General features: G+C 55.3%; 2 protein-coding genes and 1 long non-coding RNA gene across 6 annotated transcripts; 2 read left to right on the top strand and 1 right to left on the bottom strand.

The window, feature by feature from the left end:
* The first annotated feature begins 3,772 nt into the window (after positions 1–3,772).
* Positions 3,773–31,503, top strand: LOC128836067 (uncharacterized). The gene is given in 11 exon segments (XM_054026090.1): positions 3,773–3,883; positions 5,881–6,021; positions 8,228–8,404; positions 14,095–14,250; positions 15,132–15,233; positions 15,502–15,604; positions 16,050–16,109; positions 28,314–28,858; positions 28,860–29,120; positions 29,655–31,192; positions 31,194–31,503. Coding segments are annotated over 11 exon segments (3,471 nt in total). The 3' UTR covers positions 31,471–31,503.
* A 7,726-nt stretch (positions 31,504–39,229) lies between these two features.
* Positions 39,230–40,598, top strand: LOC128837114 (uncharacterized). The gene is made up of 2 exons (XR_008444893.1): positions 39,230–39,538; positions 40,055–40,598. It is a non-coding gene; the product is annotated as an uncharacterized LOC128837114 (long non-coding RNA).
* A 13,676-nt stretch (positions 40,599–54,274) lies between these two features.
* Positions 54,275–134,976, bottom strand: KIF21B (kinesin family member 21B). Of its 4 annotated transcripts, none has more exons than XM_054028353.1 (35): positions 134,747–134,976; positions 94,241–94,463; positions 93,701–93,883; positions 89,427–89,576; positions 87,382–87,516; positions 87,003–87,158; positions 86,466–86,581; positions 85,553–85,748; positions 83,713–83,902; positions 83,485–83,548; positions 82,061–82,276; positions 81,523–81,598; positions 80,718–80,817; positions 80,062–80,253; positions 78,854–79,053; positions 78,615–78,722; positions 77,259–77,327; positions 76,308–76,537; positions 75,876–76,023; positions 75,551–75,745; positions 73,115–73,216; positions 72,589–72,754; positions 72,067–72,127; positions 71,524–71,581; positions 70,621–70,826; positions 69,998–70,072; positions 69,122–69,235; positions 67,241–67,279; positions 65,096–65,232; positions 64,415–64,595; positions 63,170–63,334; positions 62,231–62,348; positions 60,995–61,165; positions 59,282–59,481; positions 54,275–57,912 (listed from the first exon to the last, which is right to left on the bottom strand). In XM_054028353.1, exons 1-35 carry the CDS (start codon positions 134,785–134,787, stop codon positions 57,858–57,860), a joined length of 4,836 nt encoding a protein of 1,611 aa, XP_053884328.1. In that variant the 5' UTR covers positions 134,788–134,976; the 3' UTR covers positions 54,275–57,857. The 4 variants fall into 4 exon arrangements, with proteins under 4 accessions (XP_053884328.1, XP_053884329.1, XP_053884326.1 ...); XM_054028351.1 differs by lacking the exon at positions 54,275–57,912 and adding an exon at positions 58,517–58,616; XM_054028354.1 differs by lacking the exon at positions 67,241–67,279.
* Between the last annotated feature and the right edge of the window lie 6,138 nt (positions 134,977–141,114).

Here is a 141,114-nt window from a genome sequence, read left to right as displayed (position 1 = left end):
AGCCCATATACACGCTGGCTTCTGCCCACTCCTGACTCCAGGTAGGGGAATCTTCTACTGCCCGCCTCTGCTTTTCCATTGCATCGCCAGCCACACCGAGTCTTCCCCGGGCTCCTGGCTGGGCGGCGCATGTCTACCAAGTGCCCCTTTACCCCCCACCTAGAGACTTAAGAAATGCATAGGAGAAACAGAGGCACCCCTACAGTATTCAGAGAAAACATTAAGAACAGTCCCACTTCGTCACAGTGAGGGAGTTGGAAGGGCCCCGGCCATTAGTTGCCAGGAGACAGAGTGTTGGGCCTCTCTGGCCTTTGTCTCTTTCCCGGGCCAGGAGGTCACCTGATCTTTTTTCTCCAACACCTTTATCTATCCCCTTGCAGGGGGGAAGGGAGGAGACAGAGTGTCAGCCATTTATGCACACTGGCCTTTATCCCCCCACCTAGAGACTTAAGAAATGCATAGGGGAAACTGAGGCACTCCTACAGTATTCAGAGGAAACATTAAGAACAGTCCCACTCATCACAGTGAGGGAGTTGGAGAGTCTGTGTGAAGCCCCCTCTCTTGTGAAATCAACCACCCCCAGACGGTGCAAGCCGCTCCAGATCGGGGGAAGAGTCCAGCTGTGAATTTGGATCCAGATCCTGGTTTGGATCTGAATCCACCGGCGCTGCGGAGCGTTCAGCTGTGGGGAGCTTGCTCCCGCCCATGCCAGATCACAAAGTGCCACTTCAGCCAGCCGCCTGCCAGGCTCTGGCAGCGCCCTGTGTGGAGCTACAGCTGGGCCCTCCACAGCCGAGCTGCTGCTCCTCCTCTCTGCTGGCCAGCCAGCCGCAGCTCCTCAGCACCTGCCCGCTCAGCCCCACCTCAGTGCTCCTGCCTCCCCAATCTCCTCCCTGGCGCTGCACCTCGCCCCCTGCACCTGGCATGTCAATACCCAGCGGGGCCGGGAGCCAAGCGTCCCAGGAGCCATCTGTAAGGTGCTGATTCCCTCCTGTGCTGGGCTCCAGCTAATCCACAAGCCAGCAACTGGCCTTGTGTCTCCCAGAGCCGGTATATCAGTCTCACAGCAGCAGCTCAGTCTGCTCAACATCACTCCAGGGCCAGGAACTCGCTCCTGCCTGACACAGGCAACAGGCTGAGCCTGCTCGAGCCCTGTTCCTAGTCCTACTCCAGCCCTGGTCTCGCTCCAGCCTTGCTCCACCCATGCCCTGCCCCGCCCCCTGAGTCCAGCTCCAACCACTAGGCATGACCACCTCCATCACCTTTGCTGACACCATCACTTCCATAGGAAATGGCACTGAGGTTGCCGGGGGAACAGGAATTCTCAGGATGCCAGGAGCCATTGTTCTATTTACCAGGACAGTCCGATGCCAGGACAGTGCCCCTGAGCGCTGGAGAGGACTAGGGCTGCATTAGGACACCGGAAGTGCAGCTGCTGGAGAGTCAGCAGAACCGCCCGGAGGCAGCCACGCTTGCCTCCCAGCCCGGGAAGCCCAGAGACCCAGAGCGTAGACGTCTCTCAGAGCATCTCTGCCAGCAGGAGACATTGGGTGAGGAATAGAGCCGTCCCGCCTTTGGGCAGGAGCCATTCAGGAGACCCAGCATGGGGGGAATCGGGCTGTGTATGTATTATGTCTAGCACCACGGGACCCTGATCCGGGACTGAGCTCTCTGGGCACTGCTGAAATACAAAGGAGAACAGCAGGGCTGGAGGATTTACAGGCTCTGTGTGAGGAGGGCTGATTGGGTTGAGCCAGCAGTGAGTCTCCAGTAACACAGAGCTGCGCTAGTGATGGAAAATCTATTTTGTCTTCCCTACCTAGCACAGTTCACAACTTAGCACTGACCAGCTGCTAGGATCCTGGCGGGCCCTGGTATGGTTGTAGCAGCAGACTCAATGTTCGGGAAAAGCGAGATATGTGCAATAGGCAATGTAGTTCCATCTGGGCACCAGCCAGCTCCTCTGCCCCAGAGAGCTCTCACAGCTCACACTGAACCAGGGACAAAGGGGGCAGGAGGTTGAGAGAGAAGGTGCCAGCCTGGGACCCAGGAGACCCATGGTCATTTCCCAGCTCTGCCACGGATGCTCTGCGTGGCCTCGGGCAAATCCCTTATTCCCTCTGTGCTGCAGTTCCCTGTCTGTTCAGTGGAGGTAGCAGCCAGGCCGTGCCCTGCAGGGGGCGGTTAGAATAAATGCAATCGAGGTTGGGCAGTGCTCTGATGCCACGGGGATGAGGGCCAGGATGGTGCCTAAGACAGACCAAAAGCAAGGGGGAGCTACAGAACTGGTGGTGAGAGGGGTTTGGCCTTTGACAGTCTGCTCTGGGTGCCTGGGCTTTCAGACCCCAGCCAGCCACTGGCATTGCCAGACCTCCCTGATCTATGGTGCTGCTGCTCTCCCTGCTTCTAGGAGTCACTGCCTCCCCATGGGCCGAGACTCCCGCAGCAATCATCTCCTGGGGCTTGCATGGCACTGAGCGGCTAGCAAGGCATGAGACTCAGTTGGGCGGGGGAGGGGTGCTATGAAAGCAGTTTCTGTGTTGTTGCCGCGGTGGGAGGGGAAGCAGAGATGGGGCCATTTTACATCCTACGGCCAAGGTGCCCAGCAGCTTGGGCAGGCGCAAAGAGCCGCCCGCGTGGGCTGGGAGCTGGGGGAGGGGAGCGTTCGGGAACCCCTGTTCTGCGCTGTCACAAGGAGGAGGAACCGGGATGGAACTGATTCTCCCACTCGGGGATCTGGAGACCCCCCCCCGGCTCCAGCTGTATGGACGCGGGGAGGGGCTCTGGCCTGGGGTCTGCAGGAGCTGGGACTAGATGAGCCCAGTGGTCCCTTCCGGCCTAAAGTCTGTGACTGTGGGGAGCGGAAGGTCCCTCCCATGACCCCGGTGGGGAAGGAGAGGCTCTAAAGCCCCGGCCAGGCCAGAACTAGTCCGGGCTGGGGCAGCCCATGGCTGGGCAGTCACACATTGACTGGCTTGTGACTCGCCTGCCCATTGTGACACGCCCCCTGCTGGCTGGCACAGCCTCATCCCCTCACTGCCAGGCTTGGCTCTGGTGGGGTGCTGAGGAAGCCAGAGGATCCTGCACGCACCCCCACTTCGCAGTCAGACGTGACTCTTAGCCAGCCAGTAAAACAGAGGTTTATTAGATGACAGGAACACAGTCTAAAATAGAGCTTGTAGGTACAGCAAACGGGACCCCTCAGCCGGCTCCATTCTGGGGCCCAGCGAGGCAGACAACTCCGTCTGCACTCACTTCCCGTCCCCAGCCAGCTCCCAACCGAAACCCCCCTCCAGCCCCTCCTTTCTGGCCTTTGTCTCTTTCCTGGGCCAGGAGGTCATCTGATCTCTTTGTTCACCTTTAGCTATCCCCTTGCAAGGGGGGAAGGGCCCTGGCCATTTGTTGCTAGGAGACAGATTGTCAGCCATTTATGCACACTGGAGACTTAAGAAATGCATAGGGGAAACTGAGGCACCCACACAGTATTCAGAGGAGACATTAAGAACGGTCCCACTTCGTCACACAGCCCCAGCGCTGCGTGCTCGGAGCTGGCCTCGTGGAAGAGCTCCCTGTAGAGTGATTAAGGGTCTGGGTCTCTAGCAGTTAGGCCGCTGGGCATTTTAAGCCAGCAGGAACTAGTCCATGCCAGCTGCACGTGACTAGTCACCCGGGATCCCCTGTCCTGTGGCACTGGTCTGGTTAGATTTGTAAATGGAGAACCAGTCCTTGCCCACCTCGATGATGTGGTGTTTGTGTTTCCCATGCCAGGGCCATGGTTTCGGTCAGTTTCCAGGAGCGTTACTGGATTTTCCACGAGCTGATGGCCATCCTCAACTGCAGGGATGATAGGCAGTACATCCCGGCCATGGCGTTCTTCATTCAGGTGAGCCTCACCCGGGGGTGAGGGTCATGAGAACAGCCCTAGCCCAGCAGTGACTGTGGCATGGGGCTGACCTATGGCCAGGGGAGACAGGCTTGTAGAAATTTTGGTGGTGACCAGCAGAGTCCGCCCCTCCAAACTCTGCCCCCCACCTGCCTAAGTCTCTGGGAGGGAGTTTGGGCGGGGGGAGGAGGTCTGGGGTACAGGCACTGGGATGGGGTAGGGGATTGGGGTGCAGGAGGGGTGAAAGGTTGGGCCCTGGGAGGGAGTTTGGGTGGGGGAAGGGGCCTGCGGTGCAGGCTTTGGGATGGAGTTTGGGTGCTGGGTGCAGGCTCCAGGCTGGGGCAGAAGGTGGGGATGCAGGAGGGGGTAAGGGGTGCAGGCTCTGGGAGGAGTTTGGGGGCAGGAGGGGGTGTAGAGGGAGGAGGTACAGGCTCTGGGAGGGAGTTTGGGGGCCGGAGTGGGGTGTGGGAAAGGGGTGAGGGGTGCAGGCTCTGGGAGGAGTTTGGGGGCAGGAGGGGGTGTGGAGGGAGGGGGTAAAGGCTCTGGGAGGGAGTTTGGGGGCAGGAGGGGGTGCGGAGAGAGGGGGTGCAGGCTCTGAGAGGGAGTTTGGGGGCCGGAATGGGGTGTGGGAAAGGGGTGGGGGTGCAGGCTCTGGGAGGAGTTGGGAGGGTGCGGCGCTTACCTGGGGCTCCTAGGCAGGGCGGGCCTGGGGGCCTCCGTGTGCTGCTACCCCCAGGCACTGCCCACGCAGCTTCCTACTGGCTGCAGGGGCGCTTGGGGTGGGTGTGACGCAATGGATTGACCTGGGTATGTCGGTTAGTTTTACTGGACTGCATGGGGGATGGGAGAGCAGGGGATGACTTTAGGTGATGGACAGGACCTGAGCCTGTAACCTGAGCCAGGAAGGGGGGGTGGGGCAAGTCGACACCTTTGCCCTGGAAACTGGACAAAGGGAGAGTGGGAGAGAAGGAGGAGGAGAGAGCCTGCGGGAGGGGTTTTGGTTTCAGTTTTGGGCTGGGTAGGAAGAGGCAGGGAACCCCAAGTCTGGGGTCTAAGATCCTTGCCCCCCAGAGGGACCTGGCTGAAGGGGTCCTGGTTATACTTACAAGCCCTGCTTGGGACTGTGTTCCTGTCATCTAATAAACCTTCTGTTTTACTGGCTGGTGAGAGTCACAGTGAATCACAGGAAGTGGGGGGTGCGGGGCCCTGACTCCCCCACACTCCGTGACAGTGGGACACAGACCCACCCCACGCAGGGGCCGCAGGGAGGGGCCGGCAGCCATGTGGAGCAAGCAGGCAGGAAGCCGCTCAGCTCCACTGCACTGCTGGTGGTGAGTGGGGGCCCCGGGCTCTTTTAAATGGCCCGGGAAGGCGGGGCCGAGGGCCATGGTGCCCAGACACCGGGGGCCCATAGAACTCGCCACCCATGCCTATGGCCAGGAGAGGGGTAGGTGGCTCTGGGGGTGGGTGGGTGACCAGGGGCAGGGAAAGCTCCTAAAGCCCTAGGGGTGGAGTCACTGACTCTGGACATTGTTACTGGTCCCAGCTGGTGTTGCGGGGCTGGAGCAAAGCCCAGGGTCGGGTGTCTCTTGTTCCCCAAGGCTCAGCTCCATAGAATGGTCCCTTGTGTGACCTCGGCCCTCGAGCCCCCCCTGACGTCCGTATGCCATGCGCAGGCCGGGCCCATCCATGGCCAATTCACCTGCCCCCCGCAGACCGGGCGGCCCTTTGGAACACAAGGCTGCTGCCCCCTCCCTCCCTGCTCCGCATGCAGCTGAGCCTTAGTGAGGGAGCAGGGTAGGCCTTGATCTCGGCTGGAGCCTTGAGGGCCCGTTGCGCTAGCAGCGTTTCAGTGGGGCACACACGGTGACCAATTGCGGTGCCCGGCGTACAGCGCATGCTGTGCCCGTGGCAGGTGGAACTAAGGGCCCCTTGGCAGAGATGAGTCGTGAGGGTCCAGCCCCGTTCTCTAGCTTGTTTCGCTGTTGGTGTGTTAGCTCCTCCAGTGCCCTGACCTTGGCAATAAGCAGGAAGACGCCATCCTGGACCAGTTGAGTGGGCAGCTGAGAGACCCCAACACTGTGGTGCGCTGGCTGGCGCTCAAAGGCCTCCTGAACCTGTCCCTGTGCCCCGAGAAGGTGAGAGGGGAGGAGGGCTGGGGGATAAACCCAGAACCACAGGGAGCTGCTGCAGGGCTGGGGTCATTGAAACCTTCCATGGGGACATGGCCCTGGCCTCGAGTCAGGAGCCCTGGCTTCTATTCCTGGCTCTGTCACTGACCTGCTGGGTGACCTTGGGCAAGTCTCCAAGCCTGGCTCCTGCGGGGTGTGTCTCTGGGTGTGTGCAGTACCTGGCACTGCCGGGCCCGATTATGTCTGGGGTCTCTGTGATCCAAAGAACCCCAGCACTAGATTAGCAGCAGAGCTGTGGACTCTAGACCCCAGGGAATGCTGGCAACACCAGTGATCTGGGATGCCCAGACAGAACCATTTCACTTCAATTAGGAACCATTTTTTCCTACAAATCCCCTTTTAAAGTCTCATAGGTTTTAACTGTTGATGTCACAGCTCTGTCCCGCAGCACTTGCTCCTCTGAAGAGCTCTACAGGGGCCTTTTGCTGCTAAGATCTCATAACAAGTTTGATACACACAGTATAGTGAAGGCAGAGAAAACCCTTGGGGCTTAAATACACAGATCTGGCAGCCTGGTAAAGAGGAGACAATCTGAAGGCAACTCTCACTAATGATAATTTACTTACCCTGAGAATAGCGGGTCAGTCCGGTTTATGAAACCCGGACTACGATTCTATCAGACATGGAGAGGGCGTGACTGTAATTCTTTGTCATACACCATTCCCATCGTTCCATGCGCCTCAGCCTGGTTTTCACTTGCTTGTGGTTCATTTTTATTTCCGGAACCGGTTAGCCTGTATTTGACACATTTTTTTCCCTGATGCCGGTTGAGATTTTCATAGATTCATAGATTCTAGGACTGGAAGGGACCTCGAGAGGTCATCGAGTCCAGTTCCCTGCGCTCATGGCAGGACCAAATATTGTCTAGACCATCCCTGATAGACAGTTATCTAACCTACTCTTAAATACCTCCAGAGATGGAGATTCCACAACCTCCCTAGGCAATTTATTCCAGTGTTTAACCACCCTGACAGTTAGGAATTTTTTCCTAATGTCCAACCTAAACCTCCCTTGCTGGAGTTTAAGCCCATTGCTTCTTGTTCTATCCTTAGAGACTAAGGTGAACAAGTTTTCTCCCTCCTCCTTATGACACCCTTTTAGATACCTGAAAACTGCTATCATGTCCCCTCTCAGTCTTCTCTTTTTCAAACTAAACAAACACAATTCTTTCAGCCTTCCTTCATAGGTCATGTTCTCAAGCTCTTCTCTGGACCCTCTCCAAAAATGTTTTGTGGGGCTGTCTTTGAAAGGTTCAAAAACCAAATACAGAAATGATTGAATCTGGCTTTTAGTAACATACCAACCCTAGAACTCGTGTGCAAAATTGGCTCCCTCCTCTAGGCTGGGCTGTAAGGACAGGGACTCGGGAGAACCCAGGTTCGGTTCCTGGCTCTGCCAGACTCTCTCGGTGACCATGGGCGAGTCACGTAGCCTCTCTGTGCCTGAGTTCCATGTCTGTACAATGGGGATAGAAATCCTTCCTTTGTGTGCCTAGCCTGTAAGCTCTAGGGCAGGGGACGTCTCTTACTGTGCCTGGAAATCCCCCAGCACAAGCCCTGATTGCAGATAGACCCTCAAGGTGCTATTTGAACCCCTATAACAATAATAGACTTGATTTATTTGGGGTCAACGTGTTGTGCAGAGAACTTTCCACAGATGATACCTGCTAATAAATACCATCCCCTGAGATCTGGGGTACAAGGAAGCAGCTGCTTATGTTGCAGGTAGCCGGCCCTGCTGCCCGTGATCCTAGCTGGCTGTGCAAAGGCTTTGAGGCTCTAACATGTCACCTGGAGGCAGGGGCGCTGGAAGACTTTTTATAGTGGAGGTGCTGCACCCCCCCTTACCCCTGCCCACACCCCCTGACACCCCTAGAGCTGGGCTCAGGAGCAGGGCCATGGCTCCAGGAGCCGGGCGGGGGGTGGATGGAACAAGGGGACCGAGGCTGGGGCCACAGATGGGGGTTGGCGCAGGGCTGGCAGCTGGGACCCTGTGAGCGGGGCCAGGAGCAGAGCCCCGTGTAAAACCTGGGAGTGCTGCAGCACCCCCTTAGTTCCCATGCCTCTGTCTGCAGGGGAGGTGGACGTTGTTTTGGAAATGGCTTGTGGGTCACTGGAGGGTGTTTTGTAAAGCAGCTCCTCATTTCACGCAGGTGGGGAAACTCCAGCGTCTGCTGCCAGAGGTCCTGGAGCAACTACAGGAGGTAGACAGGGACATCATCGCCAAGGCCATCACCGTGCTGAAAAACATCCTTGCCGGCATGGACAGGCAGAGCGCCAGCCGCGCGGCTGTGCAAGTGGCTGAGAAACTCCTGCCTTTCATTGATGATGTAAGGCCTGGTGGCCCATGGGAGACCGTTCAAACTGCGGACCTGTGAATGGGGGCTGGCGGGTGGGCTAGCAGGGCCTGTGTATGGTCCTAGCCAGAAAAAGGATTGTTGTAAATGACGTGAGCCCATTCCCGCCTTCCTCTGCTACCCCACTCTCCATCAGAGCGTATGGCAGAAAGGATGGGAACCCTTGTGTCCTGCAGGCCTGCTGACAAGGATCAGGGCAGCCTGGGGACAAGGCTCCCCTTGTGGAAGGACATGCATTCCTGAGTCTGCATGCAGCGAGGGGGCCTCTGCAGCACAGGGTGCTGCAATGCTCTTGCTGGCTTCCAGGGTGACAAGTGATGGTACCCTGGTGAAAATCCTGCCCCTCCTCTCCCTGGCCAGGAATCCCACAGCTGGCCTGGGAGCTCCATAAGGAAAAGGCTCCGTTTGTAGGTTCTGCAGCTACCACCCTTTCCTCTCTCCTTCGTTCTCATGGCAGCGCAGCGTCAAAGGAGGGCCTAGTTCTCCCCAGGCCTTTCATAACCACAAACTAGCCCCCGCCGGCACGTTCACCAGACTGATGTCCAGTCCCCCACTGGATGGTGAGATCCAGCAAGCGGGCAGGAGAAAGGGGCCCATCCATTACTGCCTTCTAGGGGTAACCCCCCAGTGGGGGCTCCTGGAGCGTCCACCCACCTCCCCAGCTTTCACAACACTAAATACTACCCTCAGCCCTGCCGAACTCTGCTGGGACCCTGCCGCTCTTTATTTAGTAGTGGCACAGGCCCGGCTCAAGCTGTTCTCAGAGTCTCCTGGACCCCAGCTGCAGGATCTCGCCCTGGGGTGAGCCCTTTAAACCAAACCCCTCTCGGGCCCGGGGGGAACAGAACAGGTTCTTTATGGGGGGTGTTAAATCCAAATAGCGTTAATGAACACAACGCCCATCACCAGGGAAAGGCAAATAGGCCTGAACAACTGGAGGGAAGACCAGCAAGGTGCCAATTCAACATCTGCCTATGCCCACTGCAGTGCAGCTCTGATGCCCCCAGACCGCTCCCATAAGTTTTGTGCAGAGCCTGCCCGGCTGCTCTGAGCTGACACCGGGGGCAGGAGCAGCTGGCTAGTAAGATTAACATGGGATGGAGTCTAGCAAACAAGCCAGGCTACCTGTGTAATGGCATGTTACCCTGTATGATACTGTTCGACTACTAGGTGACGCTCTGTAAAATACCTTATTTAAATGAACCTCAGCTGTATCCAGCAGAGCATTAATGGTTCTTATGATGAACCCATCTGCAGTGCTCAACTTGTGCCAGGGCTTGCCAGGGCTTAGCACCTCTGGGCTTGCTGCATCAGTTATGATTGTAAAAAAATTGCTTGAGCCGCAGCACCTCTTTCATTACAAATTAAGCACTGTCCATCTGGTGTGTGTAAACAAGCTCTGTAGGCAGTACATATCTGGTACAGAACATGATATGGTGTCAGGAGTAAACTAAGAACAGAAACCAGAAGAAAACAGCAACACAGGTTGCAGATGGAAGGAACAGCAACAAAGTTTGCAGGACCTCATCAACATGCCCCACTCTGATTCCCCAGAGAACGTCACCTTTCATAACCCTTCACAATGGACAGACTGGAAACAATGTTTTGCACGATTTTGCATTGCAAACAAGCTGCACAAAGGAACTGGGGATATACAGGTATTGACTTTAATTTAGGCTATGGAGAAGCACACAGAGCATATCTTTACCTCCTTTGACTTTACTGAAGACCATCACAAAGACAACTATGCAAGGGTTGTGGTTAGGATTGATGCACACTTTATAACCGAGGGAAATGTGGTTTATTAAAGAGCATGTTTTCAGCAAAGAATTCAAGAACCAGGGGAAAATGTTGAAAGTTTTAGAAGACCTCTGCATCCCCTGGCTGAAAACTGTGATTTGGGGAATGTAAAACATGAAAATTTCAGAAACAGGCTGGTTATTGGGTTAAAAGATAAAAACCTTTCATAGAGACAAGCCAGGTGAGGTCTAAATGATATTCCCTCACCTACCTCTAATATCCTGGGACTGTCACAGCTACAACAACACTGCAAAAAATCTTTCACAGTAGCTACCGCCGAAGAGAGATTTAACTCTACCCACAGTATACAGCTAGCAAAGTCAGAATTAGTCAAACAACAGGCAAAAGCAAATTGAAAAACCTGCAACTAGCTTAAAAGCTACAAACAGACACTTAAGTGTTAAAAGTCTTTCTCATAAAATCCCTGAGGTAAGGAGAGAGAATTCGCAGGCTAAGAGGGACAAATGCCAGTCTATATGCACAAGGTGTGGAAAAGTCATATCCCAAGGGATGATGCATGTCCAGCCAGAGGCGCATGCTGTAATAAATGCCTGAAATATGGACATTTTGCAGCTGTTCGTTACACTGAAGAAGTCAGGGAGTTGACTCATATTGCAGACAATCAAGACCCATTGATTCTGGGATCTATCACTTGTGATGACATGGCGCCCGCCTGGAGAGTGACATTGAATATTCAAAGCAAGACTATTGACTTTAAAATTGACTCGAGAGCTGATGTCACACAGCTCTGACCCTCCCTGAAGGGATTTTGAACTGCATGGGCCAGTTCATCACCGAACCAGTTTACAAAGACAAAAGCTTTGCGTTCAGTTTGTATGAGATCAAAGACCAACAACCTTCTCAGCTGCAGTGTAACAGCCATGATGGGCCTAGTGAGAAAGATGGAAGAACTTGAGGATCTGATGCTATTGGGCTTTTGAAAGGTGATCTAGTCCAAATCAACTTAAGAGGCAATGCTGAACCAGTGAACAACCACCTCTACAAGAGAGAAAACTGGGAAAGACTAGCTGCAGATTTTTGTGAATTCAGAGGACATCATTGCCAGGTCATTGTGGACTACTTTTCCAGCTATATAGAAATAATGTACTTGAAAGACATAACATGTTGCAGTGTTATTGAGAAACTGAAGTGTATGTTTGCTCATTTCTGTATCCAGAACAACTAGTGATGGACAATGTCCCACAATTCACTGCAGCAGAATTTAAGTCAGTCTGAATGAAATATGATTTTGCTCATATCACTGGCAGCCCACATTACTCACAAGGGAATGGAGAGGCTGAGAGAGCTGCGCAGACAGCCGAAAACATCTGACAGCAGGAAGATCCATTCCTTGCTCCTCTGAATTACAGATCAACACCAACAGCAGCTCCTGCATCTAGTCCAGCACAACTCCTCATGGAAAGACAACTCAGAACTACTGTTCCAAGAACCTACTACGAAGTGGCCAGACAGGAAGAGCGCAGCCAAATCAGATAAACAGGCTAAAAGAATCATAGAATGATAGAATATCAGGGTTGGAAGGGACCTCAGGAGGTCATCTAGTCCAACCCCCTGCTCAAAGCAGGACCAATTCCCAACTAAATCATCCCAGCCAGGGCTTTGTCAACCCGGGCCTTAAAAACCTCCAAGGAAGGAGATCCCACCACCTCCCTAGGTAAAGCATTCCAGTGCTTCACCACCCTCCTAGTGAAATAGTGTTTCCTAATATCCAACCTAGACCTCCCCCACTGCAACTTGAGACCATTGCTCCTTGTTCTGTCAACTGCCACCACTGAGAACAGCCGAGCTCCATCCTCTTTGGAACCCCCCTTCAGGTAGTTGAAAGCAGCTATCAAATCCCCCCTCATTCTTCTCTTCTGGAGAATAAACAATCCCAGTTCCCTCAGCCTCTCCTCATAAGTCATGTGCTCCAGACCCCTAACCATTTTTGTTGCCCTCCGCTGGACTCTTTCCAATATTTCCACATCCTTCTTGTAGTGTGGGGCCCAAAACTGGACACAGTACTCCAGATGAGGCCTCACCAATGTCGCATAAAGGGGAATGATCACATCCCTCGATCTGCTGGCAATGCCGCTACTTATACAACCCAAAATGCCATTAGCCTTCTTGGCAACAAGAGCACACTGTTGACTCATATCCAGCTTCTCGTCCACTGTGACCCCTAGGTCCTTTTCTGCAGAACTGCTACCTAGCCATTCGGTCCCTAGTCTGTAGCAGTGCATAGGATTCTTCCATCCTAAGTGCAGGACTCTGCACTTGTCCTTGTTGAACCTCATCAGGTTTCTTTTGGCCCAATCCTCCAATTTGTCTAGGTCCCTCTGTATCTGATCCCTACCCTCCAGCGTATCTACCACGCCTCCCAGTTTAGTGTCATCTGCAAACTTGCTGAGAGTGCAGTCCACACCATCCTCCAGATCATTAATAAAGATATTAAACAAAACTGGCCCCAGGACCGACACTCCGCTTGAAACCAGCTGCCAACTAGACATGGAGCCATTGATCACTATCCCTTGAGCCCGACGATCTAGCCAGCTTTCTATCCACCTTACAGTCCATTCATCCAGCCCATACTTCTTTAACTTGGCGGCAAGAATACTGTGGGAGACCGTATCAAAAGCTTTGCTAAAGTCAAGGAATAACACATCCACTGCTTTCCCCTCATCCACAGAGCCAGTTATCTCCTCATAGAAGGCAATTAGGTTAGTCAGACATGACTTTCCCTTGGTGAATCCATGCTGACTGTTCCTGATCACTTTCCTCTCCTCTAAGTGTCTCATAATTGATTCCTTGAGGACCTGCTCCATGATTTTTCCAGGGACTGAGGTGAGGTTTACTTATGAACACTTTTACAACAGATGTCACGCAGAGAACTGCCTGGTCTAGAACCTGGTGCCCAGAGGTGACATGTAACTGCTGATTGGGAGTCACCGTTTAAAGGTTCAGCCACTCCTAGAACAGCTCAAGTCACCCCGTCCTCAGGCTACCCCCTCAGCCTCACCTCCCAGAAAGCAGTGGCCCCTCCCTACAGCATCCAGCTATTGCTCCTGGTTCTCCCTGTTTGGCACAGCTCGCCCAGCCTCCCTGGTCACTGGACTGGTTCACCTCTGCCAGCAGCCATGCAGGGAGGGGGCCCAGCAGCACCATGTGACCAAGCGGGGCCGGCTCTGAGTTAACAAGAAACCCATGCACAGGAGTGGGGCAACCCTCAGCCCACCCCGAGCCCCTGGAGGCTGGGTGGCTTCCAGTCATGGCTTCCAAGGCCCCCTATCTGGGAACCCTGCACATTTACCACTCCTTGGCCCTGGGTTAAATCCACCCCAGGTCCCTGTGCGTGGCTCGAACAAACACCAGTGTAGGAATTTGCCCCCCACGCCTGGCCCCCTTGGCCTGTCTAGAGAGCCGCTGTGGGTCAACAGCAGTGTGAGCTGGGCCCGCAAAGCGGGAGGACAAACTACACCCCCTCCTTCGCTCTTTGAATCTTTCCTTATCACTCCCTCTCTGCCGCCCCTGTCCTGGCACTGCTCTGCCCTGAGCATTCCCCCTTGGCTGACACAGGTGTGTGCTGATGTCAGTGTGCCCAGAGCTGGCTGTGAGAGCCCAGGGGCAGTCTCACCCCACCTTACTGCTCTCCCTGGCCAAGAAGTTACCAGGCCAGCCCCTCAACTGGTGGAAATCTGCATCTGTATTGCCTTCAATGGCGCTATGCCCATGAGACTCTGGCCCCAGCTGTGGCTGTATGGCTGGGGGTGTTTTACCAATACCCCCTGCAGGGCAGACATCTGCTCGCCCCGCTGGGTGAGAATGACTGTCACAGCGTCTCCTCCCCACGTCGTCTCTTGCAGGTGTCCAGCAGGCTCCGGGTGCTCTCCATCACCCTCTTTAAACACCTGCTGGAGCTTGTAAGGGGGCTCAACAGGAGGCGGATGAAGGCGCATGTGCTCCAGAGCCTGGCCCCGCTGCTCCTCCTCGTGCATGATGAGCGTCCCAACGTGTCCCAGGTGAGGCCACGAGCTGGAGCCTGCAGCGGATACCGTTACAGAGTGACCAGTAATTTGTTTTGAGGGGGCAGCATGTGACACCCCCTCTTTAAAGGGTCTCGCTGACAGAGGGCAGCTGCTCAGTGCTGTGAGTCAGGCGCTCAAAATCACTTGAACGTTGAGTGCAGTAGCGCCATGACCATGGCGCCCCACCCAACTGCTGAGTCTTCCCTGCATCCTCTGAGCCCAACACTCCCCCCCTGCAGCCAGGCTGAGAGATTGGGTGGGGGGAGGGGTCGCCTCACCACTCCTACAGCCACTGGCCTCCGCACATTCCCTGGCTGTGCTGGTGGGAAGAGCACAACCCTGGCCATGGCCCCTACCGGGAGCAGGGCTACCCAGTCTCCAGATGGTGCGCAGGACCCAGTGTGCCCTTGGCCAAGCGGCCCGGACAGCCCGTACTAGACATGAGATGCCCAAGCCGCCCCCCCCCCCCCCCCGCCCGAGGTGTCTGTGCACATGCTAGCGCTCATGGCCACCATCACTTGGGAGCCAAATGCCACCAGCACTAATGAATTCACCCTCCTACCCACCATGAGGTGGGGAACTGAGGCACAGCATGAGGCCTAGCGCCTCAAAAGTATTGATCACCCATAGGCATTAGGCACCTAAATCCCTTTGTAGCCCTGGGCCTAAGCAACTTGCCTGAGTTCCTGCAGGGAGAGCTGGGAATTGAGTCAGGTCTCCAGCCATTGCCTTAGCCACACCGCCGCCCTTCCGCAAGCAACCTGGGGCCGGGAAGCATTCAGCACGCACGGCCTCCCCGCCTCTGGGTAACGAGGCTAGTGGCTTCCAGCTCCCGTAACCGTGGCCGGCTCGCCCTGGCCCCACTTGTTTTGCAGGTGTGTTGGGACACCCTCAGCAGTGCGGCAGAATTCCTGAAGTGGCACCAGCTTGGTGGCTTCATCCAGCGCAAGGATACCTGGCAAAGCTGTGACTGCCTGGTGAGGGAGCCCTCAGGTCATTCACTGCGCAGCTCTTGTGGTAGGAGCGGGGGAATCGGTGGATAGGGCACCCCCCATTGCCCGGCTCTGTGCCCACACTGAGCCCCAGCCCCGGGACCACTCCTGGCCCTGGGTGTAGTCCCTCTGCGTGATCCCCCCGGCACAGGAAAGAGGGGTGAAAACAGGACGTGCGCTCCACACACCTGGAACCCGGCCTGCGGGACGGAAAGGCCTTTAATAACCTTGTGCTCCCTTGTTCTGGTCCTAGCTGACGCGCTACAAGGGGAGAGCCAACAACTTTCTGTGCCAGACCATGGCCTTTCTGGAGAACCCACAGGCTCCACTGAGAGAAGCGGCCATCAGGTTCATAGGTAACCACAGAGCAGGGGTCCCTTTAACAGGGGGGCTGGATCCGGTCCCAGGCTCTCCTCAGTCCCTGCCAGCAGCGATAAGTAACCCTTGGGCTCCTGATTGTCTAATGAAGGATCAAGGGTGTCAGAAGTCCGCAGGAGCAAGCTCACCCCAAACTGCCCTGATCGGCTGATGGGCCCCCTCTAACCCCACTGCTCCCCATGCAGTCCCCATTCCCCCCCCGCATACCCCACCATGGGCTCTTGGTAGTGAACCCTCAAGGTGCTGTGCTCTCCTTTGGCAACCAGCCCTGTAACCATCCCTGGGGACTCACCCTTTGCCCTGGGGACTCGGGAGCACCGTCCTGGCCAGCGGGGGGCGGGTGAAGCGAGGGGTTGCTTGGAGGGTGACATTTGACACCCTCGCTGGGGATGCAGGGATGTGACGAGCTGTTTGTATGTGTAGGGCTCGCTGCCCGGCAGCTGGACCAGAGGAGCCAGGACAAGCTGGATGCCATCTGCAACGGTGGGTGGTACCTGCTTTGAGCACTGAGCGCTAGGGGGATGAACGGCCCAGGGCCGTGGGCTGGGTTCAATCTCCAATGCCAGCAACATGATCTCGGGCGAGAGCCACAAAGGAATGCAAAATGTAGATCCCCAAACCTCTGATCAGCTGCCCCCTCACCCTGTCGTGTCTGCTGGTTGGCATGTGCCAGGCACTTAGCCCTGACCTCAGAGCTGCGGCCTGGCAGATCCCCAAACTGGGCCTCAGCTGGCTGGCCTTCAGAGACGATTGCCCCCCACCCCAAACACAGCCGAGGTGGGGTGCTGCCTCCCCCCTTGCACTCACTAGCCCAGTGTTTGGAGCAGTCACCTCCACGTGGGATGCCTGGGGTGAAGCCACTGCTCCAAATGAGGCAGAGGTGACATCCGGTCACCTACCTCCTTGCTGCGTACCCGGACCCCTGGGCAGTGCAGGGCAGAGCAGCATCTCCACATTTGTTGGCGAAGGGCGAGGGGGGGAGTGATATAGCTCAGGCTTCTCACTCCCAGAGCAGGTTCACAGCTGGGCCTCCCAACCAGAGCTAGAGAATGGCTGAGCTCCCTCCTCGTCATTTCCTGGATGGCAGCAGGGCACCTAAAGTTAGGCATAGCCTAACAATGCCCAAGCCCCCTTTATGACTCTCCCCCTCTCTGGACCTAAGTGCCCATCTGTGCATTGGGGGGAAGGCTGAGGGTAAATACAGGCAGGGATGAGGTGCTCAGATACTGCAGGGATGGGGCAGTCCTAGAAATAGTGAGTGAATGGGGTTCATTGGGACTTCTTGCCTGTGTCTGGAGGCTCCCGCATTTGTGGAGGGCAGCAGGGATGTTTAGTGAAGGTTGCTGGTTGTTCCTGCTAGTCCCCTGCCTCCCGCCTCCCAGCCTGCTGCCTCCTTGTCACAGGCCGAGAGGTACAGCGCTGGCTTGGTCTGCTGGGGCTCTCCAGAGCGCTGTAGCTCTGACCTCCATTTCCTTCCTTTCAATCTTAGACCTCAAAGGCTTGCAGCAGGACAGCAACTCCTCGGTCCAAAGCCTGGCTTCTCAGACCATCTTCATCCTGGAGGCGTTCAAGAACCACCCGCCAGCCCACAGCAGCCTATGGACATGCTTTCATAGGATAAGAACAATGTGCACTAAGGAGAGCCATTGAAGCTGCCCAGCTGCCCTAGCTCTGGGAAAAGCCAGCCTCCCTTCCCTGGGAGCTTTGTGCCAGACCATGGCTTCTTCCCCATTGGCCGCCTGCTCTGCGCAGCCATGTGAGTAGTTAACTGCTCGATAGCTTTCATCACCATGTACTTTTTGATAGGTTTCCATGCACTGTGTAGCATTTACGTCCCGCCCTCCATCCCCATTTCCAGTCGTGTATGTTTTTGGTGCTGTCAGCCATTTTGAAAATTTATTTTGTGTTATTTTTCTGTGTTTGGCCGGGGGAAGGTTGTGTGCCTGTGTTTTCACATATTTAGAGAAAAAGTATGAATGAGTAGAAAGAGAGACTGTAAGGGGTTCACGGCTCCCTCCCCGTCCATCTGGGCGGGAGACCACACCCTTTGCTCTGGGTGCTGCCCCCTGGCAGTACCCACACACGCTAGGTCTCCCCTCCCAGGAGAACCCCCACCCACTAACCCCACCTCACCTCAGGATAAGGCCACTGCCAGTCACCAGCTAGCCCCCACTCTCTGGGGCAGACTGCAGTATAGGCCACTCATCGTCGGCAAGGTTGGGTTCGGACCTGCTGCCTTGGCCTAGCCCTGGGCTGCCCTCTGCAACCCCCAGTACCCCTTGGCCTATTACCAGGCCACAGCCTGGGGCTATCCAGGCTGGAGCTCCCCAGCTCCTCAGCCTTTCCCTAGCCCTGCTCCACTCAGGTACCCTGTCTAGTTCCCTGCAGCCGGGCCCTTCTCTCTCTGCACTCAGAGAGAGACTCTTGTGCTCCTGGCTCCCAGCCTTCTTATACAGGCCAGCTGGGGCCTGATTGTGGCATGGCCCAGCTGTGGCTACTTCCCCAATCAGCCCACTAGCTTTTCCCTTTGCCCCAGCCCTCTTCCAGGGCTGTTTTAAACCCCTCAGGCAGGAGCGGGGTAGCCACCCTGTTACAGTAGGCCTTTATCTAGGCCTGCAGCCTGGGGTTTTGCCCAGAGCCCTCAATCAGGGCGGGGCGGCAATCGAGAAGGGGCTGTGGCCTACAGGCAGGCAGGCAGAGCAACAGAAGGTCCATTTGCCTGGCCACTGATCAGGGTGGGGCAGCAAGCAAGTAGGGGGGCTCTAGCCTACAGTCCGGCAGAGCTGTCGCAGTCTAGGGGAGGTTACCTCTCTGGTGGGAGAGTCAGCACAACCGTCTGGCATCCGGATTCAGGTGGGAGCCAGACCAATGCAGGCCTCCTGACAACCAGGTGGGGAGGCTACCACTCCTGACGGTGGGGTGGTGGGGGTAGAGGAACCCAGGCCCTCCCGCTCCACTGCATCCCAGTCCAGGGCCCTAACTGCAGTGGAGTTGTCCGACACTGGGTCAGCGGCAAAAGTCCAACTGCAACATGCTGGCCGGCTTGTAGTCAATAACACAGCTGAATCTGATTTGGTTTCCCTGGGCTACTTCCTACATTCGATTCCATGTGTACATGGGTTCCAGGGTTGTTGTTTGCTTCGCTGGGGTAGACGGCTAGTGGCAGCCCCACCAGCTCGTCGGAGATCCCGGTGTCTTGCAGCTCTGTCAGCCCCTCTGGGTCTCTGTCAGGATAGCTCTCTCCGTTAGGTCTGGGGTCACGCAGCGGGGAAGAGACGTCCTGCTCCTCCGGCAGCTCTCTCCCGACTGAGCTGGAGGACCAGCCTTTTATAGTTCCGCTTCCTGTCCCGCCCTTCTGCTTCTGGTGGGGTGGCCGTGGAAGTCCTGGTTCTGCCCAACAGGGGGCGTTCATGGCTCCCTCCCTGTCTGTCAGGGCAGGAGGCCACGCCCCCTCGCTACAAAGGCCTAAAGGAAAGGAGTTTTAAAAAAAGAAAGATTGGTTAGGCTTAGAGGAAAAAAGGAAAGAAAGGTTATTTTTAATAGAAGAAAGAGGGGAAACTAAAGAAAGCAACGAGAGAGGAGTTTGTTTTATAGATTAGTAAGAATGTGGTAAAAGGTTATTTTTGTTGGGACTAAAAAATAATAAGAGTAAAAAAGTTGAAATAAATTTTAAAAAGTAAAGGCTAAATAAATAAAAGGGAAATATAAAGGAAGGTTGAGAAGGTTGGGCAAAAGAAATCAAATGGCAGAAAAATTAGCAAGAGATCCTGCGTCAGGGACACAGGGCTGTGTAAAGTACAGAAAACAGCAAGAAAGAGAACGATCCTTTTTTGTTAGTAAGCAGAAAACAGAACTGTGCAAAAGAGAGAAAGATCCTTACCATTTCCCGCCGTTGTTCAGCCATTGTGAACCGAGCAGCACAGCTTCCGCCACAAACTCTGCTCCCCCATTCTTGCATCGCTAGCAAATTTCTACATGTTGTCAGTGCTGGGCACATGTGGAAGCTACAGAAGGCAACCATTTCCCGCCTTTTATCAGCCATCTTGAACCGAACAGCTCTCCTACGTTTTGCGCCATTTTTTCAGGATTACCCGTGCAGGCGCCATAGCATGGCAAGCATGGAGCCCACTCAGATCTCCAGTGCAGTCTTGACCATTGTAAATACCTCACACATTATCCAGCAGTATGTGCAGTATCTGCAAAAATGGGCGAGGAAGCAACGACAGCGCGATTACTATACTGATGAGGACATGGACACCTATGTTCCTAGAAGCACGGCATGTGGCGATTGGGAGATCATGGTGGCGTTGGGCCAGGCTCATGCCATGAAACGCCGATTGTGGGCCCGGGAAACAAGCACAGACTGGTGGGACCGCATAGTGTTGCAGGTCTGGGATGATTCCCAGTGGCTGCGAAACTTTCGTATGCATAGGGCCACTTTCATGGAACTTTGTGACTTGCTGTCCCCTGCCCTGAAGTGGAAAGACACCAAAATGAGAGCAGCACTCACAGTTGAGAAGCGAGAGGCCATAGTACTGTGGAAGCTTGCAATGCCCAACAGCTACAGGTCAGTCAGGAATCAGTGTGGAGTGGGCAAATCTACTGTGGGGGCTACTGTGCTGCAAGTAGCCAACGCAATCATTGACCAGCTGCTATCAAGGGTAGTGACCTTGGAAAATGTGCAGACCATTGTGGATGGCTTTAATGCTCTCGGTTTCTCTAACTGCGGCATGGCGATAGACGGAACGCATATCCCTATCTTGGCCCCGGCACACCAGGGCGGCCAGTACGTAAACCGTAAGGGGTACTTTTCCATGGTGCTGCAAGCACTGGTGGATCGCAAGGGACATTTCACCGATATCAACGTGGGATAGCCGAGAAAAGTGAATGACGCTCGCATCTTCAGGAACTCTGGTCTGTTTGAACAGCTGCAGGAAGGGACTTACTTCCCAGACCAGAAAATTACTGTTGGGGATGTTGAAATGCCTATGGTTATCCTCGGGGACCCAGCCTACCCCTTAATGCCATGGCTCATGAAGCCGTCCACAGGCACCCTGGACAGTAGTAAGGAGCAGTTCAACTATAGGCTGAGCAAGTGCAGGTTGGTGGTAGAATGTGCTTTTGGACGTTTGAAAGCGTGCTGGCACAGTTTACTGACTCGGTTAGATCTCAGCACAACCAATATTCCAGTTGTAATTGCTGCTTGTTGTGTGCTCCACAATATCTGTGAGAGTAAGGGGGAGACATTTATGGCAGGGTGGGAGGTTGAAGCAACTGGTCTGGCGGCCAATTTCGCACAGCCAGACAACAGGGCAATTAGAAGAGCACAGCAGGGCGCGCTGCGCATCTGAGAAGCTTTGAAAGACAGTTTCATGACTGGCCAGGGTAAGGTGTGACAGTTGTGTTTGTTTATCTTGAAGTTACCCGCCCCCTATATATATGAAAGGAAATAAAGTCACAATTGTTTAAAAACCATTGTTTATTATTTGTTGCACAACACATTGAGAGAAATAAGAAGGTAGATGGAGGGGGGGTGGGTTATGGGGGTGGAGGAGGAGGGAAGGACAAGTCCAGAAACCAAATCAAAAGTTCGCATATGCCAGCTTTCTGCTACTTGGGCGATCTTCTGGGGTTGAGTGTGTGGGTCCCCATAGCCTCCCACCTCGTGTTCTTGGGCGTCTGGGTGAGGAGGCTATAGAACTTGGGGAGGAGGGAGGGTGGTTAAACAGGGGCTGCAGTGGCAGTCTGTGGTCTTGCTGCCTTTCCTGCATTAGATCCACCATACAATGCAGCATGTCAGTTTGCTCCCCCATGAGCTTGACCACAGCGTCCTGCCTGCTCTCATCGCATGCGTCCCTCCTCTCTTCGTGTTCCTGTAATGCTTTATGGGACTCCGCAATTGTTTGCCACCACGCATTCAGCTGGGCCCTATCAATGCTGGAGGACTGCATGAGCTCGGAGAACATGTTGTCCTGAGTTCGTTTTTTTCCACCTTCTAATCTGGACCAGCCTCTTGGATGGAGTAGATAGGGGCCACGTTGAAACATCTGCACCTGTTGGAGGAGAAAAAGGGAGGGTAGTATTTTAAAAGATACATTTCAGAGAACAAAGGACACACTGTTTCTCAGTGAAACGGGCAATTCATAGTACACAGCACATCACACATGGCCGGGCAACAGAATTTAGCTTGCAGCCAGCCATGGTAAGCCCTAGGGGCACGCGGGGTTCTGCTTCTTCCGCATTCATTTCAATGCTTTCAAACTGCTGGGCTCCCTTTCCCATAGCAAGCAATGCCTGGTGGGTTTGCAATATAAAAGAAGGGCCTGCAGGCTCTCTGGGATGATCGCTTCACATAACCCCCCGCCCCCCCCCCGGCACCCACGGCATGGCTCCGACGAGGCTCTGAGCAGGGATGAGCCCTTTAAACTAAATGCGAACAGCCCAGCATGGCTGTGTTTCCCCCCCAGTCCCCCACTGCGTGGCTCCAATCAGACTCACTCACCAGAAGTACCTTCTCCAGGGTCATGGTCCGGGAGCCCACCTTGGGAGTTGGGGGATGGGCTATTGGCTCCTGCGTTAAGAATAGTTCTTGGCTAGGGGTGAAAATGGATTCCCCACTTGCCGCCTGTGCACTGTCCTCCTCCTCCTCTTCATCCTCCAATAACTCATCCTCCTCGCTCCGTTCAACTCCCCCCTTGGTGGTATCCACGGACAGTGGTGGGGTAGTGATGTCGTCACCCCCCATAATTGCATGCAGCTCACAGTAGAAGCGGCATGTATGGGGCTGTGACCCAGAGCGCCCATTCGCCTCCCTGGCTTATTGGTATGCTTGCCTGAGCTCCTTGATTTTTGTACGACACTGCTCTGTGTCCCTGGAGTAGCCTCTTTCCGTCATGGCTCTGGAGACTTTAGCGTACGTATTTGCATTCCTTTTTTTGGAACGTAGTTCTACCGTAACAGAGTCATCTCCCCAACATGCGATGAGATGCAGTACCTCCCGTTCGGACCATGCTGGATCTCATCTGCGAATCTGGGACTGCATGATCTCCTGTGATGGTGGACTCTGCATGGTCGCCTGTGATGGTGGACTGTGCTGCTGGTCACCTGTGCTGCTGGTGACCAAACAGGAAATGAAATTCAAAAGTTCCCGGGGCTTTTCCTGCCCACCGGGCTAGTGCATCGGAGTTGAGAGTGTTGTCCAGAGCGGTCACAAGGGAGCATTGTGGGATAGCTCCCAGAGGCCAATAACGTCGAATTGCGTCCACAATACCTTTAACCCGGGATTGCGATCTCGATTGAAGCACTACTCCACTTGCCAAGGTGGAGTACAGAAATCGGATTAAAGAGCCCTTTAAATCGAAGAAAACGGTTTGATCGTGTGGACGGAATGATTTTTTTTCGAATTAACTCAGCTAATTCCGAAATAAATGACTAGTGTAGACCAGACCTGAGAGAGGGAGAGTATAGAAAACAGCAAGAGATCCTTTTGGCTTAGTGAGAGAAGGAAAGTATAGAAAGCTGAAGGGAGGGCAGGGAGGGTGGGGGTGGCGAAGAGAACTTACCCTTGCGGCTGTATGGAGATAGATATATAGATAGATGGGGGTGTATGGAGATAGATATTTAGATAGATGTGGTGTATGGGGATAGATAGATAGATAGATGGGGGTGTATGGGGATAGATAGATAGATGGGGTGTATGGAGATAGATAGATAGGTAGCGGGGGAGTATGTAGATAGATAAATGGGGGGTGTATGTAGATAGATAGATAAATAGATAGATGTGGTGTATGGAGATTGATAGAGAGAGGGGTTGTGTATGGGGATAGATAGATAGAGGGGGAGTATGCAGATAGATAGATACAGAGATAGATAGAGGGGGAGTATGTGGATAGATAGATAGATAGATGGGGTGTATGGGGATAGATGGGGTGTATGGGGATAGATAGAGGGAGAGTATATAGATAGATAGTGGGGGTGTATGGGGATAGATAGATAAATAGATAGATGGGGGAGTGTATGGAGATAGATAAATAGATAGAGGGGGTGTATGGGGATAGATAGATGGGGGTGTATGTAGATAGATGGGGTCTATGGGGATAGATAGAGGGGGAGTATATAGATAGATGTGGTGTATGGGGATAGATAGATAGATGTGGTGTATGGGGATAGATAAATAGATAGGGGGGGTATGGGGATAGATAGACAGATGTGGGGGTGTATGGGGGTAGATAGAGAGAGGGGTTGTGTATGGGGATAGATAGATGTGGTGTATGGAGATAGATAGATGTGGGGGTGTATGGGGGTAGATAGATAGATGTGGTGTATGTGGAGAGAGAAAGAGGGAGAGAGATAACCCCATTGGCTTTAAGCTCTTTTACATTTTATGGGACTTTTCTGTAATCTCAGCTCCTTGAACTTTTTCGTGGTCCAAAGCAAACAACAACCCTGGAACCCATGTACACACAGAATGGTCGTGTAGGAAGGAGCCCAGGGAAGCCAAATCAGATTCAGCTGTGTCATTGACTACAAGCCGGCCAGTGTGTTGCAGTCGGATTTTCCCCACTGACCCAGTGGCAGGCCACTCCACTTCTATTAGGGCCCTGGGATGGGACGTAGGTGAGTGGGAGGGCCTGGGTTCCCCTACCCCCGGCAAACCCAACATCAGGAGTGGTAGCCTCCCCACCTGGTTGTCAGGAGGCCTGCATTGGTCTGGCTCCCACCTGAATCCGGATGCCAGACGGTTGTGCTGACTCTCCCACCAGAGAGGTAACCTCCCTCAGACTGCGACAGCTCTGCCGGACTGTAGGCCAGAGCCCCCCTACTTGCTTGCTGCCCCACCCTGATCAGTGGCCAGGCAAATGGACCTTCTGTTGCTCTGCCTGCCTGCCTGTAGGCCACAGCCCCTTCTCGATTGCCGCCCCGCCCTGATTGAGGGCTCTGGGCAAAACCCCAGGCTGCAGGCCTAGATAAAGGCCTACTGTAGGAAGGTGGCTACCCCGCTCCTGCCTGAGCGGTTTAAAACAGCCCTGGAAGAGGGCTGGGGCAAAAGGAAAAGCTAGTGGGCTGATTGGGGAAGTAGCCACAGCTGGGCCATGCCCCAATCAGGCCCCAGCTGGCCTGTATAAGAAGGCTGGGAGCCAGGAGCTCAAGAGTCTCTCTCTGAGTGCAGAGAGAAAAGGGCCTGGCTGCAGGGAGCTAGACAGGATACCTGAGTGGAGCAGGGCTGGGGAAAGGCTGAGGAGCTGGGGAGCTCCAGCCTGGATAGCCCCAGGCTGTGGCCTGGTAATAGGCCAAGGGGTACTGGGGGTTGCAGAGGGCAGCCCAGGGCTAGGCCAAGGCAGCAGGTCCGAACCCAACCTTGCCGATGATGAGTGGCCTATACTGCAGTCTGCCCCAGAGAGTGGGGGCTAGCTGGTGACTGGCAGTAGCCTTATCGTGAGGTGGGGTTAGTGGGTGGGGGTTCCCCTGGGAGGGGAGACCTAGTGTGTGTGGGTACTGCCAGGGGGCAGCACCCAGAGCAAGGGGCACCGGGGTCCTGGGAGGGACACGGGAGCCTGAGTGCAGAGGACAGGCGGATCACTGGCCTGCAGAGGGCGCTCCAGAGGCTGGAGAGCTAATTCCCTGGACAACCAGCAGGAGGCGCCGCAGGGGTGAGTCCGGATACTCTTACTATGGTGGAGAATGCAGGTATAGCGGTCCACCCGTGACACAAGGGGCCAAGGCAAGGACTGTGGACTATTGCCCAGTGCAGAGACTTGAGAACCAAAGGTGGAGAAAACCATGAAGGACTATTATTGGAGGGCCCGTGTGGCCCGTCTTGCCGAGCAGCAAGCCAGGCTGCTCCAACTGCTGCGGGGGAGGGCACAAGGACCTCATTGGGGACCAGGCACCTTGGGCAGGAGGCCGGTGCCAAGGTCGAAGAACTGTTGGGCCTGTGGGGAACCAGGACACTTGAAGAGGGTGTGCCCTCACAGGGCCCAGGCGAGCCCTGAAGGAAGGGCTGTGCCAGAGACAGACCATGGACCCACTCGAGTGCCCCCTGTGAAGCCAACAGGGGGGCTCCAATTGTGTTGGGCCTGTGGGGAGCCAGGGCACAAGAAGGGGGAGTGCCCTCATGGAACTTGCAGGGCCCAGGCTAGCCCTGAGGTGGGCAGGGGTGAGCACTGGCTGTGCCTCCTCTGCCACAAGGGGTGCGGGGGAAAGCGGCGTAGCCCCCAGAGGGGGAGGCCAGAGGATCGGGCCGGGTCTGAGACTGCCCCGAAGGAGGGGGTGGTGACGACCAGGGCCCCAAAGAGGAGATTGTCGGGGGCAGGGAGGCTCGAGACAAACCTGGGATCCCATGGGGGAGCTGAAAAGGCAACCATGGGAACCCAAACTATGGAGGAAGTGAGCAGCTGCTCCTTGCACTGGACAGCCTGCGAGCAGAGAGGGATTCCCTGCGGGCCCAGCTGAGAGGAATGCTGGGGCGTTAGGGATAGACACCCTACCCCCCCGGTGGAGGGGATCTTGAGGTGGGGGGGGTGTAGCAGGGTGGCTACCCCGCTCCTGCCTGAGGGGTTTAAAACAGCCCTGGCAGAGGGCTGGGGCAAAGGGAAAAGCTAGTGGGCTGATTGGGGAAGTAGCCACAGCTGGGCCATGCCACAATCAGGCCCCAGCTGGCCTGTATAAGAAGGCTGGGAGCCAGGAGCTCAAGAGTCTCTCTCTGAGTGCAGAGAGAAAAGGGCCTGGCTGCAGGGAGCTAGACAGGATACCTGAGTGGAGCAGGGCTGGGAAAAGGCTGAGGAGCTCGGGAGCTCCAGCCTGGATAGCCCCAGGCTGTGGCCTGGTAATAGGCCAAGGGGTACTGGGGGTTGCAGAGGGCAGCCCAGGGCTAGGCCAAGGCAGCAGGTCCGAACCCAACCTTGCCGATGATGAATGGCCTATACTGCAGTCTGCCCCAGAGAGTGGGGGCTAGCTGGTGACTGGCAGTGGCCTTATCCTGAGGTGAGGTGGGGTTAGTGGGGGGGGTTCCCCTGGGAGGGGAGACCTAGCGTGTGTGGGTACTGCCAGGGGGCAGGACCCAGAGCAAGGGGCACCGGGGTCCTGGGAAGGACACGGGAGCCTGAGTGCAGAGGACAGGCGGATCACTGGCCTGCAGAGGGCGCTCTAGAGGCTGGAGAGCTAATTCCCTGGACAACCAGCAGGAGGCGCTGCAGGGGTGAGTCCGGATACTCTTACACGTACAAAAGGTACTCGGGCTGCAGAGGGGCACCCAAGAGATAGGCAGAGGCAGCTGGTCCAACCCCCCTTGCCGATGATGCGTGGTTTATATTCTGCAGTCCGCCCCAGTGAGCGGGGGCTAGACAGTGACTGGCAGTAGCACTGAGGCAAGGTGTGGTTAGAGGGTTGGGGGTTCCCCTGGACACCCAGATAGTGGGTTACTGCCGGGGGCAGGGCCCTGACGTAGAGGGGCACCAGGGTCTGGGAGGTACACCGGGACCAGCGGCAGGCGAGACACCAGCCTGTAGAGGGCACTTAGAGGCCGGAAGAGATCATCCCTCACCGTTGCCCTGCGACACAGACTCTCTATCTTTGCTCGGTCTGACTGCAGGCCTGAACCATTAACACTGAGCTAATTTTCCCCTGAACCAAGGTATCATAGCGAGGGGCGTTGTCTCCCGCCCAGACGGATGGGGAGGGAGCTGCAAACCCCTTACAGCCTCTCTTTCTAGTCTTTCATACTTTTTCTCTAAATATGTCAAAACACAAGCACGCAACCTTCCCCCGGCCAAACACAGAAAAATGGGGACGGCGCCGGCAATGGGGATGGGGTGTGGTAACCTGTCAAAAACTATATGGTGATGAAAGCTATCGAGCGGTTACCTACTCACATGGGGTTGTCAGGGAGGGGTAGTACCTCTGATGGGGGAGCAGTCGTACTCCTAGGAGTAGCTCATTCACTTTGGTCCCTACTTGACAACACCCAGCTCTCACCTGTGGCTCCAAGTAGCTGTCAGCATGCAACAGCGGCCACACCCCGGAGACCGTCTCGACCGGTGGGCTAAACCAGGTGAGGGTAGCCGATGAGTATGAGACTTTCTGTGAGTTAGGGCCTGTCTACCCATTGCATGCGAAGGCTGGATCTGGCTGACTGAGGCAACCTGGTTCAACCTGGTTCAATGGTCAGGAAGGCGATGACAGCAAGCATTGTGGAACGCTTAAGAGCACGACAAGACACGTAGGCGTCCTGGTCATCCACTGCACCCTGCCCTATCTCCAGCCGTCTCGACTTCTGTCTTGCCACTGGATACAGATAGGAACTGGGAAGAGAGAGTGAGAGTTGCGCGACGTCGCGCAACTCTCCCTCACTTTAATCCAATTCATGCGCAAGTCTCGACATGATATGATGTAATATGATACGATATTAAGTCCTGTGGCGATGGGCGAGCGACGAAGCAGCAGGTGTGGATACACTGGGAGCTGTAGCTGCGGACCTGCACATAGGCGGCTCAGGCATAATGGTCGTTCCTCACTGACCGAAGCAGCAGTGGAGCTCGGCATCTTCTTGAGCGACTGAGCAGCCCTATTCAGGATTGCACTGCTCACCTCCGTAGAATGAGGAGGGGGCTAGAAAAGGTGCCCTAAACATTGCCTGCTTCACTTTACCCTGGCCAGCATACCGCGGCTGGCGGGGATCCCACAAAAGCGGTCATACAAAAACAAAACTTAGAGTGACACCGATCACTATTGGCACATGGAATGTGCACACGTTACTGGACAACATCACGGCAGACAGACCGGAGAGAAGAACAGCACTTGTCGCTAGAGAGCTCGCACGCTACAACATTGACATTGCAGCCCTTAGCGAAACTCGCCTTGCTAATGAAGGACAGCTGTCCCAGTCAGGCTGTGGCTATACATTCTTCTGGAGTGGCCGCAGCAGTGATGAGCGTCGCGAATCTGGAGTTGGCTTCGCCATCAAGAATCATCTTGTTTGGAAACTTGCCAGTTCCCCCAAGGGTATGAATCACAGGCTCATGACAATGCAGCTTCCGCTTCAAAAAGAAAAACAAGCTATTTTGATCAGCGCATATGCTCCTACAATGACCAACCCAGAGGATGTGAAGGATAAATTCTACGAAGAACTAGATACTCTGCTATCGTCAGTGCACCGCACAGACAAGCTGATTCTGCTTGGCGATTTTAACGCAAGGGTCGGATGCGATGCCGCAGCCTGGGAAGGAGTCATCGGAGAAAAATGGAGTGGGAAAGCGTAACAGCAATGGCCTGTTACTGCTGAAAACTTGTGCAGCACATGACCTTCTTATCAGCAATACGGTCTTCCGCCTTCCTACCCGTAACAGGACTTCGTGGATGTATCCCCATTCCAAGCACTGGCATTTGATCGATTATGTCATCAGGAGAAGGGACAGACAAGATGTCAGGGTTACAAAAACTATGTGTGGCGCTGACTGTTGGACGGATCATAGGCTCCTAGTATCCAAAATGAAGCTCCGTATCATGCTGAAGAGACGACCACAAGGCTGTAAGGCTCTCAAAAGGATCAACGTGTCGAAGCTGAAGAACAGCCGCATCACTGAAAATCTAGCGGAAGACCTAGAGAATGAGCTTGCTGATCTTCGTATTGAGGATGATGCTGAGAGAGACTGGGAGCGATTCCGCAACACTGTCCATACAGCTGCATCGAAGATATTGGAGCCCTCCGCATGCAGGCAGCAAGACTGGTTTGACGAAAATGATGCAGAAATCCAGGCCTTACTTGCTGAGAAGCACCGCCTGCTTCGTGCATATCAAAACGATCCATCCTCAGTGGCAAAGAAGACCGCCTTTATTAACGCTCACAGAACAGTACAGAACCATCTGCGCAAAATGCGGGACTTGTGGCTGAGCATCAAAGCAGATGAAATACAGGCATATGCGGACAGGAACGACTATAAGCAGTTTTATGAAGCCCTCAACACACTCTATGGCCCACAGTCTTCTGGGAGCTTTCCCCTCCTGAACTCTGATGGTACTGTGCTCCTTACAGAGAAGACGCAGATTCTCCAGAGATGGACTGAACACTTTGAAGCAATTCTCAATCGCCCCTCAGTCATCAATGATGAGGCCATTGACAAGATGCCCCAGGTTGCAGTCAATGACTCCATGGATGCTTCACCAGAAGAGGACGAAGTGAAGAAAGCTATCAATCAGCTGTCAAGTGGCAAAGCCCCAGGGTCAGATGCTATACCAGCAGAGGTGTACAAAGTTGGTGGACCCGTGCTGCTGCGGAAACTCACTGAGCTGTTTCAGTCCTTCTGGAAGCAGGGAACCATTCCACAAGAATTTAAAGACTCCTCCGTCTTGCACCTCTATAAGAGGAAGGGCAATCACCGTGGAATCTCGCTGCTTTCTACAGCGGGGAAAATTCTTGCACGGGTTCTGTTGAACCGATTGATCACTCACCTGGAGAAGGGCTTACTGCCAGAATCACAGTGTGGCTTCTGCAAGGAACGTGGGACTAGTGACATGATCTTCGCTGTGCGTCAGCTACAGGAGAAAAGTCAAGAGCAGAATCGTGAACTCTACACAACTTTTGTGGACCTCACAAAAGCATTTGACTCTGTCAGTTGCCAGGGCCTGTGGAGGATCATGTCGAAATTTGGCTGTCCAGACAGATTTATACGAATGGTACGTCAATTTCATCACGGTATGATGGCTCGTGACCTGGATGACGGTGAAACATCTGAGGCCTTCCCAGTCACCAACAGCATCAAGCAAGGGTGTGTTTTAGCACCCACTTTGTTCAGCATGATATTCTCTGCCACTCTGTCTGATGCCTTTCAACACTGCTCTGAAGGAGTAGGCATGAAGTATAGAACTGACGAGAAACTATTCAATGTGAGGCGACTGCATGCCATCACCAAGGTGAAGGAAACTGTACTTCGAGACTTTCTCTTTGCTGCTGATTGTGCTCTGAATGCTAGTACAGAGCCAGAAATGCAAGCCAATATGGACAAGTTTTCAACTGCATGCAACAACTTCGGTCTCACCATTAACATCAAGAAGACTGAGGTAATGCACCAGCCAGCTCCCCACGCTCCGTACTCAGAACCGTCCATCACTGTAAATGGGCAGAGACTTCAGACAGTGGACCACTTCATGTACCTGAGCAGTACCCTTTCCCGAGCAGTGTCAATCGATGATGAAGTAAACTGCAGAATTGCTAAAGCCAGCTCTGCATTTGGCCGTTTGCGCTCCAACGTTTGGGAACGTCGAGGGATCAGCCTACCAACGAAGCTGAAGGTCTACCGAGCAGTGGTGCTTCCAACTCTGCTGTACGCCTGCGAGACGTGGACTGTCTATCGGAGTCATGCACGAAGGCTCAATCACTTCCACATTTCCTGTCTGCGAAAGCTTCTAAAAATCAGATGGCAGGACAAAGTGCCCAATACTGATGTCCTTACTAGAGCCAGTCTGCCGTCAGTTCACACATTGCTGATGAGAGCCCAGACCAGGTGGGCCAGACATGTCGTGAGAATGTCAGACGAACGCATTCCTAAACAGCTCTTCTACGGAGAACTCACTCGGAAAGCACTCCCATGGAGGACAAAAGAAGCGGTTCAAGGACACGCTGAAGACAACTTTGAAGTCCTTCGAGATCAACACCGCCACATGGGAAACCTTCACACTGAACCGTCCAGCATGGCGCAGCCTCATTCACACAGGCAGTAATACCTCTGAGGCGAGGCGAATTGCTGAGGCTGAAAAAAAGCGTGAGCTGCGCAAGTCCAGAGCTGCTTGTACATCATCGACAGTGCCATTACATGTCTGCCCGACATGTGACAGGACGTTCCACGCCTGAATCGGACTGATCAGTCATCTTCAGACGTACAGAGCCCGGTCATCGAAAGAATGAGTGGTTGAGGTCTTCATCGATAACTATGGACGAACATCACTCACATGCAATCCCCCACCCTGTACATAGCAATCCTCTGTTTCATTTTGATGTTTTTTTATGTATTTTAATGCTTTTATTCATTTTATTGATTAAATAATTGTAATTATAGTAATACATCGAGGTATAAAAGATCTACACATCTTCTCCTGTACACAGAACACAGACCGCTCCAATGGATCCCACAACCCATACAGCGAGAAAGCCGTAGCAAGCGTTAACATCTCCAAAATCCTATCCGGGCAGGAAAATGCACCTGCTGTTTGCAACACTTCTATAGTATAGACACAGGGTGAGGGCTAGACAAAGTGACCACGGTTAGTCCTGCTCCATCTCTATTGTCTGGGTTTCCATCTGGAAATGCAGGACAGGGGTAAGGTTAGCCCATCACCAAAAGAACCTTAATGTAAAGCAGTGCTCCTGCCAGTGCCTGGTGGGGATCATGCAGACAGACTACACCCCAGGCTGGGCATTGTCCCAGGGTAAAGCAGGCCTGTAGTGGAAGGTGGAGGAGCCCCTGGACGAACAGGGTGAGGCATGGGACAATTCAGCTAAGAGTTGCAGGGCTGGGCACCAGAAGAATCGCGGGGTGGAACTTTGGGGTATGGCAGGGAGGGGTGGAACGAGCCCCGCTCTGGGTCAGTCCCAGTGCCATTGGCCCACTGCCTTTGAAGAGGCCATCGATGAAGGCCATTTGTCCTACTCCCCTGGGTCCCACAACCCAGCTCTGGCCAGAGAGAAACTTTGCCTTGGAATCTTAAAGCAAGTGACTTTGTTTTTAGGGCTGAAGGGGGTGGTGGGATGGGAGACGCTGTCAGCTCAGAGAAAAAACTGACCCTTGTGCTCTTTGGGGGATCGTACCTGAAATGTGGGTCAGCGGGAGGTGGAAGGGCTGAGTGTAAAGGACCAGGAAGGAAACAGGGTCCTGGGAAAGAGTCAGTGCTGGGACACCGCGTTGCTCATGAGACTCCGCCTTCCGAGTAGTGCGGCCACAGGTCTGTAACCCTTATGCTGGGGAGCGCTGCCAAGCAAAGTCTCCTGCTGCAGGCGCACGGCCTGCCCAACATAAGGGCTGCAGAACAGGGCCCTCAGAAGGGGGGTTACTACTGTGTCCTGAGGAGCATGAGGGATGGGACCACTCGGAACCACAGGCTTCCCCCAAGGCTTTGGGGGCTAAAGGAGTCGGCTTCTGAAGTGGACACTGTGCCCTGTCACCAGTGATTAGTGGGAACGGGGCTAGCACTCTGGCTGTACGGGTGCTAACAGCTAATCGGGGGTTTGAAAGGGGTGAGCCGTGGGGTGCTAGACCTTAGTCAGCCGTACCCCTGCAGCGCACATGGTAGGAGATGGGGCAGAGTGAGTCCCAACTCCAGGAGGATACCACAGCCAGTGCTGCGAACGGAGCTGCACGGCCCGTACGGCTGGGAGAGGACAAGGGTGGTCGTGGGGGAGAAAAGAGCCTGGCAGAGACAAAGTAGCGCGAATTACACAGAAACAGGGCTGCAGCAACTGAGCTCAATTGTCTCCAGTGTCCGTTAGGGCGGATTTCCCTGCGCCCAGCCACCCAGGAAAGCTCTGCGTGAGCAGGGGCTGCACAGACAGCAGGTGAGGGAACAGGGCCCCTGAGTGCCACGCTAGGGGTACATGCAGTGCCCACAGCCATTCCAGGGAGGCAGCTCAGACTTGTAAATTACATCATTATCTCCCCCCTGGTTAGTTTCACCATCGTTCTGCAGGAGGCGCCATTGCTGCAAAAGCCCTGAAGGCTACCTGCACTGAACTGTCCCTCCCAATGAAGGCCAGGGCCTGGAGCCGCTCCCTGTATTCAACCCCCTTCTTCTCCAGTGGGTAGGTGAAGGCAGCCAATGGCCTGTCAAGTCTTGGATGGTTTCAGGGCCAGAAAGGGGGATGGAGAGAGAGGAGGTTGGGGAGAGGTTACATCCATCTTGGGCTCCTCTCTGCATTTCTCCCCGAGTTACTAAGCTACAGCCTACCCCTGGCACTGGTGCCAATGCTGAGGAGACGCTTGGGAGTGAATTGGTCTCCTGTGCCCTCGCTGTCCTGCCCTGTTACCTGCTTCCCACAATAGACCGACACAGTTAAACTCTCCTAGTGTCACAGTTACTGTCACTCACTGCCCCTGCATGGAAGCATTTGTTCCCTGTCTTCCCACCTTACATGGTAACCTCACCCAAAAGAACCTCTTGATTTGTGCTGTCCTTTCGCCTGTGTTGCTCCTTGAAAGCACAATCACATGCAATCACTAGGAGGCAGATTTTGAAGACAAGAAACCAATATGACTCCACATTTCTTCTAAGAGGCTAACGCCCCCAGCTACAACCAATAGCAGGGGTACGCCAGAGGGTGTGCTACGAGTTACTGCCCCACAGAAGGGGTGCAGCATATATAGTTTAGGGAAATGCGCTTCCCCTTTGATTGTACATTACAAGTCTGCCCCTTATTCCCATGATTAAGCAGCATTGTGCTTTCAGCTGGGGCTGTTCCAGGATTTGCACCTTCGCATGAGGCACGTCGGTGGGGGGTGCGGTCTGGACCGGGTACCTGGAATTCCAGTCTCCAGGGCTGGCGAGCTGCCCAGCACTACGGGTACAGGCCACGAGTCCTGGGGGGCTCGTGGCATTTCTCAGACACTGGGTGGCCTATGCAGATGTGCTCAGCACTTCTGCTCCCACTCAGGTCAACAGAACGGTGCCTTCCCTCCCACCCGCCAAACCCGTCTGCACTCATTACTCGTCCCCAGCCAGCCCCAAACTGAAACCCCCTCCAGCCCCTCCTTTCTGGCCTTTGTCTCTTTCCCGGGCCAGGTGGTCACCTGATCTCTTTGTTCACCGTTAGCTATTCCCTTGCGGAGGGGAAGGGCCCTGGCCATTTGTTGCCAGGATACAGAGTGTTGGCCATTTATGCACACTGGAGACTTAAGAAATGCATAGGGGAAACTGAGGCACCCACACAGTATTCAGAGGAACCATTAAGAACAGTCCCACTTTGTCACAAAGGTTTCATTGGAAAGATTATGTTTTACTGAATATGGTTATCCTATTTGTATACGTGTAACAGCCTTGCACCTGAAGTTAAGAATATTAATTATTTATCTGTATTTCAAACTTTGCTACCTTGGGTGACACCCTCTGCTAACACTTCAGGTATAACAATGGAGAAGCCAGCCAGTGCTGATGGCCCATCAACAAGGAAAATAGCTGGTGAAAAGGTCTAGCCTTCCTGTGGCCTTGCCTGCGCTCAGGGACTCTGTGATGCTATAGGGGCAGGTGGTCTGGTCACCTGATACTGGACTCCATCTTGGAATACCAAACTTTTCCACTGGGAGGTGGGGGGAACCAAACAAAGAGTTCCCACTTTATGTCAACTCTATTTAAGGCGGGGAAGATAAGCAATCAGGTTCTTCCTCCCCTGACTCCAGCACAAAGAGACACTGGAAAACACCTGAGAACAAAAGACTGGACTGAGGGAGGAAACAGCTGCTGATCCAGGCTGGAAAGATCTTTCTGGCCTGTGAAAGAATCTGCCTGGAACAATATTTAGGGTGAGAAATATTAGTTGTAGCCAATTTCTGTAGTGTACTAAGGATAGCAAGCCTGTTTTGTTTATTTACAGAAGTGATTCTGCTTGTTACCACTTAAAATCTACCTTCTTTTAGTTAATACACTTTTCTTGTTTATGCTATAAGCCAGTTTGTGCAATTAATATCTGGGCAGGGGCAAGGAGCCGTGCACATCTCTCTCCACACTGAGGGAGGGGGCAACTTTCATAAAACCTTTGGGTCTGCACCCCTTAAAGGGGGAGTCCCTGGGTGCTGTAATAAGCCCTAAAGCTGGTCTCTGTCTGTGCAGCTGGGTGTGGCCCTGCCTATGTGCTTGGCTGGGAGAGGCTAGTGAGCCTGACCCAGGAAGATCAGGTAATAGGGAGCCTAGGCTGGCAGAAAGTGGGGGAACTCAGTGATTTCCAGCACATCAGGTGACTCCCCAAAGGGTGCAGCTCGTCACAGTGGTGACCTTGGGCTGTGGGGCCCGAACACAGAGCACCCTGGGATACCATGTCCCTGGGCACCATGGGTCACGATCCTGGCCTCATTTTAGGGGCAGACATCTGGGCTTAGGAGCAGTGTCAGAGGGGCTCAGTACACCAGCCAGTCACCCCAAAGACTGCAGCGCTGGGTCCGGCTTTCACCCATCCTTGGGCCTGATCATCTACCCCGGGGACCTGCCCCAGCAGCTGCTGTAGTGCGAAGCCCTAGCATAGACAGACTAAGCTGCTCGGGGTTTGTGCCAGGGCAGCGGCCCCCGGTGTCAGTCCTGTCTCTGGCCCTTCACCCTGTCTATGCTGGGGGCCACCCTCCTGCTCCCCCTCCACTGGGATTCTGGCTCTGGGGTCCCTCTGAAGAGCCTTGGCGTTGAGGCCAATAGTCCCAGGCCAAATCCATCCCTGCCTCAATAACACAGCTTCCAGCCAGGAGGGAGCGGGCCCCCGCCCAGCACAGAATGGCTGCTCCCTCTGCCTACGCAGCACCCATCTCCCTCCCCACAAGAGCTGCCCTCACCTGGGGGCCCAAGCTAGCCCCGTCCGGGCCCTGGCGGTGCCGCCCCGAGCTGTTGAGCTCCCAGATGTAGACAGGGTGAGGGGTGGCTCATGGAGGGCATGAAATTGTGCTCCAGTGGCCGGGCCCAGGGAAGATGTCCTGGGCTGGATGGGGTCTGGATCTCAGCTCTCAGGACTGGCGGCATGGCAGGGAAGAGCATTCCAAGCTAGAAATATGAAGTATTATTCTGAAGTCCTATTGTAACTATGCAAAATGTGGGCTATTAATGGTGGCTTGGAATCTTGATGGCTTCCATTAACTAGGACAATTGGTTGTAAATGGCTCTGTTTACTTGTAAGCCTACCTGTGTGCCAGCCAGTGGGTAATGAAGTCGCACAGGACATGTGAACATATCACATGATACTGGAATCCATCTTAAACCTGGTGCTTTTCCATTTAGAAGGAAAGATGGGAACCCAGAGAGAGACAAAGGATTCCTGCCTTGTGCCAAAGCTATAAAAGGGGGTGGAACAGAATAAAGGGGGCTGCAGTCATGAAAAAAACCCTAGTTACTACCGAAGCTGGAACTAACAAGAACTATACCAAGGGAAAGGATTGGACCCAAACTAGGAAGGAGTCTAGTCTGTGAAAGATGCTTATTGGAACATCACTGAGGGTGAGATTTACCTGTATTCAGTTTCTTAAATGTATCAGGCTTAGACATGTCTGTTTTCTTTTCTTTTGCTTGGTAACTTACTTTGTTCTGGTTGTTATTACTTGAAACCACTTAAATCCTGATTTTTATACTTAATAAAATCCCTTTAGTTTATTAATTAACCCAGAGTAAGTGATTAATACTTGGGGGAGCAAACAGCTGTGCATATCTCTCTCTCAGTGTTCTAGAGGGTGGACAATTTATGAGTTTACCCTGTATAAGCTTTATACAGAGTCAAATGGATTTATTTGGGATTTGGATCCCATTGGGAGCTAAGTGTCTGGGTGCTGGAGACAGGAGCACTTGCTGAGCAGCTTTGGGGGCGTGGACCAGACCTGGGTCTGTGTTGCAGCAGACTAGCGTGTCTGGCTCAACAAGGCAGGGTTCTGGAGTCCCAAGCTGGCAGGGAAAACGCGCTCAGAGGTAATTCCAGCACGTCAGGTGACAGCCTCAAGGCGGTCTCTGTGACCGAACCCACCACACCCCCTATTCTCCCGTCCCTTAACTGACAAAGAAGACTTAACACCTATCCTGGGACCTCCCCCCCCCCACTCCTTTATCTAGGCTCCAACAAGCACCTCTGTAGGTGTTGCCCATAGACAGAATATCTAATTCCCCACCTGTGTGCTCCCCTTCCATCTGTGCAAAAATGCACCTTCATGGGGGGGAATAAGAGTACAGATAAGAATCTGTTTCATAAGCCTGGAATTCCAGACATTAGCTGTTTTGAAAGGTACAGTCCAGTTATGTACACTGCTTTTCACTGCATTTGTGTGCAAGAAAAACTACCTTTGTGTTTAAATATAAATCAAAGGGATACAGTGTACTATTTATTGTTTGAAAACAGTATTTTCTATGCTCAGTTTTAAAAGGTTTTTTGGGAAAAAAAAACAGAGGAATACTGCATTGACGCTGATTTAACAAATATTAGAAGGGATAGGCTAATATGCATGTGTTATCACTGCCCTCTCCTGGAATAAACCAGAACGGCTGAGTTGTAAACCATAGGTCCTGCAAACCCACTAGCTAACTTTTGCTCAAGTGGTGGGGCCTGTGCTTTTGGAGCAAGAGGATCAGGATTTATTCTTGCTGTCCTTGTCAATGCTAAGTGACCACACCTAGTACAGCGTAATGACAACCATCCGGAGCTCAGATACTGCAGCAAAGGTGCTCAGCGGGGCGTTACCTGCTAGTACCTAGACAGACAGAACCCTAAAGTCTTAAGGGACCAGCATTTTGTTATAACAGATTAAAAACTCGAATGCAGTTTTTAAACATTATGGTCAGAAAAATAAAGATATTTAAGAGATCTGGGTGAGGAAAGGAACGAAGAATTAAAATTCCAATAAGAAACTTGAAACAGCTGCCCTAAAGCTAAACCCAAGAGAAGCCCAGGTTAAAATGATTCTGACTTTCATGTAGTGTGATGGACACTAGCCACCTTTTCTTGATGGGTGGAACAGAAGGGAAGACAAAGAACTGTTGTCATCCAGTCATCTTAAATGCATCGCATCCAGATTGCCTTGCTGAGTTACTTCAGCACCACACATCCTTGCAGCTGCTTGGCCCAGTAAGAACTCCCAATGGATACACATGCTACTTCTCAGTACATCATTTCCTTGCAACTGGGGAGAGATTTGAGACTCCTGTGAGGAGCAGGCCAGGAATAAACTGCACCAGAACACCCCTCGTGAACATGACATCCGTGTTCATGTGCTACTTCAAGATCTGAGCTAGAAAACAACGTGTTGAAGGAAGTAGAAAGAAAGAGGTCCGCCTTCCCTTCTAGGTCACGGTGTTCTTGCATTGTTTTGAATTAAATCCTACCATTGGCTTTAAAATCTTTATTGCAGATTTTTAGAGAATCTCTTCTCGGTTTGTTCTGGGAAATGTGCTCCGTGACATAGTTTCACTCCACATGACCTGGACACAATCCTTGTGATGAAATAGTTCAGAGGCAACCCAGGGAGCTACAAAAGCTAGTATTTGTGACTCAGAAAGGAACAGTCATCCCTCTAGGTGTTTCTACACTGAGGAACGGTCCGGCAGCAACAGGTACTAAGGCACTAATGCAGGCAGCGCTCAAAGGAGTTATTGCCACCATGTCATGGGAAATTGCGCAGAGATGGTTTTCCAGACACAGCGGTTAAAACAGCCTGTCTGCTCTAGTGCTCATGCTGTTGCTACTGCCCGTGCAGCTGAACAACGGATAGCAATTGCTGTAATACTAGTAATTAATGTGTCTAGGATTGACAGGGCTTCCAAGTAGAGTGGGCGGGAAACTTATTTGAGTTGGAAAATTCCACTTTGCTGGAGCAAAATGTTTTATCAAAACTGTTGCCGATTCCACAAAACGTAGGTAGGTTTCCATGGAAACCTGCTGGTGTTCCGGTGGACAGTCCCACAGCAGAGCACTGGCTGGAGGAGGAGTTCTCACAGCTGTGACATTCCCTGATCTGCAGCAGGGAGCCTGCCCGCCCCCAGAGCGGGGCTGGAGCTAGGGCTCTCAGAGCTGGCTAGGCTCCTAGCTCAGCCAAGCTCTCTGCTGCGGTGCGGTAGCCTAGAAACCCTGAGTGCCCTGGCTCAAGCAGGGGCTCAAAGCTGCCAGATTCCTTTCCATGGAGCTGGGAGCCTAGCTCCCAGGGTCTGTGGCCCCAAGGCAGTCCCACCACCAGCCAGGGAACCCAGGGCTTCCAGACTCTCTGGTCAGTGGTCTGCCAGTGTAACCCATGTGCCTAATAGGGAGATATCTCTTTAAGAGATCCACTGGGGGGAGGTAGGAGTGAGGAGTTGTTGCTAGACAGATTAAGTACTCCACATCCAGAAGCTTCTGGAATTGGGGGTGGTAGTTTTGGGTGTGCGCCAATAGGTTCCCCGTTGCTGGGGTCAGACTCCAGGAGGGCGAGCAGTCAGTGCAGGAAGCAGGCTGGTGCCCCGAACTCTGAAGCATTTTGCAGCAGTTGAGTGATATTGTGAACCCTCGAACAGAGAAACCTGGGCAATGCTGCTATAGCCAGGGGAAACTGGGAGGGAAAATAACTTCAATTTTAATTGTATGTTTTGAATGTTGTTTTGATTTTAACCAAACTGTTGTAGTTACATTGGTGACTCAGACGAGTTGAGACAACTTTTCTTTAAATGCAGTAATAGGGAAAGAGTCATTTCTAGTTTGCTCTTTTCAGTTTTGTATTTTCTTGTAACAGGATTTTCTTTAAATCTAGACTGGTAACTGAGTGGTTGGTTAATCAGTCAGCTGGCTGGCTAGCAGGGATTTCAGCACAGGAAGAGTCTGCCTGGATTCCAGCTGAAGATTCCTACAAGCAATGGAGGGAAGATGTTGTTTGAGACTCAGCAGACTGTCTAGATTTGGTGATCAACGACTCTGAGACTTAGATGAACAAAACCAAAGCTTTTGGGAACTTTCAGTTTCTTCTAGGGTGACCAGATGTCCTGATTTTATAGGGACAGTCCCGATATTTGGGGCTTTTTCTTATATAGGCTCCTATTACCCCCCACCTTCTGTCCCAATTTTTCACACTTGCTGTCTGGTCACCCTAGTTTCTTCTCACTGTATTTCTGTGGGGACTGAACTGTTCAGATTTTAATTAGTTTTCTTTATGTGTAACTGTGAAGGTAATGTCTGTGGATTATAAAATAGCCATGTCATGCTGTAACAATTAAATGATTATTTGTCTCTGTCATAAGATTTTATCAAGTTATTTAATTAAATTCATTTCTTTAGTTCCTTTTGGGACTTGAATGTGGGGAGGTTGACCCTGTGCAATCCTTGCTTGAAAATCCTTAGAGACTGAACTCTGGGTCTCCAGCTACTTTCTATGGGAGTTGGGATTTTTTATTTAAGGCACTGGAGACGGGAAATGAAGTGAGGTTACAAATTGGCACCCGAACAGACAGGGACTTGAGGATTGCTCAAAGCTCACCTCTGAATTCTTTTGAGGAATAGTGCCGTTACTTATAAAAGAATGTGGCATTGAATAGTATTGAATTTGTGCACTGTATTAATATTATGAAGATAATGGAAACTTGTACACAGTTAGAAGAACAGGAGTACTTGTGGCACCTTAGAGACTAACAAATTTATTAGAGCATAAGCTTTCGTGGACTACAGCCCACTTCTTCGGATGCATATAGAATGGAACATATAATGAGGAGATATATATACACACATACAGAGAGCATAAACAGGTGGGAGTTGTCTTACTAACTCTGAGAGGCCAATTAATTAAGAGAAAAAAAAAAAACTTTTGAAGTGATAATCAAGCTAGCCGAGTACAGACAGTGTGATAAGAAGTGTGAGAGTACTTACAAGGGGAGATAGTCAACGTTTGTAATGGCTCAGCCATTCCCAGTCCTTATTCAAACCGGAGTTGATTGTGTCTAGTTTGCATATCAATTCTAGCTCTGCAGTCAACCTAAAGCAAATACTCACCAGCAACCACACATCACTGAACAAAACCACTAACCCAGGAACCTATCCTTGTAACAAACCCCGATGCCAACTCTGTCCACATATCTATTCAAGTGACATCATCATAGGACCTAATCACATCAGCCATACCATCAGGGGCTCGTTCACCTGCACATCTACCAATGTGATCTATGCCATCATGTGCCAGCAATGCCCCTCTGCCATGTACATTGGCCAAACCGGACAGTCTCTACGCAAAAGAATTAATGGACACAAATCTGACATCAGGAATCAAAATACTCAAAAACCAGTGGGACAACACTTTAACCTGTCTGGTCATTCAGTGACAGACCTGCGGGTGGCTATATTACAACAGAAAAACTTCAAAAACAGACTCCAAAGAGACTGCAGAGCTAGAATTGATATGCAAACTAGACACAATCAACTCCGGTTTGAATAAGGACTGGGAATGGCTGAGCCATTACAAACGTTGACTATCTCCCCTTGTAAGTACTCTCACACTTCTTATCACACTGTCTGTACTCGGCTAGCTTGATTATCACTTCAAAAGTTTTTTTTCTCTTAATTAATTGGCCTCTCAGAGTTAGTAAGACAACTCCCACCTGTTTATGCTCTCTGTATGTGTGTATATATATCTCCTCATTATATGTTCCATTCTATATGCATCCGAAGAAGTGGGCTGTAGTCCACGAAAGCTTATGCTCTAATAAATTTGTTAGTCTCTAAGGTGCCACAAGTACTCCTGTTCTTCTTTTTGTGGATACAGACTAACACGGCTGTTACTCTGAAACTTGTACACAGTTAGTGTTAGATCCCTATAGGACCATTTTGGTCAATGATATGTCCCCTGTTGATAGTACAGCAGAAATGAAGAGGGCTATTAGAATCTTTGGTCATGTGACCAATGAGGCGGGTGAACAGAGAACAAAAAGATACGATTCTCTGTGAATTTGAAGACTTTTTCTGTGACACACCTAGGAAGGACATGTGTGTTGCAGAAGCTAGGGCAGAAATGGGATGTGACTCCTATTCATTTTGAGATTTTGCCATTTATATCCACTGGTTCTGTGCCCAGAGTACCTCAGTGCAGGAATCTGGGATATTCTGTGTATTCTGACAGAGGGTTCAAAACTGAGACATAGGCTGTGATTACACCTGTGGCTGACAGACAGACTAGGTGGTTAACAGATTTAAATTTTATTAGAGAATATTTAGAAAAAATAAACGATACAGAAAATTTGAAGCGTTAGTTATTGGTCATTGGGGGTAACATACAGAGTATAGGGGTATGTTGGTGTTTTGGGGCTGGGCAGCACACATAGTATATACAGACTGCAATGTCCCCAATGAGGGGTGGGTAACCAGTGGGCGGGATCAGGAAACAGTCGATAAGCGGTGAGGGTCTAACACCCATATGGGAAGTAGAGACAGTCATGGGTATAAGTAAGCGGGCTGGGTAATGGGGATGGGGTGACCCTCATGTGGCGGGATTCAGCTAGGTTTGGTGGGTTTAGGGCTCAGGGGATAGGGTCCAGCAGGGGGTGTGTGTGGGTGCACGAGGTCTCCCCGGCTCACTCTCGGTATTGGCGGTGGCTGGTGATGTGCTCGATGTAGATGTCCCGGGACCAATGGATAGTGTTCGAGACCATTAGGCATCTCATGAGCCGTGCGTAATGATGGCCCACCCCACAGGTCCTCAACACGCGTTCGTTACACGGGTCCCAGGCACCCAACGAGCAGAGCGTTGACGTGCACCTCGTAGCCCTTAGTCCGCAGGGTGTTAGCCAGGGGGGAGTATTTTTCGAGCTTGCGGGCTCAGGCTTCGCGGAAAGCCGGGGTCCTGTTCTCGAACGGAATCGCTACGTCGACCAGGATGATCTTTTTTCCCCACCTCATCCGTGACAACGATGTCTGGGCGCAGCGGGCTGTCGGTGCCGGGGACGGTGCGGTTGACAGTGATCTCTCCCAGACGCGGGTTGATGGCCTTCACTAGACGGTCCTGGACGGTGTTGTGGCGTAGCTGCCAGGCTCTGGCGTGGGGCTTGCAGCAGCATAGGACGTGGGACAGGATTTCGTTGACGTACCCGCACTTCCTGCAGCGTTTGTCCCGGTTCCCGTGGCAGATGGCACCGTTGAGAGGGACGCAATTCAGCCGGGTGCGGTGAATGAACCGCCAGTCGGCGAACCGGGTGAAGCTGCCTGTGGGGAGGAAGTGGTTGCTGGAGTCCCACTTGCTGGTTACTTCGAAGACTTTACCCTGGTCCGGCTTTTTCTTCAGGGCGTCCACGTAGAGCGCGTGGACGGCGGCCTTCAGGGATCTCTCCAGCACGCCTCTGGCTCCAGGGGTGACGATGTCCTCTGTTCCGATCCGCGGTATCAGGACTCCCAGCTCCTGCCATTCCTCGTTCCATTCCCAGCGGCAGCCCAGGCGCTTTCCCAGCCGGCGCGTGGCATTGCGGGCGCAGGTCCACAGCGAGGCGAAATCGCCCCTGTCCCGGGCGAAGTCGCTCAAGGGAGGTGGCCACATCTCGGTCGGAGGAAGGTCTGCCGATTCGTTTCTCAGTGGCAGCGTGTAGGGTGGTTGTTGCAACGTTCTTCACCTTGGTGTCCGGGCAAGTCAGGAAGCGGAAGGCTTGTGTGAGGACCGCGATGTCACAGAGGTCTCCCATACAGGGGACGCCAGCACCACCATGCCTGTGCTTGATGTATAAGAGTTCGTTGCTGACTCTCGGGGCAGGGACAGCCAGTTTTTGACCAGCTTCCGGATAGCGTTGTCCGCCTCGTTGAGGGGCACCTTTGCCACGGCGGATCCCCTCAGGACGAAGGCGATGCAGGGGATCAGGAAGGTGTTGAGGGCGTTGATCTTCTGCCACGGTGCCAGCAGGGATGTGTCGATCTTGGCGGCGTCCTGCAGGATCTCCCTGATGGTGTCCTCGGGGGTCTGCCGGACGCGGAAGCCTGTCGGCGTGCCAAGATGCTGGTACGCCTGCCCCTCCGCCAGGGGAACGACGGACTCGCCCTGCATGAGGAACTCCGTCATCAGTACCGAGTCCCTCTTGCTCCCATCAACATGGAGGGACGCACACTTTTTGGCATTGAAGCGGAGTCCCGTCCAGTCCGCGGCTCTCCCGATGGTGTCGCGCATGCCCTGGAGCCTCTCGGGGTCGTCCGCAATCAGGACCAGGTCATCCGCGTAGGCCAAGATGCTCACCCTCTCGCCGTGCAGGTCGAAGCCGTCGGAGATTGCCCGCAGGAGCAGCTCCATGGCGAGGTTGAAGACTATGGGGCTGAGGGGGCAACCCTGCTTCACGCCGCTGTGGATCGGTATCTCTGCGGTCTCCCCTTATACCAAGCGGATGGTGGTGCTGCAGCCCTCATATAGCTCCTGGATCAGGTGGAGCAAGGTCTCTGGCATCCCAAACTCCTGTAGGGTGTCGAAGATGTGATGGTGGGGGATGGACCCGAAGGCATTGGCCAGGTCGAGCCACGCTATCGAGCACTGCTTCCGCGTTCTCCTGGTCGTCTGGATGACGGTCTGGAGCAGGAACTTGTGCTCGTAGCACCCCTCCGACGGCATGAAGCCCTTCTGGGTGGGGCTGATGGCTCCCCCGGTCGTCGTCCATTCCGTGATCCTGGCGGTCAGGCAGCTGGCGTACAGTTTGTACATGGTGGAGCAGAGGGAGATGGGTCTCCAGTTGCTGGGGTCATCCCGCTCGCTCTTCTTGTGGATCAGGATGGTCATGGCCTTCTTCCAGGAGGTGGGGGATCGGCCGAATCGCTTGCACAAGTTAAAGATGTTGGAGAGCAGGAGGCAGCCGGGGTCCCGCTTCTTCAGGAGGCTGTAGGGGATGCTGTCTTTTCCGGGTGCAGTGTTTTTGGTTCTGGAGAGCCTGATGCTACACCAGTTATAGACCACGATCCAGTAGAAGCCTCTATTCCTGCTGTGAGTCTCCCTCCTGACACGCAACAGTTTTTGTTAGAGAGGGTGCTGAAATCTGCCAATGAAACTGTGACTGCTTACACATATTTCAGTTTAATTTTCACATCAGAGTCAGATGAGCTCTACCCTGACATCTGGTGGTGAATTATGGGAGTGTGGAAAAGAACTCCAGGGGCTGATCTGGTTTGCATAGGCACACCCACTCGCCTGGCATGAAACAACAGCAACTGAAAGTGGTTACTTTGGCTGGTGTGGGATCCCCAGTTTCTCTATTATTGGGGGCAGGAAGAATAAAGTTTTGTTACCCTGATTCTGTGAATCAAGGCCAGTGGAACTGTTGTATGACAGAAGGACTGAGTGAGTCCTTCACCATTACCTAAGTAGCACTTGCTTGACAAGGGGCATGGGTTACAAAACCCAGTGAATTGAGAGAGGATGTGGACAGGTATTTATTGCTTCTCGGCTCTCTATGAGCTAAGATCAAGCGGAAACACCAATTGCACTACCTCCTCTCTCCACTGTTGAATGTCAGAGCTAACTTTGAACTCACAACCCTGGGTTTAGCAGGCCAATGCTCAAACCACTGAATCACTCAAACCACTATCCCCAGTGAATTGAGAGAGGATGTGGACAGGTATTTGTACCTGATGGTATGGGCCCTCTTTGAGGGTTTGAGACACCAATTGCACTACCTCCTCTCTCCACTGTTGAATGTCAGAGCTAACTTTGATTCCCTTAGGAGTCTAGTTACAGGCTGCTGAGCTGAATTCACTTTGGGCCAATGGTGCACTAGCACTGGGGCTCCCCTACTATGAGCTGAAATCACAAAAAAGCTAAAGTTATTAAGAGCTGAGATCACTGAGACTGTGTTAACTAGGGGGGGGAGCCTGAAGCTATATTGCTAAGCGGCTGGTGGAGCAGCTAGCAGAGTGGAGCCTCACGGGGACGGTTGGAGCGGAGCTGAGCGACTCACGGGTCGGTGAGCAGGGCGGAGCAGCTGGAGAAGCAGCGAGCAGAGCGGAGCCTTGTGGGAGTGGCCCAAGGAACGGCTGAAGTGGAGCAGGGCTGAGTGGCTCACAGGTTGGTGAGCAGAGTGGAGCAGCTGCCAGAGCAGTTTGTGGACGGCAGGAGCGGCTCACGGGGCAGCTGGTGGAGTGGAGTGGCTCGTGGAGAAGGCTGCGGCGGAACCCCACGGAGAGGCAGCCGGTCAGCCTCGGATCACGTAAGGTGCCCCTTAACACCCTGCGTGCCTTCCCCCGCCCCCTGCTTGAACTCTGGGGCTGCACTGACCAGGGACAGAGACTTTGGGGGGTTGTTGGACTTTTGGGACTTTGGTGATTCTTGGGTTGCTGGTTTCAAGAACCAAAGGGAAAGGACACAGCCCAATTTGCTGGGGTGGGTTTTTTGCTCATGAAGCCTGTTTGTGGTGTTTTTCCAACTAAATGCTGATGTCGTCTACCTCATGTTATTAAACATTTTCTGTTACACTCAGACTCCGTGCTTGCGAGAGGGGAAGTATTGCCTCTTAGAGGTGCCCCGGGGGTGGTATGTAATTGTCCCAGGTCACTGGGTGGGGGCTCGAGCCGGTTTTGCATTGCGTTATTGAAACGGAACCCCTAGATACAGAACCCGGCCCTTGTTGCTGCCAACTTAGATGGGCAGAAGGGTTACATATGGTTTTGGGTAGTTCACCCAGACCCAGTGGAGAAGAAGATTATCCTACTTGGCGAGCACAAGCCAAAGAGACGACGGAAGACAGTGAGATTTCTGACAAAGTCAAAAGGAGGAAGATTATTGAAAGTTTATTACCCCCAGCATTGAAGGAGGCTTTAGGAGCTGGTAACAAGGCATCCGGTGTAGAATGCTTTGATATTTTAGAGAAGGCATATGGAAGTGTCAAACGCATCTGAGCTTAAGGCTCAATTTTCTGAGACTCACTAGAGAACCACCTTCTACGTACCTGACTGGACTACACACATTAGTCCAAGAAGTTTTGGAGGCCAGTGGGGAAAAAGATACTGAATTGGACTCATATACAAAATCAATTTTTCCGTGGTGGTTGGCATGAATCCTTATTAAAGGCACTCTTATTAAAAGGGATTAATTGTAGTGGTAGAAAAAAAAGCATCTCTTATGCCACACTCCTTTTTGAGGTGAGATCCATTGAAAGAGAGCACTCTGATAAACAGAAGAGAGAACTTCAACAAGAACTAGAAGAAAAAGGAAGGCCTTTGAGTAGGAGTAGTTTGCAGTTGATGAAAGCCTATGAAAATACTCCCAGTGCCCATGAAGAAGTCACTGCAATAGAGTGGAAGAAGAAATATCTGCAGGCTGAGCAGCAATTGGAAGGACTGCAGTTGACCCAGCCAAGTTCTGAAATGTCCATTGCAGATACACGATATACTCCTCAAAGACCCAAAGAATTTAATAAACAAGCAATACCAAGATTTAACAGAAGAAATCCTTTATGTTTTAACTGTGGGCAAATAGGACATTTTCAAAATGAATGTCAGAATTCTCCTGACCCCAATTTAATCCAGTCAGCTCCTGATGTTAGACATTCAAATCAGAGCAAGTTTGAGCCAGCAAGAAAAGAAACTAACTCCTCTCAGAGCAAGGCTGCTAGTCAATGGGTTCAGGAGACAGATGTTACCCAAATGGGTGTCAGTGAGGCCATCCGGCAGTTAGCGGGACCTGCTTGTCATGGCTCTGTATACCTAGGTGGAGTAAAGAGTACCTGCCTAACAGATACTGGTTCTCAAGTTACTTGCATATGTGAAACTTTCCATAATGAGCATTCATCTTATCGAAAGTTACAGGCAATTGGCAGTATAGTTCAGATAGAAGGGGCAGGAGGGCAAATGGTTCCATACCTGGGATACATAACCTTGAAGATATGATTCCCAAAGTTCGGCTGTGGGACTAACAAACAACACGTGCTGGTGCGTAAGAAGACCAGAGCCCTTGGGATGGTGGTGGATTATAGAAAACTGAACAGCATTACCAGAAAGGATGCCTATCCATCACCCAGGAGAGAAGAAACCACAAAGGGATTAAGGTACCTAACTGCAAAAGTAGATCCCCGAAGCTCCCTGATCAGCTGCCCCCTCACCCTGTAGATGCCTGCGTGTGTGGGCATGTGCCCAGGCACCTGAGTCCTGACCTCAGAGCCTGCGGCCTGACAGATCCCCAAACTGGGCCTCAGCTGCTTGGCCTTTGCACACAATTGGGTCCCCCCCAAAACACAGCCGAGGTGGGGTGCTGCCTCCCCCCTTGCACTCACTAGCCCAGTGGTTGGAGCAGTCACCTCCATGTGGGGTGCCTGGGGTCAAGCCACTGCTCCAAATGAGGCCACAAGGTGACAGCCGATCTCCCACCTCCCTCCTGTGTGCCCGGAGCCCTGGGCCAGCATCTCCTCCACATTTGTTGGGAGAAATCAGGGGATGACATAGCTCAGTCTCCTCACTCCTGGAGCAGGTTCACAGCTGGGCCTCCCAACTGGAGCTAGATAAGGGCAGAGTTCCCTGGGCAGGCCGGGCTTAGCGCATACCCTCCCAATGGCATTTCCGAGGGGTCGCTCAGCAGGCTGGCCTCCCCGGAGCCTGGGTGGCAGCAGGAGGGCACCTACACTTAGGCCCAGGGAGGGGGAGATCCACAAAGCGGGCTCAGGTGTTGTCAGGCTGCACCTAAGTGCCCATCTGTGCACTGGGGGGCAGGGGGAGGGTATGTAACCCACACACCTTCTGGGTGTGGTGTTCTGGCCGAGCTAGTGGCACTGAGCCCACTTAGAAGGTGGGGTGTGTGTGTGTGTGGAAATGAGTCTGCTCTACAGCCTTAGCTAAGAGCCAGTTGGCTTTTAGCTCATGCACTAAGCTTCCAAGGTCCCAGGTTCCATCCCGGACAAGCCCCCACGTGTAACGGTGACAGACCCCGGTCGTCAGCAGGCGGGATCGAACCTGGGACCTGTGGAGCTTAGTGTATGGCTCTTAAGTCTGCGCTACAGCCTTAGCTTACCTCTCTGTCTCTAAGTGGTCTCAGTGTCACTAGAGCGGACAGAACACCACACCCAGAAGGTGTGTGGGTTACAGGTAAATACAGGCAGGGATAAGGCACTCAGATACTGCAGTGATGGGGGAGTCCTACAAATAGTGAGTGAATGGGGTTTGTTGTGACTTCTTGACTGTGGCTTGAGGCCCCCCCCTCAGCTGTGGAGGGGATATTTAACGAGGGTTGCTGGTTGTTCCTACTAGTCTGCTGCCTCCTTGGTGTGGGCCGAGAGGTACAGCACTGGCCTGGTCTGCTGGGGCTCTCCTGAGCGCCACGGCTCTGACCTCTGCTTCCTTCCTTTCAATCGTAGTCCTCAAAGGCTTGCAGCAGGACAACAAGTTCTAGGTCTGCTGCCTGGCTTCTCAGACCATCCTGATCCTAGATGCCTTCAGGGACCAACCCCCCTCCGGCTGCAACTACAGACCTTCGCCCGCAGGATCAGAAGGATGTGTGCTAGGTAGAGCCCAGTCACTGGAGCTGCCGGCTGCCCCTGCTCCGCTAAAAGCCAGCCTCCCTCCTTTGGGGCTTCGTGAGCCTGCCTGAGCAGGGTGAAACACATGGTGTCTACGGGGGAGGCTCTTCCCACCACCCCACCACTCTGGCTTCTTCCCCATCGGCCGCCTGCCCCGCTGTGTGCAATCCCTCCTCATACAGAGCAGCCCTAATCCTCAATTTCATTTTGATGCATTTATTTATGAAGATAGCGCAAGGAACAGACACATCCATTGGAAAAAAACATGTACTGCATGAGGCTTAAATAACCCCCGTTACAGTAATACATCGAGGTATAAAATCTATACACACACCTTGTCCTATACCCAGAACACAGACCGCGCTGCTGGGTCCCACAACCCATACACAGAAAAGCCTCAGCAAGCACTGACATCTCTAAAAACATCTCCGGGCAAGAAAAGGCACCTGCTGTTTGCAACACTTGTACAGTATAGACACAGGGTGAGGGCAAGACTCAGTGACCAGAGTTAGGTCTGCTCCATCTCTACTGTCTGAGGTTCCATACACAGCTGTTCACCCTCAAAATGCAGGGTAGGGATAAAGTTACTATCCCATCACCAAAAGAAAGAACCTCAATGTAAAGCAGTGCTCCTTCCTGTGCCTGGGGTGGGGGAGAAATCACGCAGACGACTACACAAAAGGCCAGGTATCATCCCAGGGTAAAACAGGGCTGTAGTGTAATGTGGAGGAGCCCCTGGACGAACAGGGTGAGGCCTGGGACAATACAGCTAGGAGTTGCAGGGCTGGGCACCAGAAGAATCTCCTGGTGGAACTTTGGGGCACGGCAGGGAGGGGTGGAAGGATCCCTGCTCTGGGTTAGTCCCAGTGCCAATGGCCCACTGCCTTTGCAGAGACACGAGGCCACTGATGAAGGCTGTTCGTCCTACTCCCCTGGGTCTTGCAACCCAGCTCCCCCAGGAGAGACGCTTTGCCCAGGAACGTTAAAGCAAGCAACTTTGTTGTTAAGGGTGAGAAGGGAAGGGGAGACACTGACCATGTGATGGCACCAGTCAACAGAGAGAAATCTGACCCTTGTGCTCTTTGGGGGAATCGTACCTGAAACGGGGGTCAGCAGCAGGCATGATGGGAATGCGGTCGGCAGTGTGATCGGGTGGAAGGGCTGATTGTAAAGGACCAGGAACGAAGCAGGGTCCTGGGAGAGGGTCAGTGTTGGGACACCCCGTTGCTCATGAGACTCCACCTTCCAAGTAGTACGGCTCCAGGTCTGTAACCCTTACGCTGGGGAACACTGACAAGTGAAGGCCCCTGCCTCAGGCACCCGTCCCTGCCCAACATAAGGGCTACAGAATGGAGCCCCCAGCAGGGGGGTTACTACTGTGTCCTGAGGAGCATGAGGGATGGGACCACTCGGAACCACAGGCTTCCCCCAAGGCTTTGGGGGCTAAAGGAGTCGGCTTCTGAAGTGGACACTGTGCCCTGTCACCAGTGATTAGTGGGAACGGGGCTAGCACTCTGGCTCTGCAGTGCTAACAGCTAATTGGGGGCCTGAAAGGGGTGAGCCGTGGGCAGGGCCGGCTTTAGCAAGAGCAGGGCCCGATTCCTGGGGGCGGGGGGGATGGGGGGAGACCCGAGCCGCGCCACGGGGGGGACAGGGAGAGACCTGAGCCGCGCCGTGGGTGGGACGGGGAGAGATCCGCGCCGCGCAACGGGGGGGGGGACCCGAGCCGCGCCGCGGGGGGGGGGATGGGGGGAGACCCAAGCCGCACCGCGGGGGGGGGACGGAGGGAGACCTGAGCCGCGCCGCGGGGACCGGGCCGGAGCCGACCCGAGCCGCGGGGACCGGGCCGGGCCAGAGCCGCTGGGGCCTGCGGGAATGGGCCGCGCCTCCCCAGAGCCCTTCTCGCGCCCCCACCACCCCCACCCCAGCTTACCTTGTGCTGCTGGCCCGCCCCTGCTTCTTTTCAGACTTCCCGCGAATCAGAGATTCGCGGGAAGCAGGGGAGGGGGCGGGGCGTTCAGGGGAGGGGAGGAGGGGCCGGGGAAGTGAGCTGGGGGCGGGGTGGACAGCTGCAGCGTGGGGCCCTCTTGGCGCGGGGCCCAACTCAGCCGAATCGGCCTAAAGCCGGCCCTGGCCGTGGGGTGCTAGACCTTAGTCAGCCCTGCCCCTGCAACGCACATGGTAGCAGATGGGACAGAGTGAGTCCCAGCTCCAGGAGGGTACCGCAGCCAGTGCTGTGAACGGGGCTGCATGGTCCGTACAGCCGGGAGAGGACAAGGGTGGAGCATTTGGGGTGGGGGGGAGGTGGGGAGAGTCTGGCAGGAGTCTAACGAGAAAGCAGAGCAAATAGTGCAGCAACCGCGAGTTCAATTGTCTCCACTGTCAGTTAGGGCCTGGCCCCCTGGAGAGATCTGTATGAGCAGGGGCTGAACCGACAGCAGGTGAGGGAACAGGGCCCCTGGGTGCCACGCTAGGGGTACATGCAGTGCCCTGCAGTGTAAACAAAAAGGAAAGTCATTCCAGGCAGCTCAGGCTTTAACTTACATCATCTCCCCACTGGTCAATTTCACCATCCGTCTGCAGGAGGCGCCATTGCTGCAGCGGCCTTGAGGGCTACCTGCGCTGACCTGTCCCTCCCATTGAAGGCCAGTGGAGCCACTCCCTGAATTCAAACCCCCTTCACGTGCAGTGCGTAGGTGAAGGCAGCCAATGGCCTGTCAAGTCTTGGATGGTTTCAGGGCCAGAAAGGGGGATGGAGAGAGAGGAGGTGGGAGCAGGGTGGAGAGAGGTTGATGGTCAGATGCAGATGCCATTTGTAAGGGTGTAGGTTACGCATCCATAAATGAGTGTGTGTCTATGGGCCTGACTCTGGCGGCCCCACAGACTCTGCACAGAATCAGGGCTAGGGAGACGCAGCTGACTGCAGTTCCCAGGCCTGCATCCACGTTGGGCTCCTTTCAGCCCCTGAGTTACTGCTCTGAGTTACAGCCCTGTTCACTCCCCACCCCGGGTGCTGGTGCCAACACCAAGGAGACTCGTGGGGGTGAATTTATCTCCTTAGCCCTCGCTGTCCTGCCCTGTTATCTGCTTCCGAGAATAGACACACCCAATTAAACTCTCCCAGCTCACACACTGTCACCATTACTGTCACCCACTGCCCCTGCATGGAGGCATTTGTTCCCCATCTCCCCACCTTACATGGTAACATCAGGATGATTGTATCCAAAGGGACCTCTTGATTTGTACTGTTCTTTTGCCTGTGCTGCTGCCTGAAAGCACAACCACGTGCAATCACGAGCAGGCAGATTTTGAAGACAAGGAACAAAATATGACTCCTTAGTTCTTCCAAGAGGCTAACGCGCCCAGCTACCAAAGACAGCAGGGGTACATCGGGGGTGTGCTTTGAGTTACTGGCCCCCAGAAGGGGTGCAGCATATATAGTTTAGGGGAATGTGCTTCCTCTTTGATTGTACATTACAAAGCTGCCCCTTATTCCCATGATTAAGTGGCATTGTGCTTTCAGCTGGGGCTGGTCCAGGATTTGCTCCCTGGTTATGAAGAAGGTGAGTTTTGTGGCTATAAATCCAGGGAGCAGATCCTCAGCTGCTGTAAACTATCCTCAATCTATCCATGAAGCTGTGACCATTTTCACCAGCTGAGAATCTGACCTGAGGGCCTTTGGATTCAGAAAGAAATGGACATTAATCCGGCGGCTGGGAAAGAGTCTCTGTTAGGGGCCATTTCAGCCAAACACAAGCTGTATACAACATGAGCTTAGGGGAAACGCCATACCCCTGCTCTCACATGGGTCCTGAATATGATGCCACAGGAGGCTCTTGTTAAATTAGGGTTAAGTGCAGCCAGATCATGGTAAAATCGGTCACTGCATGGTTCCAGACAAGGAGCCATTCCCAGGTGGCTACAGCCAGCATCAGGACCAGGAGGGTCATGAGGGCGCATATCGATTTCACTAAATCTCAGAGGGCCCCACTTCCCAGGTCCTCAGCTTCAGCCGAATCAGCGTCAGGCTACGTCAGTGCTTTCAAGAACAGGCAGCCAGGGGCTTGGCCCGGACCCTTCTGGGCTCACAGCAGGGTTATTGTGGGTTCGAGAGGCATTCCGATGTCCGCCCGGCCCACGCTGGCTCAGGGTGGCATTCGGATTCCTCTTGACAACCTGCAGACAGGGTCCCCATGTAAGAGTCAGGGTCATGATTTTCAAGAGCGGCTAGTTGTTTCAGGGGCCCAGCCCATGACCTCTTAAAGAGAAAGCCCTGAGCACCCCCTGTCTGGAGGTCAGGCCCCTGTCAAGTGTCAAGTTGGGCCCTCCAACAATCAGAGGCCCTTTTTCAAAGGCCAAGGGGGGCATTTTTCAAGCAGAGCAAGGTGCGGTATGTCACACTGCGATGCTAAGGCAGGACAAGCCCCCAGGACCCGAGTGGTTCAGCAACGCAGGTGTCAGCAGACTGTGCGTTTCCAGGACAAATTCAAGTTTCAAAATCATAAAAAAAAAAAAAAAAAAAGGCTCAGACCGTGAGGTAGCTTAACCAAAAGAACCCCCCATATGACACCCCCCCAATGAAAAAAGACTGCAGGTGCACACACAACTACAGTACAACACGGCCCCCGCCTGCTCTCCCTGCCACACAGGGAGAGGAGCCAGCAGGGACACCTCAGGGGAAGGGCTTTGCCCAGCACATGGGAGCTGACAGTGGACACACGCCAGGTGCTTTGAACTGGATCATATGATGCCGGCTGGCTGGGCGCCAGCCATGACCTTGGGACAACTTGGGAGGAAATTTCCATCTTTCAACCTGCTTGTTCCTATTGACCTCCTGTGGGGTTTTGCTGGCCGGGAACGCCACGAGATGCAATCGCTTGGTGCGAGACAGAGGCCCAGCCCCCATGAGCGCTCGGTCTTGCAACGTGCTGCGGGTCATTGGAGCGGCGTTGCCTGGGATAAGCCCCGAGGGAAAGAATCAGGGAATCCCAAGAAGCGGCCACTGGGCTACATGCCAGTGAAATCTTCCCTTCTCATGCAGCGACCCCCACTGAGCGCCTGATCCAAACTCCATGGAGGTCAATGGGAGACTTTCGGCTGGCTTCGGATCAGGCTCATAAAGAGCAGATGAAGCCCCATTAAAGCAGAGACACCACTGCCCTGGCTGCCTCCTGCCCCCAGAGCCAGTCACACCTGCCAGGGCAGAGCGGATGTCAAGTGTTACCCTATGAGAGCAGCTGCATTCGACAGCCCTTGTGCCAAGCAGAGACTCAGACATCCTCCTCCAGCGTACAGACCCCCCACCCATGCACCAGTGACATGAGTGGCGACTCAGAGCCCCTAGCTCCCATCCTCTTCATTTCAGACAATTCACATTTGCTTGTCCCTCTTGTTGCCAAATGGAAAAAAAAATCCATCTTCTCTCCCAGCCAGCCAGTTTAATCCTGTTCCATGGAGGGGGGGGGGGAATCTTGGATATAACCCACTCTCTCGGTAGCTGGAACGCATCACTTTAACATGCGTTCCCCTCCCCCATGGCATCGGCAGAGCCCTGGGGATGCTTCTCCTTTCGTTGGGGGCAGGAGTGGGAGAATGATGGGTGGTTGTCAGGCGTAGCTGAGCAAACCAAGTCACTGTGTTTGGATCCCCCAGAGCCAGCATCCTGGCAGGACTTCCAAGCTCCCCATCCCGGTCAGTAGCCAGATGCTCAGAGGCATGATGGAAATGAACACGTTTTCCCACCTCAGAAACACTGCTTTGTTTCCACAGAGCAGCAGCGATTGGAGGCAATTTTTACTTTGTCCAGCAGGGGGCGATCAATCACAGTTTTTGTAGGGTTTGCTACTGCAAGACAGGGCAGCTGGATTATCAAAAGGCAAAATAAATAAATAAAGAGGCTGCTGATGTTTAGAAAGTGGAAACATTTCCCATTCAGTTTATAAGTTTGAAAGGAGGTCAAATCTGGGGTAAGAACCCCTTGGTGTTGTCCTTCGAGCTGCCGTGTAGAAGGACACCAGGGGAAATCACCTGTTAACCAAGGATACTGAAAGTCTTGGATCCCAGAGAACAAACAATCCATTGCTGATGGAGTTAGCTGAAGAGCCAAAACTTCACCGCCCCCAGCACATCAACGGGAATCAATCCGTAAAACCAAACTCCAGCCGCCGCTTCCTACGTGACGTGCGGAGCGACACAAGAAATGCACCTGGGGAAAACGGCCAGCCTGCTGCGGTTCCCTCACGTCCATTTTGCGGCAAGTTCTGCACCCCTAGGGCGTTAAGCTGCAGCGAGAAGCTGGCTGACGAAGGGTGCGACTGCACTAGGCACTGGCTACATGGGACTGGGATGCCTTAGCCAGTCCTTAGGGGAGGGAGTGAAGGTAGCGAAAGACCCCAATGAAAGTGAGTCCATGTGCTTTGGGGAGTGCAGCGCTGTGGGGTGCCCATGTGGCTCTGGCAGCTGCAGGCACTTGGCTGCGGATGCCCCAGAGGAAGCGGGGGGGCACCCAAGCATGGTGGGAGATGGTGGTGAGAGACCTTACGGAATTTTGACCTTTATAAAACCCAAATCTGGGGTGACCTTGGTGATTTAGTGTCTCGTGCCAGACTGGCAGTGCAGATGGGTGGCAAGCAGAGCATGGGCAGGCCACGGGCAACCCCTCATTGCCACCCCCCAGCTCTGCTAATGCACCTCAAGTCTCATGTGGGCCCCTCCCGCTAATCCCATCCTCCCCTTCATCCAGCTCCATTCTAGCCCTGCCCCGCTCCCTGCTGCAGATCCCATCCAGAGCGCCCCACGCCCTCTGCCTTTGCCAACGCACCTCTCTCCTGACCACATAACCGCTCCCTACCCGCCCTTCCACTACTCTAATCCCAGACCTCTCCCGAGCCAGGACCCACAGGCTGGCAGGCAGGGAACTGCCCCAAGCAAACCTAAACCCCTCCTCTGTGATGGTGCAAAGAGCTTAGCCCTTTTCCCAGCATTAAAGCCTTTCCCAGCTATTAAAAATCCCCAGGTCCCAATCCGTTCTCAAGGGTGCTTAAAACATTCTTTAAAACCCCACTCTAAAAGCTTCGATCCCTTCCCGCAGCAGCTGGGAACGAGCTTGTCCCACGCACAGCAGAGATGGCACCAAGCCGTTTGTCCAAATGGGCAGTGAGGGGACCACAGGGAAGAGCGAACCGACCAGTGCGGGATTAAGGCTCAGTCAGGTCAGGGGGTACCTAGAGTGAACAGATCCAGAAATTCCACTTTTCCTTGGAGACGCCCACAGGGATTTTCCCGATGTGCCAGCTTCCTTCTCTCCACCCCCGGGGCAGAAGGGGGGGCATTCTGGCTCCGAACAAGGTGGGTCAGATGCAGAGGTCGACAATTGCCAGGCAGCATGCAGATTTGATCAAGAGACCCAGCGATGGAGCTGCTGCCGGAGCCCCTTGCAAGGAGCCCCAGTGCAGTGCCAGGGCTGGAAAGCCATCTTTGGGAGCGGGTCATTCCCCAGCGGTGCTCCATGCACCCTGCTGGTGCCAGGCTGGGGTCGGCCCTGAGCGTGGCACTGGGGTGATCTTCGGGCAGCACACAAGCCCTCTCCATATTTCGGTACTGGCCGGCAGAATCCAGCTCTGCTGAACGACGAGGTGTGGAGCGGGGCCTGCAGCTGCTTCCAGAGGGAAGGAGACCCCAGGTACCCGGGAGGTGCAGAGGCCAGCAGCAGGATGCAGGTGGCAGTATCCCTCTCACACATCCAGGCTCTGGGGCGTGGGGAGTGCTGAACGGGCTGTGGGACAGACTGGAATGATCCCGTTGAGTCTCTCAGCTTGGGGTCCTCCCCGTGGCTGGCAAGGCCATGTCCCGAAGCACTGCCTGGCCACGCCCCGGTCAGCAGAAAGCCCTATGCATCATGGAAACCCAGCGTGGGGCTGGACGGGAACGACACCCCCTAGCTGTGGGAGCTGGGAGTTCACAAAGCCCCAGCTGAGATGCCGTGACCACAGAGTCCTGGAAACTGGAGCACACACAGGCCAGGCCGCTCCCAGCTCTTCACAGCCAGGGAGAGGGGCTGGGGCCTGGGCCTGGCAGGGAGCCTGAGAGTCGCCCTGGCTCCGGCCTTTCCAGTGCCTAGGTCGGGCCGTTCAACAATCTTCTCCGGCTCCAGAGCTTCACTGTCAGGTCGCTGGGGAAGGAAGAGAGAGAGGGGAAGTGAGGCCGGGGGCTGCCCCCACCCCAGCTGGGAGAGGCAGCACAGTGAATACAATCAGCTACGGGCTACGCCCTACCCCCAACTCCCCCACCCCAAAATGCATCACGCTGCAGCCCAGGAGAGCAAGGCCGCTGTGCCTCAGGCAGGCGGGCACCAGCGCAAGCAGGGAGCAGATGCACCCAGCTGCCCGCCAGCAGGATAATCCCCCAGAGCGCCAGTAACGGGGCACTCAGACAGAGCGCAGGCTCAGCCAGTGGCACCTCACTGGCAGTGGCCAGTGACACAGTGGGGGGTGGGGATGGGGCGGGGATCCCCCCAGCAGTGGCCCAGGAGGAGCAGTAGTCAGATGGGCAAACCCCATGCAGCCCCGAGCTGGCCGCTGGATCCAATCACCTGGGGGACTGGGAGGGCCAAGAGGACAGTCTCCTCTTGCAGAGAGCTCTACGTGGGGGGAAAATCCAAAAGAATCTCATACCGTTAAGAAGCAGCTGAGACCAGAGCGGAGAGAGAAGAGACAGAGAGAGAAAAGGAGAGAGAGCCGGAGAGGGGGTGAGAGCCAGAGAGAGCAGGAGGAGGGTCAAGGCAGGCTAGTGGCACGCCCCTTTATGGCAAGGACGCGGCGAGGAAGGCAGGGGGTGAGCCCAGGCACGTAAGTCCATAGCTTTACCCGGCAGTCACTGCGGCACAGAGAGAAACAGAGGGGGGAAGAGAGGAAGAGAAAGGAAAGGAGAAAAGGGACATGGTCGGAAAAGAGGAGATCAGAGACAGTGCCAGAGACATTGTGAGCCCGGGGACCCTCTCTGGGGGACAGGGCTGTGCGCAGGGGCCAGGGAGCGGAAGGAGGGGTGGTGGCGCTCTCATTGGAGATGCACAAGGTGCCCTCAAGGAGGAGCTGGTGCCCGGCTGGCAGGAAGCCCGTTCTCTGCGCGGAGGGTGGCAGGGCCAGCAGCACCAGGTCTGGCTAGCCCCGGCACATCGACGGAACTGGCAAGAGCATCCCAAAAGCATGACCAGCGCTTGGCATAACGGGATGGGACAGAAGAGCCTCACCGTGGGGCGGCCTAACAATGGCTTAGAGATGGAGGAGACGAGAGGCTAGATGGGGAGGGGTTGGGGGCCCTGCAGCCGACTGCTGACCCACACCAAACCGCCTGCAGCCCAGCTCCAGCGCTGTTCCCATCCCTCGCTCCCTGTGCCATTCCAGGCCCTGCCACATGGGGGGAGCAACAGTGGGTTTGGAGAGCTCCTGTAGCTCTGCTGCACTGGGGTGAGTTAGGGGTCAGACCTCCCTCCCGCATGCCACAGGGGCCTAGCCCAGCCCAGCCCACCCCACAACCCTCACCTGGAAGCAGTGAATATGTGCTTGGAATTGGTGCAGATGGCATTGATGGGGCTGTCGTGGCCCTTGATCTCCCCAACGGGCGTGAAGTTCTCCACGTTCCAGACCTTCACCACGCCCCCGCGGCAGGCGCTCATCAGCATGGGGCGGCCGGGGACGAAGGCCAGGGCGCAGACCCAGTCCTTGTGCGCGTTGGGGATTTGCTGGCAGGCACAGAGACAGGGCAGAGCCAGTGAGCGCCCACGATCCACGCTGCCAGCTGGGGCCATCAAGACCCAAACTGCCCCCTGAGCTCCAAGGCAGGGTCAGGCCAGCAGCCAGAGCCAGATGCTGGGTTTGCAGCTGGCTGCTGGCTCTGTAATGGGCTGAGACAAACCCCCCACATCTGTACCGTGGCTGAGAGCTGGAATTTTTAAGCTCCGCTCGATTTCTCATCAAGCAACAGCCGAGGATTTGAATTCAAGACAAGGGGACTCTGGTGAGCTACAGAAGCAGCTCAGCAGGAGAGAAGAGGGCTCCGCCCCAGGAGACAATTGCTCATTGGGATTGACCAGGGGATCTCCAAGCTCTAATCAATCCAAGCCGAGCTGGCAACCCGGATACGAAACACACAAGATGGGGGAGAGAATCTCTTTGATTGGACCAATTTCTGTGTGTGTGGGGGGGGGGAGGGACAAGTCTGCAAACTCAGCTCTTCTTCCAGGGTGGGGCTTGAAAGCTTGTCCCTTCCACCCACAGGAGCTGGTCCAATAAAAGAGATTTCCCCCCACCCCCCATCTCTCTAATTATTTGTCTGCCATCAATCCTCAGCGCTCCAGTGGGAAGAAAAATGAGCATTAGCCTCATTTCATAGGGAAGAGACTGTGGGGGAGGGTCACACAGCCACAAATGGTGACTAGCTCTGGGCAGCTCCATTTTGGGGGACACCCTGACCACCCCATTTTCAGAGGGGTGGAGCCCCCACCGCTCCCCTTGACTCCCACAGTGCCCAGCTCCTCTGAACAACCCGGCCCTGGGCGGGCACATGGTAGGTTCTCCAAAACAGAGGCTCCCCACCCCGCCACAAAAAAAAAAAATCAATGGAGGCCTCTGAAATGTTAGCCAAGTCTCATGGCAGAGCCAGACCTCCTGCCTCCCAGCACCGGCCTGCACGCCCCCTTCGGCTGCTGCTCTATCCCAGACCCACCGGAGGCCGTCCCCGCACTGCTGTGCGCCACCACTGACCTGGAGAGCCAGGCACCGCGGCCTGTGGCGCCCGGAGACCAGACAGCCACACTCACCGGGGTCCGAAATAGGGACACCGCCGAGCGCTATCTACCCCCAGACCAACCTGTCCCCATTCCCCATAGGCCACTGAGCCCTTTAACCGCAGCAGGTGGGGCCCAGCCCTATAGAACTGGCTACCGTGCATTGCCCACGGCTGTAAACTGCCTTCGGGACCCACCCTGCCAGCCACTGTCGTTTGCAACCCCCGGGGCTCTTCCATTGCCTGGAGGCCCCATGTGCAACGTAGGGATGGGGTCCCTGTGTCTGCTCTCTGATCATCTGCCCCCAGGACAGCAGGAGCACTCTCCAGACTGGAAAGCGACTCTCCAGCAGGTTCTAAGTCCTCGCTCCAGACCTGGCACTGGCCCTCGAAACAGCACGCTGCGGGTCTAGCCCATCTCTCTGCCCCCCGCCCAGCAGCAGGGCCTTCCTGTTCGTCCCCCTCCGTACCTGGAGGAGCTCCTGCTGCTCCAGGTCCCACTTCTTGATCCCGTTGTCCCTGGAGCCGCTGAAGAGCACGTCGCCCTGGATGGCCAGACACTCGATGCCGTCGTAGTGCGGGGGCTCGAAGTTATGGGTGGGGCCGACATTCCCCACCACGCTGTCCGCAATCTCAAACATCTGCAAGGCAACAGCCCGGAGGGCAGCTGCTGTGAACCCCGGTGGCAAAGGAGACCAGTCGCTCTCAGGTCATTAGGCCAGCAACAGCCCTTTCAGCAAGGCAGGGGGATGGCGAGAGCGTCCGACCACACAGCTACCACTGGGATGCTGAGCCACGGCCCAGTGAAATGAGACAGGGATGGATTGGCAGCGGCAGGGTTCTGCCTGCTTACGCCACGCTGGGATCCTTGGGCAGAGGCCATGTGGGGACACGATGGCTCAGCACTAGGGCTGAGATACAGGTCGCAGGTTCGAACCTCGCCCGGCTCAGCTGGGACTGGAAATCTCCACCTCCTCCAATGGTTTGGTGGCCAACATGCGGGCACAGTTCAGCGTCCGGCTGGCAGGGGCCACATTGCAAAGACAAAATAGCCTCCTTGGCAGCAGGTTCAGCAGAGGCCACAGAGGGCAGGAGGAGGTGGGTTCCACCTTCCACGCGTGAGGCGTCAGGAGGAAGCGGGGGATGCGGAGGGAAGGCCTGGGCCAGGCACCTGGAATTCTGGTCTCCACGGCTGCCGAGCTGCCCAGCACTTTGAGACATGGCAGCTCCTCCATCATTTCCCAGATCTGGGTTCCAGGACGCTCTTAGGGGCAGTGCACAGACCCTGCTCGCCGTGACCCACAGACACACCTGGCAGGTGTGGGGACAGGAACGCTGGCCAGCTGCAAAGCCACCAGGTCCTTCAGGCCACGAGCGCTGGGGGGCTCATGGCATTTCTCAGACCCTGGTGGCATTTGCAAATGTGCTCAGTACTGGCCTCCCTCTGCGCCCGCTGAGATCAACAGAACGGCTCCTTCCCGCCCCCCATGGGAGCGGAGTTAGGCCGACGCTGGGCGCTCTGGACAACCCCACCCAGCATGTCCCCTCCTCGCCAGGCCTTTGGTGGGCAGCGAGCCCCTGTAGCTGGCACCTCCGGGAGAGCGGCTATGCATGGGGGTGGGGAGGGCTGGCACAAGCAGCGGTTCCTGGGCTCAAAGGCCCCTTGTGCTGCCTGTGAGCGGGAGGGAGGGAGGGTCCCAGGGTACCTTGATGTAGTGATCCTTGGAGCCGGTGACGACCAGGTCATGGTTGCTCGCAGTCTGGTTCACAGTGAGACACATCACAGGCCCGATGTGGCCGGTCAGCTTCCCGATAGGCTGCAACCTACAAGCAGGAGCCCGGGGCGTCAGGGTGTGGGGTGCGCTCAGCAGGAGGCGCTCGTTCCTGCAGGCCCTTCGCTGGCCCAGTCTCCAAGGCTCCCAGCAGGGACCCTCCCAGCCCCAGGCCCCTCTCCACCATCCCAAGCAGAAGTGGGGACCTCGGGCTCCGGGGCGCAGAGCACGGAGCAATCTCGGGGATACCACGTCCCTCAGCACCATGGGCCGTGACTGTGGCCTTGGGCTAGGGGCGGGGAGCTGGGCTCAGGTGCAATGTCAGGGGGTGACCGGCTTGTCCACCGATCTCCTAAGGCAGGGGCGGGGAGAGCTACGGCTCGCAGGCTGGATCCAGCCCGTTGGTTAATTTCATCTGGCCCGTGGCGCCCTCTCCCACCACCCGCTGCAGGGGAAGCCCCAAGCCTCCACGCCCCCCTGGCAGGTAAGTGGCCCGTGATTGATTTTTTCTGTGGGTCAATGGCTAGTGACAGAGAAAAGGTTCCCCACCCCTGCCCTAAGGGCTGCAGCTGGGAGAGGAGCACTGGGTCCTACTTTCAGCCCCCCTTGGGCGTGATCAGCAGCTGCTGGGGTTGATGTAGTGCAAAGCCCAGGAGCAAACAGGCTAAGCTGCTCCACGCTGGGGTTTGTGCCAGTGCAGCTTCCCCCGGTGCCAGTCCAAATCCGCTCCTGCCTCAATAACACAGCTTCCAGCCGGGAGGGAGCGGGCCCCCGCTCAGCCCAGAACGACTGCTCCCTCTGCCTACGCAGCACCCGTCTGCCTCCCCACAAGAGCTACCCTTGCCTGGGGGCCCGAGTTAGCCCCGCCCGGACCTGTTGAGCTCCCAGATGCGGACGGAGTTCCCGGCGGCAGCGTAGAGCATGGTGCCGGCGGGGTTGAGCGCGATCTGGTTGATCTGGTGCTCGCCCTGCACGCTGGCGATGGTGCGGGTGGTGGTCCCAGCACAGGCGTCCCCAGAGATCACCTGACCTGAAGAGCTAAGCCAAAGAGAAACAGGTGAGCCTCAAGGCAGAGACCCTCGGGGGAGGGAGGGGGCAATTTACACAATGTGGAATGGAAGATCTAGCCCGTTGTGGACTGATTAGAAGGCTGGACAGCGTCTGTCCCCAGCCATCTATAGGGTGAAGCAACGCCACTTCCTGGCCACATGCAGTGCCAGTGGTGCCAGGATGAGACCCCCCCGCTCAGCCCCACGTCCCCTCAAGCCGGGAGCAACGGCACAGCAAGGGTGACCCAGGCAGCAGCTTTCGGGGGGTGCTCCCAAGGGAGGTGCCTTGCCGCGCAGCCAGCCAGACCCGTACCAGCAGGCGTGCCAGCTCCACGCCCAGGGCGGAGTGACACAAACCCCACCCCTGGCCTGGAGTTGATGTTGACAGGCAGCCCAGGCATGTTCCCGCCCAGGGCCGGCGCTTCCATTTAGGCGACCTAGGCGGTTGCCTAGGACACCAGGGTTTGGGGGGTGGGGGTGGGGGGGGCAATTTTGCGGCAGGGGGTCCTTCCGCGCTCTGGGTGTTTGGCGGCAATTCTGCGGTGGGTTCTTCACTCGTTCCAGGACCCGCCACCGAAGTGCCCCGAAGACCGGGAGCGTGGAAGGACCCCCCGCCGCTGAATTGCCAACGACGACCGGGAGCAGGGAAGGACCCCCGCCTAGGGCGCCAAAAACCCTGGCGCAGCTCCTGTTCCCACCAGTCAGATTTTAGGCCTGGGGAGGCCTAAAAGAGATGTCTCAGTCTGTGGCTGGGCACCAAAGAGAGGGGCTGATTTGCTGGGGTCTGGAAACGGCACTGGCAGCTGCAGATGGGTCATTACCCATCCCTGATCAAAGCAACTGTAGGGTGCACGGTGCTCCCCGAAACAGACGAGAGGAGCAGCTTCCCTGAGAGCAGAGCACCAAGCCACGGAGCCTCCACGAGCCAGGCCAGGCTACACCGACCAGCATTGCAGCATTCCTAGACTCAGCCCTGCAGACCGGCCCGGCCTCCTGGCCTTTGCAATGCTGCCCTGGGTGCAGAACGCTGGCAGGGCAGCGCGTTGAGCTCGGTGCGTCAGGTACTTACGTGAGGGTGCGGACGCACTTGGCTGAGTCCCGGATGTCCCACACCTTGATGTAGGAGGTGGAGACAGTGAAGACCAACCCTGAGTGGCTGCAGTACTTGATGGATACCACATTATTGGGGTGGCCCTTCAGCGAGGCGATTTCCTGGCCCGTCACCAGGTTCCACATTTTGCAGCTCCGGTCTGCGGGAGGAGGCAGGAGCACATGACACTGCGGGACCCTTCCCGTCCTCAGCAAAGGACCCTCATGGCTTCCTCTCTCCCTCCCCCCCCCACCTCCCCCTGCTCCCACAAGTGCCCCAGGGGAGCTCAGTCCCTGTGGCCCTTCCAGCCCCTGGCACCTCCACCAGACCTGCCAACGGGGGGAGGGTCTATTAGTGCCAGGTGCGAGGTGAACATCCAGCCACTAGGAACCGGGCAGAGGCCCCAACAACTCGCTTCAGGGATGTCACCACCACAGCTGTTCAGCCTAATGACTCGTGCAGCATTGCTGCCCTCTGCTGGGGGGACCCAGAACTGCACCGGCCCATTGTGGCTTTCAGGCAGGCCGGTGCCGTCTGAGCAAGAGGCTCCTGTCCTGCCCCCGCAGTTTGGGGTGGCTCAGCCCCTCCCCTGGGTAACAGGCTCACTCCCCAATGATCACACCCAGAGCTCAGCAGCCGGCCCGCCCCTGAGGCGCGCACCTTTGGATCCGGAGAAGAGCAGCTCGTCGGTGGCGTCCACGCAGAGAACAGGCTTGGAGTGTCCTTCCGCCACGGAGATGCACTGCAGCGGGGCCGTCCGGGCGCTCCTGGCACCGCCCACGGGGTTAATGAGGCCCCTTCCGTGGGAGAGAGAGAGCAAGGGCGTCAGCAGGAGGGCGCTGGCTGGGTGACCCAGGACGAAGCCAGATCCCGCCCCACGAGGCTGCCAGGGCCTGCTAGTGGGGCTCCGGAGCAAAGCAAACCACAGACAGAAGCTGCTGGGCAGCCTGCTCCCCAGACAGGCCCCCCGGGGGGCAGGTCACACCCCGTTGGTGCTAAGGGCTCAGGGACTCGTGCAGACCCTGCCTTGGCTTGGGGCAGGGGCTTGGAAAGGAAACGGGCTTCACCCCCTGGCCATCTCGCTGCTGGCACAGATGAGCGACCCCCCCACCCCCCTGTGAGAGCTGTGGGTGGCCCCTGTGCCCCATCCAGGCAAGATCCCGAAGTCAACAGAGTCCAAGCTGCTGCATGGCACACGCTGCCCCATCCCCTGTGGAGTCAGAGACTAGCAGGGACAGGCTGGCTCCGGACCCAACCCCCAGAACCTCCAGGCTTGAACAAACTGGGGCCCTGCTCCAGCCGTGCTGTGTGGGGCATAAGGGCACCACCCCGTGGCCAGCGTGGGGGAAGCGCCCTCTCTCCATCTGACCCACTCCGGTTTAGCAATGAGCTTCACCCTGCTTTGGCAGATGGGGAAGGGATTTTTAACAGGTCACGTGGCGGATCAATGGCAGAGCTGGGAATGGAGCCCAGGAGTTCTCAATCCCCCGAGAACAGGGAGAGAACCCAGGAATCCTGGCTCCCTGGCCAGGAGACAATCCTGTCTCAAACCAGTTCTAGGCTTTGCCCCAGCAACAGCCAATGGGGCTGTGAGCAGAGTTCAGAGGGGGGTTCTAGAGCGCTGAGCACATGAGAATCGACACCCCTGAGGACAGAGCCCAGGTGGAAGAGCCCATCATGGAGAGGGTTGATAGCCCCAAAGCAGCTTCCCAGCCAGGATCTCTAAGCACCTCCCCTCCTCCCAGCAGAGTTGGATTACAGGTGGGGACACTGAGGCAAAGGGAGGGGAAAGGGCTAGCCCAGGGTCACACGGCACATTTGTGGCATGGTTGGAATGGATTTTTTGAGGGGCGCTGAGCACCCACTACTCCAGCTGATGGTGCTCAGGGTGTCAGACTCAGGCCCACGGTGTCTCAAATAGGCACCCAAAGGCCAGTGGGGAGATGCTCCTCTGCCAGCCTGGCCCTTTTGATGTGCAGGGAATGGGGGAAGGAGAGTTGTCCTGGCACAGACACTGCCTTAGGCTAGCGTAATTGGTTCTATGTGGCTCGTGTTGCAAACCCAGGCATGCTGGGGGCAGAGCCAGGGCCTTAGCACACCCCATTAGGGGAACTCTGGGTGTGGCATAGCTGGCAAGCAGCCCTTTGGGAGGTTGCAGTGAGTTAGAGCAACCCCCAGGCTGCTCTAATATATCTGGGAGGCTGCACAGGCCTCAGCAGCAGCCACAGGATCCTCGGTGCCAAGAGGCTGCACCCCAGGTGTTTACTCTTTGCAGATGGGGAAACTGAGGCACAAGACAGGGATAACAATCCTGACCAGGCTCGCCATGGGTGCTGGGAGGCTGAAGCCACGTTTGTCAAGTGCTTGGAGATGTCTGAACTGAAGGTGCGAGAGAAGACAAAAAAAAAGCAGCATCATAGCCTGGACCCTCCAAGCATCCACCGGCTCCAACAGCTGGCCTGCCCTGCCTCTTGCAGCTAGGCCAGACACAGCGCGAGATATCATCACTACCCGCTTAAACCCCCAGCACTGCATTTCAAGACGATGGCTCAGACCTTAAGGCACTGGAGACCAGAGGCAGAAAGGGACTTCCACAGCCGGACACGGCATGCCAGGGCCATGCGGGGAAGCAGAGAGAAGGAAAGAGGGACACACAGCGAGCAAGAGCAGCACCAGGACAGAGTCCCAATAGATTTAGCAAAGAAGCAAGGCCCAGAGTTTGGCCAGCACGGATTCAGCATGCAGGGCAGGGGGAGGGAAATGCGAGAAGCAGGAGAGTTCTAATCAATAGAAAGTTGTATGTACCTCAGCACCTCCGAGACAGAGGAATCGCTGTCGTCAGACCTAGGGACAGAAAATTAGCAGGATTACGGGAGAAAAAAATCCCGGATGAGAGAGGCAGCAGCGGAGTCAGAGAGTGGAGTGTTGTTATTGCATCCAAGCTAGCGGGGTAGAGAGGGAGGAGCGGACACAGAAAACCAGAGAGGAAAGGGGCAGAGGAGCAGGAAGGGACACGTGGCTCGGACACAAGATCTTTCAGGCTGGACTGGAGTCATCCAGCCAGAAGGGACTGTTACAATCACCCAGTCTGACCAGTACAGTGCACGCCTGAGGCCTCGCCCAGGGATTCCTGCATCCAGTCTTCATTTAATCTTCCCATGGAACCCCCCGTCTCATCACTCCCACCAGCCATCCAACCTAGCCCCTCAGGTTCCGCACTCCTGGTTTTGGGGTACAGCTGGGGCGTTTTGACACGGTCCGGCTCTGCGCTATCGTGCGGTCTGATAGCAGGCGGGATGGGGACCAGGGGCTGGTCCTGAGCTGCAGGCAGCGCCATGGGCTCCCCCAGGTTAGAACATCGCCGCCAAACTGGGATTCTGCAGGGAGGCAGATGGGAGGTGGTTGCTACCATAGGGCCAGGTCCTCGGGAGCTGTAAATCAAAGCCGCTCTGCTGCTCCCACGGCAGCTAGGCCAATTTGCACCCGTGCAGGGGCTGGCCCGTGACGGTCAAAGGCAGTCCTAAGGTGGGCTCGTTCCTCCGTAGAAACCACAGGCTGCCACTGGAGAGCACCCCCACCCCACCTCCGAAGGGTCACAGCCCTGGCACCAGGAGCAATCGGAGCATCTACGGGCCCCTGGCAGAAAGCTCGCCCCACCCAGAGCAGCCATGTCACCTCCTGAGGGGGACCGGGACCTGTGAGCAGCCGGCATCTCCCCACAGAGCACAGTGGGAGAGGGAGCAGGACCCAGAAGGGGCAGGTGCGATGGCACAGCCAGTGCCACACAGAACCGGGGTAGGGCTGACTGGGAAATGGCTTCCCCACCGCCTGGGGACCGCTGCCAAGCCCAGCACCGACGAGCCCCAGCTTCGCTGGGGACGGGATGGTTGCTTAGTGTCCTCAGCTAGCAGCCCCCTGGACCCACCTCACCCGCTTTATAACTGCGGCCAAACCCCCCCAGCAGCGTCCCTGTGGGTGAAATTCTCCTCTGCCGGCAGCCAGTGTGACAGCCGCCATCTTGGCCAACACACTGGGGCCTGAACCAGGGCCCTCCAGAGCTACCAGCAGGAGCTAAAGAGCCCAGGGCCGCTAGTGGGGCCTGTGACGGCCCCAGCCCCCCAGGGGATCCCCACGGGCCCAGCGGGGGACCGGGCACTGCCACGTGTGCGCACACAACGCTAAAGGCCAGGGCACCGCTTCATGCCTGTTCTGAGGGCTCTAGCAGTGCAATGTAATGACGAGCCTCCAGCTGGATCATCTACAGGGAGGGCATCTGCCACCCCAGGCTCTCAACAGCAGCTGCTTCTGCCTGAGCTAAAGGCCCAGGCTTGGCAGCTCAGGGGCAGCCCCGAGACAAGGTCCAGCCAGTAGAGGGGGACCAAAGACCCCCCCTCCATATCAACGGGGTTATAGACAGGTCTGGCATAGGGCCCCTGCCCAGGGAGATGCTGCCCCATGTGAAGTTCTACTGCACCGGTATCGCAGCTCTCTGCCTTCGCCCTGGTCGCTTCACGAGCCCGGCAGGAGCCTGGGGCTGACTCCAGCTGGGACTGCCGGGCCCTAGGCAGAGCGGGGACGGTACCTGGGGACAGCCATGGGAGTCACCGTCTGCCATTCACTGCTCTTGGGTCTGGGCTCCCTGGAGCTTCACCCCCCTACCCGCTCCTTGCCCCGCGAGGCTCTTACTTGTCCAGCGCGGAGCCCTGGCTCTGGTTGCTGGTGAGGCGGGAGAAGACGTTGCGGTCATTGCGCGGCCTGGTGGGAGGGGACGAGGGAGGCGTGAAGCCAACGTCCGAAGTCCTGAGCCGGGGTGTTCAGAAAGAGACTCATGATCACAAGCCTGGTCCGGGGATCTACCCCCTGCCCCGCACCTCCACTCAGCACAGGGAGGCCTGCAGTGCCAGCCCATGGTGAAGTGATTATTCCCCTCTATTCAGCACTGGTGAGTCACATCTGGAGTATTGCATCCAGTTTTGGGCCCCCCGCTACAGAAAGAATGTGGACATATTGGAGAGAGTCCAGCAGAGGGCAACAAAAATGATTAGGGAGCTGGAGTACATGACTTATGAGGAGAGGCTAAGGGAACTGGGCTTGTTTAGTCTGCAGAAGAGAAGAGTATGGGGGGATTTGATAGCAGCCTTCAACTACCTGAAGGGGGGTTCCAAAGAGAATGGAGCTTGGCAAATGACAGAATGAGGAGTAATGTCTCAAGTTGCAGTGAGGGAGGTCTAGGTTGGATATTAGGAAAAACGATTTCACTAGGAGGGCGGTGAAGCACTGGAATGGGTTCCCTAGGGAGGTAGTGGAATCTCCTTCCTTAGGGGTTTTTAAAGTCCGGCTTGACAAAGCCCTGGCTGGGATGCTTTAGTTGGGGATTGGTGCTGCTTTGAGCAGGGGGTTGGACTAGACGACCTCCTGAGGTCCTTTCCAACCCTGATATTCTATGATTCTATGGCACAGCTGGATCCAGCACCCAGCGTCGTGCCTGGGCAAAGCCGAGTGCACAGGCCGGTCCCCGATGGGGAGCTAGGCCCATGTGCTCTCCAGCCTCTCCCCACTCACCTGGCAGGCTGCCCCCGGTCATAGGATTTCCTCCGGGTCAGAGGCGAGGTGTCCGAGCCACGGGACTGCCTAGGGCTGGAACAGAGCAAGACCAGATCAGCAATCGCCCCTCCTTGGGGCCAGGGCCCTTCAGCACTGAACAGGCCTACCCCAGAGCAAGTGAGCCGAGAGCCCTGGGGCAGCGCACAGATCCACCTCCCAAGCCAGGGGTCCAGCGGGCTGGATCAGGCCCCAGCAGGGCCCAAGGCCAGGCCAGCGGCCCCGGCTAAGGGTTTGCGCTGTGAGCGCAGGTCCTGTTGGCTTCATCACCGAGACTGCTGCTGGAGAAGGCAGCTCCGTGCCTTCGATAAGAGGGCTGTGGAGACTGGAAGCCCAACTCTGTCCGACAGCAGAACCCGGTTTGTCCCCGCCTTCCCCAGGCCCCGTCCCCCCGACGGGCAGTTTGTGGACATTGGCAATCCAAGATGGCAGAGCATACTGGCCCCACCACTGCATGCTGGGACAGGCTAGGTCGACCGAGAGGAGTCCAGACTCAAGGCTCCAAGGGAAGAATACGATGGCCCAGCCCACCGCTTCCCTCAAGGGCCTGTAAGCACATGGGGCCCACGCTTGCCAGGGCTTACAAGGTGCTGCCGCGGGTGGGCAGGCTGATGGTGCGGGAGACCTTATCCTTGTAGTAGGAATCCCGGATAGAAAAGCCGATCCCGTCTTCCTTGATCTCCATGAGGGACACCAAGGACTTGGTGATGTTCTTGGTGGAGATGTCCAGCGTGGGTCCCAGGCACTCGGCCGACACAGCCTTCATCTGGCCTGACAGCTTAGGTTCCCCCTATGGCGTGGCACAGGGAGGGGTGGGCTGAGAGGCGAGGAGTTCACTGCCCCGAGGGTAGCACGTGGAGCGAGTCTGAGATGCTGGCGCCCCTTGGCCATTTAGTTCCAAGAAGCCTCTGGGGCCAAGCACCCAGCAGTGGCAGATCTAGAGAAACCTTTCAGTTGGGCCCCAGTTGCCAGCATTAACGTTTCATGAGCTCATTAATGAGGGCAACAGGAAGTACCCCCTGTGCAAGGCTGAAACGTGTATGGCCCACAGTGCCGGAGCAGCTCTCCCAGGAGGATTCGGCACATGGAGGGACTGGTCCAGTCAATTAGCCTCTGGGAAGGGCGCACAGCACCAGGGTGTCACATGGGTTTTATTTGCTCCCAGAGGAGGGTTAGACAGCACCAGGGCACCTTGCCTGGATTCAGGGAAGCCCAGTACAGCTCAATGATGTGGCATTTGTGGGTTTAAAGTGGGCTCTATGACTCAAGGAGCCATTTATAGGGCCAAAGTAACACGCCAGGCACGGCTGTCACCAGGAGACCAGACCCCGGGCTATTTCAGTTCCAGACCCAAGACATTCCGCCCATGGAGAAGACTCCCACCAAGGGCCACCGCCCAGCCGTGAGCACAAAGGGAGAGGGGGTACAATGGACCGAAGACCCCACATCTGGACGTTAAACGGCCCTGTCTGTGGCTGTGAACTGACCTTGAACTTGAAGTCGTCCTGGCTGGCCGAGCCCTTCATGGTGAAAGACTGGGAGAAGCTGTAGGAAACAAAGGGTTAAATGGCCGATCCCCTTTAAGGCTTAACTTAAAGCTAAAGGAAGAAACCATTGCCCATCACCCCTACCCCATAACACCAGCCCGACTATGGTTCCTCCTCCCATTCCCCGAGGTACAGCCCATCCCCCTGGTCCCTTTCAGAGCCCTCTTCCCTCCCAGCTCCGTCTTGCCCCTGGCCCTCAAGAGGAACGATTACTGGGACAGTTCTGTACAGCCCCTGCACGCCTGGGTTTGAGCACGGCCAGTCATAGCTTGTGAGTAGCCTGTGCACCGTCGGGTCCCACGTAGGAGCTCCGAGGGGCTGGAGCATGCTCGGTGCAGACAGAACCTGGAGCATTTAGCTGCCAAGTTCTAACGGGTCTACCTTGCCAATGAGTGCCACAGAGATGTGCCCCCCTCCCTCCATAGATCCCGCCGCTCAGGGGCGCACGAGGCTGGGACACTGCACGCTCCCTGGTGCGCTTACCTCCCCTCCGAGGCCAGGCTGAACTCCGAGATCTCCTCGTCCGTGCTGGCGTAGCCGTTCTCTGCACAGGGAATGGCCGACAAGGGTGCGTCAACGCGACAGAGGGTGGGAGGGCACCGCACTGGGCCGGTCCGATCAGAGCCAGCCAGCAGGAGGTTGCCAATCAGCGTGTGGCCCTTTAGGTCCTTGGGACCCCCCCCGACCACTGCTGTCATTAACTCTTTGCCACCAAAGCGCCATCAGTGCATCCTCACGGCTAGACAGGCTGTGACCATATGGGCTGATACGTCTGGAAGAAGCGGGCCGATCACTCCTGCCCACAGGGTCAGAGCAATGCCAAGAGCCCTGGGGTGGGCTCCATCTGTCCCAACGGGCAGACGTGCCATCTGTAGGGGCAGGGAAACACCCCAAGCCTTCCCAGCTGCTGCCAGCCCCAGGCCCCACATCAGCGCTGCCGGCTGCTTTGCCAGCCAATGCCCAGTACTCACGGGGGTCCTCAGGAGGGAAGAGCCCAGCACCCACCTTGCTGCACATTGTGGATGAGCGCCTGCAGCTCGGGGTGGGACTCCGCTTTCTCCCGCAGGGCATCCAGGATCACATGGTTCTGGGAGGAGCCGGTCACATCCGTTTGTCTCAGGCGCCCTTCCAGCAGGCGAATCTGGGCTTCTTTCTGAGCCACCTGCAGCCCCTGTTTGGCGGGAGCAGGAGGTTACCTTCCGTCCAGCACACAGGACGGGCCAGTGGGTGGGACGGGGAATCAGCTCCTGGCTTCAGTCCCTGGCCACAGATGCAGGTTCCACACCAGCCTCACTCAGCTGCTGCTTGTAACCCATTCCCCTCCCTGGGTCCAGCAGCACACAGGCCAGGCAGGCCTCTCAGTCTCCCTCACCCACACACAAAGGATGCCCCAGGTGCAGCCAAATAGCCCTGGCTCCAAACCTGACCTGCAGCAATTGTGATCCCACCCTAACAGGGGGCCTCCTGGGATCCCATGTTCTGCGACCCGCCCTCCAGAGCTGCACCCCAACTGGAAGGCCCTTTGCCTGACCTTATCGATGGATGCCTTGAGGAAGTTGTCCAGCAGGAGGCGCGCCTCGGCCAAGGAGCAGGAGCTGATCACCACGGAGGTGTCGGTGGAGTCCAGCTCCTCCTACGGTGCAGGAGAGACCCCGAGGGAGGGGAATTAGAACGGCGCTGAGGGCGGTAAAGGGCAGAAAGCAGAGGGCCAACAGAGACACCAGCGCCACGGAACCAGGGGGCGTTCCTTGACTGGCTGACGCCGGCGCTCTGCAAGCAGGCAGCGGGGACGACAACTTGCATACCAATACTGTGCATGAGCACTCACACTGGATGTGTGCCTGGAACCAGGCCCCTGATTGGGCCATCTATGGGGACTGAACCATACACCTGCGGATCTAAAGAAGAGGAGCTTCTACCGCCTGGACGGCAGGAGCTGCTCGCTAGCCAGGTGACCAGAGCAGACCAAGGGCAGGTTTACACTGGGAACTTATACCAGCATAGCTATGTCTCTCCAGGGTGTGAAAATCCTGCCCCGCCCATCCCGGAGAGTGTAGCTCTGCCGACCGAACTAAACAGCCACCTCCTTGGGAGGTGGATTACCTACTCCGACGGGGAGTATCTACACCTAAAGCCTTGCAGCTGTAGCAGATTAAGCGTAGACATATACTAAAAACCTGTTTACGACCTCCAGCTGCTAGGAGGGGAGCAGAGAGCTACACTGTGCTGAACCTGGGTCAGAACCCCCATGTCATTAACGGTGCGTCCACACAGCAAAGAAAAACCCACAGCAGCGAGCCTCTGGCCAAAGGATTCGGGCTTGCACTACGGGGCTAAAAGTAGCAGTGTAGACATTCCCGCTCATGGGCTCCAAGACCCTCCAGAGCCCAGGCTCCAGCCCTTGTGTGAATGTCTACACTCTTCGTTTTAGCCCCGTAGCCCTGCGAGCCAAGGCAATGGATCCAGGCTCTGAGACTTGTGCTGTGGGGTTTGCCTTGCAGCACAGACACCCGACAGGTGCCAGGGAGAAAGGCCTCATTATTAGGCTATTGTTTCTCTGTGGAAATATTTGATTAAACAAAAATTTCCTTTCTGGTCAAAATCCCACCCTCCCTTTACAAAAATCTGACATCAGAAAAGAGACTCAATGTTTGACAACAGCTTTCAGCACAAGTTCGCGGTTTCAGAAAAGGGAAACTCTTTCCCAAGACCCTCAATTTTTTCGCCTTAAACCATCAAAACTGATTTTCAAAAGCCACAAAAATTCCAGTTTCTCAGGGGGTGGGGCGGGGGTGGGGGGAGGAGAAACTGATTTTTTCTTCCCCCTGGGAAATTTCAAAAGAAAAACTAAAAGGGTTTGAGATTTCCTACAAAAGCAAACAGCATCTTCAACCCTCTCTCCTGGCTACACCTGGAGTTGGCTCTGAATACCGGGCTGCCCTGCGTGCTTGGCTTCGGTCTAGGCTACAGGAACGCCACTGTGGAACTGGGCTGGGTCGAGGCAGTTTCTCACAGGAGGTTGTGTTGCCGTATACGCAGGGAATGGAGAAAGCCCATCTTCTAAGCATGTTTGGAGCCTGGCGGCAACCCGGGCTGGAGCCTGGTGCTGACCTGGTTTTTTCTGTGCACACAGACAGGATTGAGCATGGCTAGACCACGCCTTGCCCGCAGCACTGGATACACCATGGGTACATTTGTCCCATGGTACGGACAGGGCTTCCACTGACTCCAGCATGTGCAGAACTCCAATCAGGGCTGTTGGGCCTAGCAGCTGGTGGTGGACATCATGCTCTCCGCAGCCGTCCCTTCCACAAATAAACCATCCAGCACCGATGGAGACCCTGACGGACCAACATATAAGGGGCTTCCTAAATCCTGGCCCCGACCTTGCAGACTGTGCAGCGGAAGAGGGCTGATTCTTGGCCTCTGCTGGTCCAAGCCAAGCCACAGCCATGTCCGTTAGCCTGGCGCCCACGGGCCTACGGCTGCCTATCGCACCAGCCCCGTGAGTGCTCAGGCACCTGCTGAACTGGGCCTTATACAGCCGTCATCAGCAAACAAGCAGAGAAAGCAGCCGGACTGCAACAGCTGCTCTGTGACGTTTCTGTAGGGAGGGGGCGAGCTCTGGGGGCTAAGAGCAGGGAGCCAGCTCGGCCCTGACTCCCCGCGTGACCCACGACACAACGTTTCAGCCCAGAAGTTGGAGCTTAGAAAGCAAGAGGACCCTGCAAACCTGCCTCCTGCACCCCTTATGCTTAAACTGTCTAGAGGAAGAGTCCAGCCAGCCAGCCTCCTGCTCACGCCCAGTCCCCACCCCAACTATCAACCAGCCCCCAGAGCACCCCCTTTCCCTTACAGCACACAATGCCCTGGGGTGATCTCCCCTGCTCCCCCTCCCGTGAGACCAACTCCCCATATACAGACCCCCTGCACCTCACCCCCGCCCGCAGGCCCCCTCCCCCGGCACCTTGGTCTCCTCCAGCTGCATGATGGTGGCCTGGCAGTCGGCGATGCTGTCGTTGATGTAGTCAATGTTGGCTGTCAGCACCTCGATCTCCTCGTTCAGCTCCTGCAGGCCCTTCTGCTCCTCCGGGCTCTCCGCCTGCAGCTTTCCCCTCTTCCCCTGCAGCGCCTCCTGCAGCAGCGCCAGCTCCTCGCGTTTCTGGGGGGCGGGTGGGCAGGAAACGCCTCAGCCGGCGCTGTCCAGGTGCCAGCAGCCTCCCAGCACTCCTGGCCCTCGGTCATGCTCAGGCCACCCAATCCCCACCAGGGCACTGCCCCCCACACCTCACCTTGATCAGCCGCTCCATGTCCGCCTCCAGGTTGATGATGGTCATCCTCTGCATGACGACGTCAAAGATGCGCCGCTCCAGCGACTGCCACTTGAGCCGGGCCGCCTTGCTGAAGGTCTGGCTCATCCCCTTCTTTGGGAACTTCTTCCTGCAGTGGGATGGGACACGCTCAGGGGGCTTCCACCAGGCGGGCGCTCGGCCATCACGCCCGCTAGTGCTCAGGACAGAGGGGCATTTACACATCAGGTCTCCAGCCAATGTGGAGAGTCTCACGTGTCAAACCACATGGCAGAGTCGCCCACGATGATAGAGCGATCGTTTCCCGTGTTCCCACAGAACTCCGCTCCCATCTAACACCCAGGAGCCCGGGGCCTGAGGGCCAAGCAGGGAACGAGGCCGCAGGGGACATGGATTCGGAAGCACTGGTCTGACCTGATGGGCCGAGCCCCATTCACGGAGGGCGAAGGGTCTCCCAGGAAGTGGTCGATTTTCCGGTTCCACTGGCGCACGATGCTGGAGACCGAGCGAGAGCCGGACTCCGGTTCTGAGGAGGTGGTGCTGGCGGACACCTCCGCACCCGAGTCCAGCATGGCTGGCTTCTGACTCAGCCTCCCAGAGACCCGGTCCGACATGGGCTTGGCCAGGCGGCGCAGAGCAGAGACCTGGGTGAGAGCAGTGCCTGAGGGCTGGGCCTCCTGGGAACACCCGCAGGGGGCATCGCCCCCCAGCCACCCCAGTGGCAGAGCGACTCCAACGCTTCTCAGGTGGCAAAGTGAGCCTGGGAGCAGCTGAGCACCTTTCAAGAGAGCTGAGCCTATCTGGGCTGGGTGAAGGTCCGGTACCCGTGGATAGCAGTTTCCCACAATGCATCAGGAGGGGCTGGGAAGAGGCTGGGATCAAAGCACCGCACCGTCCCGCGAGCTGTACGGGTGCTGGGGCAGGAGGCAGCCTGGACGAGTCATGTGACCAACTCGGCTGCCAGGACCCAGCTCCAGGAAGGAGAGAGGGGGACACAGCCTGTTGTGCACGGTCGCACATGGCATGCAGAGAATTCCTCCTTCCTGACCCCAGAAGATCAGCTGCCCCCGGAGGCAGGCGTTTCCTCCCTCGCAATCACTGTCATCTCCTGCCTGGTTACTCTTGGCCATAAAACCACCAGGCTCTGTGGGAAATCCACCCCACCCAAGGCCAGCGCCTTGGGAACAACCCAGCATTGGCGGAGCACGACCCACTGGGACAGCAGAGGGGACTATTCCGTCTGGAGAGGCCCCAGGGCCCTGCCCTGCCAACGGCCCGATCCAGGAGCCAGGCCTTAGCGCCCACCCAGTCACGGCCCCGTGAGCGGCTCTCCAGACCCCCGCAGGTGCAGGGGCTGGCACTCACCTCCTGGGTTTTCCTTCGCAGCACGATTTCCTGCTGCCGCTTCTGAGACTCCAGCGCCCGGATCTGAAACTGCGCGGGAGAGAAGCCGAGCCTCAGTCGAGTCCTGAGCGGGCGTGAGCCGCTAAAGAGGAACCCAGGGTCTGGGGTAGAACCCATGGCAGCAATGGGGGAAGGGGAGGGGACCCAGGGCTCCCCCACCCCCTTGCCTGGGGCCAGCACATGGCATGTTCTCAGTGCAGGCCATGGGCCAGATTTTGATCTCACCAGCAGCGGTATAAAACCTGGAGCAACTGGGGCTAATCGGGATTTATTCTGCTGTAACCGATGGCAGCACTGTGGCATTTGTACCTGCCCTGAGCAGCAACCAGAGATGCAGGAGGAAGCAATCACCTCCTCTGACCTGGGGAAGGCGGAACCTGCCACCCCACCAGGTGCTGATCTCAAGGGATAGACAGACAGATGGACATGTGGTTGGGAGAGGGGGACATGCTGCACCTTCAGCAGGGGGAGGAGTCCCCAGACAGTCGGTGGGGTGGCTGGTTTCCGCACAGGGTGCTCAGCACACAGCTCCCCAACCAGGCAGGGTTTTGTGCTGTTCTATGCTGCCGGCCCCATTCCTGGCTTGACCTGCAGGCCTTGGCCGGCCAGTGGCCCAACATGGGCTCTGAGAGGAGCGGGCCTGGGGGCCAAGCCGGGCACTGATCCCAGCGGCCGGGCACCCGGAAGAGCTCTAACACACTGTCGAGCAGAGGTAGGGCAGGACTGAACGTGGAATGTTCTTGATGCAGGTGACTACTGGATTCACATCGCAGCAGCAGCAGTGCAAATCTGGAGCGACTCCGCTAATGTCAATGCGGTTACTCCAGATTTACAACGAGCGTAATAGAGAATGGAATCCGGTCCTCTGTTGGTGCAGTGCTTGCTCCACATTTCCCATCGCCTTGCTCAGCCATCCCTGTGGCTCAGCCCCAGCTTTGCAGGGCTCCCCTGCTGCCCCATATCCTGAATGGCCCCACTCCCTGTCTCAGCCCTGCTCCATCACAGGGGCTCCCCTGCCCCACCCTGCATCAGGGACTCTGGGTGCAGGCTGGCTCACCCAGGTAACTGCTCACCTGTGCACAGGGGAGGGGACCTGACATATCGTGCTTCAGCGAGGGCTCTTCAGCACCCTCCCCATCTGGTCCCAAGGAGCCTGGCTTGGGGCATCTCCCCAGAAAGGCCCAAACCCCTTGGAGAACCCGCACTCTCCGCTGCACCCTGGCCAGCTGGTGTGGGAGCTCAGAGCTGAGTGAGGGGCACAGGCCCCAGCCAGAGCTGCCCTATCTGCAGAGCCCTGGCGAGGAGCTGGGTTCTCACCTCCTGCCTGCGCTGCTCCTTCTTCAGCTGGGCGATCTCCCGATTCCGCTTTGTCTCCACCAGCCGCCTCCGCTGCTGCTCCTCCCGCATCTGCTTCATCAGTGCCACCTGCGGGCCCCCGACAGCCACACCCAGCATAAGGAGTGTGCACAAGGGGCTGTGCCCATCCACCGTCCCTCCCCAGTTTGAAGAGCTAGCACAAGCAGGCCATGCCCCTCCTCCTCTGCCCAGCCAGGTACCTTCGCCTTCTTCATCTCTGCCACCTCAGCCTGCAGCTTCTTGAGCTCCCGCTCATAGCGCGACTGGTTCTTGAGCAGGCGAGCGTGTTCCTTCTGGGCTGCCTGCAGCTTCTGCAGGTCCCGATTCATCTCCTTCAGCCGCTTCTCGTAGTCCGCCTTGATCTTGTTGGCCTTCTCCTCCGTGTAGCATTCCATGGTGCCTGAAGGGGGTGGCGCAGAGATGCTCAGAGTGCCAGGCTAGGCCGAGCCCATCACGCTCCATCCCACCCAGCTGCCCCCTGGACCCACCAGGCCCCCAGGGAAAGCACCCTCAGTGGGGGGCACTTTAGATTAACTCTTGGCCTCCAGGGACAAGCCTGCCTGGTTCAGCAGCTCAGGAGATGTTCAACGGCCGAGTAGCCCAGACCAGTCATTGCCTGCAAGCCAGAACCATGGGCCTATTTTAGACCAATAACCCCGGCAGCAGAGCAGTGCCAGACATGTGCCAGGGACCGCACCGCTCCAGGGACTGGGTGCACACTGTTCTCCTCCAGGCAGCCATTGCTGTTCAGCCCAGAGGGGGATGCTGCTGAGAGGAGTTTGGTGGGACTCAGCTGGGGGCAGGTGTCTCAATCATTAAAGTCTCAGTTATAGCATCAGCTGCCCCACTCGGGGAAGATGCCCAGGACTGAAAAGCCCTTGAGATGGAGCTCTTTGCATGGGCAGGCTACGCTGCTGCTCCTGCATTGGGGAGCCACAGTTTCCTCGCTGGGAGGAGGTCGGGAGCAGCTGGGAGCTTGGCCACAGATGCCAGATGGCTTTGCCTCTTTGCCTGGCCCAGTCTCGCAGGGGGGCAGAGCTCATTAATGTGTGTCAGAGCTTGGAGCTCCTCCAAGGGAAGGGACTTTCCCTGGGCCCTACACCCACTGTCTCCCCACAGGGCTGCACAGCTGGGAGGTCACGGGGTCACCAGGCCCAGCCCTGATCAAGAGGCAGGACAAGTGGCACACAGCAGAGGAGAAGGATCGATCCCAGGAGCTGGGAAGCCAGACACTGAGCAGCCAGCGGGAATCTCTGGGGACCGCAAGAGGGGCATGGAATGCAGGGGGAAGCGGCCGAGTTTGGGCCTCACTGGGTGCCGGGAGAACCCCAGGGTTTCTCCGCCAGCGCTGGCTCAGAGGACCCGTGCGGTGGGATGAGCCGGGGGGTGGAGGGGGCACTGCCCGTACTGAGGTTCTGCAGCACCCGGTCCCTCTCCAGCTGGGTGTCACGGATCTTGTTCTGCAGCAGGATTAGCTTCTCCTCGTACTGGTGCTTGAGGGTCTGCAGGCGCCGCTGGCTGTTCTCCAGCTCGTCAATCAGCTTCTGCTTGATCTCGATCTCGCAGGTCAGGTCGGCCAGATCAGCCTGGAAATTCACCACTAGAGGTGGGGGGAGAGTCAGTCAGCCAGGCAGCCCCGGGGAGGTCAGGAGGAGAGAGCCAGGCAGCCCTGGGCCGGCCTGGAGAGGGGAGGGGCAGTGCCTGGCTCACGGGTCCCCTATGGACTCTGGCATTGCAGAGGAAAGGAGGCAGGACTCAGAGGGGATGGCATCTCGCTCCTGCGGTCTTAGCCTTGCCTGGGTACCCGAAGGCGAATGCGGGGGGCTGAGGAGGAAGGGACAGAGCTTGGCAGCCAGGCCTGTGCCACTAAGCACCAGCTGAGCCGGACCACCTTAGCACCCTGACTGGCACCTCGTGCACCTCCAGGCAAGACCTGCCCAGCTCACCCTACAGGCCCACTGCAGCCGCCTACTGCCTCCCCAAAAGGGGCACAGCCCTGAGTCACTGCAGATATCCCCGGCCCCAGCCTAAGCACAGAACTGGGCGCCGTGCCCTCCGAGTTACCCTTCTCCTCCGCATCCGAGTCCGAGTCCACCAGGCTCTCCTCGCTGCCCGAATCCTCGTCCTCATCCTCACAGCCACTCTCCTCCTGCTCCTCCTCCTCCTGGGAAACAAGCGCAGGGTTAGGGCAGAGATCAGGAGCCTTCGGCCCCTCTCCTATCGTCGCAGGGGCTCAGGCCTCTCCCCATCCGCTACCCCCAGATGTGGGTGAATTAAAGCGATTGCCTCGGAAACCAGTGCCAGGCAGAGGCAGGAGAGGGGACGTTTGACCCGGGTCCAGGGGCAGGGCTGATCCCTGTGTGCAAAGGGAGTGGGCCATGTCTGGGGAGCTCCCCGCACCCTCCCCGCTGAGATGGCAGCTGAAAATGAAGGGCCTGATGAGAACCTCCGGGACGGCTGGGGCAGAGGGGACACGGTTCACGGGACAAAGCCCAGCTGCATGGAAAGGCCTGTGGCTAGTTGTCCTGCCCCACCTGTTGCCAGGGTGTCAGATGGCACAGGGCACTGCCAGGGGGCAGAGGGGACTGTCTTACCCGCCATCCTCGGCCATGCCCTGCCCCCACTCTCCACACCTAGGCGGGGCCAAACAGCAGCAGACTGGCTGCCCTATGCGGGGGGTTGTCATGGACCCTGCCCCTGCCCCCCGGATCCCCTGCCACTCCCACAGACAGGCTGGGCTTTGCCCCACCTCCCAGGGTGCGGCAGGACACAGCTGCCCCAAGCGCCGGCGAGGCACAGAGAAGGCCGCTGGCATTCTGGCTAGCAATAGGGCTTCCACCCCCCACTCCACGGGGGAAGCCTCCCTCACCTCCTCGTTCTCGTCCGTCTCCTCCCCGTTCTCCTGCTGCAGCTTTGGCCTCTTCTTAAAGGCCTCCTTCTCCGGGCTGCCAGGAAGAGACGGGATGAACCCCGGTGACAGGGGAGCCCTGGCACACGGTCCCCTTAGACCATACATCCCCAACACCCTCCATCTCAGAGCCCTTCAGGAACCCAGCTTCACTGCCCTCCAGAGAGACGGGCCAGGCAGTGTTACCAGATGGGGAGCCTGAGGCACAAGGAGGGGAAGGGACTCACCCAAGGTCAGGTGGCATGTCAGAGGCAGAGCTGAGAAAAGAACCCAGGAGTCCTGATTCTCTGCTGTATGGCTTTGGCTTCCCCTAGGGATGGGGCAGGACAATGTCTGGACCAGCAGGGCTGATGGGGGCTGGAGGGTACCAGGGCTGGAAGCCAAGGGAGAAGTGGGCATCCCAATAACTATGGTCCTGCCATAATAATGAAGAGCCAGGGGTGGGAGCACCCAGAACAGCCCCCCCCCCCCCTGTTCCCAGCAAGGAGTTGGCCATCACCTCTTCCTCCGCTGCCTGGTCTCCTTCTTCAGCCGCTCCAGGTCCTGCTTGGCCCGCCGGAGGACTTCGGTGGCCTCTGCCTCCATGGAGACCACGGGGCTGCTGAGCGCCCCCAGGCCTGGAGACGAGCCCAGGGAGTACGGGGGCCTGGAGGAGACCCGCGACAGACTCCGGCGGAGCGACTCGTTCATGGCTTCGCTCTCCAAGAGCTTTGTCCTGGAGATCGGAGGGGCTTTTGGCTACGGAGATCTGCTGCCCTGGGCAGATGTCCAAACACCCCAGGGGAAAAGACACCCCCCACCCGCCAACCTCTAAGGAGGGGTGACCGGGAGAGTGTGTGTCTGGAACCTAAACTGCCCTCGCTCATCTCGGTCAAAGGGGCTCAGGGCTCTGCTCCCGGGGAGGGGTGCTGCAGAAGGACATCGCAGGGAAGGAAAGCTGGCATGGCCACCACTAACCATCTGCATGCCTCTCGTGGGAGCAAAGAGTCACAGCAGATGCCACTTCACGGATTTAGTGCCTTCACTTAGATGGCAATGCAGCCCAGGCCACGTCACAAAGGCCCCAGGGCTTCCCACCAGGTCTGAACGCTAACGGGAGAGAAGCAACCCTATGGCCGACAGCCAGTTCTCAACAGCCACAGTGATACGCTGACATGGCAGCTTAAGGGTTAATCTTCAGCAGCGGCTGCGCTAGACATGGTGGGGCATCTCTGTTTTCTAGCATTACAGACGGGGTCTGGATCCTCAGCGGGAGGGGCGTAAATCGGCATTGCTCCAGGGACCCCAGTGGGACAATGCTGATTTTACACCAGCTGAGAATCTGGCCCAGAACGAGCGAGGGGATTCCTGTCTCCAGGGTTGTCAGTTTCTCCAGCACGAAATCCACATATGAGCAGCACTAGCTATCAGACTGCATTTCAATGTACCCCTGGGAGGCATTTAAGTCTGGATCAGCCAAGGCTCCAGAGAAAGCTTGGGAGCACAAGGGCCGGACAGGACGCCCTACAGGATGGAGACATTTCCATCTCGAATGTGGGGCTTTTATTTATATTTCAGCAGCACCGAGAGAGACCGGATCGAGGCCCTGTTGTGCCAGGTGCTGCACACACCCGTGAGACGGGCGCTGCCCCAAAGCACCGACAATCTAAATGGTCGCATCAGACCAAAGGCAAGAGAGGGGGAAGTGACTTGCCCAAGGTCATTGGCAGAGCTGCGATGCCAGCCTACTATTTGAACCCAGTGCCCGCGGCACCAGTCACCCAGCCGGGAGCGGCAGAGCCAGAGAGGGAATCTGGGCCTCCAGAGCCCCAGGTCAGCAGCCCCCACACTAGCCCGCACTGCCTCTTTGCAGGTCCTCTCAAGCTGCACGCGATACGCGGCCCCCCCAGACGGGCGGAAGGAGAGACCGTGACCCACGCCCACCTGAGCTCCTCGATCTCCCGGATGTAGTTCTGGATCAGGGCACCGATGGCCTCGTTGCCATCACCTGGAGGGACAGAATTAGGATCACGGACTAGATCAGAAACACCTAGCAGCTGGGCTGCCACTCAGCTGCCCTTGGACCTGAGCTCTGGGGTGGCTGTAATTTTCGTGGGACCGATCCTCATGCCCCACCTCACATACACGTTCTCCGGAGGTGCCCATCCTCACCTGCCTTGGCCAGTATCAAATTGGCCTCCTGGCTCATCAGGTGGGTGACCCGGCTGTTGATGGCATCAATGGCCTCCTGCATGGCCTTCACCCTCATGCGCAAGGTGGCGTTCTCCTTCTGGAGCATGGCGTTCTCCTGGAACAAGTCACTGTAGCCCTCGGCACCGTCCTCCCCGATCACACGCTTGCCCTGCGGGGAGAGGAGAAAGGGAGATGCAGAGAGGGCAAAGCCACAGAGTCCATCAGCCCTGGCGGAACCCAGCCAGCCACGCGCTCAATGGCGCCACACTGAGGAAGATAGGTAGGGTAACCCTACGTCCCGTTTCAGCTGGGACAAGTCCTTTTTTTAAGCCATGTCCCGGGCGTCCCGACTCTTTTTTGGTGAAAGTGGGCATTTGTCTTCAAATGGGACAAAACACCCAGTTTTGTCAAGAAAGTGGGGTGCAGAGGAACGTGGGGGAGGAGAGCAGCCCCATGCAGTGGGGGAGAGGCCGGGATCCAGCGGGGGGCAGTCAGGGCTTGGGTGAGCAGTGACGCTGGCCCCAGCCTTTGGGAAATAGTCGGCCTATCCCGTATGTGCTTTGCTGCTCGCCCCAGCCCTGTCTGCCCTCTACATAGGGAGAGGGGCTCGCGTGAGCGGCTCAGGCCAGCCCCACATGGGGGGAGGGACTCAGGCGAGTGGCTCGAGGCAGCCCCGTGGGGGGGGGGTGCGGAGAAGGAGGGGCTCAGGCCAGCCCCATGGGGTGTTCTGTTTTCCCTTATTGGGAAATATGGTCACCTTAAAGATGGGTCACAGCAAGAGGAGCAGGGAAAAGGCAGAGACTCAAAAAATGGCAAGCGTGCCCGTGGGAAGGCCGTGCTCAGGGGAAGGCAGAAACAGGGAGCCGCTGACATGCTGTAAGTGCCTTTTACTCAGGTAAGGCACTGATCTGAGCCCCATGATGGCAGGAGCTGAGCACCTCCCAGTTTAATGCATTTACCCTCATGCACCCCCAGGGGGCAGGGCAGTGCTCTGACCCCGGCTGGCAGATGGGGATTGAGGCCCTGAGGCTAAGGGAGTTGCCCAAGGTCACACGGGGAGTCTGTGGCAGAGCAAGGACTTGACCACAGGGCTCCCAAGTCCCAGGCCAGTGCCATGACCACTGGGCCATCCTTCCTCTCGGGCTGGGGAGATACATGACTCAGCTCAATAGCAACCTCTGGCTGCCTAAGGGCTGGTGCTCCTGGGAAACCAGCCCAGACAAGCTCAGCATGAAGCAGGATGTCTGATATGCCACACAGGACAGGGATAGAAAGCAGGAGGTGCCTTCCCAGCTCCGAAAGATACCCTGAAGCCTTCTCCCTGTTCAGACATGACATACGGCCCTTTAACAGCCTACGTCGCCATAGTCCCTTGCATCCTACCCACAAACTACAGCACCACTGAAACACAGCCATCTCTGGGGTGGAGCCCAGTGCCACAGCATACACTGCACCCAGGAGGGCATGGAGCTGGCCAAGGCCAGCAGAGGAGTAGCTGTACACACAGCATGGGGCCAGATCTGTGCAGGGGAGGCAGGAATACTTTCTCCATGCCATTTGAGGCGGTGTTGCTGCAGCTGGGATTTGAACCTATGACGGCAAGGAGTCCAGGTCATACCCAGGCTTTGTACATGCAAGTAGGTCTCCCTCTAGCAGCCAGCCCCAGCAACCACAACAGCCTGCCACAAACTCAGTTAGTGGAGTTACTCCATTAGCCCAAGCAGCAGGGGCCGGCGTGGAAGGTCCTGGGTTCGATCCTCCCTGGTGAGCCGAGTGGGCCGTACACACACGAGGCTTCACCTGCTCAGCCGCCCCTTACCGCCTTGTACTCCATGAGCTCCATCTGGAGGCGGGCGATCTCGGCCCGCAGGGCGCTGATCTGCTGGCTGGTTTTGTCCTGGTTCACCACCACCTTGTTCTTGATGTTGCGAGCCCGGTTGGCGTACTTGAGCGTGTTTAAGGTCTCCATGAAGTCCCGGTCAGAGGGGCTGATGCAGGCGATCATGATGGTTTGGCTAGGGAGGAGGGAGAGCCAACGGGGTCAGCTGGAGCTGCCATCAAACAATGCAGCACCTGGGCCATGTCAGATCAGCCACTTCCAACACTGGCACATGGGTGCCTATTGGCAGCTCCAGCCACAACCCCCTTTGGCCCTTATTTACTTTATAAATGGGGCATTGGCCCCTTCCATCCTGGGCTGGGAGTGTGGCTCAGGCGCTGGCAAAGAGAACCCTGGGTGGCCTCCCCTGCTCATTACAAAGTGGTGTTCAGGGAGTTGCCACCCCGGGCAGCCCATGGCAGGGCATTCAGGGCATCACTGAGACAGGAAGGGGGAGGAATTAGAGCAATCCCATGCTGGGAAACTCAGCTGCCAAGTCCCAGATCACGAAGGGCTCAGACGCATTTTGCAAGAGCCAATTCCACGAAAGCTGCCTAATTGCGTCTGGGGCCCAGGACCAAGAGAGCTGAGATAATTACCTTTGAAAAGTCACCATGGAGACTCCACCGGACCCTCAGCAACGCACCACCCCAGGAAACCCACACGGCACTTCAGGTCCATCCCTGAGCCCGACCGGCCCTCCTGTTACTCAGAAATCCCCCACCCGCCTCAGGCGACACTCCCAGGGTGCAGACCCAGCGAGGGCACAGCTCTTCCATTCTGGGTCACACACACCCAGCTGAAGCTGACACCCGCTGGGTGACCCCACGCCCTGGCTCAGGGTGCCTGTTACCTGTTCCCCCCAAGGGAGTCCTGGAGGAGCCGGGTCAGTTTGGAGTCTCGGTAGGGTACGTGCACCGCTTTCTTGCTCTGGTCTCCAAGGGCGCTTATGACGTTTCCCAACGCCAGCTGCCAACAAAAACCGGAAGGGACTAAGTTTTCCCCCCGTGCTGGGGAGGGCCCCTCCCTGTAGAAAACAAAGCTCAGGGTGATCAGAGCCACCTCTTTCCAGGGAGCGGGGGGGCTCTGGACCAATGCACTAGCAGCCAGTCAGTGCAGCTATACCAGCCAGCCAGTGTGCAGCCCCTCTCCTGCCTCCACGTTATTCCCGAGCCCCCAGACCCAGGAATCTACCCCTACTGGGGACAGTGCTGGGTAGCGCAGCTAGTGGTCCCATCCCTCACCACCGAGTCCACCGCGCGACCCCTAGTGGTGACCCATGGTGGCTCAGTCTGGGAGCTAGTGAGCCAGGCAGGGTCTGTCTGTGTCCAGCAGCCCCTTTATACCCACTGCAGCCTGTCCCAGTCTCCTCCACCCGCTAAGAGCCTACCAGGCCGCAGTTGATGGAGATGCCCTCCTTGGCTCTCTCGCCCGTAGCTCCCGTCCGCTTCAGCCTCTCCGAGCCAGCCAGGTCGACGAAGTGGAACTTGGCGGTGAGGGTCTCGTACTCGCTGGTGGCTTGAGATCCCTCTGGAAGGCCGGTCACCTGGCAAGCAGACACGCTGCAGCGTCAGTGCCTCCCGCAGGGGAACAGGGCTTTATCCCTCTGCTATGATAGATCCCAACCCGCCCCCTCGCAGAGCATCCCGCTGCAGCTCCGCTGTCAACCAGCACGTGGCAGGGAGACATTGGGACTAGCCGGACAGCGGCTCACGCCTGCCGTGCTGTGCGGCGAAGGGCGCTCCCCTGTCCCTCTCGCGCAGTCTCACCAGGTCGGGCTGGGCACAGACTCGCATTTGGCACAGGTGGATGGTGAAGATGGCATGGGAGCGGGAGCTCTGGACATTCATCTGGGTGCTGGCGGTTGTGCGGGACAGAGCTCCCTGCTTCAGGCACTGGATCAGCTGCAACAACAAGAAAAGGGTTCAAAGAAATTTCCACCCCAGCCTGCTGGGAGGGGGGGAGATGCCAGAGTGGGAGGGCACCCTAGGTCAATGTGCCATAGTCACCCTGGGATGGGCCGCCGAGCCCCTGCATGGCATGCAGGCTCTCCTGCCGAGCTATCCAGGCCCGGGTGCCAGGGCCCCGCGGTGGGAGATCCCTGCCCAGTGGCCACGGAGAACAAGGGAGCAGGAACTGCAGGGAGACCCTGGAACAGCCCCGCTCACGAGTTACCAGGAAAGCCAAACCCCAGGCAAGAGGCCAGGGCGGAGGCTAACTCAGAGTCTGTGTGCTCGGAGAAGGGATTGGGAACCCGTCCGTGCACAGCCATGGCGAGTAACGTGACACTCTACAGACCGAGGCCCTGGTGTGCTAGGTGCTGTACAAACGCTGAGAGACCACCCCAGCCCCACGCAGCTGACAGAGAAGGGACTTGCAAAGGTTACGCCGCAGCAAGTGGCCCGGTGGGTAACAACCCAACTCTCCCAGGGCCCAGCCCAGAGTCCTAAGCACTGATCCATGCTGTCCCCCGTGCTCTCTGCTGCACACGAAGTGTCCAGGGGCAGCAGAGGAGGCATTTGACCTCCAGGTCCTGAGGGTCGTTTCTGCTATCCCCAATGGCTGGGAGACATTCCCGCTCACAGACAACGCACGGGGCAAGGGCTTCTCCAGGACCAACCTCCTCCATGCGCTTGTGCCAGGAGATACCCACTTGAGGCAGCAGTAGAGACGCGTCCCGGCTTCACGTGCTCACAGTCCTGCCTTTGGGCCTGACTCGTCTCCCCCGGGACCAGAGCCTCCTGCAGCGACGCGTGGTTAACTAACGGCTCGTACTGCGTGCTAGGCGAGCGATTCCCTCACCCTGGCGCTACAGGATGGGGGCTGCATTCCCACCCCCCCTTCGCCCCAGGATGCTGCTCCCATGGGAGACAGATACCACGTGCCAACGACACAAGGGGGCATGGGAGGGCTGGGCATAGAGCCCAGACACCTGCCCTCGGGTAGCAGGGGATGAGCACATGGGCACTGAGGATGCCAGTGGGATGGCTCTCGCTAGGCCCTGCACCACATGGCACAGAGTGCAGAAGCGGGGGCCTGGAGAGAAGGAAGGATCCAAGCACACAGATTGAAGGGGTGGGGAGTGAATAATAGAATATCAGGGTTGGAAGGGACCTCAGGAGGTCTAGTCCAAGCCCCTGCTCAAAGCAGGACCAATCCCCTGAAAGATTTTTACCCCAGTTTCCTAAATGACTCCCTCAAGGATTGAACTCACAACCCTGGGTTTAGCAGGCCAATGCTCAAACCACTGAGCTATCCCTCCCCTCTGTAGACTTGCCAGGAGACAGTTAACTCTGTCCAAGCTGGGCTCCCTTCTTGCTGCAAGGGGGGCTGCTGAATGTGGGCAAGAGGAGAAGGCTGGGATCAGCAGGGGGACAATTCTCCTTCGGGGGGGGGGGGTTAGTAGAGCAGTTTGGGGGTGGGGGAGGGAGGGAAAATCCATTCACAGTCCATCCCCCTCCGCAACTCCAGACCAGCTTTGGGACCAGGGGCACAGTTGTACCGCGAAGCCGCCACAGGAAAATCTAAAGCGCTCGGCATCCTGGTGCAGTGCCCAGGGGCGCATCAGCCGGGCACATGTCAATGCCACACCCTGAGTGTGTCTGTCCCAGGGCAGCAGCAGCCAGAGCCTCGGAGAGCTGGCTAGGAGAGCTTCTGCCCTGGGGCTGGGGCACGCTAGCGCCCGACTCCCCTTGTTGTCACTGGGGGCTCTGCCCCTCACAGCACCCGGCCCCTCCATTCTGCCCCTGCCCGCTCTCCGGCGATCCAGAGCAGCCGACCCCCCCGCAGCAGCCAGGTCCCGGGCGTCGCCCACCTCATCCTGGGAGCTGATGAGGCGGGAGGTGACGCCTGTGGTGTAGATGCTGCCGCTGGCATCCTCATGGATTTTGATGTTGGACTTGCGGTGGCGGGAGTCAGGGTCTCGGGCACTGTCGAACAGGTCCAGGATCTCCTCGTTGTAGAGCTGTGGGGGAGGGAGACAGGGCAGCGGGTTACTGGGCGGCATGAGGCTTGCTGCAGAGCCTGGCACGGGGCTTCACAACTTACCTCCCGCCACTGCGGGGTGCACAGGGGCCGTGCTCAGACCCTGGGACCTCCTGGCTCACTTCAGGTAACCCAACCTCCCCCATATGCCTCCTGGGTCCCCCCCTCCTCAAGGCCTCCCCTACCCAGCACACGCAGAGCAGCACAGTGCCAGCGTGCTGTCCCAATGATCCCTAGCTAAGGGCACAGACTGGAGCAGTGAGTTCCCCAAGGCCATGCGCCAAACCAGTGGCAGAACCAGGAATAGAAAGAACCCAGGCATCCTAGCTCCGGGCCATGCCCACTAGGCCTTGCTCTCTCCTTAAAAGCTCTCAGAGAGCAGACAGGAGGCCGAGGAGCCAGCTCACCGCACCTGGCGTTCCCCCCCATCGCCATGGCCGTCAGTCATCCAGCACTGTCCGTACGTCTGGGGACCCTGCTGTCCCCCTAGTTATCTGGGACTAGGGTCCGAGCAGGGTAATTATCCAGAGCCCAGCAAGTCAGTCCTGGCCCAGGGGGGTGGGGGGATGTCGTCACTGACAGATTCTCCACTGGGGCAGGTCAAAGGGGCTAATTAGGGCTCCGAGCCGGGAGGTCCCCAAAGGCAGGGAAGCCAGAGCCAATTCTGCACCTTGCCCTGGATTAGCTTTGCAAGCAAGCCGTGTATCGCCAGCCCAGCTACTGCTCCCCTGCCGGGAGCGGGTGCAGCATGGAAGGGGCGAGCACTGAGCAGAAGGCGGTGGAGGAGGAGAAATGGATTTAGTGCCGGTGGCTAGTCGGGGGAAGGGGCAAGAACAGAAGGGCAGGTGCATTGAGCCCATCCCAGTCACTACAGGGCAGGAGAACGGGTGGGCTCAGAGGGAGGAGGACTGCGCTGCCCTGCTGGGTTTGCAGGGAGCGTGGGTGTTCAGCGTGGAGACGACAGGCGCTATAGGCCAGCTGAGCCGGTCCCTGCATGCGTAGTGATGTTCTGGCAAAACAGCCAAGCAGGCAGCTAAAGAAGGCCTTATCTATCCTGGCCATCTCCTGCTGGCTGGCTGGCTGCAGCTGCACAGGAGCGGGCAGTGTGGCCTAGTGGCTAGAGCACGGGCCTAGGACTCCAGAGACCTGGGTTCTGGTCTGTTCCCAGCTCTGCCACTGGCCTGCTGGGTGAGTGACTCCCCCTCTCAGTGCCTCAGTTTGCCCATCTGTAAAATGGGATCATGATACTGATCTTCCTTCGTAAAGCACCTTGAGCTCTCCTGAGGCAAAGCGCTAGATACCAGCTGGGTCTCGATGATGCAACAGTAAAGCCTGAGCTCTGCTTACACTAGGGCCTTCGCGGTCACTGTAATTCTGCGGATCGCCTGGAGCGAGCAAGGCTGGGCACAGCCTGCCGGGGGAATACCAACGGGCGACTCTGAAATAGACCAGAGGGGTTTGTCTGGAGGAAACTCCTGCCTCATGCTGGGACTGGAGGCTCCAGAAGCCCAGACATCTAAGTTTCTGAAACTATTTAACAGGCAAAAATATCCTGACCGGAAAACAGACAGGACACAATAAACTCAGCAGGCAGCCCCCGGCTCCAGCACTGCCAGTGTCATTAACCCTTCAGTGCTGGAGTCTCTGCTGTCACCCCAGCAGCCTCTGGGCTTTGTCAAAGCTTCTCAATAGCCGAGAAGCTAGCATCTGCCAGCCCGGCCTTCAGACTGGACGGCTTCTGGTGCTGAACCTACAGAGCTGCAGCAAGGCCAAGGAGAAGGGTTTTCAGATGTAGCTCATCTTAGCCTAGGTGGGATGGTTCAGTCCACGTAAAGGGTCCACCAGGCACCCCGGGGCAGCCACGGCGATGGCCAAGTTTGCACAAACTCTCCACATGCCAGTGCAGTGGGGCCAGATCCTCAGACATAGCTTCATTGAAGTCACTGGAGTTACCCAAGCCCATAAACTCTAACAGGGCGTTCCCAAAGTGGGTGTCGCGGGGAGGAAAGGGATCGAGCAAAGGGAAACGTAGGCTGAATAGCAGGAGGTTTCGACAACAGCGAGATCTCCTTTGGCGACTTACGCGGTGGGAGTCCCAGCACCCTGTGGCATTCACAAGCAGGACTGGCTGGCTCTGGGGAAGATGTTATAGGAGGGGGAGACGGGATCTCACAGGGTTCACTGCAGCACTTGTGTCTGATCCTATAGCTCACGCCCGGGGCTGGGCAGTCACACAACACTGCTGGCGGAGGGGCACTCCCCGCCGTACTGAACGAGAAGCAGGGTTAACCACCACTCAGAATAGCCTCGCCCCGACAAAGGGATTTCAAAGGAGGTGCCAATGAGCAGGAAGTCCTCCCGTGTCCTGCTTCCGTGCCAGCTCACAGGCACTCAGGGAAGAGCCAAAGCCCTGCCAAGGCTAGAGATCCTTGGGAACACGGTCACGCTTCCGGCTGCTTCAGATCTGGGGCAGAAGAGATGAGGAGGGCGTCATGGAAGCCGGGAAGGTTTCCTATTGGGGTAACTTACCCAGCCAGGCATAGGGGTCTGAAGTCATACTGGTCTCAACTCTTTGCCCAGATGGAGAAAATGGAGCTCAGAGACTTTCCAGGGGGAACTCTGTGCTCTAGTGGTTTGGGCCTGATCATCTGGAGATGTGCAATCCACTTCTGGTTCGGACCTAGGCTTGCCTGATCTTTGGCCAGTCACTATCTGTACCTCCATTGTAAAATGGACCATTGGTATTTATCTAATTCATCAAGGTGTTGTGAAGCCCAAGAAAATACTGCTCTGAAGGGATAGATATACAAGGATCATTGAGGGCACTGTGTCAGCAGTGGGATTAGACTCAGGACCTCCCTGCTTCCAGTCTTTCAGTCCTTTCTAGGCTATATAGCCTTACAGCAGATGCTTTGTCCTCTACACTTTTCCAACAGGGGAGGCATTTCTATGTTGAAGTGGGACTAGTTTTCAGATCACTTGAGATTTTACACATTCTAAAAAAAGAACAGGAGTACTTGTGGCACTTTAGAGACAACAAATTTATTAGAGCATAAGCTTTCGTGGGCTACAGCCCACTTCTTCGGATGCATATCGAGTGGAATATATTCTAAAAAAAAGCTCAAGTTTCAGGATTCCATGAAATTACGCAAAAGTGATTTGGCAAAATAGTGTCATGGTGGTTTTCCGTGATTTCACAAAAATCCCTCTCACCCAGCTCTAGTCACTAAACACAAGGATGGCATAGTCTGGATCGATTATACCACAGCACACGTTTCTCTATCAACATGATCTGAAAGTAAAATGCAAAGCCAACCCTTTGAAAAGCTCCTGGCTTTTCCGCATGTGTTTGGGGCATTACCAAAATAGAAACTTTGTCAGAACAGTGGGGCTAGCTATATACAGCCTTCCTGCATTCGCCCGGATAAGTCATTCTAAACCCATTCCTGTCCTGAACTGCTGATGGAAGCTGCATTTGGTTTTTTCACATTCCACCCAGAACTAGCTGCATGTGGGTAAGAGCTGAAGCAATCACAAAGTACACAGTCTGCAAGGCATGATGGGATCGTTCTAGATGAAAGGTGCAATAAGAAAGGTTTGGGTAATGATAGGAACATGCTAAAAGCAGGCTCTGGAGACTGAGAAACAGGGCAAAGAGGTGGGAAGGGCCAGTACGTTACTTTCAAGGTGATGAGAAAGCCTGAAGCAATAGATGGGGTGGAAGGCGCTTGAGAATTCCTGCTCAGCTGGGGAAGGCTGGGAAAACCTACATCCTTTGTACAGCAACTGGACTTTGGCCCAAATCTGGATGCAAACAAGTGGATGCAGAGTACACGGACTGCAGTGGAGCCAGCCCTCCAGCTCCCAGACACAGAGGGGGCACAGATAACCAGCACCACTGCCTCCCAGAGAAGCCAGAACATAAACAGTCAGCACCATTTTACGTAGGGCCCACAGCACGTGCCCCCCTGAAGCAGTGCATGAGTAGCTGTGGCTTGCGGTCGCTGGGACAGACACCCCCACCCATACCCTGTTCCGGGGTGCGGGAATGGCAGCTCCTCGTGTTCCAGGGCCCTAGCTTGCTCCCCCCTCGCTCACACCCACCTCCAGGAACTGGGCGCTGACTTTAAACTCTGGCACGGCTGTGCCACGCTCCTGCGCTGCCCGCTTGCGCTGCTCGATGCCGCTGAAGAGGTGGGAGATGGCCCGCGGGATGATCCCGTGCTCCTCCTCCGAGATGTTTGTGTCAAAGCCAGTGCCCATGGTGTACGTCTTCCCAGCGCCGGTCTGAAAGGGCACAGGACGGGCACTTAGCCCCAGGGCGCATCAGCCTAAGAGCAGCCCCCTGCAGCTCCAGCCCTGGGCTGCCAAACCCAACCTGCCCCCACCCCTCCCTGACTATTCCCCAACAGCTCTGTTGATGCCCCAAAATCCCAACCCACAGCCCCCCCTATATTCCAGCACTGGGCCTCTTCCCCTGCACCACACCAACGAGCCTCAACTCCGACCTGCAGGCCCAGCCAAGCACCTTCCCGCATGGCTTTGCTGGTGCGGCCAGATAGCCCACAACTACTAACAGCCGAGCCTGGCTTCAGTGCAACAGCCCAGGTTTACTGCCGAGACACAGGATGGGGACACCGGTACCTGGCCATACGCCAGCACAGTGGCATTGTAGCCTTCAAAGCAGCCCTCGATGAGTTTGCTGACGCAGGTGGTGTAGATCCGCTCCTGCCACGTGTCCAGGTCGAACACAAAGTCATAGGTGAACGCCTTGTCCTTTCCCAGCAGCACCTGGGGCTCCCCAGGCGTCACTGAAGTGCAGATGTGGCATCCCTCAATCTTCTCCTTTGACAGCTGGGGACGGATCCTGCCAGCGGGAGAAGACAGACAACTGAGGACACAACAATCTTACTTCTCCCAGAGCACCCTGCATCCCTGCAGCAAGGGGGACCACCTTGCCCACCAGTGAAATGCAGCCACCTCTGGGCTGCAACCTGGCAACAGCTGCTTTACCACACAAAGTAACAGTCTGGAACAGGAATACCACACCCAGGTGAACCTGCGGGATGCAGGCTTTAGAAAGGCAGCTGGAATTTGGTCAGGGTGGCCCTCTGACTCTTGAGACTAATGCAGTGAGATACTTAGAGACCACACAAAGGGTAGGGACCGAGGTGTTACTGTCACCTCAATGTTGCTGGTTCAAATCCCCCCAGTCAGTAGCTACTGACAGCAATTCTCATGTGATGGTTGCTTGGCCCGTAGCAAGTGATATTGGTGGGCCCCAATGTACACACACCGGTATATGAGGGACAGTAAATTGTGGGGGAAGGTTTATGGAAAATATCCTTCTGCTATTACAAAAATAGTTCCTTATGATTATTGGTCTTGCAGTAGCTCATAGGAGCCCAAGTTATGGATCATGACCCCCTGGGGCCAGGCGCTGTACAAACACAGAACAAGAAGAGGGTCCCTGCCCAAAGAGCTGATGATCAATTGTGAGACAAGAGACCACAGGTGGCTGCTGACAGATGACGAGCACAAGGAAACAGACGCCCTGCCCAAGGCTAACAGAAGTCTTAGAAGCACCTTTCCTATTTATTAATGGCTCCCTGGCCTAGTCAGATGCCTTTCTCCCTCCTCCTCCTCACATTCTGCTAGAAAGAGCAAGACCCATGTTTTCAGCACTGGCCTCTGATTCTGGAGGCTTCTCTTTCTGGGGAGCCCATTTTGAGACAATTGGGGCCCAATTCCCAGAGGTACTGACTGTCCCGCAGCTCCCACTGACGTCAGCTGGATTTCCTTGTGCTCAAACCTTCTGGAAAAAAAAAATCAAGGCCCACTGTGTCTCAGGCTGGGCCCCCCAGAAGCAGAGGCACCCCAAATCCGTGGCTGCTATTGCAAGTTTGTGTTGACCAGCTCCCATTTTCATTTGCACAATAAGTGGGTCAGGTCAGAAGATGCTGGGTGCTCCCTAAAGACTGTTCCCAGGGCAACTTGGGCCCTCGGGTGGATTATTTCTCCTTCCAGAGCTCTCTCCCACTCCTTTACTGCTTGCAACCCCTCACCCCATTAGAGACATAGGGGTTCCAGCTGCTAATTTATAGCAGTGGGTGCATCCGAGAGTCCTAACTAGAATACGGGTTTGGATGACCTGGGCACGTACAAACTACTAGGACAGGTGACACCTGGTTTAGACATGCAGCTCCTCAATCTGCAAGGCATAGGTACGTAGCCCCCACATCTGCGCACAGCCCCAGACTGCACACCCAATTCAGGGATCTAGAAGAATGCATGCTCACTCATTTAAAATGTTCCTTATAAATTCCTAGAGGGACCATTCTGATCAGACAGTCTCATCTCCGGCATAACACAGGCTTTCCCCAGTAACTTCGGAATCAATCCCATGACATGTGGGTGAGCTAAAGCAGATGTACTGGAGATGCACATTCTTGATTTCAAAGTTTCAAGGGATGGAGTATTCACCACAGCCCTGGGTAAGTGGTTCTGGTGTCTACTTACCCTCACTGTAGAAATAAAACACAAACCTGTGCTTTATGTCCAGCCTGAATTCATCTGATGTCAGCTCCCAGCCTGAATAACTCATTGTTCCTTTGTCAGATAGACTACTGCAGTGCACATGTTCAATCCACATCATTAAAAGCTCCCTTGACGCAGTTTCCCATCGTACAAATTCGAGGCTTAAACATTTTTGCCCAAAAAGAGTCATTAAAAATAAACCCCGGGGTAATCCGAATATTGCTAATCAAAACAGACAAGGGAAAGAGACAAAACAAACCCCACACGAGCGAGACCGGGGAAGCCAGAGATGACCCAATCTGAGCCAGGAAGGGAAGAGCTCTGCTAAGGGTCTTTTCAGTACTCACTCTCAAGTTCTCGATTACCTTCTAAATCAGAGCGCTGAAGGCCAGAAGAGACCATGAGCCAGTCTGACCTCTGTAGCTCACAAGCCATCAGCGCCACCCCAGCATCCGCACAACCCAAATCAGATCAATTGGTCGTAATTTTACACACACACCTAAAATTCTGCTGTTACACGGGAATCAAAGAGAAACGTACTGCTAACAAAATGACCTGCAGCTTTGCTTGGCAAAACAGCTGCTTTTGCTGAGATTTTAAAGTCTCCTATTTTCAGGGGATCGGCCTGGCAGCTCTGAAGTTGGCTTGCCTGGGAATAATCAGGGAGAAAAAACATGACACCAAATACCCTGATAAAAACTCTTTTTGGAGACTTGTTGACAAAACTTCCCTCATTGGCTGTTTTATAAATACTTATATTAATTCCTTTAAAGCCATGGAAGCCAATAGAATGGACCACATGATTAATACCACCACCCTCTCACTAAGTGGGGCTTATCAAATAGTGTCCGATATTATCCTCAGCTACTGTTTAATGTACTTTAGCCATAGGTGAAGCAAATCCTGCATGGCCACTCTGTGCCTCAGTTTCCCCATCTGTAAAGCAGGGATAATGATATCAAATACCTTTGTAAATCTCTTTGAAATCTCTGGATGAAAGACACTGTGTAAGCGCTAGGTGTTATAGACTCAGGCTGGGTCTACACTACCCGCCTGAATCGGCGGGTAGAAATCGACCTCTTGGGGATCGATTTATCGCGTAATCGATCCCCGAATCGACACTCTTACTCCACCAGCGGAGGTGGGAGTAAGCGCCGTCGACGGGAAGCCGCAGAGGTCGATTTTGCCGCCGTCCTTACAGCGGGGTAAGTCGGCTGCGATACGTCGAATTCAGCTACGCTATTTGCGTAGCTGAATTTGCATATCTTAAATCGACCCACCCCCCCCCCCCCCCCCCGTAGTGAAGATGTAGCCTCAGACTTTAAGGCCAGAAGGGGCCATCTTGATCATCTCACCTGGCCTCCCGCACATCGCAGGCCGCAAAACCCCACCCACTCCTGTAATAGACCCTAACCACTGGCTGAGTTACTGAAGTCCTCAAATCATGGTTTAAAGACTTCAGGTCAGAGAATCCACTATTTACACTAGTTTAAACCTGCAAGTGCCCCAGGCTCCAGAGGAAGGCAAAAACCTCCCAGGGTCTCTGCCAATCTGACCCGGGGAAAATTCCCTCTAGACCCAAATCTGGTGAGCAGGTAGACCCTGAGCATGTGGGCAAGACCCACGAGCCAGACACCTGGGAAAGAATCCTCTGTGGATAGTTTGTGTATCACTGAAGGATGGGAAAGGGTATCAGATTATGCCAGCACAAGAGTCTCACTAAGTGGGGGCTTTTCTCCAGGGTTCCCAGGCTGGCACTTTGTTTAAAGCCTACAAACAGCAGAAGGCTCAACTGGGCCCTTTGGGCCAGAATTTCCAGACAGAGCTCAGTGACCACAGCAAGGTTCAGATTTTCAGAAGGGCTCAGCACTGGGGCCGCTCGGGTTCCTTCTCCCCAAAGACGTTTCCTTCCCTGTCCCCTTGGACCAAAAACAACAAAAAAAGGCTTTTTGACAAAAATGATGGGGGTGGAGGGGCTGTGTGTGTGTGTGTGTGTGTGTGTGTGTGTGTGTGTGTGTGTGTGTGTGTGTGTGTGTGTGAGAGAGAAACATTTTTGGTCAAGTTTCAGAGTAACAGCCGTGTTAGTCTGTATCCGCAAAAAGAAGAACAGGAGTACTTGTGGCACCTTAGAGACTAACAAATTTATTAGAGCATAAGCTTTCGTGGACTACAGCCCACTTCTTCGGATGCATATAGAATGGAACATATAATGAGGAGATATATATACACACATACAGAGAGCATAAACAGGTGGGAGTTGTCTTACAACAGCCTCAGAAACAACCCTGACATCATAATCAAAAAGGCTGACAAAGGAGGTGCTGTCGTCATCATGAATAAATTGGAATATGACCAGGAGGCTGCTAGACAGCTCTCTAACACCACATTCTACAGGCCATTATCCTCTGATCCCACTGAGGATTACCTAAAGAAACTACACCATCTGCTAAAAAAACTCCCTGACAAAGCACAGGAACAAATCCGTACAGACACATGCCTAGAACCCCGACCAGGGGTATTCTATTTGCTACCCAAGATCCATAAACCTGGATATCCTGGACGCCCCATCATCTCAGGCATTGGCACCCTAACATCAGGCTTGTCTGGTTATGTAGACTCTGTCCTAAGACCCTACGCTACCAGCACTCCCAGCTATCTTCGAGACACCACTGACTTCCTGAGGAAACTACAATCCATCGGTGATCTTCCAGAAAACACCATCCTGGCCACTATGGACGTAGAAGCCCTCTACACCAATATTCCACACAAAGATGGACTACAAGCTATCAGGAACAGTATCCCTGATAATGTCACAGCTAACCTGGTGGCTGAACTTTGTGATTTTGTCCTCACCCACAACTATTTCACATTTGGGGACAATATATACCTTCAAGTCAGCGGCACTGCTATGGGTACCCGCATGGCCCCACAATATGCCAACATTTTTATGGCTGACTTAGAACAACGCTTCCTTAGCTCTCGTCCCCTAACGCCCCTACTCTACTTGCGCTACATTGATGACATCTTCATCATCTGGACCCATGGAAAAGAAGCCCTTGAGGAATTTCACCATGATTTTAATAATTTCCATCCCACCATCAACCTCAGCCTAGATCAATCCACACAAGCGGTCCATTTCCTGGACACTACTGTGCTAATAAGCGATGGTCACATCAATACCACCCTATACCGGAAACCTACTGACCGCTACACTTACCTACATGCCTCCAGCTTCCATCCAGGACACACCACACGATCCATTGTCTACAGCCAAGCTCTAAGATATAACCGCATTTGCTCCAATCCCTCGGATAGAGACAAGCACCTACAAGATCTCTATCAAGCATTCTTAAAACTACAATACCCACCTGCTGAAGTGAAAAAACAGATTGACAGAGCCAGGCGAGTACCCAGAAGTCACCTCCTACAAGACAGGCCCAACAAAGAAAATAACAGAACACCACTAGCTGTCACCTTCAGCCCCCAACTAAAACCTCTCCAGCGCATCATCAGAGATCTACAACCTATCCTGAAAGATGATCCTTTACTCTCACAGATCTTGGGAGACAGACCTGTCCTCGCTTACAGACAACCCCCCAACCTAAAGCAAATACTCACCAGCAACCACACATCACTGAACAAAACCACTAACCCAGGAACCTATCCTTGTAACAAACCCCGATGCCAACTCTGTCCACATATCTATTCAAGTGACATCATCATAGGACCTAATCACATCAGCCATACCATCAGGGGCTCGTTCACCTGCACATCTACCAATGTGATATATGCCATCATGTGCCAGCAATGCCCCTCTGCCATGTACATTGGCCAAACCGGACAGTCTCTACGCAAAAGAATTAATGGACACAAATCTGACATCAGGAATCATAATACTCAAAAACCAGTGGGAGAACACTTTAACCTGTCTGGTCATTCAGTGACAGACCTGCGGGTGGCTATATTACAACAGAAAAACTTCAAAAACAGACTCCAAAGAGAGACTGCAGAGCTAGAATTGATATGCAAACTAGACACAATCAACTCCGGTTTGAATAAGGACTGGGAATGGCTGAGCCATTACAAACGTTGACTATCTCCCCTTGTAAGTACTCTCACACTTCTTATCACACTGTCTGTACTCGGCTAGCTTGATTATCACTTCAAAAGTTTTTTTTTTTTCTCTTAATTAATTGGCCTCTCAGAGTTGGTAAGACAACTCCCACCTGTTTATGCTCTCTGTATGTGTGTATATATATCTCCTCATTATATGTTCCATTCTATATGCATCCGAAGAAGTGGGCTGTAGTCCACGAAAGCTTATGCTCTAATAAATTTGTTAGTCTCTAAGGTGCCACAAGTACTCCTGTTCTTATTTTTGGTCAACATTTTCATTGTTTCTTGGGGGGTGCGGGGGGGGAGAGTAGTAAAATGTTTTCAAATATTTCTTGCAAAAAGAATGGGTAGCTTTCAACCAGCACCCAACATGCACAACTTGCGTGAAAGCCTGGTTGTAAGTGTCACAGTGGGAGCAGCAGGAATAGCTAGCCCCAGCTGTGGCTGCCGAGCTCTTCTGAATGTTCTGGCCGACAGCAACTTCGCATGGACAGCTGCACCCCCCTGAGATCTCTCCCGAGTCACAAGAAGCTACTGTTAAATGCTTTGGCTTTCACCCTAATGCCCAGTAGCACCCTGCTCTTCCCCTCCCCTGCCCTGCTTCCCTATGCCACCCCGTACAGCTGGCACCATGCCTGCTGTTCGCTGCTCTGCTTCTGTGCTAAGGGAGGCAGACAGGACCCACAGTGTTGCAGGGCTCAAGCTTAAACCAATAAGCAGAGCCAGAGGGTCTGAGCTAGGCAAGGTATTCCTGGCTGAGTCCTCAGACCTGATCCCACCACATACTCGTAGGGTGACCAGACAGCAAATGTAAAAAATCGGGACAGTGGGGTGTGTGTGTGTGTGTGTGTGTGTGTAAGTAAAATAGGAGCCTATATAAGAAAAAGACCCAAAAATCAGGACTGTCCCTATAAAAATCGGGACATCTGGTCACCCTAGAAACCCAACCACTCAGAATCCTGCCTCAGGCCAATGCCTGGTGTCAGCTAACACTGAAGTTCTGGGAGTGCCTAGAGGTACAAGTCAGGATAGAGGCCCTATAGTGACTGCAGAGTTGCCATCTTTCTAATGGCTGGTAACCAGACCCCTGAGGCCCCGCCCCCTGCTCCGCCTCTTCCCCAAGGCCCCGCCCCTTCTCCGCCTCTTCCCCAGATTAAAAAACAAAAAACCACCAGGGCTTGTCAAATGGCACCCAGACACAGAAGCCAAAAACCGGACGGGTGACAACCTTACAGTGGCAGGTGCTGTACAACTTCACCAGGCAAATGCACTTAGCACAGCACCCCATACCCGAGATCTTTTAAACCAAGGAGACCTGAAGGGTGGTGTAAAATGAAGAGGCAGGGGATGTGTTCAGTGTGACAGGGAAGGATGGGGCAAGGGCATGAGAGCTAGGAGCACTGGGATAAAACTGAGCAAAGAAAATCGAGACTGAACATCAGAAAATGCAGAACAAAAGTCATGAAGAATATAAGAAGAGAATAATCCTTTATTACCCAGCACAGAGATAGTAAAGAGTTCCACAGGCTATCACATAGCCCAGATGCCAAGAGTTTAGTTGGACTCAAAAGAGGGCTGGATATTTACAAAGATAGTGATAATTTGAGAAGGTTCTTTAAAAAAAAAAATTATAAATCCTCATGCTTCAGGGCATGAGCCAACTTCTAAGCGATGAGGGTCAGGAAGAAACTTTCTGTGGGCAGATTATTCCTTAATTTCCAACTTCTACCTTCCTCTGAAGCAGCTGGAGCTGCCCCCAATTGGAAATGGGAAACTGGACTATGCCAGTTCCTAAACCTGTGCTGGCCGGGGAGCAGGCAGATGGACAGGACCAGACCTACTGACATTAGAGATGGAAGAAACCTCCAATAGGATTAGCAGAGCACACAGATTTGTCCACCTTGCACAGCCCCTGTAATGCTCGCTCCATGCCTTGTCTCAGCTGCATTCTTGAGAGCTCCCAATAACAAATTAGAGACAGAAATAGCCACCCGATTAGCCTGTATAACTAACAAACTTGCCTGATCATGTGTTTAACGGTTACAGTATTACAGCACTAATGAGGCCAGACAGATGGTGCCGTTCTAGTCAGTTACTGTCATGCCTCAGGTGGGTAGGATAAGGCCCGGCAGATTTATGTTCACAGAAGATTAAAATAAAGCCAGGGACAAGACTAGACCCTTACAAATCAACACTCAGGGTTGTAATCCCACTGACCCATCATGTGACCTTGCCTCAACCTCACTATGCCTCAGTTTCCCCACCCGCTCAATGGGGCTAATCACACTGACCAGCCTCACACAGAGCCAGGAAATTGGATCCAGCAGTGTTTGCAAAGCACACTGAGACCCCAGGCGAGGAAAGTGTTCGTAATGAAAGCAGCGAAGTTACACCAGAGGTGAATTTGGCCCATTGAGGTCAGAGTGGCGTGAGGCCTCCATGCGGCTCCCTCTTGGTTATTAAAGCTGTGCTGAGGAGTGGCAGGATGCTACGGATGTTGGAGAGGTCCCGTCAGAATCCATGCAGCCCAAACAGCAAAGCGGGGCAGGGACTTCGCTCCCAACCCCACAGGAGTCAGAGCCAAGACTTCCAGTAACTGCAGGGGCTGCTCCAAAATGCATCAAGCATCACACTTGTCCGCCCAGATGCCTAAGCCCCTTTGGCAGTTAGGGAGTTACCCAGTGGTCATAAAGTGGCACCTAAAACAGACCAGGGCTTCACAGGCAGGGAAATCATCCATCGGGCCAGAGGGGAGGCAGCCTCCTGCAGGCACTGCCCAGAAAGGATCGGACCCGAGCCCCATCTGCACTGGTGCTGAGAACGGTTTTACTGCCAGTTGCACCTTCTACACTGGAGCACAGGATGGGGCTTGTTCCAGCCACACGAGCCGCTTCCAGTCTCTATTTCAGGGGCACAACAGCTGTCAGCCACTTTTCTAGGGTAGAAGGGGCTTGAAAGATCCCAGAGCCCTATTAGGAGTGGGGTGTGAGACCAGCCCTGGCTCAGCACCTGCTCCCTCCTGCTGATGGCCCCACAAGAGACATGACACCAACAGCATCCAGGAGGCACTGCCAATGCATTCTGAGAGTACAGCAACTCTTGGGGCTGGGTGCAGTCAAACTGGCTGACAAGCCCATAGACAGACCTGTTCACTGTGGGATCACCGGTGTCAGGGGTTCAGGGAGGGGGAGAGGGAAAGGAGATGGACACAAAGGACCGCACAGCATTCACTGTTAGCAAACAGTCCTGCACGACACTCCAGCTGGAGCCTTCCTGACCCTCCGGAGGGAAGAGGTAGGGGTGTGACGGATGCCAAAGCTGGGTGGCAAGAGGGGTTGGGGGGAAGAGGAGAGGACAAGAGTCCCCCGCCCCACTAAGGCACATCCAGTTGGCTGAACTGTTTGGAGGCGCGGGTGATGGGAAGGCAGCAAATAGATCTGGTCCAAGCAAGGATCATTGGAGCACCAGGGCTGACTGACATGGCCGGACGGAGCTGCAGATCCTTCCTGCAGGGCTGGTCTATTTGCAAACCTAGGCTTAGGCCAGCTGAGAGAGCCAGGAACACACAAGGCAGAGAGCTGCAGGCTGACAGACACACTGGTAGAGACAGAGACACGGGCAGGGCGAGAGATCGTGCCCTTTCCAACTGGGAGCTCTCGCTGGGCCAATGACTGACAGACAGCCCCCAGAGCCAGGAGGCTGCTGCCTCGCAAAGTGGTACTGTGTGCCAGGGAGCCCCTATCCTGCATCCGGGCTGCGCCGGAGCCAGACTAGACAAGGAAAGAGACACAGAGCAGTTTATAAAGCAAGAGAGGCGGCACAGGGGGCTCCCCGACTGGGAGCCTCTGTCTTTTCTTTCTTTGCTGGCAGGATGTGAAAGCAGCTGTCACCATGGCAAGATTGTCATGGTAACCAAGCATCTGCCGGGAGAGGAGGAGGGAGCGGGACACTGAACCCGAAAGGGTGAAAAGCTTTGACTGACACTGACGCACACACACTTATAAAAATCTCCGGTCAATTTCTTCAGTGGCCCGGAGACGCACAATGGCCGGCTTGTTCAGTTCCATCACCATAAGCCAACATTTACAGAGGGGGAACCAATTGGGCTGGCGTCCAAAGTCTTGAATGGGCACTGGCCTAAGAGCGAGTGCGCAGTCCCCACGCCAGCAGCGAGCGATTCAGGGAGCCTTCCCCCGCCTCTCTTCCTCCTAGTAAGAGGCCTCAGCGACCCACTGCAGAGAAATAGCTAGTCCAGAAAGATACTACGATTCCGCAGAACCGCGTCAGACGGGTCCCAGGCTCCATGGGATAGTCTGGAAGATCAGGGGTTCATTCCCCAAATGTTCTGTATGGCACCTAGCACTCCAGGTGTCAATCAATAACCCAACCGCACCATGGACCAGACAGGGAAGGAAACCAGCATTTAAAAAAGGGTATGTCCCCTTTTCCCACCGTACACAGCTGATCAGCAGCCACTAAGAAGCGTTTGATTTGATACGAGTCTTTTGAAGCCATGTTCGCGCACAGCATCATTGCAGATGAAGTCTGCGCAACTCAGACCCTAGGACTTGGGTCCCCTGAAGCTCAGGGCACAAACCCAGATGATCTGCCGAAGTTCTAGAAAGGGTGCTGTCCAGTCACCTTTCCCCTTCCATTGCTAAATTCTCTCTATGGGAATATTTCACATCTATCAAACTCCGTTCTGCCCACAGCACTTTGCCAATTAACACTTGAACAGCCCGGCACAGACCTGGCCTAAGCTTTCAAGAGATCTCAGCTCCCAACAGTCCCCACCACCCACTGGGAGCTGAGCAGTTTTGAAAATCTGGCACTAAATTAAATCTCCACTGCCGCCTCCTCCTCCTCCCTCTCCCCCACCCCCAGCATGGTAAGTGTACAGCAACATGGAAATGCAGCCACTTCTGGGGCAGAGGCACCATTAGACTGCATGCAGCATGAACGGGGGAAGAGAAAAAACACAACCTTGGACACTTGGGCAAACCCTCTGCTCTTATGAGAAGTGTCCCACCAGGCAGGTGACATGGGGGGGTGTCAAGGCTGTTTCCCCACTCTGGCATGTCAAGTGCAGAAGGTGGGGGCCCGCAAGGATTCTAAAAAGGAATACTGGCCACTCCAGGCTTGTATTAAACTCCCAAGGTTACAGCTTCTCTCTGACCTTGGATGGGTAGATGCTGCCACCACCCAAGTGCAACCCCCTCCCCTCTTCTGGAACCCAGGAAGGCGCACTTGGAAATTCCTTCCTGTGGGGTACCCTCAAGCCCTGTCACCCCCCTTCAGGGAAGAGCGGAGAAAGAAAACAAAGGAAATCAGCTGTTTCCACCAGCTAATTAAACAACATGTGCACAAACCTCTTCGGACACAATAATCCAATTCTATTCTTAAAAAAGGTAAATTTTATTAAAAAACAAACAAGAAAGAAAATACATTTGGAACTTTGTTGTTTAATCTCGCAAAAAGCCTTTTACAATGATTAAGCATCAAGATAGCTCTCCTGAGGTCCAGATTAAAGGTTACAAGCAAAACAAAAGCACCTGGAGTTAGCACAGAGCTGTCCACAAGCCATGAAGAAATAAAAAGTGATAAACCTGATTGCATCTTCCTAGACATTTCCTGATCCACTGACATATCTGGGGTTTCAAATAAGTAAGTTTCTAGGTATGATCTAGTGATTTCCATACCTGGCCCACAGCTTTTTACAGCATAGCTCCAGCCCTGTCTCTGCTCTGTCCCCTCTCTCCGGAGAACAGAGACAGACAAAGGGAAAGTTTTCCCCAATTTTAAAAAGTTCTAGCCCTCCCATTGGCTCTTTTGGTCAGGTGCCCACTCCCTTCCTTTTACCTATGCAGGGAGACTTTTTCACCCTTTACAGGTAAAGCAAGTAGAGAACAACTACTATGAGGGATTTTATAACTAAGTGGCTGGGTGTTCATAAAAGGGAGCTACCCCCGCCCCCCATTTATCACAGGGGGAAGAATTATTTATCACCCACGCAAAGCGGACAGTTTTTAAGATCTCACCCCAAAACCCTCCGAGACACCCACCGAGCTGTGCCCACTAGTAGCATTAGAGTTTGCTATGCTGTCTGGTCACACGTCCACACGGGAGCTTGGTAACCTGTAGCTCAAGCTAGGGCCTGCTAATGCTGTTTGCACAGTTGCCCAGAGCAGCTGCTGTATGGATGTGGCTGTAGAGGTCCAAGGGTCATCCTGCACTGGACAGCAGGGCAGGTAGAGTGACAGAATCATTAAATAAAAACAATGCAAGCTCTCGGGGCTGCAATGCACCTGACCAGGGAACTCTCCCCTTAGCGGCTCAAGACACACACACACACACGGGAGTTTTCACACAAAAACACCCAATTGATGAACAATCAATGGTCTGGAGGCAAGAAAACCTCTGTTCAACGCAAGTCAGTATCCAGGCCAAAGATTACCTCGAAAGACAGAAGATTCGGCCGTAAGATGGGGGGGAAGGAGGGGAGATCCCCTACATGGTGGAGCAGGAAGCCATATGTTTAGGGAGGATAGAAATGTCTCTTTGGTGCACTCAGCCAGCAGCTGGCTCAGACAGAGGGATTTCTTGTTTAGTCCAGCTAGCTCCACTTTTCAAAGGGATTAGACTAGCCAAGTGGACAGGCTGCTCAGAGTCCTTGGGGGTTTCTACCCTGTACCACTCAAACATGGCTAATGTTGGCCCCGCTGGAATTTGGATGGGGTGTTGCTGCTATGTTAGCACCATCTGCCCCTGGCAGAGACCTCAGAGGTCAGGTATGGAGCAGCAACAGGGCAAACAAAAACAACGCAGAGTCCTTGTGGCACCTTGGAGACTAACAAATTTATTTGGGCAAAAGCTTTTGTGGGCTATAACCCACTTCATCAGATGCATGGAGGGCAAACACAGTTGTAGCTCGGCTGTGGGCAGGGTGAGGATCGCAAGCGTGAACACGTCCATCTTGGCCAATGCACCAGGGACGCCCACAGCTAGAAGTACGAGCTACAGACAACGAACAGTCCCAGACTCGTGTCCTCTCTGGATCAGCCCAGAGGGTCAAAGCAACTTGGAGGAATCCAGTCCTGGTTCTAGCCACAGGCCCCGGCCTGTTTTTCTAGCTTGGAAGGGCAGAGCAGACCCTGCCTGAGCAGAGCGCTGCCTAACGTGTAACCTACATCTGCTCCGCTGCAGCTCCGGCTCCTGGCACCTCGTCGACAGCAGAGGCTGCGCTTGTCTATGTCTGCAGCAGCCGCCCGTGGATGACTCACACTGAATCCGTCACCCGCTCCAATCCCCCTGAGCTTTCGATGTGGTGCGACTGCCGGCCTAGCCAGTCCCCTCCGTTCTCATTGGGCATCTGAGCCACGCTACGGGGGCCTCTGTTCCAGCCGGCCTCCCCGTGCTGCTGCTCAGCCCATGCATCCTCCCCAGCGTAGGGGTCGCTCCTGATTTGAGCAGGCACCCGGACACTGTTGGAGGGCAGCATAAGTGCTGAGGTCAAACTTATTGGCCACCCGTGTGATTAATATTCTCCTGGTCGCTAATTAAAAATATTGACTAGGACTGGACCCAGTATCACCTCCCGAACGCTTTGGTCCATATGCTGTTACTATTGTAAGTGCACCGTACTGCAGCAACACGATAGCCATGACCCATTTTCACCACCGCTTTGCCATTCTCCTGTCCCAGTTTCTGTTTCACACGTTGGTCCCTCGTCCATTGCAGAAAGGATGCAGAGATTCCAAGGAGAATGGAATCGCCTCTCAAGCGGCAAGAGAACGAGGCCTCTTGTTCTGGCACTGGTAAGATCGATCCAGAGCGACCCCCCCTCATGGCACAAGGTCTGCTGCCAAGTTCCACATCCACAGTGTTGAGCAGGTGCAAGTGCCCAGACAGACCGGCTCCTTTGGGACACACCCAGAAGAGCTGCTGCTACCCAGAGACCACAGTGAAAGGCCTTGATCTCCACCTCCCTCATGTTACCATGTGCCCTTGATCACTCCGCACAGTGGTAGCATTTCACCTTAGGGTACATGGTGGCACAAGGTGTGAGGAGGGGAGAATCAGGCTGATGTGCAGGCTGTAGCTCTGACCACGGCAACATCTTGCCAGCAGAGGACTAAGCCTCTGACTACAGCAAGAGAGGGCTGCCAGCCTCCCTTGGCGGGGAGAGGAAGAGGATCGGTGGACATGTTCAGATGGGTTCTCTCCAAGGTACTTACACAGCCCCCATTACTGGGGTGCACTGACCATCAAACACACTGCCAGGGCGTTGCTATTACCCCATTGTACTGAGGTGAAGTGAGGCCCAGAGCGGCTATGAAAGGCTGAGGGACTTGCCCAAGGGCATACGGAGTGTCTGTGGCAGAGGGGGGACTGGAACCAGGTCTCCAGAGTCCCAGGCTAGCCCCCATCCACTGGCCATTCTTCCCCTGCTGCAGCAAGCAGCTCAGCCAAACCTCCGCTCCAGATCTGGGGCTTTCCCTGTGGGGCTGGGGAGAGATACTGGGACCACTTTGTCCTCTGGAGGGAAGGGACCAAGTTCCCACATGGGGGAAAGGAGAAGGGGGAGTAACTGGCTTGTGGGTTGGGTTGGGCCCTGTACATGGGGAGGGGAGGGGAAGAAGAGTTTGCTGTCTGTACATGGGACTCTCTGGTTGGTTTGGACCAAATTCAAGCCAAAGTGAAGCATTTAATTACAGCAGCCAGAAGGCAGCTCAGGCAACTGGAGAAAATCAAATGAGGCTCCCACAGGACTGTCGGGCCTGATCAGCCAGCGCTCTCCCCTATGACTCAGATTAAAAGACACCATTAGTCACCTCCCAGCAGGGCATTAACTCGGTCCTCAGCGTGCCTGCCTGAAGCGGGGATTGGACGTTTGAGCTTTGTGTGGAGGTTCTAGGAAGACCTCCAGCATCAGGCAGAGCCTACGACCAGACAGAATGGCCTAGCATCTAGGGCACTAAAACCGGGACTCAGCAGATCTGGGTTCAATTCCTGGCTATGCCGCAGAGTTCTTGTGTGACTTTGGGCACACCCCATAATCAATTTTGTGCCTCAGTTTCCCAATCTGTGCTCTGGGGTAACAGCACTGCCCTGCTGGGGTGGGGGAATATAGAGAGTAAATACATGAATGGCTTGAGGGGCTCAGATACCCCAGAGGTGGGGGCCAGGTAAGGGAGAGCTCAACGTGTTTAATTTAACCAAAGAGTTAAAGGGCAACTTGATCCCAGTCTACAAACACCTACCCAGGGAACCCAAGGCTGATAACGGGCTCGTCCGCCTAGCAGAGGATGGTCTAATGAAATCCAGCTGCTGGAACTTGATGCTAGACAAACGCAAACAGGGAGGGTCATTAACCCTTGGAACCACCTCCCAAGGGCTGGATTCTCCAGCACTGGCAAGTGTTAAATCAGGACGGGGTGGTTTGCTTGAAGCCCTGCTCTAGTTCCACCAGGAATTAATGCAGGGGAGCCCTGTGACCTGGGTTACACAGGTCAGACTGGGGGATCCCTCACTCCAGAGCAGGTCCTCTCTTGTTCCTGTGCAGGGGGCTGCACTGGTGCACTAAGGGGCACCCCCCACGTTACCAGGGTTGTCTCCAACATGGCAGTCCCTACAAGTTCAGTTTGGCCACAGGACCCTGTACGGACCCAGCTCAATGCAGCCTTTGCCCAGCAGGAGCAATCCTTCCAGGGGGCACTCCCTGCCCTGCCCTCCACAAGACCCTGGTTCAATTCCTTCCCTCATCCCTGGGGAGTAGACCAGGAAACACCCTAACTTCTCCCAGAGGCTGGGGACTGCTCCTCTCCTTCCCCCACAACCTCTCCAGCCATTCAGGAGCCACAGGGCCTGCCCCCTCTGCCTCTCTTGAGCCTCGTGTCCCAGAATGCATAGCTCCCTGGCCCCTATAATCCCTGTCTCTGGGCTTCCCCAGGCTTAGGGAAGCCCTTTAAATCAGGCATTGGGCAGCCCACACGTGCAGCTCATTAGCTCTGGCATGGTACATCTGTGCTGAGCCACGCCGCCTGCCCTCTGTGTTTCATTGCAGCAGGCTCTGGGCGGGCAGGAGACTGGTTTTCAGAAAGGAACAAACATACAGGCTTTAAACCAGAGAAGACCCCGCAGAAGGGAAACCCCACCCTCAGGGCCCAACCAAAACCCCAGCAGAGGAATACAAGGGGCAAACATTAGCAGCCAGTGCTCCATCGTATTTTAAGCTAGCCTCAAGCAGGGCTGAGGGGCTGGCAGGCCAGCTATAGGCTTCTGCCGTCGGGATCCTCAGTGGAGTCTCGAATAGCAGCACCCAAGGCCGTCCGTATTTGTACTGGAGTCTAGAGCCACACACTAAAGGAGCTTAACAAAAAACAAAAAAAAATTTCCACACACACACACACACACACCCTGCAACCCATCCCTGCAGAAAGAATCACACTGACATGCCCTTTGCAGCTCCTCTCCGATGGCTTGTCTTGTCTGTTTCAGACCTCTCCTGCAGCCAAGTGGCAGCTTGTCTCTTACTGTGTGTTTGTACAGCCCCTAGCACAATGGGGCCCTGGTCCCTAGGCACTGCTGAACACAAATTCTGGCCTCTACTGGGTATTTCTACCCTCCCAGAGACGGGTGGAGTTCTGATCCGGAGCTGCCCTCCAGGGAGATTCTGGGCCCCCATCCCTACCAGCCCCTGAAATATTTGTGCGAAAGCAGAGGCTGGTCCATGCTCTGTTATACCAGTGACACTGCAGAGGAACTCCACTGCCACCTGCTCCTATTTCCTTCCAGCCCCATACATGTCCCACAGGCCCAAGGCTTTCTCCTCCCTGACCCCTGCTTTCAAATGGGCCGTGGGCACATGGCCGGCTGACTTATCCCATGCATAAGCCAGAGGGGCTTGGAGTATCTCAAGTCCTTGCCAAAATTGGAGTGGCTTATTACATGAGTGTCAGTTCCTTGGGGGGCCTTTTGGTCAGTGTTTATCCAGGACCTACACAATGGGGACCAGGTCCATGACTGGGGTGGTAGGTAGGCACTATTACTACTACTACTGACTGATGGGGGATGGGTGCCAGGCAGATCCAGAGGGAAAAGCACCTCCTACTGGATCACCAGCACCCTCTCCTGCAGCGCCTCGGCATTCCACTCAGTGTCCCATTCCGAGGGGAGAGACGGGGGGGAACAGAGGCAGTGCAGCACCCGCGGGGGCGGGAAGGGTGGGAGAAGGGGTTGCTGGATTTTTTGCTTTTTCACAGTGGGAAGCTTTGAAGGCTTCCCAAGTTCTCAGAGTGCCTGGCTCTTGGAGAGCTAGTTCCCATCTCCAGGCTCCACGCAGGGACACCAGAGCAGAGCAGGAGGGCAGGGCTGGGCGGAGACGAATACACACGGGATACTTTATTGAGGCTACCGGACACAGACCGACCTGGCGGTCTCCCAGAATCCTGGCCTGGAACCCGAACCCATGGACGGGGTCGACCCCACTGCACCCATGGGTTGAAACAAGACCCTGCCCCAGCACTGGGAACGGGTCATTAGAGCAGTGGGTCAGAATCTCAAGGCACCGTGTAACCCACACACCTCCAGGGTGTGGTGCTCTGTCCCATGTAGTGGCACCGAGCCCACTTAGCGATTAATGAGTCGGCTCCAGCCTTAGTGGGGGCCATGTAGCTTTTAGCTCATGCAGCAGAGGCTCATGCATTAAGCTCCACAGGTCCCAGGTTCGATCCCACTCGCTGACAACAGGGGTCTGTCGGTGTTACAGCAGCTCCTGGCTACTGGCTGTCCCGGAATAAATCAATGCAGGATGGAGCAAGGAAGCCATCGGGGGATATTACCATGAAATAGAGATGTGCAGAGACTCCAGCAACGATGGTCCAGAGGGGCCCATTTGTCATAACAAACCAGCTCTGCTCAGCCGCAGGCACAGGGGGGAGCTGGGGCCATCGGAGCCCGAGCGTCTCACCGAGTAGAAGGTGGGGGTGCCCTCTGCTCCCCTATTTTCTGGGCTGACCTCCCCCATCCACTCTTCCCCCAAGGGGATGGGAAGAGCTCTCACTCTGTTGTGAGCAGGATAAGAGATTAAAAACTCCACTCACGGCTCCGCCCCCTACATCGGCATTTCCAGCCATGCAATACAAGTGCAAATGGCATTCTCCTCTCGTGCCCATGCAAGCCAAGTCGCACTATTAGAATGTGTTACTATTTATATCACAGTAGCACCTCTGAGCCCCAGTCTCGGTCTAGGACCCCACTGTGCTAGGCGCTGGACAAACAACACAGACATGGTCCAGGCCCCAAAGAGCTTCCCGTCTAAGCAGCATTTCACGCCGCGTGTGGCTGTGATACAGGAGACAATGTAAGAAGTGACCCTAACGAGCTTGTAAGTTACAAACTCCCATTCCAGTCAAGCAAGGCAAGAGACAGGCAATCGGGGCAGGGAACATTTACCCTGCTGCCGGGAAGGAGCGACTCTCCCAGCCCAGGTGGGTGGATAAGACTCGTGCTATCACGCTGAAAGTAGCGGCGTGGCCATTTCGGCACAAACTCTCCAGCCTAGGGGGTCAGGGAGGGTTCGGAGCCCGAGTCGCAACGGCAGCATTGCTGTTTTTAGTGTGCTGGCGCACGGCTGTCTGCCTAGGCCGGAGCCTGGTTCCCAGCCGCAGCAGAGACTACCCTCAGTCCAAGTGCCTGTCACTCCCAGCAGAGAGGGAGGAGCGGAGAGAGAGCGCTGATCTGCATTGAGAGCATTAACATTCCCCCCCCAGTGCAGACCCACAGGCAGACATCAACAACCCACATACACTTTGAGCAAGCCCCCGCCCCCACCCCCGAGCTGCAGGTCAGTAGTTCTGTGAAAGCCCCCAGCACTGGAGGTTCATATACACAGCTCACGGCCAAGGTATTTCATTAGCAAGAAGCAGAGTGCACTGCTAGGGGCTGGTATTTGGCTGGTCGCAGCCTGGTCCAATTTGCACTGCTGAGCCCCTGATGTTACCCCAGATTAGGCCCTCCTGGATTCTGAGCCTGTTCCACACATCTTACTACAGCTGATGTGCAGGAACCCCCAGCCGTAGGGCAAGTATCCGCCAGCTTTTTAACACCCCGCTCCCCCCAATCTGATTCATGCAGAAATCTGCCAGGACAATGAAGCGCATTATCCCCATTGCCTTTGCTACATGCCATGCTGCCGTTCTCAGCTGCCATGCTAACCTGCCCATCCCATTCGCAGCGCTGTGGTGTGGGACGGCAGCTGGGCATCATCCCAATCCCTCTCCACTTCTTTGAGCCCATGTTAAGAACTCCAGCTGCTGCAGTTCTAGCCCCGGCTTCCGTCCCGGTGCCCTGGCTGACCTGACCCTTTCTGGGCTGTGTTTCCTCGCTGGTCAATAGAAGGTGCTGGGCTGGCCACAGGAGAAACAAGGTCGAACCAAAAGTCCTGTAGCCAGCTGCCTTCTCAGCCACATACGAGGCCAAGGCTACGTGCTCTGGGGTCTCACCCCCTTAGTGACTACAGCACCCTGCACACATGCTTTGCTTGATGGGGCAGCAGGTTTGCAAGAGCCCTTTGGCTGCCCCCAGAGGGAGGAAGGAAGCATGTCATATTAAACCACAGCCACAGGGGCACTGCAGGGCACGAGGCTCTGAGGCCAGCCTGCCCAGCTGCCAGGGAAGGGAACTCCAATGGAGTAGGGCATTGGGTAGGGAAATAGCAGCTCATTTGACTGTAAATATATTGCAGAAAAGGGATTTAAACACTCCCGCAAGGGCCATAGGAGCAGGGGCAGGAATACAGCCAGATAAGCGCTTCAGTGGGACCCATCATTCCCTCCTTGTCACCCAGCATCATGTCCCTATGCATTGTCAAACAGCTGCTACCTCCCACCCCAGAAGTAGCTGCACTTCACCGTTTGGGCGAGGCGACTGCCATGTGTACGACACGCTGTCTTGGCTTTCACAAATGCCTGCTTCACTTCTGGGTGAATCCCACCAAGCGCCGCCACCGTCCTGTTTCACCGAAAGCACCCCCTGGTCGCGGGCTTTGGGCTGGAAAGCCTTATATCAGTCAGTGACTTTGACAGCAAGCTCGTTGGAGCAGGGCCCTGCTTTTTGTTATGCAAGCGTGCAGTGCCCAGCACAAAGGGGCCACGTCTGTCCATCTAAGGCCCCCCTCAGCAGAATCTGAGCACCTCCCAGTCTTCATTGTATTTATCCTCACCTCCCTTCCCCAACCCCCCCCCCCCCCCAAGATAGGGCAGTGCTGCCATCTCCATTGGACAAATGGAGCCCCAGAATCACTAAGGGGTTTGCTTGCTCAAGGTCAGGCAGGACGTCAGGGTATCAAACCCGGGTCTCTGGCGAGTGCCCTATCCACTGAGCCATCCTTCCGCCCTGGAGCTGTGGTGGCTTCTCCATCCCTAGCAATTTTTAAATCCAGAGGGGAGTTTTTTTCTGAGCAATCTGCTGTTGGGTGTATGGTGGGGGGTGCGCTATGCAGGGAGTCAGACTGCTCCCTTCCGGCCATGGACTCTGAAAAACCATAATACACACAAGCGCCACCTGGCAAAAGGTTCAGCTCGATTCAGACTAAGGAACGGCTCTGGAGATGGACTGGCACCTTCCCATTTGAATGACGGGTCTATGGAGGTAGCACCTAATAGCCTGGCCTCCCTGTGGTAGGCGCTGTACAGACACGGAATAGTTCACTGACCCTGCCCTGGAGGGCTCACACCCTACGCACAGACTTACATGGCCGTGATCACCACCAGGGTGATGCCTGCACAAGCCAAGGAGGAATGGGGGAGTTAGAGCTTTGGCAGGGGCCCTTTAAAAACGGTCACTCATGGTTCTGTTGGACAGGACACACGTGCCTAAGGGATATGAACCTTCATGTTTCAGGGCATGCACCAAACATTGACTGACAGGGGTCAGGAGGAAGCTTCCCCCGTGGGCAGGTTATTCCATAATTGTCCACTAGGGGGCATTTCTTGTTCCTCACTCTGAAGTACCTAAATACCTTTGAGGGCCAGAGCACTAGAATGGCTAATACAGACACAAGCCCCGAGTGCGGGGGGGGGGGGGGGGGGGGGGTTTGATCACGCCCCCGGGGACAAGAGTTAAGAGCTTTCTCTCATCATCCAGGCTCCCTCCAGCCAGCCTTTCCCGCTGCCACCACCAGCATCGCACAGCTGGCTCGGGGAGGGGGCTGGCCCGAGTGCTCTGTGCTCAGACACACACAGGGGCGGATTCATTCTGTGCCCGCCAGACCCAGACGCGGGCCTCAGACCTGAGGCTGCTCCAGCTGAGAAAGCAGAAGGGGCCCAGTAGGAGCCATAACGGGAGGCTTTGTCCCTCGGTGGTAAAGGTCAGGACATTGAGGGACAATGCTCCCTCGGGAACCTTTCTCCAAGGGAGGGGCCCACGGCTCCCTTCCTCCGTCCCGCCACTTGCTGCGGCAAAGCCCCGGCTGCAAGAGAGGCCGGGGGTCCTTCACTCATTGAGCAGCTGGGGGCTCGGGGCTGGAGTTTGCAGTCGCTGTCCCATGTCTACACATGGCCCCTGCTGTTTGGAGCGGCTTTGAAAGCGACGCCACCCCAGGCTTGTGGCCGGGGCCTTCCCCGAGAGGAAGATCAGTTAATTTCATGGGCTCTTCCCTCCATTCATGGGGAGAGAGGTCAGGGTGGGGCAGGGGATGCCGCTGGCAAGCCCTGGCAAGGGGACACGGAGCACCATGCTGCCCTACCATGGCCTTGGGAGAGCAGCAGCAGCACTTAGGGTGACCAGATAGCAAGTGTGAAAAATCAGGACGGGGTGGGGTGTAATAGGAGCCTATATAAGAAAAAGACCCAAAAATCGGGACTGTTCCTATAAAATCGGGACATCTGGTCACCCTATCAGCAAGCCAGTGAAAAACCGCTGTGGCCCATGTGGACCTACCCGATGGCCCCTGGGTTTCCTTCAGGGAGACTCTCCTGGACTAGGCCAGCCCCAAGGCAGGGACCCGCTGGATGGCCAGGCAGGCAGCAGTGCCACACTGAAGAGAGCCAGGCCACCTGCAGGCGAGCGGGAGGCGCCAGTGTAGGGTTAGCCAGAGTGCGCGGGTCAGAGTGAGCCGAGCAGGGAGAGAACCACAGGGCCTGATCCCAGCCAAGGCGCCTGTGACGTCCGTGGGCGCTTTGCCCCTTGAGGACCACAGCAGAGCTGGGGGAAGAACTGAATGTTTGGTTTGGCAGCAGCTTTCCCCCTTACCCCCCTCCAAAAAAAATAAAATAATAATAATAATAATAATATTCCGTTCATGTTGAACAGACTCTGAAGCTTTTTGGACTTTTCAGTGAGTTGAAAACATCCATTTGGGGTCTGTTCCAGAGCAGGGATTTGAACCTGGGTCTCCCACACCCCAGCTGGCTAAAGGTTAGTAAGGGCAAGGTGGTGGGGAGGAGAAGGGGCGTGGGGGTGGCCCCTTCTCCTTTGGCCATCTTGTGAAGGGCCAAAATTATTCATTCAAATACGCTCATCGTCTTGGGTTGGCCGAAACCGCATTGGTCAGCAAACTGTCTGTTTCGAAACATTTCACCGCGCTCTGGCCCACAAGGCAAGGCTTGGAAACGGACCACGGCCCCGGAAAAGTCTGATCCAGAAGAGGCTCCTGCCAACTCGTTCTTGTGTCATAGGGCGAGGGGCAGATGGGAAGCGCGGCGTGACAGACTCAGTGCTGTATCAGAGGTGGGCAAAGCTGGGTACTGCCATGGCACAAAGACCAGCCGACCCAGCCCAAATGACCTTCCCTTGGGTCAAGAGGGAACAAAATGAGAAAAAGGGAGGAAGGATGGCCCAGAGTCAGGGCACTGGCCTGGAACTCCTGAGACGCAAGTTCAGCTTCCTGCCCCACCTCCGACTCCCTGTGTGACTTTGGGCAAGTCACTCAGGGCTTGTCTACACAGGGAACTTAATCCAGATTAAATTCACACCCTGCCTTAAACCAGAAAAAGGCACTCTTATTCCAGAACCAGAGTGTCCACATGGGGAGCTGTTCTGGCCAATTTCCCTATGTGGACAAACCCTTTAATCTCTGTGCCTCGGTTTCCCCGCTGTAAAATGGGAACAATGAAACTTGTCCTCCTTTGTCAAGTGCTTCAAGATCTATGGACGACACGTGCTAGAGAAGAGCTAGGTGTTGTTATCTGCACAATGGGGATAACAGCACCACCCTACCTTGCAGAGCTGTCTGAGGATAAAGACAGTAAAAGCCCTGCTGTGCTCAGATACTACATAACTGAGGGCCAGAGCCGTGCAAGAGACAGATCACAGCCTGCACCCGCAATGACTATCCGTAGAGATAAGCAGCCAAGTCCTTGCAGGTTTAAAGGGACAGCCCGCAGAAAACAAAAGCATCATGGTTACAAAGGGGACGGCGTCCCCTGGGTCAGCACCCCAATTCATGCACAGCCTGGCCGATAAGCGGCTGGGTCTGAGCCCCACCTTCTCAGGCAGCAGAGAGAAACAGCAGGGCTTGATTTTTTTCTCCAAACATATTAACTCTGCTTAAAGCAGGATGCTGGGAATAAACCCACTGTGTGCAGAAGGGAAGCCCGACAGACAGCGGCCGATCTGCTCAATGGGCTGAGCGCCCACATAGCCAATTCATTTGAGTTGTGGAAAATGAGCTGTCCCGGGAAAGCGACCCCCAGCACCTGCAGAGTGTGAGCCACGCGCCTGCTAAGAGAATCACCAGGGTACGGCAGGGTCACATGCTTAACCTCCAACCGAAACTGTGGCTAGGGGGAAACCTGCTAGCACTTAACATAGGCGGAAACAGCCCAGCTGCACACAGTTCTCCCCCCACTGCGCACCTCCCAACAGGGAGACCTCTGCGGCCGAGTCCTGCGTGACCTCCCATTGCAATCAGGCAGGTCCCAAGCCTCTCAGCTGTTTAATCTAACAACACGGTCATATTTTGACAGCCTCTGGTAGGGGATATCCCCTCCGGGACCAAAAGGGCCTGCCTGACAAGTGGGGGAAGGGCTGGACAAAACAAGGAGCTTGCCTGCTTTTCAATTAGCACCAGGGTCCACTGGGAAAAGTGCCCTCCCCCCGACAACAGATGTGTCAGATTCTTATTTTGAGCAGGGTGGTATTTTCTTAGAGTTTTACCTTCTGTCATTTTCTCCTGCAACCTCCACCACAATTATGCTGCTTGACCATAATTAACATTCCTAACCGCCAGGACGACACTGTCAGAACTGCCACAGCCCAGTCCTGTAGCCTTAAAATCTCCCCTGATCCCTGTTTTCACCTTGCAGGGTGCAGCCCATGGAATAGCACTGGTCTCCCGGGGGGGGGGGGGGGGTCCTTTTCCAGGCAAGATCCAAGCCCAGGAAAAGGAGGAGGATAACACACACCTCTCTCATATGCAGAACTCTTTCGTCCTTAGTATAAAATTAAGGTTATTAAAATGGAAATTACCTGGTTCTTCTTGTGCAAGGCTGAAAGGCACCAAATAGGAATAGTGAAGTGTGTTTTGTCCCCTCTACTGGTTGGCCCTCATAGAGGATAAGAGTCTACTACTGCTGTCAGTTACTGAAGTTACTTCGGAAGCGTCGGGGTAACGGTCTGTGCTTTGGAGCTGGAGGTGTTGGCTACAGAGATAGGGCGGGGGATATTCATAGCGCGGAGACGGAGCATTGCAAACAGCACCTGCCCCACTTTATGCTGTAAATGCACCAGGAAAGAGTGAGTCTAGAGAACTTGGAGGCATTGCCACGTGGGCTAGATACAGTGGGTAACATTTTCAAAAGCACCAAAGGGACTTAGATGCCTAAATCCCACTGACTTTCAATGAGCCCCTAAATCACTTTTGAATGTATGCATCGCACAGCCAGGGAAGGACGCCTGTCACTCCTGGGAAGAGGCTCCCAGACCATGGAATATTCTATCTTGTTTAAATAAAGGGGGCATTGTCAGGTATTTTAGCCCCAAAATGTAGGTTTAGCAAAACCCAATACCAACGAGAGATTTTTTCTAACTGACGTGAAATACGTAGCTCAATGTGGCTGATAGAAGCCAGCTTTGTAAAACTCCAGCTCAGCCATACATCTATGACAAGTGACGTTTTACTGAGCACGTCAATTGCTCTTTATCCTTCCACCATCATTGCACTGCACCGGAATGAGTCACCTGACTCCCTCCTAGCCGGCAGCGGAAAGGGTGGGTGACTCGACGCTGCACCCGCCCTGGTGAGTTCTTATGACTATTTTAAGCGGCTGATTTGAACCGCTTCTCTGCAGCAATGGACACTAAACACACCACAGCGCTCTGCTAGGGCATGGGAACCCAGAATTGAAACTGACTAGCTACGAAAGAGAAACTGACTGGTCTAGTTGTCCCTGTCTAGTCTGGGTCAGATGACATCAGGCAACAATTCCCATCAGACTCCCCTGCAGCTTCGCTACCAGGACAGGTCTAGGGTTACCATATTCTGTGCCTCCAAATGGAGGACACTCCACGGCCCCCGGCCCCGCCCCCAGCCCCGCCCACACCCCCGCCCCAACCCCGCCCCCTCCCCAAAGTCTCCGCCCCCTCCCCTGCTTCCCGCGAACATTTAATTCGCGGGAAGCCTGAAGCAGGTAAGGGGGATGTGGGGGGGAGGAGGCGCGGCCCAGGCTGGCCCCCCGGCGGCTCCAGCCTGGGTCGGCTCGGGCCCTGGGGTGCCGGCCCCGGCCCCCGGCCGACCACCCCCGGCCCGCCCAGCACTGCCGGCTCCCCGCCGGCCCGGCCCCCCCGCCGGCCCGGCCGGCCGGCCCGGCTCCCCGCCGGCCCGGCTCCCCGCCGGCCGGGCTCCCCGCCGGCCCGGCTGACCGGGCTCCCCGCCGGCCCGGCTGACCGGGCTCCCCGCCCGGCACCGCGCCCCCGGCTCTCCCTCCGGCCCCGCGCCCGGCCCGGCACTGTGACCCTGGTTCCCGGCCCGGCACCATGCCCCCGGCCCCGCACCGCCGGCCCGGCCGAGCACCACCGAGCCCTCCCGATTTTCACGGACATGCCCGGCTTTTGGGGATTTCCCCCCGGACGGGGATTTGAGCCCCCAAAAGCCGGACATGTCCGGGAAAATCCGGACGTATGGTAACCCTAGGTCTCCCCTTGCTACATCCATGTACCTAAAAGGGGAGGCTGCAGCTGCACATGGCCAGACCCCCGAACACTCGCTCTTCAGGCCCCTATGGGATCTGTGGTTTCTCGGACGTTTCTGCTCTACGAGGTCACACCACTCCAGACCTCAGCCACGCAAAGATTTGCTTCCTCCTAAGGTGGAGATTGCAGTGGTTCCAGCCCCCAGGGAACTGGAGCTCCGGTCTCTTTACAGTGGTTTGGAGTTAGGGGAATAGATACTGGGTGAACTTTATTGCTCATGAAAATGCAAAGCCAAACAGCCGTGGCTGGAGCAGAGCAAAGCCTTGGCTAACGCTCCTCCTCCACTCAGCGCCGACCCACAGCCCCACTCTTGTTATAGCTCTGGGCGTTTCTGACCTGCTGCCTCCTGTCCGGCAACTTTCCTGAACAGAAGCCAGCTGGCAGGGCGCACAGTGGCCAGAGACCCCCTGGGACAATGCAGAGATATCACAGCTCGTTTCCACTGTGTCCATCCCAGGCCTGAATCCTGCCTAGAGAGAAGCTGGCCCAGCTGATCCTTCACACTACTGAGCTCCCTGCAAACCTGCAGCCACCACACCCAACCCCCTGGGCCAACAGTCCTGAGCAGGAGACCGGACAGCTGCAGAGAGAGGGCACTGCTATCTCCCGCAGAGCCCCCGCCCTTCTCCCTGAATCTCCTGCAGCCATTCACCCCGATCACGCCTGTTTACCTCCCTCTATCCTATCTCATGTGCGTGCCTGGGCCCCATCCTCATAACCCCCAGCCCCCCGCCAAGACACTGGCTGCTTTCGCCTTCCCAGGGGCTGGGGCAGCCCAGGGCAGGTTGTGGCTGCGGGGGATGCACCGGCCAACCCAGATTCAAAGAGGTCTGAGCCAGCAGTGTGTGTGGGGGGGGTCACCTCCACCTTCCCCATCTGCACCCCCCCATCCCCAGTGGTTTTGTAGTGTGAAGAGCATCACAGCACATCCCCTCCTCTCTGCCCCAGGAGGAAGATGGGGGTGGGGGTGGGAGGGGCTCCCGTTCTGCCATGCGCAGGGCTCACACCACGCCGGGCTGAGAACCTAGGACCACAGCTTGAGCCAGTCGCTGAGGGGCTACAGTTCAGCCTGCCTAGGGGGAAATCACGCCCCCTGGGGAAGAGTAGCCAGTCAGGGGTGCTGCAGACGCAGCTTGGGGTAACTATTCTCTCCTCCCCGCTCCCACCCTGTGAGTAACGGGATGTGCCCCCCAATACAGGGAGCCTGGCTGCAGCTCCCTCAGGCCTGGGAGGGCAGAACCCGAGAGGCTCACAGTGGGTCTGGAGGGGGTAGAGACTGGGGAGGACAGGCAGATGGGACGTCACTTTCATTTCCAGAGCCAATAACAGGCCCCCTCCTCCTCCCCCCCCCCCTCACACACACACACACACACACACACACACTTACTTTTTCAGCCTACATTAGCGCTGGCCCTGCCAGGCTGCAGGCACCCTGTTTTCAGTCTCACTCACCCCATCCTGAGAGGGCACTGCCCAGAGCCGCAGCAGGACTGCCTGACTTCCTAAGGCTGCGGTGACAACGGACGTCAGCCCATAAGGACTTTGTATCTAACCTGGCCAAGGGCAGGAGGCCACATAAACCCAACTGACAGGGAACCAGACCAAAGAGGCCCATCAGATCAGGGACGACCCCTTCCCACCGGTTCAGAGAGCCGACCCAGCGCCCACTGTTCTGGTCCGGCTCGGATCCCAAATCACAAGACACTGATTGTTCTTCAGATGCAGCAAATGGGCTGCTCACAAGACCGAAGGAGTCTTGGGTCCAGCTTGGATCAGGATGCTGAAGACTATTTTAGGTAGCACTATAAAGGCTATTGGATCAGCTAAGGTATTTATATGCCCCCCCTCCATCATTGTATGCCTCACGAAACGTGTTTACCCTCACCCCCATGGTACGGACAGGGAACAAAGCCATAGAGAGGCCATGTGACTTGCCCAAGGTCACACACAGAGTCTGTGGCAGAGCAGGGAATTGAATGCAGTTCTTCTAAGTGCCAGGCAAGCACCTTAACCTCTGGGCCACCCATCCCTATTTAGATGCAGGCCCCATTGAACAGGGTGTGACATTATTGACATAAACTGGGACCGTATAGATCATTGTTGCAACCAAGGTCCTGTAGTGGCACCCAAATCTGGTATAAAGGGGGTCAAATGGGGTGTCTAGGACAAGGTTATGGTTTACTGATTATGATTATGCTGTCTATATGTGTGTATCAGTTTTGTAGTTGAAGTTATGAATATTGGCTCTATACTGTCTGTATGGCAAACTTATGCTATGCTTCTGGGTGACATCCCAGACAAGCTGAGATTAGCTCTGCCTAGCCTGCTTGATGGCCCATTAAGGACCATCAGCTATACAATGGACCCATTGAGAGAAGGCAGATAAGCCTTGTAACTCAGCAAAGTATGCAGGGACTGGCCCATGTGACTCCAGACTCCATTTTGCTGTAATTTTCCACAGTAAGAACAAAGAGGTGTTCTTACACCTGGAAAAGACTATATAAGGCTGATGCCTCATCTCCATCTTGTCTTCAATCCTGCTTCATACCTCTGGAGGAACTTTGCTACAAGCTGAAGCTTTGAACAAAGGACTGAGGACCCATCCCAGCGGGGGATGTATTCCAGAGACTTGATTTGAACCTGCAGTTTATTCTATTGCTGCTGCAAGCCTGAACCAAGAACTTTGCCATTACTGTATGTAATTGATTCCATTTAACCAATTCTAACTCTCCTCTCTATCTTTTTCCTTTTATGAATAAACCTTTAGATTTTAGATTCTAAAGGATTGGCAGCAGCGTGATTTGTGGGTAATACCGGATTTGTATATTGACCTGGGTCTGGGGCTTGGTCCTTTGGGATCAGGAGAACCTTTTTTCTTTTACTGGGGTATTGGTTTTCATAACCATTTGTCCCCATAACGAGTGGCACTGGTGGGAGTACTGGGAAACTGGAGTGTCTAGGGAGATTGCTTGTGAGACTTGCGGTTAGCCAGTGGGGTGAGACCGAAGTCCTCCTAGTCTGGCTGGTTTGGTTTGCCTTAGAGGTGGAAAAAACCCCAGCCTTGGGCTGTAACTGCCCTATTTGAGCAATTTGTCCTGAGTTGGCACTCTGTTGGGTTCCGCCAGAACCGCATTGTCACACAGGGGCTTTTACTCCTGCTTCTGGAAGACCCTCCGTGCCAGCCACGTGGCCTTCAAGACACACTCCCACCCCAGGAAGGGCCATGAGAGCCCCACCCCAAGGAGCACTCTGTCAAGGGTTAATACTAGGAACATGCTGGATCCAGGCTGGCTGTGGGAGGCGGGAGAGGGTTTAATATGAACCCCTGGCTCCAGGCACCGAAGGACTTGAAACCCGAGGGTTAGAGACACTCCTGGGGTTAGCTTGAAGTCAGTTACACCCATGAGGGTACAAAAAGCCATTCGTTGCTCTCTTCCCTTAAGGGCTGGGGAGCTTCCCCATCTCTCTCTCCCCCCACAGCCCGCAAACCATTCCCCAGGGTTTAGAATACGGACCGGCAATGGAGGGTGTGCGACCAGGGCCAGACCGACAATTCCCGAGCACCTGCTCCATCCCCTGCACCTGGGGGATAAACCGAGCTGCCGTGAACTTCTCCAAGCGCAGACGTGACGTCCCACCTGCCCCAGCTCCCAGAGACCCACCTGACGCAACCCCCCCACCATTAAGATTCCCATCTAAGGCAGCTGCCACCTCCCCAGCAGCTCCCTGAGCAGCTAATTCCACTTGTAATTTGAGTAAACAATCAGCTAATTACCGCGGGAAAGCTTCCTCCCCACAGGATTCTGCACCTTCCCCACACTGGGATCAAAGCAGCAGGACACTAAGCCCACTATGGATCCCAAATGGAGGAGGCAGGGGGCGCGGCAGATTAGCTGCGGCTGCATTGAATTCCCTTCCGTGTAGGGAGCAGGGCTGCAGAGATAGCCCTCAGCCAGTCTAGCAGTGAGGGTCACAATGCAGCTCTGGGCCCTAGAGCCATGGGCCCAGGTCTGGTCAGCCCATCTTCAAGGAGGCAGAGCGGAGGTTCAGAGACAGGCCACAAGAGCTGCTCATCTGAGGGATTGGGGCTGGTGAGCGTAGAGAGGGGACGTGAGGCCAGTGTCCATAACAACAAATGGGGCACAGAAGGCTGGTCAGCCCCTGCTATTCAGCCCCTCTCCTAGTGGAAGGACGAGGGGATAGTCAATAAGATGAAAAAGCAGCATGTTTCAAAGAGATGGAAATACATATTTTTCACACACACACGCACGGCCTGTGGACGGACACAGCCTGTGGAACTCACTGCCACAAGATTTCACTGAGCCCCAAAGCGTAGCGGGATTCACAACAGTCAGGCATTCCTATGGATTGGCAAGACCCACCGGAGTTCTAGTGACAATTAAAGAGGCGGCAGATGTTGCCCCATGTCATGGCCCAGGGGCCAGCTAGGGGCTTTGGGATGCTCCCCAACTGGAGGATTTGCAACATAGGCAGCCTGCCTGCAGGTTTCAGCTCTCGCCAGTGGCCACTGCAGGGCCGCATCCCTTGGTCACTAGGGCCTCCCACCATGGTCATCTCCTTGGGCTCTCGTCAGCACCCATCCGGCACTTCCACAGCCCTCCCCAGATACAGGTGCTTTCTGTCGGTAACGCACCAGAGCCGGCTCTGAAGCAGGGATCCCAGCCTGCCGCCCCTTGGCCAGGGTTACGAGAATCTGCGCAGAAAGAGGCTTTGCCCACACATGCCAGTGCTAGGATCCTCTAAGGGTTATCACCCACTCAGAAGCCAGTTTCCACCACTGCTCCCAGTTTAAAAATCCTGAGATCATCACTGGTGTCCATGTTCATACTGGTCTGGTATCTTCCTTTAAAAAAAATTATTTATTCAACTGTTTCAATTTTTTTTCCCCTATAACAAACCAAACAAATGTTAGATGCCAACATCTACAATGAGTACAAAGACCAAGATCCTGGCCTGGCATCTCCCACACAATCCCAAGTCATCTTCTCTGCCCTGGGGGCACCCGGTGGCAGGGTCCTTTTAACATAGCAGCTGGCCAATTCTCATTCCGCCACCTGCACCAGAATGGCAGTAAGTGGAGATGGAATTGGATTCAACTCCTCCCCTGCTGCCTTGAAAAGCCCAGAACCTCTTTGGTTTGCCAGCCAGCCTCCTAGGAGATCTCAGACAGCACAGACAGCCAAGCCCAGACCCTAATCCTCTCCCCCGGCCCCTCACAGCCGATCTCTGCTGGTAACGTTAGCACCACCTGTGACAGCAGAGATGCCAACGCCCCATCCTGGGCAGGCCTGACAGTGTTTCTGCTCCCTTCTCCCAGCAACCCTGCTCCAAGGGGACATATGTTCTTAGCACAGCCCTGGCTTTTGCTCAGCATCACCCAAGGCCAGCAGGACGGGCTGCAATCGGCATGCACTCTGTTGGAGGAAAAGGCCCAGGTAGGGATGATCAAATTATGGAGGTAAATGCGTAGTTACGCAGGTGATGTCGGAGAGAGGGCTTTGGATTCTTTGACCCTGGGATGTTGTTCCAGGAAGAAGGATTGCTAAGAAGAGATGGGATCCACCTAACGAAGAGAGGGAAGAGCATCTTTGCAGGCAGGCTTGCTAACCTATTGAGGAGGGTTTTATACTAGGTTCACCAGAGTATGGAGACCTAAGCCCTGAGGTGAGTGGGATACTGGGAGGAGGGTGCAATCCTGATTCATACTGAGAAAGCAGGGCAATTGGCTAGTTATCTTAGGTGCCTGTACACGAACGCAAGAAGCCTGGGAAAGAAGCAGAAAGAATTGGAAGTCCTGGCACAGGAACTACGACGTGATTGGAATAATAGAGACTTGGTGGGGTAACTCATGTGACTGGAGCACTGTCATGGATGGGGATAAACTGTTCAGGAAGGACAGGCTGGGGAGAAAAGGTGGAGGCATTGCACTGTATGTAAGAGAGCAGTAGGATTGCTCAGAGCTCCAGTGTGAAAATGGAGAAAACCCAAAGACTCTCAACAGGCTTCAGTTTAGAGGCGAGAGCAACAAGGGTGATGTCGTGGTGGGCGTCTGCTATAGACCACCAGACCAAGCTTTCTTCGGACAACTAACGGAAGTTTCCAGATCACAGTCCCTGGTTCTCATGGGGACTTCAATCACCCTGACATCTGCTGGGAGGACAATACAGCGGTGCACAGACAATTCAGGAAGTTTTTAATAGGGTGTTGGGGACAACTTCCTGGCACAAGTGCTGGAGGAACCAACTAGGGGCAGAGCTCCTCTTGACCTGCTGCTCACGAACAGGGACGAATTTGTAGGGGAAGCAAAAGTGGATGGGAACCTGGGAGGCAGTGACCATGAGATGGTTGAGTTCAGGATCCTGACAAAAGGAAGAAATTGAGAGCAGCAGAATACGGACGCTGGACTTCAGAAAAGCAGACTTTGACTCCCTCAGGGAGCTGATGGGCAGGATCCCCTGAGAGGCTAATATGAGGGGGCAAGGAGTCCAGGAGATCTGGCTGTATTTTAAAAAACCTTATTGAGGGCACAGGAACAAACCGTCCCAATGTGCAGAAAGAATAGTAAATATGGCAGATGACCAGGTTGGCTTAACGGAGAAATCTTTGGTGAGCTTAAACACAAAAAGGAAGTTCACAAGAAGCAGAAACTTGGACAGATGACTAAGGAGGAGTATAAAAATATTGCTCGAGCATGCAGCAGTGTAATCAGGAAAGCCAAAGCACAATTGGAGTTTCAGCTAGCAAGGGATGTGAAGGGGAACAAGAAGGGTTTCTACAGATATGTTAGCAACAAGAAGGTGGTCAGGGAAAGTGTGGGACCCTTACTGAATGGGGGAGGCAACCTAGTGACAGAGAATGTGGAAAAAGTTGAAGTACTCAATGCTTTTTTTGCCTCGGTCTTCACAGACAAGATCAGCTCTCAGACTGCTGCATTGGGCAGCACGGTATGGGGAGGAGGTGAGCAGCCCTTAGTGGTGAAAGAACAGGTTAAGGACTATTTAGAAAAGCTGGACGTGCACAAGTCCATGGGGCCAGATGCACTGTATCCGAGGGTGCTGAGGAAGTTGGCTGATGTGATTGCAGAGCCATTGGCCATTATCTTTAAAAAACTGTGGTGATCCGGGGAGATCCTGGAAGATTGGAAAAAGGCAAATATAGAGCCCATCTTTAAAAAAGGGAAGGAGGATGATCCGGGGAACTACAGCCTCACCTCAGTCCCTGGAAAAATCATGGAGCAGGTCCTCAAGGAATCCATTATGAAGCACTTAGAGGAGAGGAAAGTGATCAGGAACAGTCAGCATGGATTCACCAAGGTCAAGTCATGCCTGACCAACCTAATTGCCTTTTATGATGAGATAACTGACTCTGTGGATATGGGGAAAGGGGTGGATGTGATATAGCTTGACTTTAGCAAAGCTTTTGATACAGACTCCCACAGTATTCTTGCCGGCAAGTTAAAGAAGTATGGGCTGGATGAATGGACTGTACGGTGGACAGAAAGCTGGCTAGATCGTCGGGCTCAACGGGTAGTAATCAATGGCTTCATGTCTAGTTGGCAACCAGTATCAAGCTGAGTGCCCCAGGGGTCAGTCCTACAGCCAGTTTTGTTCAATATCTTCATTAATGATCTGGATGATGGGATGGATTGCACCCTCAGCAAGTTCCCAGATGACACTAAGCTGGGGGGGAGGGGAGAGAGGTAGATACGCTGGAGGGTAGGCCTAGATGGATGAGTGACCTGGAGGAGTGACCTAGATGGATTGGGCCAAAAGAAATTTGATGAGGTTCAACAAAGACAAGTGCAGAGTCCTGCACTTAGGACGGAAGAATCCCATGCACTGCTACAGACTAGGGATCGAGGGGCTAGGCAGCAGTTCTGCAGAAAAGGATCTAGGGGTTACAGTGGACGAGAAGCTGGATATGAATCAGCAGTGTGCCCTTGTTGCCAAGAAGGCTAACAGCATATTGGGCTGCATTCGTAGGAGCACTGCCAGCAGATCACGGGAAGTGATTATTCCCCTCTATTCGGCACTGGTGAGGTCACATCTAGAGTGTTGCATCCAGTTTTCAGCCCCCCACTACAGAAAGGATGTGGACATATTGGAGAGAGTCCAGCGGAGGACAACGAAAATGATCAGGGGGCTGGGGCACATGATTTATGAGGAGAGGCTGAGGGAACTGGGCTTATTTAGTCTGCAGAAGAGAAGAGTGAGGGGGGGATTTGATAGCAGCCTTCAACTACCTGAAGGGGGGTTCCAAAGAGGATGGAGCGAGGCTGTTCTCAGTGGTACCAGATGACAGAACAAGGAGTAATGGTCTCAAGTTGCAGTGGGGGAGGTCTAGGTTGGATATTAGGAAAAACAATTTCACTAGGAGGGTGGTGAAGCACTGGAATGGGTTACCTAGGGAGGTGGTGGAATCTCCATCCTTAGAGGTTTTTTAAGGCCCAGCTTGACAAAGCCCTGGCTGGGATGATTTAGCTGGGGTCGGTTCTGCTTTGAGCAGGGGGTTGGACTAGATGACCTCCTGAGATCTCTTCCAGCCTTAATCTACTATGATTCTATATACTCACACAAGACCCAGGCTGTTCTCTCTGGCTACACATATCTCTCCACCCCACCTGCAAAGCTAGTGCCAAATTCAAACCAGAGCCAGCCCCTGTGGCTCTAGGGAGTGTGCACCCTTCCCACCTGACAGGGCAGAGGGGAGCAGCCCCAGCAGCTGTGGGGATAACAGGCGCTTGGCCTGGCCACGAGCGATTCAGCAGCCCGGTTAGGGGAAGGCTGCGTGTTTTAGCAGTGTGTTTAGAAGAGCGCCTGAGGTCTGGAGGTTGCAGGGTTTAAATAAACTTGAAATCTGACTCGACTTCCTTCCCCAATTTCACAAGCTCCATTTCCTGGCCCTTCTCGGGCACGCTCAGCTGCTGCAGGAAATGCTGGGCTACGGACTTTGAGGGTAGTTTTGTTTTTTTTTAATATTTGAAAAGTTCTTTGAAATGCAGCACAGATGCTTTTGTGAAGAACTCCCCTACCCCAAACCAGCTCTGGGAGGGCCAAATCCCCTGCCCGGCCTCCCCAGACCCCCCCCCCACCCCCCCCACACACACCAAACCCAGGGCACACAAAGAAACAGCAGCACTCAGTGGGCTCCATCACACCAGCCCCATGTGGATCTGCTTCCTGGACCTGGGGGCGTCCTCTATTGACACAAACAAGCCTGGAGGGCCGGCCTGGCCATGGGAGAAGGAGCCTGGGTCTGCTCCCATGAGCCCAGTGGGGCCTGGAGTCTGTCCACCATCGGCCGCACTGCCAGCCCTGTTCTGAGGGCAGGCTCCTGACAGTTCGCTGATGACGACCAGCAGGTCCTTGGGACTTGTGATGTCATAAACCTAGTTGTTCTGCAGTCATACACAGAGCCGTCCAGGGAAGAGAGACAACCTGACTCTCAGTGGTAAAAGAAGTAGGAAATCAGTCAATAAAAACAAAAATAGCAGCTTATAGGCCTTCCTCCTACTGCACGTCATTAGAGGAACCAAAAAAGGGGCCTAAACCCCATGGTTTGCTTGCCCTTCTGCCCTCAAGTTTCCAGGACAGGCCTGGCTCCATCTCTTGCAGCAGAACAGCAGGCAGTCCAGCCCTTGGGCATTTTAAATGGGAAGGAGGGTTTTTTTGCTTGCGTTATCACAAGCGAAGATTAAAAAGGCATCTGGATAAGCAGCAAGCTGGGGAGCCAACAGGGCCAGCTCAGCTACATGACCAGAAGCTGGCCACATCACTGCCTGTCATACGTAGGTAATACAAGAACACACCAGCACACCGCGCTGGCAGGGCTGCGCCTTGAACCAACAGCCATTCAAGAAAGCGCCACTGTCTTAGCTGGATTTTGCTTTGATGCGTAAAGTGCATCCATGTAACAAATCCGTCTCTCTCCCTATTGCTTTTGCAGGCTGGACTCTGATCTGGGATCAGGAGGTGTTGGGGGTTTTTGTTGCTGTTGTTGTTAAGGGTTTTGCTGCATTTCTGCAGATGGCACTGGGATTCCCCTCCCCCATGCATTGAAAACTCAATTCCACAGGTGTGGACTTTCCAAGCAGGTGCTGGAGCAGCTTCGGTGCTGTCCCATCCAGACGTTCCAGCCTGACAGATCCTCCCTACAGGGCCAGTCTGCAAAGCCCCTTCCTCCCCTCAGGGAGCCCTGGCTCCAGCACCGACTCTCACAAGGAACTGCTCACCAGTGGGCATAAGGGGTTAACAGCCTGGTCCAAACCAGAACCATGGGCTCCTCCTCCCTTGGTGCTGAAGCTCCCACTCCACATAGCAGCCACGCTCAGGCAGGTCCTGGGAGCAGCTCTCTTGGGAGGCCACAGTCAGGAGGGCCATATAAGCACCTCCATAGCTGTGCGGCCCCAGGATCCACAGGAACTGGTGGGGCCATGTAGCACAGTAGAAGCCAGGGATATCCCAAAGATCCCTGTGAATTCTGGGTCAGGGTGGAGCCATGGACTGAGGTGCAGGGTCTGAATGCTCAACTGCAAGTCCTGAAGGTCATGGGTTCGAGTCTCGCTTGATCTCACCCTGAAAGGCCACCTCCAGTTCACCCAGCTGCGTACCAGGTACCTGATCCATTGGGGCGGGGCAGGGCAGTTGGACGGGATGCTGGCCACATGGTTCTCTCGCCATAGCCATGAAACTGACCTGCCTTGATCGCAGCCCAATGAGCCATTGACTGGGCGAATTTTGACTTTGTGCATCCATGGGCTAAGGCGGAGGGTAGAACCTCTGGCCATTGCACCCCCTTCCTTCCCATGCCAAAGGCGGCTTTTCAAACCCCTCTGCCTTCCAGGGAGCCAGAAACTCCCAGATAGGGTCACGCTCCAGAGATGCGACTCCCCACTTCGGCATACGCAGGCACCCGTTCGTGCACAGAGCGGGGCATGCCAGAGTCTGGCTGCTCCCTGCTGGCTGGGGAAGGGAGGTTTAGTATCATTCCAAGGGCTGTGATCCACAATCTGATTGAAAATGGGGATAAAGCTCTCAACCTCCACCCCCCAGGGCAGAGTCATTAGTGTCTGTCTGGGTCTCAGCAGATAATGCGCTACAGATTTCCAAGTGCCCAGCACGGTTTGCAGGGGAGTTGGACAGCCTCCCCCCGCCAACACGCTGAAACCCCAGTCCTAGCTCTGTATTGGTATCAGGACCTTCCATGGCCCAGGCCGGTGTTTGGGAACCTGTCTGTACTGTTCCTGCACAGTGCTGCAATCCTGCCTCGCTGTCCCCTTGGACACCACTGGCCTCATTATTACAGTTTATTTCTAAATCCCCTCCTTTGTCCTGCCAATTCACCTTCAGCTTCCAATGCCTGCACCCCGCTCACCCCCCCCCCCCCCCCCCGTACTCCCAAACCAGCTTTCATTGGCCAGAGCAGCTGCAAATAGCCTCGCCCCTGAACCAATATCTGGAGCTAGGAGAGGCTCGTCTCTAAAGACAATGGAGCACAGGGCAGACTGGGTAAGGATCAGACTGAGAAACTGCAGAGCTCACACATACACACACCCCGGCCCTTCTGCTCACCCTTGGGCCACCGAGGGGTTTCAAAAGCCGCCTACCAGCAATGCCCTACGGGAGCCTGAGAATTAAAATAACCCCTCTAGTAGACACAGGCTAATGGGGATTAGCTGGGAGCAGGGCACAGGGCACAGCTGATTACAAAGGCCCACAATACTCCTCCTCCGGGACTACAGCCATCTTTTCACCTCTGAAAGGGGGAGCCCCCAGCAGCCCAGATTGGGGGCTTTTGTTAGAGGATCTGTCCTGAAAGAAATGCAAGATGAATGACGGGTGGTTCTCCAACCAGTGGGAGACCTCTGGGCTCAGGCACGCACAGAGTGTAGGGACACCAGTGCAAACCCCCATGGGAGACCATTTAAACCAGTGCAACACAGTAACAGCGCAGGTTACCTGAGTTAAGATCCCAGAGCAGACAAGGTCTCCCCCAGCAGTACCTAGCCCTCCCTCTGATGTCAGGGGCTTGGCTGCTCCACTTAAGGGGTTCTCATTGACTCCACTCCAGATTTACACCAGGTCAAGCTAGATCAGAATCAGGGCCACCAGGTTCATCCTCTCCTGAGCTGGGGGAAAAGGAAGAGTTGCCTCCCAGGTAAAAACACAGGAGATCTGGTTGGGCTGGGGTGCAGGGCAGTCCCTGTTGATGGCCATTTCTCAGACACGCTGCATTTAAAATGCTGCATTTAAAATAGTCTCTTGCATCATCAGTCTAGCATTAGCTGCCAGCTGTCTCCCAGAGGGGTCTGCAGCACTCCCTGAGGGCAGAGATCCCACCACTCACCCCCATCACAGAAGACAATGGAAAACAGAGTTTACCACTATAACCAGGGCAGGGACAAGAATTTGGAGAGACTATTGGGCCCTGTCTACATAGCCTGGCCCAATCAGATTCAAAACCGATTCAGCTGGACCATATTTCAGAGAATTCCTATGGAGACCAACTCCCCAGAAACACCAGGTTTAAATAACAGGGCTTCCAATCCTGCCTGTTAGACCGCCAGGATCCTCAGTGGTTTTAGTGCAAGCGTGCACCACACTGGGGCTTTAAGAGGGCCCAGGCCAGGGTCACTTGAACAGGGTGATCCAGCAGCCAGGCTCCCAGGTTTGGTGACCACTCAGCACAGGGCAGGTGGTCACCTCTGTGCAGACCGAGCGGAAGGGGAAGTGCTGCCCAGGGCCAGAAGTCAGAGCTCGTCCTCCACACCGGGACAGCAGCTCAGCCTTCAAAGGACTTGCACCTCTCCCACCTGCCCCAGCGCTGGTCTCCCCATGGAGCATCAGCTCCGGTGTGCTTTCCAAACGGTACCTCAATAAGGTGCACTTATACAGTGGAGTCTTCCCACCCTCACCCCACCCCTCCTTTCTTGGCAGCCAGCAGCAATGAAAATGACAGAGGGCTCCAGGATCCTAGCGGCTGCACTCAGAATATACCCAGCCCTGTGGCTTCAACAAAGAACCCCCGAATTTGACAAGGGCTCTGCAATCCTCGAGACCCAGTGCCGATATCTTACTAGAAATCTTACGGCAGTTTCTCCCCTAATGCCCCGTTCACCCTACCACCACCTAGAGCCACCCAGCACAGCTCACAGTAGTCCCATTAACTGCAAACAATGTAGGTGCCATTTACGGATCCCTTATTAAAAAAAAAAAATTCAAGTGCAAAATCTCTTCCCTATTGTTCCCAGGGCCAGGAGGAAGCACAAAGGATGCTGAAATGATGCACTGTCTCCGACCTTCCCACTGAAGCAGGAGACTCGCACCTTCGGGGCGGATAAAGGGACTGCTGCAGCCACATTTGTCACTGATTACATTTAAAACACACAAAATGGCCATGAAACAAGCAATTTGAGGAGTGAAAGCTGCAAAGCGGAAACCCGCAGGGAAGAACGAAGGTAAAGCCGTATTGACGTTTAACAATGACATTTGGGATGTTCTCCCCCACCTCCAGAAGGCCACTCAGACCCAGGGAAGAGGAGGGTCCTGGTTACAACAGATTAACACCAAATTATTACAAAAAGGAGCAGCTCTTGCCAAACAAAACAAAACAACCCCCCACCCCCCAAACTGTCAGGCCAGGAAACAGATTTTTGAAGGATGGAGATAAAGGGGGTCATCCAGCCCTCAGGGGAACAGACAGCTCTTTCGTTGTACAACCCGGGGCTTTGTTTGGCTACAAAAATATAACAAGGACACGCAAGTCAGAGAGGAAACCCAGCAAACTGGTGTGTGAAATACAGGATTTCCTCACTGGTTATCTTTTAGAATGGTCAGCACCGCCGGATTGAAAGAGAGAGGCGGTGAGCAGCCCAGTGTTTTCTCAGAAGACAGAACAATATTGATCTGTGCATCAGAAATACACATCCTAGAAAATACACACACAACCCCCTAGGCAATAACCAGAACAATATGGAGCTGTGGAGGCACACAGTCCCCATCCTGAGCAGTGCCTATCCAGACACCAGATAAAGCTCACACAACCCACCCCCAGTGCAAGGCACACAACAGACCAGTACTGATCTGCACCCCAGCCCCATACAGCACCCCCAGAATTTTGCACCTCTGTTTAACCCCATGAAACCGCAGCAGCAGGAAGGGGGGCGAGCCTGCAGAAGGGGCTGGAGCAATACAAGGTAGCTTTGTCTGCCCCCCTGCATCCACCTGCCCCCCTCCCCACACCCATCACCCCACTTCCCAGCGCCAGCCCCGCACCGCGGCCGCTTACCTCACCGCCACCTGGACGCAGCAGTCCCCGGGGGTCGCCATGCCAGCGGCCTCTCACCACCCCAGCCGAGGCGTGTCTTGCAGGGGGGACGGGGGTCCCGGGGCCGGAGCCGGAGCCGCCCCGGTTCAGTTGAGGACGGACACAGCCAGGGGGTGTGTGCGGCGGCTGCAGGGGGCGAGGTCATGCTGAGCTCCGGCCGCGCGGGGCTGAGCGGTGCGCTGCTCCATCCGCCCCCGCGGAGGGCTGCGGAGCGGGGCGCAAGCTCCGCCGTGAAACTGACAAGCGGCGGAGCCTGCAACTGAGCCTTGCGTCGGGGCCAGTCCCGCTGCAGAGCGTGGAGCCGGACCAATCCGTGCCGGAGAGGGCGGGGCCGGGCCGGCTTTAAAGGGCTGGGCACGAGGGTGGGGGGCTGTGGGTGTCACTCACACGGTGTCACACCCACCCACTCACACCCCCGGCTTTAGGGGATTCAGCTGAATTGGGCCCCAAGCCGCAGCTCTCTACCCTGCCCCCAGCTCACTCCCCCCTCCTCCTGTCCCCTGAATGCTCTGCCCCCTGCTCCTCCCCCTCCCCTGCTCGCGGGAAGTCTGAAAAGGGGAGACATGGCTTAGTCCGGCTCCGGCTGCCCGGCCCGGCTCCAGTCCCGGCCCCCCGGCCCAGCCCCCGCGGCACAACTCCAGCACCCCCCACCCGGCCCCCGCGGCGCGGCTCGGCTCCGGCCGCCAAGGGACTCCGGCGAACACGGCCGGAGTGTGGCTCGATTCCTGGGGGGGCCGCCCCTAAGAATCGGGCTCCGCTCTTGCTAAAGCTGGCCACACACACACCCCTCCCCCTTGCAGCTAGCAGGTGTGAAAAATTGGGACGGGGGTAATAGATGCCTATATTTTAAAAAATCCCAAATATCGGGACTGACCCTATAAAATCAGGACATCTGGTCACCCTAAGTTCAGTTCCAGAGCAGAAGTTGGCCCAATAAACGCTATTCCTTCACCCACCCGTCTCCCTGGTGAGTGTGAGAAAGACCCTGCCTATTCCCCTCCCCTGGGGGGTGAGGGAGCCAGGCAGGCTGTGCATGAAAGGGTGTGCAAGAGAGAGACGTGCAAGAGAGAGACATGCTGCCGGGCTTTAAACATGTGTTTCTCAAGGACCGGTCCATGGACCGCCGCTGGACCCTAAGATCTCTGACACCACTGAGGAAGTCAGCAAGCCGGGCCCTGGTGTCAAAAGGGTTGAAAAATGAGACCCAGAGACACCCTAGAAGTGTAAATCTGCACGCGCGACTGTGAACTAGCTCCCAGGACTGTGCATTAGCCAGCACATTGTGGCCTCAGTCAGGCTGGGAGCTGTGGACACGGCGTGTCAGCTCACAGCACAAACACAACCCAGCTCCCTCATTGTTATATAACTGCCCCAGGGGAGGCAGTGTATTGAGGAGCCTGGTGTGCCAGAGATGCACCACTGCCCCCTGCTGGCTGCAGGGTTTTAGCCCTGCTCATGGGAGCAGCATCTCCTGGTGGGGTGAGGTGGGGGCACTGCCCCTTGAGCCTGTTGTGAGCTCCCCAGCTGTGCCTGGAAACTGGGGTCTCACCCAGCCCATTTCCCTTTAACTCCAGAGGCTCGTAGGTCCTGGGTCCTAGGCTATGGGGGCCGGAGACCTGCTCGTTACACTTCCATCAGCCCTGAAGTTAGTGTGTGGCTGTGGGGATCCGCCTGCCTGCACAGTGACCCGAGACTCCCCCACCTCCTATCGCACACATTTGCTGCAGACATGTCACACCCACTTCATGGTGCGTCATGGCTGCAGAGCGACTGATGCTTCCAGAGCAAAGGTCCTGAGTCCCACCACTGTAAGGCGGTGGGTGGGTGGACCACCACGATCGGAGGTGGGAAGAGAATAAGCTAGTTTGCTGCCACGACTGCACAAGTTACATGTGCCAGCAGCTGCCCTGGGAGGTGCACATGGGGCAGAGAGGAGCAGGGCCTAAAGAGAGATCAGACTCACAGACAAACCCACCTCCAGGTGGTCAGGATATTCCCTGCCCTATTTGCCAATTAGCAGACCTACAGTGGCATCTGGGCCTGTGGACCCTGCTCTCCACCGGCACCTGTGTTAACTGTATTCAGCACGCCTGTGGGACATACAGTGCTGGTCACACCTGCCCAGCTGTGCTGAGAGGGGAAACTGCTGCCTGGGAGCTGAGGTCCAGCCCTGCTGAGCTGCCTGGTCTTGTAGCCGGTAGGCGCCCTCTATAATAGGGTATGATCCTCCTCTCCCCTACCCTGATTTTAGCCCCAATGGCACCCCTGCTGGTTCACACCCGGATGAGAGGGGTCAGGCCCTGCGACTCCCAGTGGGAGAGACCGCCACTAGGTTTCACTGTAATTGCTTACACAGCCAGTCTCCCTTCTCCTCAGGGAAGCCATAGGACCAGACTGGTCTCTGGTGTAAATACCTTGCCTTGTGGTACTACATTATGGGCTGAAATCATCCCTGCAGTATGTTCTATTTTGATTTTTTTTTTAAAGGAGGGAGCGGTATGATCTAACAGTTAAGGGAGGGGACTAGGCATCTGGACTCCTGCCTTCTGCTTCCTGCTCTGTTGCTGTCTTGTGGCATTTCCCTTCCCAGTGCCTCAGCTTCCTACATCAATAAAATGGGGACAAACTGTATTGCTCCTTCTTGGTGGGCCTGGACTGAAAAGGGCTAGATACAAGTGTGAACATTATTTTTTGAGGATTAATTATTAGCAATCATTATTTCACTCTCATTTTTATGGCCACCAGACGTGTAGCAGAAAGCCAATAAGTAATTTGGAAAGGCAAGTGCGTGCCTGGTTTCTGACCCTGCAAATAGTGCCCCACTGATGAGTGTGTGTTACAGTGAGTCGCCCTCCGTGCCAATCCAAGCCCAGACCCAGAGAAGAGCTCTGGGCAGCTCGAAAGCTTGTCTCTTTCACCAGCAGAAGTTGGTCCATCACCACACCCACCTTGTCTTGCTCATATCCTGGGAACAAAACAGCTACAACAACGCAGCAAACAAACCTATGCTTGGTCTGTTGTAGCTACAGCTGCAGAAGCCTGGTTCTTTAGCTCAAGCTATAGCCACTTGTTGCTTTTTGCTCTGGAGGTTTCCCCGTTCAGTCCCTGGTGTGTCAGCCCCTAGAAGACAGTTCCACTCCTTCATGAAGCTGACCACTGGAAACCAAATTCATTAGCTCTTCCCCACACAGACAGCTTTTGATATCTGCTCATCAACAGCAAACATCCTTATAAGCCAGTTGTGTGGGGGCTGGGGCTAGTGCCACCAGGCCAGCTCAGAAAGGACCCAATGTAGCCTGTGCCAGATCAGTGATATCATAGACTATCAGGGTTGGAAGGGACCTCAGGAGGTCATCTAATCCACCCCCCTGCTCAAAGCAGGACCAATCCCCAGACAGATTTTTGCCCCAGATCCCTAAATGGCCCCCTCAAGGATTGAACTCACAACCCTGGGTTTAGCAGGCCAATGCTCAAACCACTGAGCTATCCCTCCCCCCAACTTCATAGCTATGCCCGCTTAGCTCCCCTCACAAAACCCTCTTACTGAATTCCCCTGCTCTGTTATCACACACTCATTTGCTTGGGCAGGCTGATCTGCTGCACCTCTCTCCAAACCTGCACAGGAAGCAATAGTGGCTGGTCGAGGTTTCCCAGCTGCTTATGCGGCCAGTGCATGTAATGACTGCAGCGTGCATGCCAAGTAATTGGGACATCTCCCAGGAGACTGACTGCATCTAGCGACTGTGAAGGGGAACAACGGCTGCTCAGGTGAAATAGATTGCGGGGGGGATAAAACCCATTAATCACAATGCCTTTGGCTAGCTCTAGGGGGTTAACCAGGTGTGAAATCCAAAGCTCTGCCCTTTTAATACTGAAGCTGCCACAGAAAAATTAAAAGAAGAAATGACAGTGGAAGGGAGTGAAGGCCATGTTCTTATCATTTATTATCTGTATTGTAGTGACACCCAGGAGCGCCAGAGATGGACCAGGCCCCATCGCGCAGACGCTGAGAGTTTCCAATCTAAGTACAGGAGTTTAAATCGCTTCAGACTCTTCTAGCCAATAGTCTAATAGATGAACATTGGCTCTTACTGACGTGGTATCCAGTGAAGAATAGTCTCCTGTAAAAATAGTCTTTAGCGGTTGCCACACCACTGATGGTAGTTCACGTTTATAGGACACTTTTTGTCCTGAACATTACACACTTACACGTGCAAGACTAATTCCCTGCACTCCTGAAATGCAGCCCACTCTGGGTGGAACTCAGCAGCTGTTTAACAATGGACAGTAACACCAACACAGAAGCTAAAAAGCAGCGAAGAACACCCGGGCTAGTTGAACTAGCAGGGGACTGTAGGTAGGAAGAATGCAATTATCACAATGGACTCTTACCCAGAGACCATTTCAGCTGGGCACAGGAAGGTCTGGATCAAAGCCATACGGGGAAACATCCTCTACAACAACCACCCCAGCAGGAGACCCACCCCCTCCCAAAGCAGAGTGGGGGCCTAGGCTTTTATGAGGCTGGGTCTCCGGCCAGCTGGCCTCCTCCTTGGCGCGAGTGGTTGCTACTCCCCTTCCACTGCAGGCTGGCTGCAGACTGAGGCAGATGTCACGGTTACCCTCAGCAGCACGGCTAGCAGGAAGACTAGAAATGACAATGAAAGCTGAGATACTGGCATCGCCACATGGACAGGGGTGGGGAGAGGCAGCACCTCATCCTGGGCCTCTCTGCCTTAACCCGGCCAGGGGACAAGCACTTGTCTGTCCGTCTATTGCTCTTTGTGGGGCACCCTTTGCTGTAGCCTCTCAGCCTCAGCTGGGCACAGAAAGCCACCTGCTGCCGACCATTCTCCCAGGGAGCGGCTCTGCAGACCCCATCCCAGGGCAAGCAAAGGAATCCAGGCCACGATCTCCTCCCCCAGCTCCACGGGCAGCCCAAGGACGTCGTGTGCTGTCAGACAGGAGACAATGCCAGAGGGGACTTTGTTGGTGGGGGGGATCCAGAGCCCACAGCTTGTTTCTCACAGGATGTAAAGCCTCCTGCTTCATGGTTTAAGCCATTCTAACTCGTAGGGAGAGGGCTGTGTAGGCTCTGTAGACTCTGGGCCTGGCCCAATCTGGCAGCGTCTACGTTCCTAACAGTGGCTCATGCACTGTTCCAGTGGCAGGCATGTCTACAGGCTTCTCATGAATGGGAGCTGCTCCCCACCTTCCGTCCGGCCCCAGCCATGCCTGCATGGTTTCAAAGCTCCTTCCACATGCACAGCTCCGTCGCCGCCTGGGCGATCCCGTTCACATGGCAGCACGATGGTCCCGGCCAGCTGGTGAAACGTGACCATGAGAGACCGCCAGGCTTGGAACAAAAAATAAACCAATAAATCAGATGTTACGGAGAATCTGGAGGCGAAAACAGGAGAATGAGCGACAGCTGGAAAGATCAAAGCACCCTGCCCGACTCCACCGCAGAGCCACTGCCCTGCTCCTGACCCGTTCTCTCGCTCCAGTGCACGAGAGAGAGAAGCCGAGTGAATGAGGATAAGGGGTGTCTGCAGGGGAGTAGCCCCTGTGGCGTGTGTGTGGTGCTCACACACATCCCAGAGGTGGCTGCATTTCACAGGTGCCAGCTGTATACGGGGTAGTTGGAAAGCGTTGTGTGAGCCTCCTTTTATAGAGCACCCAAAGAGCTGCCGTGTGTAGAGTCAGCACCCCTGAGGGCAGCCCAGAGGACAGCAGAGGAGGGGGATTTTTGGTTAGGACAGTGGGACAAGCCCCTGGCTTAGGGAAGCCCCCTGGGAGCTGCATGCCATCACTGCTGAATCAGTCTCGTCACTAAGGCGCGGCAAGGAACACGGCAACGCACGGGGCGGGGAGCTGGGGAGGAGGGGGAGAACTGAAGCAGCCCCACTGGAATTGGAACCTGCTGTCCCAGAGCGTTTATTAAAGCCGGACTCAGAGACTGTGACACCCGGCACCCCCTGTCACGAGCCAGCTGGAGAGGGCCTGATCCCGGGCTGCTTGCACGCTCTCAACTCCCATTGGCTTCAAGGCGAGCTGGCTTCGAATATCAGCCTTCTTTGTGCTCTGTCTTTAGTGCCCAGGGCCATTCATAGAATCATAGAATATCAGGGTTGGAAGGGACCTCAGGAGGTCATCTAGTCCAACCCCCTGCTCAAAGCTGGACCAATTCCCAACTAAATCATCCCAGCCAGGGCTTTGTCAAGCCTGACCTTAAAAACCTCCAAGGAAGGAGATTCCACCACCTCCCTAGGTAAAGCATTCCAGTGCTTCACCACCCTCCTAGTGAAATAATGTTTCTTAATATCCAA

The sequence above is a fragment of the Malaclemys terrapin genome, chromosome 4 (assembly GCF_027887155.1).
Source record: "Malaclemys terrapin pileata isolate rMalTer1 chromosome 4, rMalTer1.hap1, whole genome shotgun sequence".
Lineage (NCBI taxonomy): Eukaryota > Metazoa > Chordata > Testudines > Emydidae > Malaclemys > Malaclemys terrapin.
Note: the sequence above shows the minus strand (reverse complement) of the source record. Positions and strands in the feature narration are given on the sequence as shown.

What these genes read in the sequence shown, in the direction of transcription:
- KIF21B (XM_054028351.1), bottom strand. Translation starts at nt 134,787, where the DNA reads ATGGCGACCCCCGGGGACTGCTGCGTCCAGGTGGCGGTGAG. An exon ending in ACCAGGCAGCGGAGGAAGAG is followed by an intron (nt 81,599 to 82,060) that starts GTGATGGCCAAC and finishes TCTTCCTGGCAG; the next exon opens with CCCGGAGAAGGAGGCCTTTA. An exon ending in CACATATTCACTGCTTCCAG is followed by an intron (nt 58,617 to 59,281) that starts GTGAGGGTTGTG and finishes TCTGTGCCGCAG; the next exon opens with TGACTGCCGGGTAAAGCTAT.